This window comes from Chlorocebus sabaeus, chromosome 2 (assembly GCF_047675955.1).
Source record: "Chlorocebus sabaeus isolate Y175 chromosome 2, mChlSab1.0.hap1, whole genome shotgun sequence".
NCBI classification, from domain to species: domain Eukaryota; kingdom Metazoa; phylum Chordata; class Mammalia; order Primates; family Cercopithecidae; genus Chlorocebus; species Chlorocebus sabaeus.
Window position 1 is genome coordinate 38,731,990 of NC_132905.1, and position 142,003 is coordinate 38,873,992.

Consider the following 142,003-nt stretch of genomic DNA (forward strand, 5'->3'; position numbering starts at 1 on the left):
TGGGACTATAGGCGCCTGCCATCGCGCCTGGCTAATTTTTTGTAATTTTAGTAGAGACTGGGTTTCACCGTACTAGCCAGGATGATCTCGATCTCCTGACCTCGTGATCCGCCCGCCTCCGCCACCCAAGTGGAGGGATTACAGGTGTGAGCCACTGCACCCGGCCTCCCATTGTTTATTTTTAAATTTTTGACACAGGGTCTCATTCTGTCACCCAGGCTGGAGTGCAGTGGTGTGACTGATCACAGCTCACTGCAGCCTCTAACTCCTAGGTCCAACTAATCCTCCTGCCCCAGCCTCTCAAGTGGCTGGGACAGCAGACATATGCCACCAAGTTCAGCAATTTTTTTTTTTTTCCCCAATACAGAGTTTTGCTCTGTTGCCCAGGCTGGAGTGCAGTGGTACTATCTCGGCTCACTGCAACTTCTGCCTCCCGGATTCAAGCAATTCTCCTGCCTCAGACTCCCGAGTAGGTGGGATTACAGGCGCCTGCCACCACGACTGGCTAATTTTTGTATTTTTAGTAGAGATGCAGTTTCACCATGTTGGCCAGGCTGGTCTTGAACTCCTGACCTCGTGATCCACCGTGCCTGGCCACATTCAGCAAACTTTTAAATTTTTTGTAGAGACAGGGTCTCCCCATGTTGCCCAGGCTGGTTTCAAACTCCTGGCCTCAAGCAATCCTCCTGCCTCGGCCTCCACAAATGCTGGGATTACAGGTGTGAGCCACCGCAACTGGCCCTATTCTTTCTGTGTGGTGGTTGTGGGGGAACCTCTGGAAGGGTACCTAAGAAACTAACAACAGAGGTTACCTATTGGAATAGACTAGTGGGGGAATTAAGTAAATGGGAGACAAGAGAGAAGAGACCTTTTGTTTTAGACTTTTTTTTTTTTCTTGCAATGGAGTTTCGCTCTTGTTGTCCAGGCTGGAGTACAGTGGCGTGATCCAGGCTCACTGCAACCTCTGCGTTCCAAGTTCAAGTGATTCCCTGCCTCAGCCTCCCGAGTAGCTGGGATTACAGGAATACACCACCTTACCCGGCTAGTTTTGTATTTTTAGTAGAGACAGGGTTTCTCCATGTTGGTCAGGCTGGTCTCGAACTGCCGACTTCAGGTGATCCACCCACCTTGGCCTCCCAAAGTGCTGGGATTACAGGTGTAAGCTACCGCACCTGGCTTGTTTTACTCTTTTTTTATACTCTTTGATAAATGTACATATTCTATGACCCAGCAGTTCCATGCCCATGTAATTACCTTATAAATACACCTCCATATGTGCAAAACAACACATGTACAAGGATATTCTGTTGTGGCATTATTTGTAAGAGAAAAAGAATGGAAACAACCTAGACACCCATCAGCAGGAAACTGATTAAATAAATCATCCATTTGAAATAAAATGGTACATTTGTTACCAAGAATGACACAATTCTCTGTGTTCTGATATGGAATGATTTCCAAGTTCAATGGAAAAAAGAAAGGTGCAGGACAGTGTGTACATAATGCTACCATTTGTGTGGGAAGAAAAGTAAAACTATATGCATATACGTTTGCAAATGCAGTTAATGTCTCCAGAACACAGAATAAACTAGTAACAGTGGCTGCTTCTGGGGAGGAGAACTGGGTAACTGGGAAACAGTGGTGGGGACGGGTTATTACCTTACACTATACCTTTTGAATCATGGGCATGTTTTATCTATTCAAAACTTTATAAAATTTCTGAGGAGGTGTTTGCCGGGTGCGGTGGCTCATGCCTGTAATCCCAGCACTTTGGGAGGCTGAGGTTGGCCGACCACGAGGTCAGGAGATCGAGATCATCCTGGCTAACATGGTGAAACCCTCTCTCTACTAAAAATACAAAAAATTAACTAGGTGTGGTGGTGGGCGCCTGTAGTCCCAGCTACTCGGGAGGCTGAGGTAGGAGAATGGTGTGGACCTGGGAGGCGGAGCTTGCAGTGAGCAGAGATCACACAACTGCACTCCAGCCTGGGCGACAGGGTGAGCCTGTCTCAAACAAACAAAAAATTTCTGAGAAGGAGACGTATTGGAGGAGGAGGAGCAGGAAAAGTCACATGCTAGGGTGGGGGCTAAAGCCATCTGTACACAAAGCATTTCAATTTCACATGTTATGCTTTTTCCTGGGGCTTTTAACCTGAGTTTTCCCCAGAATTGCTGTTACGAATTCCAGCGCTGGAACAGACCCAATTTCACTGGAGACCCAGGATCTTCACAAAATCAGGAAGATAATTTTTAAAGACAAGAGCAAGCACTAGCTCTCTGCAAGGCACACCACTCTTTAATCCATGCAGCAGAAAGACAACTGGATCCAGACCTTTGCTTCAGAACCTTTTTATTCTTCATCTAACCAACAGAGGTGTTTGGCTTGAGCTCAAGCTAAAATGGCCTCAAAAGGCCCACCTCGTTACAACATGACAGGGCAAAACCAGAAGTGGGGACAGAGTTTAGCCTCAGTTCTCTGCAGAGAAGACCAAGCATGTATTTATACACAGGTGCCTCATTAAAAACTGACTGGCAATGTTCCACCAGCACAGACCCAGAGTGTGCAGAAATCCGTGGGGGCTCTGTACACGTGTCATTCAGACAATCCGCCGATTCCTCAGCCATAAACAAGCTCTTGCTTTTTGGGAGGAGGGTGATTACCATGTTATCTTGAATGATGGCACCATTTGTTTACTCTGGAACTTTGAAGGGGAGGTGACAATTTATTTTCTCCCCTGAATCTGAGATGCAGTGGCCTGCCTGTCACAGTATCTAAAATGTGTCCTGGAAGACAGATAGGTGGTGGTGGTTGCCCTAACACAGAGTTTACGGGGTAATTGTGTCGGGCTCTTTAAGTACTTAATCCTGTTGTTTTTCAGAAACCCTTTGCACCTGGGCTCCCGAGAAGCCAGCAGGGCCCCATGGAGCATCCCACAGGCCTGTGAGTGAAGTGCCTCTCAGAGCAGTCACCCAGGGAAGGGAGGAGGGCAGGGAACGGGGCCAGGGGAGATGCAGGGACAGAAATCAGCAGAAACACTCCATGCTGGTTCTGACTCGCTCCATCTCGTGCAGGAAGCTGTAGAACTGAGGCAAGGTTAATTCTGGGGAGAGAAAATTCAGCTTCAGATAAATGTTTCCAACTCCACAGAATCATCCAAGAAAATTAATTTCCACGCAGAGGATTTTTTTTTTCTTTTTTGGCTTAGTACATCTAAGCAGTTCTTGATGGGTAATTGATCATAATAAAGAACTGAGAGACTTGAATGCAGAAGGTTCTCTGCTCCATAGGAAAAAAAAAGGGAGTGAGTGTTCAAATGGCACAGCTCCACAGCACAAAGAGATGAAAGGGTATCATTCGGGATGTTCAATGGGACTTCTACGGCAAGAGCTTCTTGCTCGTCAACCTTCTTCTTCAATCCCAGACATTCTGTTCCCTCCCTTTCCCTTTTTAAAAACAGCTCTTCAACTGTGGGGGCTCCAACCTGCCAATGGCTTTCTAACACTCCTTGTGCCATCTTTCAGGAGAGGAAAGGCAGTGGAACAGCTACTCCACAGCTGGCAATGACTGTTTTATAGAAGACATGATTTGTGGTGAGTGTCACCAGCCCCTGACTGCAGAGAACATGGAAAAGGTGAAGAGGTTCAAGAGGGAATTCAGACTCACCTATATACACATTTTCGGTTTGATTTCCTTTCTTAACCACCAACTTTAGCTGATGAAAGAAAAAGAAATAATTTAAATTAAAATGACAACTGGGCAAATAAATTAAAACCCTTTGACTTAATTAAGCTTCCAACCTGAGAGTCCTACAGGAGCAGTATGGATCATCCACCACTGAAAATTCTAACAATTCCCATGATTACAGGAACAATCACATGTCAATGAATCATACTAGGATCTATTCATCTGAAAGTAGGCATGTTAGTGACCACATCTGTAGCTGGCCACACTGCTCTGAGATAGATATATAAGGTACTTCAGTAAAACATCCATTTAAATGGATATTTAAATGGTGGATATTTAATCCAATGTAGATTTGATAATTTTTAACCAAGTCAAAAATCTACCCATTTTCAAGGATCAGGAGAAGACTTACTTGTAAAAATATACTTCCCACTTTCTCCAATTCACTGCTCCCAGATGTCACTGTGACCAAAAAAAAAAAAAAAGAGAGAGAGAGAGAGAGAAAAACAACAAGTGACTGATCGAGGACTGACCCTGAAGACCCCAGTTTTGCAGTTGTCCAGCAGAAGCCATGTGGGGGCAAGTATGAGGGCAGCAAGGTGTGCTTCTGGAAAGTCAACTTATCCAGAGCCATGAATGGAAACAGCTACTGAATGTGGGCAGAATACAAAACAGCAGGTGCTGCCTCAACAGTGCCTTCCCCACAGTGGCTGTGTCACAGCCTCTGCACCCCGACCCTGTACCACCCAAATAACCCAGGACTGGTTGTAACTAGTTACCTCCAAATTTCCACTCCATATCTATGAGCTGGTTAATCATCAGAGTCTGACCAATGGCCCACTGAGCAAGGGTGGGAGCATTCTGCTTCCACTGGAACAAAAGCAAAAGCCAAAGTCAATTACAATAGGAAAAATCTCCCCCTCTCCATCCTGCCCCAAACACTGCAATATTTAGCATTGACACAGATAGTGGGGAGGGTGCAGAACCAAGGGCTCAACGTATATGCACATACCTAGGGATGGAGGAGGGTACAGAGTGGCAGACCACAACATTAATGTTGTATTTTTCATTCCAAGATTTAATCCATCTTGGAATAAAAACTGTGCTGCCATCATACTGGCCCCCACATGGCTTCTACTAGACAATTGCAAAATTGGGGTCTTCAGGGTAAGTTCTCAGTCACTTGTTATTTTTCTTTTTGTCACAGTGACATCTGAGAGCAGTAAACTAGAGAAAGTAGGAGGTATATTTTTACAAGTAAGTCTTCTCCTGATCCGTGAAAATGGGCAGATTTTTGACTAGGTCAAATCAGGAAAAATGATTAGAGATGCACTGAATAGCGCTGGTTAACACTGTGCGTATGACACTCGCTTGAAGCCAAATGAAAACCTTAGGCTGGGGAAATGATAATACTGATGGATGGTTTCGGCTTACTTGGCATTTTCCGTTGTTTTCTCTCTTCGTGATATAAAAGCAAGGGGCTGGGCGTGGTGGTTCACGCCTGTAATCCCAGCACTTTGGGAGGCCGAGGAGGGTGGATCACCTGAGGTTGGAAGTTCAAGGCCAGCCTGGCCAACATGGTGAAACCCCGTCTCTACTAAAAATACACAATTTGGCCGGGTGCGGTGGCTCATGCCTATAATCCCAGCACTTTGGGAGGCTGAGGCGGGTGGATCACAATGTCAGGAGATAGAGACCATTCTGGCTAACACGGTGAAACCCTATCTCCACTGAAAATACAAAAAATTAGCCGGGTGTGGTGGCAGGCGCCTGTAGTCCCAGCTACTTGGGAGGCTGAGGCAGGAGAATGGTGTGAACCCGGAGGCGGAGCTTGCAGTGAGCCCAGATCGCGCCACTGTACTCCAGCCTGGGCGACAGAGTGAGACTCTGTCTCTAAAAAAAAATAAAATAAAATACAAAATTAGCCAGGTATGGTGGCACATGCCTATAATCCCAGCTACTTGGGAGGCTGGGGCAGGAGAACTGCTTGAACCCAGGAGGTGGAGGTTGCAGTGAGCCGAGATTGTGCCATTGCACTCCAGCCTGGACAACAAGAGCGAAACTCTGTCTCGAAAAGAAGAAAAGAAAAAAGAAAAGAAAAGAAAAGAAAAGAGGCCGAGCACGGTGGCTCATGCCTGTAATCCCAGCACTTTGGGAGGCAGAGGTGAGTGGATCACGAGGTGAAGAGTCCGAGACCATCCTGACTAACACAGTGAAACCTCATCTCTACTAAAAATACAAAAAATTAGCCGGGCGTGGTGGCATGTGCCTGTAGTCCCAGCTACTCAGGAGGCTGAGGCAGGAGAATCACTTGAACTCGAGAGGCAGAGGTTGTGGTGAGCTGAGATCACGCCACTGCACTCCAGCCTGGACAGAAAGCGACTACTTTTTTTAAAAAAAAAAAAAAAAAAAAAAAGCAAGGGATCTTAATTAACCTTGATTAAGAGGAATTATACCTTTTCAGAAAAGTAAGTGGCTTTCTCCTCACTAAGACCTACAAGAGAACAGAAGGAGATATTAACATAATAAAAAGCCTCAGAAGCCAGTCACCCTGAGCAACCCTGGCCAATGACCTACCCAGAGTTATAAAATCCGCCTGGACCTGCTTGGCTGTGAGGCTCTTCTTCAAAGCACCTGGGAGGCAGGGGAGAAATCAGTTAGAAAGGCAGACCAGTGAATTAGTCAGCAACAAGTATTTAATGGGCACAACGTATGTGACCTAAAGGACAAAAGGAACACTCAAAGACTGGCCAGCTCCAAGAAGATCTCAATCCAGCCACGGGGAAAGAGCATCCGAAATGACCAGAAAACAAGAAAGACAGTACATTTTTAAATTTATTTATTTTATTTTAAAAATATATTTATTTTTTTGAAATGAAGTCTCGCTCTGTCGCCCAGGCTGGAGAGCAGTGGTGCAATCTTGGCTCACTGCAACCTGTACCTCCTGGGTTCAAGTGATTTTCATGCCTCAGCCTCCTGAACAGCTGGGACTACAGGCGTGCACCACCACACCCAACCAATTTTTGTATTTTTAGTAGAGACTGGGTTTTACCATGTTGACCAGGCTGGTTTCGAACTACTAACCTCAAGTGATCTGCCCACCTCGGCCTCCCAAAATGCTAGGATTAAACGGGTGAGAGCCACCATGCCCGGCGCATTTTTTTTTTTTTTTAATTGTACAACACAATTATTTATCCCTCCAGCAAGTGTGAGAGTAGTCAGAGACAAGAGAAAAGACTTCACGGTCTTGGGGTTGGAGCAACTGGTCTGAACAATGAGTAAGGCTATGAATTCCTGGAGCAAAAGGCAGGGGAGCGTAATGTCAGGTTGGGCACAGGGGGCAACCACCTAGAGCCCCACAATGCATTATGTAGCCACTATTGCATGTGGTTATGCAAATTTTTTTTTTTTTGAGACAGAGTCTCGCTCTGTCGCCCAGGCTGGGGTGCAGTGGCCAGATCTCAGCTCACTGCAAGCTCCGCCTCCCGGGTTTATGCCATTCTCCTGCCTCAGCCTCCCGAGTAGCTGGGACTACAGGCGCCGGCCACCTTGCCCGGCTAGTTTTTTGTATTTTTTAGTAGAGACGGGGTTTCACCGTGTTAGCCAGGATGGTCTCGATCTCCTGACCTCGTGATCCGCCCGTCTCAGCCTCCCAAAGTGCTGGGATTACAGGCTTGAGCCACCGCGCCCGGCCGCAAATTTTAATTAAATAAAATTTAAAATTCCATTCCTCAGTCTCACTAGCTATTTCCTGTGTCAAACGATCACACAAGGCCAGGGACCATTGTATTGAACACTGAAGATTACAGACCATTTACATGTGCAGAGAAAGTTCTATTGGATGGCGTTATCCTAGGAAATTAGCTTTCACGCAGTACACCAAGATGGACCAAACAGACTAACCTCTACAATTCACAAGTCACTTCCAGAGGGGATGTCAAAACTTCTCAGAAGCCCTAGGAACACTCCCCTGTGGTGGCCACCTTGTTTTGCTAGGCTCCAATTCCTGAAAACAAAGCCAGCAATCTGGGCTTCTCAATGTTTAACCTGCAGGCTACATCTCCAGTCAGAATTTGGCAACCACTCTCAAATTTTCCACTTTTTAGTTCACCAGAAAATGACTAATTAAAGAATAGGAAGATGCCCACCACCATCAAGGGAAGGCCCTGAACCTATACCCTAAACCCAAGTCCCCACCCCCACCTCACTCCAGAAAAACAATCCTAAAGGCTGTTGTACCGGTAAAATCAACCATATAAACAAAGGGAGGAAATCTTTTATCTCCAAAATCAGAGTGAGCAAGGAAGCCACACAGAATAAAAAAGGCAAGACCCCAGGAAACCTTAGCCATAAAGGCCCTCTGAGAAGGTGGCTACTTCCCAGCCAATCCAATTAACTCATAACTACCATGAATATAGCTTCTTGGTTTATACTGAATTCAATCCAATACTTTATTTGACAATCCCAAAACACTGGGCTTTATTATCGTAAATTTTTTTTTTTTTTTGAGACAGTGAGATGGGGTTTCACTCTATCGCCCAGGCTGAAGTGCAGCCGGGCAATCTCAGCTCACCTCCCCCCGCCCGGCGGGGTGCTCAAGCAATCCTCCCACCTCAGCCTCCCACACAGCTGGGATTACGACGCCCAGCTAATTTTTTTAATTTTTGTAGGGACAGGGTCTTGCCAAGTTGCCGAAACTGGTCTCAAACTCCTGAACTCAAGCAATCCACCCACCTTGGCCTCCCAAAGTGCTGGGATTACAGACAGGAGCCACCATGCTCAGCTATTATTTTAACTTTATTTACCAGGAAAGATTAAGCATTTTTGGGAGAAAATTTGTCAAATCCAGATAGTCAAGAATTGTACTGCCAAGAATTCACCCAACCAAGCTGCACCCAAAAGCACACTGAGATATACAAGGGAAGCTCTTTAGCAATGTGGATAGTAGGGACGAAAGGTCATGGAGAGACCAGGCACAGTGGCTCACGCCTGTAATCCCAGCACTTTGGGAGGCCGAGGTAGGTGGATCACTTGAGGTCAGTAGTTTGACACTAGCCTGGCCAACATGGCAAAACCCCATCTCTACTAAAAATAGAAAAATTAGCCAGGCATGGTGGCACACGCCTGTATTCCCAGCTACTTGGGAGGCTGAGGCAGGAGAATCGCTTGAACCCAGGAGGTAGAGGTTGCAGTGAGCCGAGATGGCGCCACTGCATCACAGCCTGGCGACAGAGCGAGACTCTGTCCCAAAAAAAAAAAAACAGAAAAAAAAAAAAAAAACAAAAACAGGCTGGGTACCTGTTACACAATTAGCCGGGAGGCTGAGGCAGGAGAATCATCTAAGCCGGGGAGGTAGAGGTTGCCGTGAGCCAAGATCTTGCCACTGCACTCAAGCCTGGGCAACAGAGCGAGACTCCATCTCAAAAACAAACAAATAAACAACAAAAACAACAAACAAAAACTCAGGTCAGACCATGTCTTTTTTTCTGCTCAAAGCCCTCTACTATCTCCTATTTCACTCACAGTAAAATCCAAAGGTTGTACAATACCCTGCATGCTCTGGCCTCCTCTTAGAACCCCTAGGCTCTCTCCCTTGCTTACTCAGCTATTTTTAGAATATGCCAGGCAGCTTTCTACCCCCCGCCATTTGCCCTTGCCATTCTCTGCACACAGCTCACCCCTTCGCTTCATTCAGGGTTGTGCCTGACTCTTACCTCCTCAGAAAGGATCCCTGACCATTCTATTTTACATTTTTTCTTATTATTTTCTAAAAATCTTATTTAAAATAAGATTTTGGCCGGGCGCGGTGGCCCAAGCCTGTAATCCCAGCACTTAGGGAGGCCGAGACGGGCGGATCACGAGGTCAGGAGATCGAGACCATCCTGGCTAACACGGTGAAACCCCGTCTCTACTAAAAATACAAAAAACTAGCCGGGCAAGGTGGCGGGCGCCTGTAGTCCCAGCTACTCCGGAGGCTGAGGCAGGAGAATGGCGTGAACCCAGGAGGCGGAGCTTGCAGTGAGCTGAGATCCGGCCACTGCACTCCAGCCCGGGCTACAGAGCAAGACTCCGTCTCAAAAAAAATAAATAAATAAATAAAATAAAATAAGATTTTACCCAGGCTGGACTGCAGTGGTGTAATTACAGCTCACTACAGCCTTGACCTCCTGGGCTTAATGGATCCTCCCACCTCAGGCTCCTAAGTAGCTGGGACTAGAGGCACGCCCCACCATGCTTGCCTAATTTTTAATATTTTTTCTAGAGATAGAGTCTCACTATCTTGCCAGCCTCGAACTCCTGCACTGAAGCAATACTCCTACCTCGGCCTCTCTAAATGCTGGGATTATGGGCATGAGCTGCCAAGCCCAGCTTCATTCTATTTTAAACAGCACTGCCCTTTACTCATACTCCTATAATGCTGTGGAATATTCTGCATTGCATTTATAACTACCCAACTTTATGTTATATATTTATTATCAAGTTTTCCACTAGAACATCAGCTTGATAAGAACAAAGACTAGGCTCATTTTGCCTACTGCTGTGTCCCAAGCTCCGAGAGAAACGCCTGGCAAAGTTTATTGGTTGGCACTCAATAAAAACATGTTGAATGCAAGAATCCTTACAATGGAATGCTATCCAGGCTTTTAAAAAATTATGTAAGGCCAAGTGCTGTCATTCCAGCACTTTGGGAGGCTGAGGTGGGAGGATACTTGAGCCCAGGGGTTCAAGACCAGTCTGGGCAACACAGGAAGACCCTATTCTACAAAATAAAAAAAATTAGCAAGGTATAGTGGCACAGACCTGTAGTCCCAGCTACTCAGGAGGCTGAGGTGGAAGGATGGCTTGAGCCCAGGAGGTTGAGGCTATAGTAAACCATAAATGCATCACTGCACTCCAGCCTATGCAACAGGGTGAGACCTCATTTAAAAAAAAAAAAAAAAAAAAAAAAAAAAAAAAAAGAGGTAGCTCAGTAGCTTTTGATGGACCAATGTGTATAATATAATGTCAAGAAAAAAAGGAAAGGCACCTATAATCCCAGCACTTTGGGAAGCTGAGGTGGGAGGACTGCTTGAGGCTAGGAATTTGAGACTAGCCTGGGCATCATAGCAAAACCCTGCCTCCACAAAAAAATAATAAAAAATTACTTGGGTGTGGTGGTGCACACCTGTAATCCAGCTGCTCAGGAGGCTAAGACAGGATGATCGCTTGAGCCCAGGAGTTTGAGGCTACAGTGAGCCATGATGGCACCACTGCACTCCAGCCTGGGTGACACAGCAAGCCTCTATCTCTAAAAATAAATAAATAAAAATAAGTGTTACTTTGGCCGGGCGCGGTGGCTCACACCTGTAATCCCAGCACTTTGGGAGGCTGAGGCAGGTGGATCACATGAGGGCAGGAGTTTAAGACCAGCCTCGTCAACATGGTGAAACCCCGTCTCCACTAAAAATACAAAAATTAGCTGGGCATGTTGGCACACACCTGTAGTCCCAGCTACTTGGGAGGCTGAGGCAGGAGAATCACTTGAACCCGGGAGGCAGAGGTTACGGTGGGCCGAGATCACACCACTGCACTCCAGCCTGGGCGACAGAGTGAGACTCTGTCTAAAAAAAAAAAAGGAAACAAAGCCAAGTGGCTTATAGGCCAGAGGGTCCCCACACCAAGTTCTTTCTAACACCAGGTCATTCTCAGAAGCTATCTTGGTGCTGTGGTACCAGGCAATGCCTTGACAGTTGTTGACAATGAAGGCAACAAAGCTGCAGGGACCAAAGAGCAAGCTCTTCATCCTGAAGTTACGTCGGGAGGGTAGAGGCCAGACCTGAAACATGGATTGGCATCATGCTAGGTCTCAAGTGCTTAACCTCTTTTTCAGCTTTTTCCTTTGGTGATTCCTTTGTCCTAAGCAAATACCAGCCACAAGACAGACCTTCAACCTTTGACCCTATGTCAGACAGAATGAAAACTGTGTTGGGGCCTCTTGGAGGATGGGGTAGGGGTAGGGATAGGATTAGGAAAAGTAGTTAATCCATGATGGGCTTAATACCTAGGTGATGGGCCGGGCAAGGTGGCTCACGCCTGTAATCCCAGCACTTTGGGAGGCCGAGACAGGTGGATCACGAGGTCAAGAGATCGAGACCATCCTGGACAACGTGGTGAAACTCCATATCTACTAAAAAGTATAAAAATTAGCTGGGCATGGTGGCATGTGTCTGTAGTCCCAGCTACTAGCGAGGCTGAGGTAGGAGAATCACTTGAACCCAGAAGGCAGAGGTTGAAGTGAGCCGAGATCTCGCCACTGCACTCCAGCCTGGTGACAGAGCGAGATTCCGTCTCAAAAAAAAAAAAAAAAGGCTGGGCGCGGTGGCTCAAGGCCGGGCGCGGTGGCTCAAGCCTGTAATCCCAGCACTTTGGGAGGCCGAGACGGGTGGATCACGAGGTCAGGAGATCGAGACCATCCTGGCTAACATGGTGAAACCCCGTCTCTACTAAAAAAATACAAAAAACTAGCCGGGCGAGGTGGCGGGCGCCTGTAGTCCCAGCTAATCGGGAGGCTGAGGCAGGAGAATGGCGTGAACCCGGGAGGCGGAGCTTGCAGTAAGCCGAGATCCGGTCACTGCACTCCAGCCCGGGCGACAGAGCAAGACTCCGTCTCAAAAAAAAAAAAAAAAAAAAAAAAAAAAGCCCGGGCGCGGTGGCTCAAGCCTGTAATCCCAGCACTTTGGGAGGCCGAGATGGGCAGATCACGAGGTCAGGAGATCGAGACCATCCTGGCTAACCCGGTGAAACCCCGTCTCTACTAAAAAATATTTTTTTAAAAAAACTAGCTGGGCGAGGTGGCGGGCGCCTGTAGTCCCAGCTACTCGGGAGGCTGAGGCAGGAGAATGGCGTGAACCTGGGAGGCGGAGCTTGCAGTGAGCTGAGATCCGGCCACTGCACTCCAGCCTGGGTGACAGAGTGAGACTCAGTCTCAAAAACAAAACAAACAAACAAACAAACAAACAAACAAAAAAGAAACCCTAGGTGATGGGTTGACGGGTGCAGCAAACCACCATGGCATACTATGTAACAAACCTGCACACCCTGCATGTGTACCCCAGAGCTTAAAAAAAAAAAAAAGAAAGAAAATTGTGTAAACTCCAACACTGCAGTCAGCAGAACATGATACATGGGGAAATTTAAGAACATCCTTCTGGGCCGGGCACAGTGGGTCACACCTATAATCCCAGCACTTTGGGAGGCCGAGGCAAGTGGATCACGAGGTCAGGAGATCGAGACCATCCTGGCTAGCATGGTGAAACCCCAACTCTACTGAAAACACAAAAAATTAGCCGGGTGAGGTGGTGGGCACCTGTCGTCCCAGCTACTCGGGAGGCTGAGGCAGGAGAATGGCGTGAACCCGGGAGGCGGAGCTTGCAGTGAGCCAAGATTGTGCCACTGCTGCACTCCAGCCTGGGCGGCAGAGCAAGACTCTGTCTCAAAAAAAAAAAAAAAAAAAAAATTCTTCTTCAAACACAGATAACTTTGAGATGGTCCTTTTTTTTTTTTTTTTTGGAGACTGAGTCTTACTGTCCCCCAGACCAGAGTGCAGTGGCACGATCTTGGCTCACTGCAACCTATGCCTCCCAGATTCAAGTGATTCTCCTGCCTCACCCTCCCAAGTAGTTGGGACTATAGGTGCATGCCACCACGCCCAGCTAATTTTTTGTATTTTTCGTAGAGACTAGGATGGTCTTGATCTCCTAACCTCACGATCCGCCCACCTCAGCCTCCCAAAGTGCTAGGATTAAGGTGTGAGCCACCGTGCCCGGCCTCTTTGTGAACTCCTGATCTCAGGTGATCCACCCACCTCGGCCTCCTAAAGTGCTGGGACTACAGGCGTGCGCCAATGCACCCAGCAACAGGCACCAATTTTCACCAGAACTGTTGCCTTAGCTAAACCCTCAAAGCTGTCAAACAATATGAAAGACAAAGCAAACGGAAGTGAGGGCGAGGATTTCAGCTTTGCCAAGACAGGTGGAAAAACAGCAAACATTGTTCTTATTCAGTGTACAAATGGGAGCCCAAGAAATGGACACAGGCTTGGTGAAAACTCCCGGAGAAGGAAGCAGATGGGAGAGGAGGGAGAGCTGCTTTCATCCAGTCATTACTGACCCCGAAGGCTGACCAGCTGAAGCCACCCTGTAAGGCTCACAGAGATGCTGGGAAACATCAACGAACTGAACAGACAACAATCTCTGCCCTTATGAGGCTTCCATTCTACTGGCAGGAGAAAGACCACAGCAATAACGTAACACATAAGCCACACAGGATATGAGAAGGGGGAGGCTAGGCACAGTGGCTCACGCCTGTAATCCCAGCACTTTTGGAGGCCAAGGCAGGTAGATCTCAAGGTCAGGAGTTCAAGACCAGCCTGGCCAACATGGTGAAACCCCATTTCTACTAAAATACAAAAATTAGCCTAGCATGGTAGTGAGCACCTGTAATCCCAGCTACTCGGGAGGCTGAGGCAGGGGAATTGCTTGAACCCAGGAGGCAGAGGTTGCAGTGCGCCGAGATCATGCCATTGCACTCTAGCCTGGGCAATACAGTATGACTCTGTCTCAAAAAAGAAATAATAATAAAACTGCCCTCCCGCCAAAACAAAAAAAGAAAGAAGGGGGAAAGTGTCAGGGAGAAAAATAGTAGGGTGGCGCATGGGGCTGGCAGTCCTGAGGAATTTAGTTCAACGTTTGATTAAATACCACTTATGACTACACTTCATTGCTGATTATTCTTTTGTGTGTGTGTGGCTACAAAGAACTCACTGGGGAGTGGGGAAGGGGAGTTACCTCCTTTTTATAAAAATAAAATAAAATAAAATAAAATAAAATAAAATAAAATAAAAATCAGTTATGGATCACCCATAGGGGCCAGATATCTTGCTAAGTATCAAAATAAAAATAGGGCTAGGCACGGTGGTTGTAATCTCAGTACTTTGGGAGGCCAAGGCAAGCGGATCACCTGAGGTGAGGAGTTCGAGACCAGCCTGGCCAATATGGTGAAACTCAGTCTCTGCTAATAATACAAAAAATTAAGGCCAGGCACGGTGGCTCACGTAGTCCCAGCACTTTGGGAGGCTAAGGTGGGTGATCACGAGGTCAGGAGTTTGAGGCCAGCCTGGCCAATATGGTGAAACCTCGTCTCTACTAAAAATACAAAAATTAGCCAGGCATGGTGGTGCATGGCTGTAGTCCCAGCTACTCAGGCGGCTGAAGTAGAATAATCGCTTGAACCCGGCAGGTGGAGGTTGCAGTGAGCCGAGATCGCACCACTGTACTCCAGCCTAGGCAATAGAGCGAGATTCCATCTCAAAAAAAACCAAAACAACAACAAAAAGGATTAGCCAGGTGTGGTGGCGCATGCCTGTAATCTCAGCTACTCAGGAGGCTGAGGCAACAGAATCTCTTGAATCCAAGAGGCAGAGGTTGCAGTGAGCCGAGATCACGCCACTGCACTACAACAGAGTGGGACTCTGTTGCAACAGAGTGGGACTCTATCTCAAAAAAATAAGTAAATAAAAATAAATAAATAAATGAAAGTGGGCCGGGCGCGGTGGCTCAAGCCTGTAATCCCAGCACTTTGGGGGGCCGAGATGGGCGGATCACGAGGTCAGGAGATCGAGACCATCCTGGCTAACACGGTGAAACCCCATCTCTACTAAAAAACACAAAAAACTAGCCGGGCGAGGTGACGGGCACCTGTAGTTCCAGCTACTCGGGAGGCTGAGGCAGGAGAATGGCATGAACCCGGGAGGCGGAGCTTGCAGTGAGCTGAGATCCGGCCACTGCACTCCAGCCTGGGCGACAGAGCAAGACTCCGTCTCAAAATAAATAAATAAATAAATAAATAAATAAATAAATAAATAAATGAAATAAAAATAGGCAGCCAAGCAGGGTGGGGAGGTCGAGGCTGCAGTAAGCAGAGATTGTGCCACTGCACTCCAGCCTGGGCAACACAGTCAGACCCAGTCTCAAAAAAAAACAAAAAAAAACCATAAATAATAAAAAAACAGGCAGCCAGGCATGGTGGCTCATGCCTATATCCCAGCACTTTGGGAGGCTGAGGCAGGTGGACTTGCTTGAACTCAGGAGTTCAAGACCAGCCTAGGAAACACGGCAAAACCCTATCAAAAATACAAAAATTAGCTGGGAGCGGTGGCATGCGCTTGTGGTCCCAGCTGCGTGGGAGGCTGAGGTGGGAGGCTCACTGAAACTCAGGAAGTCAAGGCTACAGTTAGCAGAGACTGTGCCACTGCACTCCAACCTGGGCAACACAGCCAGACCCAGTCTCAAAAAAACAAACAAACAAAAAGAATAAAATAAAATAAAAAAACAGGCGGCCAGGCGTGGTGGCTCATACCTATATCCCAGCACTTTGGGAGGCTGAGGCAGGTGACTGCTTGAACTCAGGAGTTCAAGACCAGCCTAGGAAACATGGCAAAACCCTGTCTCTACCAAAAATACAAAAATCAGCCAGGAGTGGTGGCACGCACCTGTGGTCCCAGCTACTCGGGAGGCTTAGGTTGGAGGCTCGATGGAGCTTAGGGAGTCAAGGCTGCAGTGAGCTGTGATCACGCCACTGTACTCCAACCTGGGTGACAGAGCGAGACTCTGTCTCAAAAAAAATTAATCAAAAATAAATAAATTAATTAATTAAAAACAGGCTTAAATAGTGACCCTACTGCCAAGTTATCTGTAATCTCAGCTAGGAGATAACACCTAATAAAAATGACAATCATAACATTAGCAGCAGTGTGCTACCACTTAGAGAAGTGAGCACCTTGTTACATTTATTATCTTTATCCTTATAATAAAAGTATAAGTCTACTATTAGTTCTCAGGTACCGTTAGGTCTCCGAGCTGTTAAATCCTTGGTGAGTAAGCAAGCACAGGAGGGCCACCCAGCAGCCACGTGCTGGACTGGAATCCTATCGAGATCCTGATGGGAACTCACTCCAAACAAACAAAATACAGGAGACAATGGGGAAATTAATACTGACCTTGTATTTTCCTTTTAGATATGATAATGGCATTGTAGTTTGATAAGGGGGAAATTCCTTTTTTTTTAGAGATAGATAACTAAGTATTCAGGAATAAAATGATATGTCTGATACTGCCTTTAACATAATCCAGTTTGCACTGGGCACACCTGTAATCCCAGCTACTCAGCAGGCTGAGGTGGGAGGATTGCTTGAGGCCAGGAGTTGAGACCAGCCCAACCAACAAAGCAAGACCCCCACATCTCTAAAACTAAACTAAACTAAACTAAAGTAATCCAGTTCAGAGAGCAGTGAGAAGCCATGGGTGGGGTCCACATGAATCAATCTGGCCATGGGTTAGTCACTTTTGAAGGGTTTTCTTTGGTTTGTTTTTTAGAGACAGAGTCTTCCTCTGTTGTGCAAACTGGAGGGCAGTGGTGCAATCATGGCTCACTGCAGCCTGGACTCCTGGGCTCAAGGGATCTTCCTGTCTCAGCGTCTGAAGTAGCTGAGACTACAGGCAAGTAATTGGGACTGCAGGTGCGCACCACCATGCCCAGTTAATTTTTTTTTTTATCAGACAGAGTCTCACTGTCACCCAGGCAGGAGTGCAAGGTATAATCTTGCCTCACTGCAACCTCTGCCTCCCAGGTTCAAGCAATTTTCATGCCTCATCCTCCCAAGTAGCTGGGGTTACAGGCATGTGCCACCACGCCCGGCTCATTTTTGTATTTTTAGTAGAGACAGGGTTTTGCCATGTTGGCCAGGCTGGTCTCAAACTTCTGACCTCAAGTGATCCGCCTGCCTCAGCCTCCCAAAGTGCTGGGATTACAGGCATGAGTCACCATACCTGGCCATTGTTTTTCCATTTTTTGTAGAGGTAGGGTCTCATTATGTTGCCCAGGCTGTTCTCCAACTCCTGGCCTCAAGAGATTCTCCCCCTTTGACTACCCAAAGTGCTGGTATTACAGGCATAAGTCATTGTGCCTGGCTGAAGTCAGGTGTTTTAAAGAATTATATACTAAATAGTACAAGAAAAACATTTCTTAAAAAAGGCAAAAAAGGCCAGGTGCAGTAACTCATGCTTGTAACCTCAGCACCTTGGGAGGCTGAGGTAAGTGGATCACCTGAGGTCAGGAATTTGAGACCACCCCGGCCGATATAGTAAAACTTCCTCTCTACCAAAAAAAAAAAAAAATTAGCCTGGTGTAGTGGTGTGTGCTTGTAATCCCAGCTACTCAGGAGGCTGTGGCAGGAGAATCGCTTGAACCCAGGAGGTGGAGGTTGCAGCGAGCCAAGATTGTACCACTGCACTCGAGCCTCGGCGACAGAGCAAGACTGTCTCAAAAAAATAAATCAATAAAATAAAAAGGGGCCAGACGCGGTGGCTCACGCCTGTAATCACAGCACTTTGAGAAGCCAAGGTGGATGGACTGCCTGAGCTCAGGATTTCGGGACCAGCCTGGGCAACACAGTGAAACTCCGTCTCTACTAAAATACAAAAAATTAGCTGGGCGTGACGGCATGGGCTTGTGATCCCAGCTACTTGGGAGGCTGAGACAGGAGAATCGCTTAAACTCAAACTCAGGAGGCAGAGGTTGCAGTGAGCAGAGACTGTGCCACTGCATTCCAGCCTGGGCAACAAGCGAGACTCTGTCTCAAATAAACAAATAAAATAAAATAAAACAAAATGCCAAAAAAAGATCACTACTTTACAAAGTTTTTACTTGACTCTCCACCTGCCAAAAAGAAAAAAAGAAACCAAAAAGTTCCATCATTAACTATGCTTCACAGATACTGGTTAAGCAGGTTTCTTTACTGCAAGACTTTTCAGAACCTGAGATGTGTCAATGTGTGCTTGAATCTCCAGGGTTCCAAGGCTGGGGTTGGGGGGAGAGTATTTCGGACTCTGGACACACCAATTTGAGGAAGACTGATCTGGTGGTTTCTTGGGGCCACTTCAGCTCTAACAAACTGTACTTCTACAATAAGAGCTTGTTGCACAGGCAGGACCAGGCTAAAGGGAAAGGACAGTGATGAGGGCCTGGAGGCTCTTACATTGCAGATTAGATTAGGAAAGGCCTTGAATACCAAACTGAGGCCTACAGACTTCATTACGCAAGGTAAACAGTTGAGAGGAGCAGCATGATCCAAGCTGTGCTGTAGTAAGTGTGCTCCAGGGCAAACTGGAGTCTGGATGGGAGAATGGAGGTGGAGATGTAACTGCCACAACTAGACATGAAGGGCTAAGAAACTGTTCTGGGATGGCAGCCTTTGGGACTAGAAAGAAGGAATGCACAAGGACAAACGATAAGAAGGGCCAGGAAGGCCGGGGGCAGTGGCTTACACCTGTAATCCCAGCACTTTGGGAGGACAAGGCGGGGTGGATCACCTGAGGTCAGGAGTTCGAGACAAGCTTGGTCAACAAGGTGAAACCCCATCTCTAATAAAAATATAAAAAATTAGCCAGGCATGGTGGTGAGTGTCTGTAATCCCAGCTACTCAGGAGGCTGAGACAGGAGAATCGCTTGAACCTGTGAGGCGGAGGTTGTAGTGAGCCAAGATGGTGCCACTGCACTCCAGCCTGGGCAACAAGAGCAAAACCCCATCTCAAAAAAATAAAATAAAATAAAATAAAACTTAGAAGGCTTTGGGACATTAACTAGCCCAGACATACATTCACATCCTCATTATTAGGTAAAAGTTTTATCCCATAATTTAACATAAAGGAATAGGACTGATCACTAGCTGCTCTATCAATAAATAAAGGCCATAACAGCTGGGCACAGTAACACGCCTATAATCCCAGCTACTTGGGAGGTTAAGACAGGAGAATCATTTCAGCCAAGGACTTCAAGACCAGCCTGGGCAACAGAGCAAGAACCTGGCTCAACAAAAGTCCCAACAAAACAAAGGTTACAGTTGAGCAAACACTGTGTTAAGTACTTTACAGGCATTCGTCCATTCATTCCTAACACCACAATAAGCTGCTATTATTATTCTACTTTTCAGATAAGAAACTGAGGTTCTACAAGGCTGAATTGTCCAGGACCAAAAGGCTACATTCAGTGATGGGACCAAAACTCAAATCAGAGGGAGCCTGAAAAGCCCATCTCTTCATTGGTATGCTGAGTTCCTCAATTTCCTCTATATCTATAGAAAATGACCTACTATAGGCCAGGCACAGTGGCTCACACCTGCAATCCCAGCACTTTGGGAGGCTGAGGTGGGCAGATCACCTGAGATCAGGAGTTTGAGACCAGCCTGGCCAACATGGTGAAACCCTGTCTGTACTAAAAATACAAAAATTAGCCGGGCATTGTGGCACATGCCTGTAATCCCAGCTACTCAGGAGGCTGAGGCAGGAAAATCGCTTGAACTTGAGAGGCAGAGGTTGCAGTGAGCCGAGACCGAGCCATTGCACTCCAGCCTGGGAGACAAGAGCGAAACTCCATCTCAGAAAAAGAGAAAAATATAAACTAGGCCAGGCATGGTGGTTCATGCCTGTAATACTAGCATTTTGGGAGGCCAAAGCAGGCAGACTGCTTGAGCCCAAGAATCAAGACCAGCCAGGGCAACATGGTAAAACCTCGTCTCTACAAAAAATACAAAAATTAGCCAGGTGTCTTGGGGCATCTGTAGTCCCAGCTACTCAGGAGGCTGAAGCAGAAGAATCACTTAAGCCCTGGAGGTGGAGGTTGCAGTGAGTTATGCTGATCAGTCTGCGTGAGACCTTGTCCCCTTGCAAAAAAAGAAGGAAAATATAGACTCAACGTCCCCTGTGAGGGTCACAGCATCTCCTAAATCATATTCAATTCGCTCTGCATGTACTGAGCACCTGCTTTATGCCATTACCTTGCTTCTAACCATGGCTTAGGAAAGAACAAGACTAGCCCCTGACTTTGAGGAACTATCTATTAGAGCCATGAGACAGATATATCAGATACAAACAAAACAGCAGGAACAACAGAAACCTATAAATGAGTACTGACCAAAATGATAGCTACAGATAAAAAGCATATCTCAGATGCTGGAAGGGGAGGTCACTGTGAATTCAAGCGATCTGGAAAGGCTTTCTGAGACAGCACAGGGGTGGAGCTCAAGGACTGGGAACAGCTGAAGGCAATCTAACAGGATCCAGTGGGGGGCCAGGTGTGGTGGCTCATGCCTGTAATCCCAGCACTTTTAGAATCCAAGGCAGGAGGATTGCTTGAGCCTAGGATAGATGAAGATCAGACTGGGCAACACAGGAAGACCCTGACTCTATTTTTAATAGGCGGATTGCTTGAGCCTAGGATAGATGGAGATCAGACTGGGCAACACAGGAAGACCCTGACTCTATTTATTTTTAATAGGCAGGGCACAGTGGCTCACACCTATAATCTCAGGACTTTGGGAGGCCAAGGCAGGCGGATCACCTTAGGTCAGGAGTTCGAGACCAGCCAGGCCAACATGGTGAAAACCCAACTCTACTAAAAGTACAAAAAATTGCTGGACAGGATGGCTCACACCTGTAATCCCAGCACTTTGGGAGGCCAAGGCGGGCAGATCACCTGAGGTCAGGAGTTCCAGACCAGCCTGGCCAACATGGAGAAACGTCATCTCTACTAAAAATACAAAAAAATAAAAAAAAAAAAAGCCAGGCCTGTTGGTGGGTGCCTGTAATGCTAGCTACTCAGGAGGCTGAGGCAAGAGAATTGCTTGAACCCAGGAAACGGAGGTTTGCAGTGAGCTGAAATCATGCCACTGCACTCCAGCCTGGGCGACAGAGCAAGACTTTGTCTCAAAAAAAAAAAAAAAAAAAAAAAAAAAATTTAGCTGAGTGTGGTGGCGCGCATCTGTACTCCCAGCTATTTGGGAGGCTGAGGCAGGAAAATCGCTTGAACCCAGGAGGTGGAGGTTGCAGTGAGCCAAGATCACACTACTGCACTCCAGCCTGGGTGACAGAGTGAGAATCCATCTCAAAAAAAAGAAAATAAATAATAAATAATACAAATACAAATACGAAAAATTAGCCAGGCGTGGTGGTGCATGCCTGTAGTTCCAGTTACTCAGGAGACTGAGGCAGAAGAATTGTTTGAACCTGGGAGATGGAGGTTGCAGTGAGCCAAGATTCGAGATCTTGCCACTGTACTCCAGTCTGAGTGACAAGAGCAAAACTCTGTCTCCAAAAAACAAACAACAAAAAAAAGGATACAGTGTACAGTGTGGTAGGGAGCATAGATGAGGAAGACAGGAAAGACTGGGGACAGGGACACTAGACAGAGGTCTCCCGAAAAATTAGTGCCCATAGCAGGTGTTTGGTAGACAGGTCTTAGCCCTCAGATAAACCCATTTCCAAAGATGAAGGCTAGAGAATGAGAATAATGACTTATGGTTCTGGATGGGCATGGTGGCTCATGCCTGTAATCCCAGCGCTTTGGAAGGCGTGGCCGGCAGATCACCTGAGGTCAGGAGTTCAAGACCAACCTGGCCAACATGGTGAAACTTGGTCTCTACTAGTAAACTACAAAAATTAGCCAGGCATGGTGGTAGGCAACTGTAATCCCAGCTACTCAGAAGGCTGAGGTAGAAGAATCACTTGAATCCGGGAGGTGGAGGTTGCAGTGAGCCGAGATCGCACCACTGCATTCCAGCCTGGGTGACAGAATGAGACTGTCTCAGGAAAAAAAAAAAAAAAAAAAAAAAGGCTTGTGGTTCTGCACTTTAGGTACCATGTTGGTCAGGCTGGTCTCGAAATACTCACATTTGTGAGTAAGAAGAGGTTGTAATGATGTTCACTGTGGCGTTGTTTGTAAGGGTGAGATGTGAGAACAACGGAAATATCCAACAACAGGAAATAGATTAAAAGGAGATATATTCAGTCTATGGGATATTACAGCCACCTAAAGAATGAAGGTGATGTCACCAGGTATGATGAAAAAAATGTGAGTTCCAGGACACGTTTTATGGTTTGCTACCGTTTATGAAAACAAAGCTACATAAATGTATATGTTCATTAGTGTACATAAAAATATAAAAGGCTATAGTCCAAAATTATATTGTGATTATCTCTAGGGACGAGAGTAGGAAGAGAGTAAAAGGGGATTTTTACTTTTGACTCTCTATAGCTCTGTACTGTTTTTGAAAGTTTAAAATGAAAATTTATTCTTCCTGGCGCAATGGCTCACACCTGTAATTCTAACACTTTGGGAGACTGAGGCGGGCAGATCACTTGAGCTCAGGAATTTGAAACCAGCCTGGCCAGCATGGCAAAACCCCATCTCTACAAATAATAATAATAATAACACCAAAAATAACCAGGTGTGGTGGTGCACGCCTCTAGTCCCAGCTACTCTGGAGGCTGACATGGGAGGATCACTTAAGCCTGGGGTTCGCAGGTTGCAGTAAGCTGAGATCATGCCACTGCATTCCAGCGTGGGCAACAGAGCAAAAGCCTGTCTCAAAAAAAAAAAAAAAGTATTCCTATATAAAAATACTTTGGCTGAGTGCAATGGCTCATGTTTATAATCCCAGCACTTTGGGAAGCCAAGGCGGGCAGATCACGAGGTCAGGAGTTCAAGACCAGCCTGGCCAACATAGTGAAACCCCATCTCTACTAAAAATACAAAAATTAGCCAGGCTTGGTGGCAGTTGCCTGTACCTGTAAATCCCAGCTACTCGGGAGGCTCAGGCAGTTGAAAAGCACTTGAACCCGGGAGGCGGAGGTTGCAGTGAGTAAAGATTCCGCCATTGCACTCCAGCCTAGGCGACAGAGCAAGACTCCATCTCAAAAAAACAAACAAAAAAAAGACCTAATGGCCAGGTGCAGTGACTCACTCCTGTAATCCTACCACTTTGGGAGGCCGAGGTGGGTGGATCACCTAAGGTCAGGAGTTTGAGACCAGCCTGTCCAACATGGTGAAACCCCGTCTCTACTAAAAATACAAAAAATTAGCTGGGTGTGGTGGTGGGTACCTGTAATCCCAGCTACTTGGGAGGCTGAGGCAGGAGAACCACTTGAACCCAGGAAGGGGAGGTTGCGGTGAGCCAAGACCGTGCCATTGCACTCCAGCCTGGGCAACAAGATTGAAACTCCATCTCAAAAAAAAAAAAAAAAAAGGCAAGAATCACATAAAAACGAGGCTCAGAAAATTTCACAGTTGAAAATCTCTAGAATGTTCTGGTTCAAGCCCCCCAAACCTCAGGAGCACAATACAGGGCAAAAGGAAGAAACTTCACTAAGACATAGGAAGGTGCCAAACAGAAGCAAACAAATTAAACCCCCAACTTCTAATACACTTGAACTGAAGCTGGGCATGGTGGCTTATACCTGTAATCCCAGCACTTTGGGAATCCATAAGGCAGGAGGACAACTTGACCTAGGAGTTTGAGACTAGCCTGAGTAACATAGAGAGACTCTAACTCTATACACAAAAATCATTAGCCAGGAAGGGTGGTGTACACCTGTGATCCCAGCTACTTGGGGGGTTGAGGCAGGAGGATCACTTGAACCTAGGAGTTTGAGGCTGAAGTGAGCTATGACTGCACCACTGTATTCCAGCTTGGGCAACAGAGCAAGACCCTATCAAAAACAGAAAAAATGCTCCATTTAAAAAAATTATTAGATTCAGGCTGGGCGCAGTGGTTCATGCCTGTAATCCCAGCACTTTGGGAGGCTGAGGCGAGCAGATCACAAGGTCAAGAGATCACGACCATCCTGGCCAACACGGTCTCTACTAAAAATACAAAAATTAGCTGGGCGTGGTGGCGTGTGCCTGTAATCCCAGCTACTTGGGAGGCTGAGGTAGAAGAATCACTTGAATCTGGATGGCAGAGGTTGCAGTGAGCCAAGATTGCACCACTGCACTACAGCCTGGTGACAGAGAGAGACTCCATATCAAAAAAAAAAAAAAATACTAGATTCAAGGGACATTGTCGAGCTGCTATAAAAGTTTCCAAATGCTTATTCTCAATTTCTGTCCTTATTAGAGACAGGACAAGAGGTCATTCTCGGAACGGAACCCAGGATACAGACTGAACTTTTGAGTTGCGCTGCACCATAGGGCACTGCTATTCCACTATACTATGTTCACCTGTTACAGGGGCTCCCTCGAGAGACTGAGTCCCACACACATCTGGCTCATTACCGAACACTCTGGCTCAGTCCACAGAGCATGCTTCAGTGACTCCATGGACTAAAGGAATGTTCAAGTTAATGTCTCTGGCCACAGCTGCTAAGAGAGGTTACTCACCATTTGGAACCAGGAGGAGGCTTTTCACAATGCTTCTGAGGGAGCCGAGACTGATACGATTGGTGGTGGCAAATTCAGAGAGCTGAGCCAGAAACCTTTCCACCTGCAGTGAGGGAACAGTGAAAACCTGGGCCTTCACTTTCTAAGCATCTCAGGGACCACGGACCCACTCTTCCTAACATGGAATGTTTTATTTACCTCTTTTGGCTCAGTTAGGAAGTGGAAAAGCACCTCTGTCAGGGCTGAGAACTGCTGTGAAGGAAACAACACAGAACATCAGTACAATTTCTACTGCTGGGTCGGCATGCCCCACCCCAGGCAACTGCAGAGGCTTGAGAGGGAAGAACAGTAACAGCCAGGTGTTATGCCTGTTCTGATCATCCTAGTTACAAATGTTCACAATCCCACCACCGTGTCAATATACATGTGTCACTACGTCATCTGAAAAACACGTTTATTGGGATACTTGGGAAACATGTACTGAGAGACTGTGAGCATACGCACTCAGAAGCACACATATATCTCTAGGACACAGACACACACACGCATGCACAAAGGGAAAATCACCAGAAAATTAAAAGCAGTTACCACTTTGGATGATTTTTGTTTTCTTCTGTTTTACCTATCCATATTTTCTTTTCTTTTCTTTTTCTTTCCCTGAGATAGGCTCTCTCTGTTGCCCAGGTTGGAATGCAGTGATGCAATCTCGGCTCACTGCAACCTCTGCCTCCTGGGCTCAAGCGATCCTCCCACCTCAGCCTCCAGAGTAGCTGGGACTACAAGCATATGCTACCACACCTGGCTAATTACTTTTTTTAACGTAAAGACAGGATCTCACTTCGTTGCCCAGGATTGTCTCCAACTCCTGGGCTCAAGCAATCTACCCACCTGAGCCTCCCAAAGTGCTGGAATTACAGGCATAAGCCATGCACCTGGCCTCATATTTTCTTGGGTTCCCCCCACCCATAAACATCTCATTACTTGTGTAAGACAACAATAAATTGTAACACTTTATTATGCACCTAGAACAGACTCTTACAGTTTTGTGTGTCTTAATCTTTTCTCTTTACTGGTACTGTGCTGTTAGGAACTGAATGTTTGTGTCTTCCCCAAATTCATATATTGAAGCCCTAACTTCTGTTGTGACAATATTTGAAGACAGGGCCTTTTAGATGATAACGGTTAAATGAGGTCATAGAGACCCTCACCCCATAGGGCTGGGGGCCCTTATTTTGATTTTATTTTATTTTTTAGATAGAGTCTCACTCTGTTGCCCAGGCTGGAGTGCAGTGGTGTAATGTTGGCTTACTGCAACCTCCACCTCCCGAGTTCAAGCAATTCTCCTGCCTCAGCCTCCCGAGCAGCTGGGACTACAGGTGCCTGCCACCACACCTAGATAATTTTTGTACTTTTAGTAGAGACGGGTTTCACCATATTGGCCAGGCTGGTCTTGAACTCCTCACCTCAAGTGATCCACCTGCCTCATCCCCGCAAAGTGCTGGGATTATAGGCATGACCCACCGTGCCCAGCCTAGGGCTGGGGCCTTACAAGAGGAAGAGGCCAGGTGCAGTGGCTCATGCCTGTAATCCCAGAATTTTGGGAGGCCAAGATGGGAGGATTGCTTGAGGCTGTGAGTTTGAGATCTGCCTGGGCAACATAGCAAGACCCCATCTCTTTTCTTTTTTTTTTTTGAGACAGAGTCTTGCTCTGTCGCCCATGCTGGAGTGCAGTGGCACAATCTTGGCTCACTGCAAGCTCCACCTCCCGGGTTCACACCATTCTCCTGCCTCAGCCTCCCAAGTAGCTGGGACTACAGGTACCCGCCACCACGCCCGGCTAATTTTTCGTATTTTTAGTAGAGACGGGGTTTCACAATGTTAGGCAGGATGGTCTCGATCTCCTGACCTCCTGATCCGCCCGCCTCGGCCTTCCAAAGTGCTGGGATTACAGGCATGAGCCACTACGCCCGCCCAAAGACCCCATCTCTTAAAAAAAAAAAAAAAAGGAAGGAGACAGCTGTCTACAAGCCAGGAATCACACTGGCTGGCACTTGATCTTGTACTTCCGCGCAAGCAAAACTGTTAGAAATAAATGTCTGGGCTGGGTATAGTGGCTCATGCCTGTAATCCTAGCACTTTGGGAGGCTGAAGCAAGCAGATCACAAGGTCAGGAGTTTGAGACCAGCCTGGCCAGCATGGTGAAGCCCCATCTCTACTAAGAAAAACCAAAACAAACAAAAAAAATTAGCTGGGTGTGGTGGTGTGTACCTGTAATCCCAGCTACTCGGGAGGCTGCAGCAGGAAAATCACTTGAACCCAGGAGGCAGAGGTTGCAGTGAGCCATGATCATGCCACTACACTCCAGCCTGGATGACAGATCGAGACTCCGTCTCAAAAAAAAAAAAAAAAGAAAGAAAAGAAAACGAAAGAAAGTCTGTTGTTGGAGCCAACCAGTCTATGGTATTTTGCCTTAAAAACATACCAGCTGCCCAGGTATTTTGTTATGGCAGCCTGAGCTGACTGAGACACAGATCATTACTTTCTCATGTCCCTCCCTGTGAACAGTGTGTATGGGCCGGGCGTGGTGGCTCACGCATGTAATCCCAGCACTTTGAGAGGCCGAGGTGGGTGGATCATTTGAGGTCGGGAGTTCAAGACCAGCCTGGCCAAAATGTAAAACTCCGTCTCTATTAAGAATACAAAAATTAGCTAGTCATGGTAGTGCGCGCCTGTAATCCCAGCTACTCGAGAGGCTGAGGCAGAAGAATTGCTTGAACCTGGGAGGCATAGGCTGCAGTGAGCTGAGATCGTGCCATTGCACTCCAGCCTGGGTGACAGAGCGAGACTCCGTTTCAAACAACAACAACAGCAAACCCAGTGTGTATGGCATAGTGGGGAAAACCTGGATGCCAGGGTTTAAAAGACCCAGTTGAATCAGTGTTCTCCATTGACCACTCTTGTGAATTTGGTCAAGTCATTTAGCCTCTGTGTCCCAGTCCTCATGAGGAAAACAAAGGTAGTAATATACAGCTTCCAATACTAACAGTGACACATGCAGAGCCTCTAGCACAGAGCCAGGCTGGAAGCTAAACAAATGATAGCTACAATTAGAGCCATAATTAGAGTCACTATACCATTTGATCCACCTTCTAGAAGCAATATATAAAAAAAGAAAAAGATTACAGGCAGATACTTCAGCTTAAAACCCCCAAAGTTGTATGTATAGTATGTTAAATGCACCTATCCCTTCTGCTGTGACACATTAAACTCTACACATCTGTCAGGGCTCTGCATTATTTTATTTGAAAATGTATTCTATTTTAAAAGAAAATGAAACTGAGTGTGGTGGCTCATGCCTACAATCCCAGCACTCTGGGAGGCCAAGGTGAGAGGATCACTTGAGGCCAGGAGTTTGAGACCAGCTTGGCAATATAGCGAGAACCTGTCTGCACAAAAAAATTTACAAATTAGCCAGACAAGGTGGCATGCTCCTGTAGTCCTAGCTACTCAGGAGGCTGAGGCAGGAAGATTGCTCAAGCCCGGGAGTTCCAAGCTGCAGTGAGTTATGATCATACCACTGAACTCCAGCCTGGGTGACAGAACAAGATCCTAGTTCAAAAAATAAAAATAAAAAATATAGTAGCCAGGTGTGGTGGTAAGCACCTGCAGTTCTAGCTACTCTGGAGGCTAAGGTGGAAGGATTGCTTGAGCCCAGGAGCTTGAGGCTGCAGCGAACTATGATTGCACCACTGCAATCCAGCCTGAGCAACAGTGCAAGAATGTGTTATTGATCCCTCATCCCTATCTCTCCCTTCCCAAACCCTCCTTATCCTCTAAAGCCCTGCCAAGAAACCATGACACTCCCAACAAGAAAGGGAGCTACCCAGATTCTCAACTTCTGAGGCTGCTCTCTAAAAACTCACCTGGGGCCACCTAGAATTTTCAACCCTGATAAGGAACACAAACATGTCTTAGAAGAGAAGGTTCCTTATACGGCATTGCAGCTTCACAGCAACTTAAATATTGTAACTGCACAGTAAGTATTTGCTGAATAAATCTTTCCTAAACACTCCCCCCATGCTTTGCCTTTGCAATTGTATAGGTGCCTCCCTCTGGAATGCTCACCCACCCATGACTATCTATGCATGCGTCTCAAAATCTTAAGGATTCTCCCCAGTAAACTTAGGAAGAGATGCACAAGGTCATTCCAGATTAGAGAAATGCAAATCAGTAAAACCAGAAGATGCTATTTTTCACTTATCAGATCTACAAACCCAAAAGTTTGACTAGGACACCACTGCTGGTGAAAGTACAAGAAAGCAGATAGGCTCCTGCATGACTGATGAAAGGATACACTGGGGTGACCTTTCTAGAGGGCAATTTCGCAATGTGCATCTAAGTTGTATTTTGTTGAAGCAGAGTGTGGCTCTGTCACCCAGACTGGAGTACAGTGGCGCAATCATGGCTCACTGGAGCCTCCAACCTCTTGGGCTGAAAGCAATCCTCCCACCTCAGTCTCCTGAGTAGCTGAGATTACAGGCACATGCCACCACATCCACACGGGGCTAACTTTTTTATATTTTGTAGAGACAGGGTCTCACAATGTTGTCCCAGCTCATCGGGAGCTCCTGAACTCAAGCAGTCCTCCTGCCTCACCCTCCCTAAGAACTGGGATTATAGGTATGACCGACCACACCCAACCGGCATCTAATTTTTAAATGATTATACCCCTGGACCTAGTAATTCCATTCCATAAAGTATATCCTTCAGGTATGTTCCAAAACGTAACTGTTTTGGCAAGTCACAGTGGCTCATGCCTGTAATGCCAACACTTTGGGAGGCTGAGGCAGGAGGATCGCTTGAGCGCAGGAGACAAGCATTATGTTCAGGCAACATAGTGAGAGCCCATCTCTACAAATCATAATGCATTTATTTATTTATTTTTTATTTTTATTTTTTTTTTTGAGACGGAGTCTCGCTCTGTCACCCAGGCTGGAGTGCAGTGGCCGGATCTCAGCTCACTGCAAGCTCCGCCTCCCGGGTTTACACCATTCTCCTGCCTCAGCCTCCCGAGTAGCTGGGACTACAGGCGCCCGCCACCTCGCCCGGCTAGTTTTTTTGTATTTTTTAGTAGAGACGGGGTTTCACCGTGTTAGCCAGGATGGTCTCGATCTCCTGACCTCGTGATCCGCCCGTTTCGGCCTCCCAAAGTGCTGGGATTACAGGCTTGAGCCACCGCGCCCGGCCTCATAATGCATTTGAATTAAAAAAGAAAAAAGAAGGCCAGACGCAGTGGCTCACGCCTGTAATCCCAGCACTCTGTGAGGCCGAGGCGGGCGGGTCACCTGAGGTCAGGAGTTTGAGACCAGCCTGGCCAACACAGTGAAACCCCGTCTCTACTAAAAATACAAAAATTAGCTGGGCATGGGGGCAGGCGCCTATAGTCCCAGCAGAATTACTTGAACCTGGGAGGTGGAGGCTGCAGTGAGCTGAGACTGCACCACTGCACTTCAGCCTGGGCAAGAGAGTGAGACTTCATCTCAAAAAAAAAAAAAAAAAAAAAAAAAAAGAATGCAGACCTGTTTGTATTCAAGGGGGAAAATAAGATACATTGTTCAGTTTAAAAAAAACAACAACAACAACAACAAAACAGGCCAGGCAATGTGGCTCACGCCTGTAATCCCAGTACTTTGGGAAGTCGAGGGGAGGGGGGGATTACCCAAGGTCATGAGTTTGAGAACAGCCTGGAAAACTTGGCAAAACCCTATCTCTAGTAAAAACTCAAAAATAGACTGGGCGTGGTGGCTCACGCCTGTAATCCCAGCACTCTGGGAGGCCAAGGTGGGTGCATCACGAGGTCAGGAGATCGAGACCCTCCTGGCTAACACAGTGAAACCCCGTCTCTACTAAAAAATACAAAATATTAGCCGGGCGTAATGGCGGATGCCTGTGCAGTTAGCCGAGATTGTGCCACTGCACTCCAGCCTGGGCCACAGAACGAGACTCCATCTCAAAAAAAAAAAAAAAAAAAAAAAATTGGCCTGGCCTGGTGGCTCACACCTGTAATCCCAGCACTTTGGGAGGCCGAGGCAGGCAGATCACCTGAGGTCAGGAGTTTGAGACCAGCCTGACTAACATGGTGAAACCCCGTCTTGACTAAAGATACAAAAAATTAGCCAAGTGTGGTGGCACGCGCCTACACTCCCAGCCACTTGGGAGGCTGAGGCAGGAGAATTGCTTGAACCTGGGAGGTGGAGGTTGAATTGAGTCGAGATTGAACCATTGCACTCCAGCCCTGGGCGACAGGGCAAGACTCCATCTCAAAAAAAAAAAAAAAAAAAAAAAATAGCCGGGCGTGGTGCTGTGTGTTTGTAATCCCACCTACTTGGGAGGCTGAGGCAGGAGAATTGCTTGAACCTGGGAGGTGGAGGTTGAATTGAGTCGAGATTGCACCATTGCACTCCAGCCTGGGCGACAGGGCAAGACTCCATCTCAAAAAAAAAAAAAAAAAAAAAAAAATAGCCGGGCGTGGTGCTGTGTGTTTGTAATCCCACCTACTCGGGAGGCTGAGGCAGGAGAATTGCTTGAACCTGGGAGGCAGGGGTTGCAGTGACCCGAGATCGCACCATTGCACTCCAGCCTGGGTGATGAGTTAAACTCCTTCTCAAAAAAAAAAAAATAAATAAATAAAATAAAACAAAACAAAGAAGGCCGGGCGCAGTGGCTCAAGCCTGTAATCCCAGCACTTTGGGAGGCCGAGACGGGCGGATCACGAGGTCAGGAGATTGAGACCATCTTGGCTAACATGGTGAAACCTTGTCTCCACTAAAAAATATAAAAAACTAGCCGGGAGAGGTGGCAGGCGCCTGTAGTCCCAGCTACTCAGGAGGCTGAGGCAGGAGAATGGCGAGAACCCGGGAGGTGGAGGTTACAGTGAGCCAAGACTGCGCCATTGTACTCTAGCCTGGGCAACGGAGCAAGACGCTATCTCAAAAAAAAAAAAAAAAAAAGAAAAAAATTTAAAGGATACCCATAAATATGCTGGCAAATTAAGACTTTTTTCTATAAAAATAAGTAAGAAACTATTTTTTGTTTGTTTCTTGAGACACAGTCTCTCTGTGTCACCTAGGCTGGAGTGCAGTGGTGCGATCATGGCTCACTGGAACCTCTACCTCCTGAGTACAAGTGATTATCCTGCCTCAGCCTCCTGAGTAGCTGGGATTATAAGCATGCACCACAATGCCCAGCTAATTTTTGTATTTTTAGTGGAGACAGGGTTTCACCATTTGGCCAGGCTGGTCTTAGACTCCTGGCCTCAAGTGACCCACCTGCCTCGGCTTTCCAAAGTGGTTGGATTACAGGCGTGAGCCACCGCACCCGGCGGTAAGAAACTATTAAAATGATTTCTAGAGATAAGAAAAATAAACATTTGATTTTTAAGAGATGGGGGTCTCACTCTTTCACTCAGGCTGGAGTACAGTGGGGTGATCATCATAGCTCACTGCAGGTTCCAACGCCTAGGCTCCTGCCTCAGCCTCCTGGGTTGCTCTGGGATTACAGACATGCTGCACCACATCCAGCTTATTTCACTTTGATATCTTTGTATACTGTTTGAATTTCCTGTCTATTACTTTCATTTCCAGCTTGGTGAGAGGATTGTGGGCCACTTGCTTGTCTTTTCTTTTATACTTTTCTGAGTTTACTCTCATTCTAAAATGATTAACTTAAAATCCTGCCTATTATCAGACTCCACATTACCTAGGACTGGCCACGGGCATCAGAGGGCACATCTATCATGTGCATTTTGGTACTATCTGCTTCTTCATTTTATGACCTGTTGTAGAAGATCACAACTTCCCCAGGACAAAAGGCCTTGACCATCAAATATTCCTAAGTCCCACCAGGTTTAGTGGCTATTTGGTTTATGGCAGGCATTCAGGTAAACACCCACTTAATGAGCAATAAATGGTAATAAGGAGGTTCACACAACGATTCCTTTACTCCTTGAGGCCTACACTTCAGAATTCAAAACAAATTCAGCTAATAGAGTGGGTACTTGGAGAAGTCCGATTATCCAACAAAAGACAGAGAAATGGCCCAAATGACTCAAGTAAATAGCTTATCAGGAGAAAGGTTTCTGTACTAACAATAAAGGTAGCAGGGTGCAGTGGCTCACGCCTGTAATCCCAGCCACTTTGGGAGGCTGAGGCGGGCAGATCATGAGGTCAGGAGATGGAGACCATCCTGGCTAACATGGTGAAACTCTGTCTCTACTAAAAATACAAAAAAATCAGCCAGGCATAGTGGCACATGCCTGTAATTCCAGCTACTCGGGAGGCTGAGGCAGGAGAATTGCTTGAACCCGGGAGGTGGAGGTTGCAGTGAGCTGAGGTTGCGCCACTACACTCCAGCGTGGGCAACAGAGAGAGACTCTGACTCAAAAACAAAAACAAAAACAAAAACAGTAAAGGTAAAGGTTTAGAGTATGTTTCAAGGTTAGAAAATGAGTCAATTCCTGGGGATGATGACTCACACCTGTAATCCCAGCACTTTGGGAAGCCAAAGTGGGTATATCACTTGAGCCTGGAAGTTCTAGACCAGTCTGGGCAACATGGCAAAATCCCATTTCTTCAAAAAATACAAAAATTAGCCAGAGCTGGGCGCCATGGCTCATGCCTGTAATCCCAGCACTTTGGGAGGCTGAGACAGGTGGATTACCTAAGGTCAGGAGTTTGAGACCAGCCTGACCAACACGGTGAAACCCTGTCTCTACTAAAAATACAAAAAAATTTAGCCAGGCATGGGGGCAGGCACCTGTAATCTCCTACTCAGGAGGCTGAGGCAGGAGAACTGCTTGAACCTGGGAGAAAGAGGTTGCAGTGAGCCAAGATCGTGCCATTGCACTCTAGCCTGGGCAACAGAGCAAGATTCCGTCTCAAAAAAAAAAAGAAAATTAGCCAGACATGGTGGCACATGCCTATAGTCCCAGCTAGTAGAAAGGCCAAGGTAGGAGGATCACTTGAGCCTGGGAGGTCGAGGCTGCACTCCAGCCTGGGTGACAGAATGAGACCCTGTCTCAAATTTTAAAAAAAGAAAGAAAGAAAAGAAAAGAAGTCAACTCTGGGTGTAGTAGCTCACACCTATAACCCCAGCACTTTGGGAGGATGAGGTGGGAGGATCCCTTAAGGCCAGGAGGCCCAGATCAACCTAGGCAACATACAGTGACCCCGTTGCTATAAAAAATTAAAAAAATAAAAAATCAGCCTGGTGTGGTGGCACATGCCTGTGGTTCCAGCTACTCAACAGGCTGAGGCAGGAGGACTGCTTGAGCTCAGGAGTTCAAGACTGCAGTGAGCCATTATTGTGCCACTGCTCTCCAGCCTTGCGACAGAGTGAGAGCCTGTCTTAAAAAAAAAAGAAAAAGAAAAAGAAAATGAGTCAAGTGCTGATCTCAAAGGAAGTGGTTGTATTTTCTACGAATACCAAGCTGGAGGTAATTTTACAGATCATACAATCCAGTATCTTAAAAAAAAAACAAAAAACTTTGTTAGTAGCAGAATCTTTTTTTATTCTCCAAATGGATATCTTCCAGAGAATACTGATATATTAATAAGGAAAAGCTAAGCTACCTCCATAGGCTTTGAAGCCAAACACGTGATCCTAAATTCCTGGCTCCATCACTTCCTGGCTGCCTGACAGTATTTATTTATTTTCTTGAGACAGGGTCTCATTTTCTCACCCAGGCTGGAGTGCAATGCCATGGTCATAGCTCACTGCAGCCTCAAACTTCCGGGCTTAAGGGATTCTCCTGCCTCAACCACTTAAGTAGCTAGAACTACAGGCACACACCACCACTCAGCTAATTTTCAAAACCGCTGGCCAGGCACAGTGGCTCACGCCTGTAATCCCAGCACTTTGGGAGGCCAAGGTGGGCGGGTTACGAGGTCAGGAGTTCGAGACCAGCCTAGGCAACATGGTGAAACCCCATCTCTACTAAAAATAGAAAAATGAGCTGGGCATGGTGGTGCATGCCTGTAGTCCCAGCTACTTGGGAGGCTGAGGCAGGAGAATCACTTGAACCTGGGAGGCAGAGGTTGCAGTGAACCGAGATTGCACCACTGCACTCCAGCCTGGGCAACAGTGAGACGTTGTCTCAAAGAAAGAAAAATGTTTTTGTAGAAATAGGGTCTTGTTATGTTGCCCAGGCTAGTCTTGAACTCCTGGCCTCAAGTGATCACCCCACCTCTGCCTCCCAAAATGCTGAGATTACAGGCATGGGCCATCTTGCCTGGCTTTCTGCATGATTTTATTTATTTATTTATTTGAGACATGGTCTGGTCTGTTCTCTGGGCTGGAGTGCACTGGCATAATCATAGCTAACTGCAGCCTCCAATTTCTGACTCAAGTGATCCTCCCACCTATGCCTCTGGAGTAGCTGGGACTACAGGTGTGTGCCACCATGCCTGGCTAATTTTTTATCTTATTGTAGAGATGGAGTCTTGCTATGTTGCCTAGGCTGGTCTTGAACTCCTGTCTACATGACTTTAAACAGATCAATTTATTTCTCTGAACCATCTTTCTTAACTGTAAAATGGGAATAATAACAGTGCCTTCCTTTTTGTTGTTATGTATAAAACATTTAAAATGGTGCCTGGACACATGATGCATGCTCAATATATTAATATCATGTAATAGCTATGTTCATGTAACTGCTCTGTGATTCAGTTTCTTCATCTGTAAAATGTGAATAATAATAAGTGGCTGGGTGCCGTGGCTCATGCCTGTAATCCCATCACTTTGGGAGGCCAAGATGGATCACCAGAGACCATGAGTTCAAGACAAGCCTAGACAACATAGGGAGACCTTATCTCAATTTAAAATAATAATAATAGCAACTACCTATAAGAGTGATTGCAAGGACTCAATGAGTTAACATACATAAAAGCACTTAGATCCCTATTGTCCAGTGGCCACTTGCCACATAAGCATTTAAAAAGGGCTAATCTGGCCAGGGGTGGTGGCTCACTCCTGTAATCCCAGTACTTTGGGGGGCCAAGGCGGGTGGATCACTTGAGGTCAGAAGTTCAAGACTAGGCTGACCAACATGGTGAAACGCCATCTCTACTAAAAATACAACAAAAAAATTAGCCGGGCATGGTGGTGCACGCCTGTAATCTCAGCTCCTTGAGTGGCTGAGGCATGACAATCACTTGAACCCCGTAGGCAGAGGTTTCAGTGAGCCGAGATCACACTCCTGCACTCTAGGCTGGGTGACAAAGCGAGACTGTCTTTAAAAAGAAAAGGGCTAATCTACTTTAAGGTGTGCTGTAAGTGTAAAACACCAGATTTAGAAAACTTCATACCAAAAAGTAAAATATGTCACGATATTTGTATACGGGTTAGATATTGAAAAATATTTTGATATTGTGGATTAAAGCATGGCATTTTGATCAACGATGAACCACATATAACATGATGGTCTCATAACATTATAATGGAGCTGAAAGATCCCTGTTACCTAGTGATTGTCACAGCAATCTGCGTCCGGCCATGTTTGTGTTTTAAGCTATGTATTAAGGCCAGGCACGGTGGCTCAAGCCTGTAATCCCAGCACTTTGGGAGGCCGAGACAGGTGGATCACGAGGTCAGGAGATCGAGACCATCCTGACTAATACGGTGAAACCCCATCTCTACTAAAAAATACAAAAAACTAGCCAGGCGAGGTGGCAGGCGCCTGTAGTCCCAGCTACTCGGGAGGCTGAGCCAGGAGAATGGCATGAACCCAGGAGGCGGAGGTTGCAGTGAGCTGAGATCCAGCCACTGCACTACAGCCTGGGTGACAGAGCGAGACTCTGTCTCAAAAAAAAAAAAAAAAATTTTTTTCAGGCCAAGCCCTGTGACTCACTCCTGTAATCCTAGCACTTTGGGGGGCCAAGGCTGGTGGATCATTCAAGGTTAGGAGTTCAAGACCGGCCTGACCAACATGGTGAAACCCTCAAAAAAAAAAAAAAAAAAAAAAAAAAAAGCTACATGTTACTACAAAAGTTTCAAAAAGTTTAACAAAACCAGCCTGGGCAACATGGCAAACTCTGTCTGTACAAAAAATACAAAAATTAGCCAGGTGCAGTGGCATGCACCTATAGTCCCAGCTATTTGGGAGGCTGAGGTAGGAAGACTGTTTGAGCCCAGGAGGTCGAGGCTGCAGTGAGCATGGGTGACAGAGCAAGACCCTACCTCAAAAAAAAAAAAGTAATTGTTCATGAAGTAAAAAGTTACAGTTGGGGCCAGGTACGGTAGCTCATGCCTGTAATCCCAGCACTTTGGGAGGTCGAGGCGCGTGGATCTCGAGGTCAGGAGATTGAGACCATCCTGGCTAACACAGTGAAACTCTGTCTCTACTAAAAATACAAAAAATTATCTGGTCCTGGTGGCGGGCACCTGTAGTCCCAGCTACTCGGGAGGCTGAGGCAGGAGAATGGCGTGAACCCAGGAAGCAGAGCTTGCAGTGAGCAGAGATTGCGCCACTGCACTCCAGCCTGGGTGACAGAGCAAGACTCCGTCTCAAAAAAAAAAAAAAAAAAAAAAAAAAAAGTTACAGTTGGCCAGTTGCAGTGGCTCACGCCTGTAATCCCAGCACTTTGGGAGGTTGAGGCAGGCAGATCACTTGAGGTCAGGAGTTTGTGACCAGCCTGGCCAACGTGGTGAAACCCTGTCTCTACTAAAACTACAAAAATTAGCCAGGCAAGGTGGTGCACACCTCTAGTACCAGCTACTTGGGAGTCTGAGTCACCCGGGAGGTGAAGGTTGCAGTGAGCCAAGATCATGCCACTGCACTCCAGCCTGGGTGACAGAGGAAGACTCCGTCTACAAAAAAACAAAAACACAAAAACAAAAAAACAAAAAAAAAGTGACAGTAAGCTAAAGTAAACTTATCAAAAAAAGAAAAAAAAATTTTTTAGAAATGGGGTCTCACTATGGTGCCCAGGCTGGAATGCAAGGGCTAGTCACAGGTGGAATCATCGTGTACTACAGCCTTGAAATCCTAGGCTCAAGTAATCCTCCTGTCTCAGCTTCCCAAGTAGTTGGGACTACTGTGGTAGCTCGCCACTACACCCAACTAGAAAGTTTTTTTTTTTTTGAGAGTGAGTCTTGCTCCATTGCCCAGACTGGAATGCAGTGGTGCAATCTCGGCTCGCAGTTACATGCTATATAGGTTTGTAGCCTAGGAGCACTGGGCTATATCATATATCCTAGTGTGTAGTATGTTTGTGTAAATAAACTCTAGGATGCTTGCACAGGATGAAATCAGGGCCCGGCATGGTAGCTCACGCCTGTAATCCCAACACTCTGGGAGGCTGAGGTAGGCAGATCACCTGAGGTCAGGTGTTCAAGACCAGCCTGGTCAACATGGTGAAACCCCATCTCTACTAAAAATACAAAAATTAGCCGGGCGTGGTGGCGCGTGTCTGTAGTCCCAGTTACTCCGGAGGCTGAGAGAGGTAACTGTTGAACCTGGGAGGCAGAGGTTGCAGTGAGTCGAGATCGTGCCACTGCCCTCCAGCCTGGGCAACAGAATGAGACTCTGTCTCAAACAAACAAACAAAAATTAATTTCCATTTCTATTTAATTTTTAAATGTGGCTACTACAAAATGCAAAGTTAGAAATGTGGCTTGCAATTTTTTTCTATTGCATAGCTCAAGCTTAGAACCTTCCTGTCATTATAAGTTGTAAATTTGGTTTTTATCTCGCAAACAGCACGACTGTGTGGGAAGTTGTGGGGGGTATGGAGATGAAAGAGAGGGGCCCTACCTCGTGGGAAGTGACAACCTAGTGGGGAAATAGATGTATCTTCCCAATGGGGGTGAGAAGTGTCATTTTCACCTATTTATTTCAGCAGCCTTGGTGGTATGAAAGGGCATCCCAACCAGCACAGAAGCAGGACGTCCGAGGCTGCCTTGGTTGGGACCTGCAGCCTGAATGGGGAGAAAAGGGCTTTGCTAGCTCCCCTACTATCAAGGATGTACACAGTGTATAGGGTTTCTTTCCATGTGAATCCCAGGGACTCTCCTTAACTGGGTGGTTAAGGTGCCATCAGCTTTGCCCCAGCCCCAGCTCCTCAGGCCCACAGAGCCCCAATGGGGCCTGGCTATTACTGACACTCATGTCACACTGAGAAGTAAGACGGCAGCCCAGGCCGAGCTTCCCCGGGCCCCCTCGGATTCTCGGGCGCTCCCACTCTCCCTAGGCTTCCTTGGACTCCCTGCCAAACATCTATCTCCCTTTGCACCCCACTGCTCCCCAAAACTACTCCTCACGCCCTTAGTCTGTTTCTTCAGTTCCCCAAACTCCTTCAGCCTCATCTAGACTTTCCTCCGTCCCTCTTCTAGGACCCCAAAAGCTCTCCTCGGCCCCAGGACCCCGCAGAAGTCCCGTAGTCCCAGATCTGAGACCCCACAAGGCCTTTCGGAACCCTCCGCTGGGCCTTAAGCCTCCGGAGATCCCTCGGCTCCCCACACTCTCCTCAGACCCCAGCTCCCCTTAGCCTCGCCTGGAACCCACCTCACACAACCCAAACGCCCACCAGACGCCGCTGTGTCTAGTCTCTCCCAACTCCGGCGCACCCCCGAACTTCCCCTGCCCCCAGGCCCCGCTCCCGGAATCACCTGGGCCGCGCGCCCCACGCCCGGCCGCTGAGCCCACCTGCGCGCCCAACTGGTTCAGCTGCTGCATGTCGCCGCCCACGGCCTCGGGCACTGGGTCCTCAGTGCAGTGCAGGCGACCCATGGCGCGCGCCCCAGTCCGGCAGGTTCCGCCGCCGCCGCCCTGCTCAGCTTCCTCCTCCGCCGCCGCCGCTGCCGGCCTCTCGGCGCATCCACAACCGCACTTTCGCCACGGCCGCCGCCGCGCGCTCCTCCCCCGGCCGCCCTGGGAAGTCCGGAGCCCGGGCGTCCTCGCAGGGCCGCGGACACACGCGGCCGCCGGGCTCTGGGGAAGGGCGGGGGCGACGCGGGCAGACGCGAGGTTTCCTGCCAGCTCTCCCGCTGAGTGACCTTTGGGTACGGCGCTTGGCCTCTCTGGACCTCAGTTTCACCATCTGTGAAAATGATGGCTGGAGTAGCTCCTTAAATGAGTTAAGCCTCCAGAAATGTTTAACGCAGAGACCGGCACACAAGAGGTCTTCAATGACCAGCTGCTATTATCATCATCACTGTTATTATGCACTCCACAGATATTTATGACAGCCTACACGATGCCAGACACTGGGGACAGGGAAGGGAACAAAGCAGGCCATGGTGTCCCTCGGAGAGCTGACATCAGAGTAGAGCAGTAGGTCTCAACCTTGGATGGGCATCAGCATCACCCCCAGCATCACCTGGTATTGCCGGGCCCCGCCCCCAGAGGATCTGATTCGAAAGGCCAGGGTGGAGCCTGAGAATTTGCACTTCCAACAAGCACCCAGGGACCACACTTTGAGACCCTGTGAAGTGGAAAAAACTGACTCACCAAAGTTTACTCAAAATAGTGTGAGGGCTTTGACTGTGCAGGGCAAGGAGGGTGGTGGTCAGGTGGGTGAGGGGAGGTTATTGAGACCGTGATCATCACTGCAGCCTCTCAAACACTTTAACCCCCTTGCCCTCTCTTCCCAGGGGCTCCTCACAGTTCCCAGGTGAATATTAGCCTGATCCCCATTGGAAACATGAGAAAATAGAGACATGCTACCCAGAATCTAGGAACTGAACGCCAAGCCTACGGGCTTCACCTAGCAGGTAAGTCCAGCCTTGAGGGTAAGGAGGTAATGCGAGAAACCTGGAGCAGGGAAATGTGGGAGGTTTGGCTAGCCTTCCTCACCAGCCCTCCTCCTCTCCTCTACCCTTTCCTGAAAATCCCTTCTGTAAAAGTATAAACAAAATGTGTTCTACCCAAAGGCCAAGCCCATCCCCTTCATTATATCATTCAACAAATATTGAGTGGCACGTGCCTGTGGTCACAGCTATTTGGAGGCTGAGGCAAGAGAATCACTTGAGATCTTGAGGTTGAGGCTGCAGTGAGCCCAGATGGTGCCACTGGACTCCAGCCTGGGCGACAGAGCAAGACCACATCTTCCCCGCGCCCGGCTCCCCGACCCCCGCAAAAAAAAAGTCAGCTGTGAGGCAGATACCATGACATGACAGGCGGTTGGGATCCCACAGTGACACAACCAGATGAACCAGATGCAGTGCCTGACCTCTGAGCAGTCAGAATTGACCCAGGGAGGCAGACGCCCATGTGTGTGAAAGCATTAAGGGATGCCAAAAAGTAGAAGGAGCTTTAAGAATGTGTACAGGACACAGCCAGAGTTTGGAGTACCTGGAAGAGAATAAACCTTTGGGTTACAAACAGACAGGGAGTGAACTCAGAGGCCCTACTCACTGTGCAAGAATTTTTTTTTTTTTTTAAGATAGATTCTGGCTCTATCACCCAGGCTGGAGTGCAGTGGCACAATCTCAGCTCACTGCAACTTCTGCTTCCCTGGTTTTAGTGATTCTCCTGCCTCAGTCTCCCAAATAGCTGGGAATACAGGTGGCTACCACCACCCCCAGCTAACTTTTGTCTTTTTTTTTTTTTTTTTTTTTTGAGACGGAGTTTCATTCTTTTTGCCCAGGCTGGAGTGCAATGGCATGATCTCGGCTCACTGCAACCTCCGCCTCCCGGGTTCAAGTGATTCTCCTGCCTCAGCCTCCCAAGTAGCTGGGGTTATAGGCATGCGCCACTACGCCCAGCTAATTTTGTATTTTTAGTAGAGACGGGGTTTCTCCATATTGGTCAGGCTGGTCTCGAACTCCCCACCTCAGCTAATCTGCCCGCCTCAGCCTCCCAAAGTGCTAGGATTACAGGCGTGAGCCACTGCACCCGGCCCAACTTTTGTCTTTTTACTAAAGATGGGTTTTCGCCACATTGGCCAGGCTGGTCTCAAACTCCTGACCTCAAGTGATCCACCTGTGTCAGCCTCCCAGAGTGCTGGCGTTACAGGCGTGAACCACTGCACCCGGCCCGGAATTTTTATTTTTAAACATTTTTAACCTTGTTAAAAAAGAAGATCTGGGCTGGGTGCAGTGGCTCACGCCTGTAATCCTAGCACTTTGGGAGGCTGAGGTGGGTGGATCACCTGAGGTCAGGAGTTCAAGACCAGCCTGGCCAACATAGTGAAACCCTGGTTCTACTGAAAATACAAAAATTAGCCAGGCATGGTGGTACATGCCTGTAATCCCAGCTACTCTGGAGGCTGAGGCAGGAAAATCTATTGAACCCAGTAGGCAGAGATTGCAGTGAGCCAAAATTGCACCACTGCACTCCAGCCTGAGCAACAGAGTAAGACTCTTTTTTTTCCGAGATGGAGTCTCGCTCAGTCGCCCAGGCTGGACTGCAGTGGCGCGATCTCAGCTCACTGCAAGCTCCGCCTCCTCAGTTCACGCCATTCTCCTGCCTCAGCCTCCCGAGTAGCTGGGACTACAGGCGCCTGCCGCTACGCCCGGCTAATTTTTTGTATTTTTAGTAGAGATGGGTTTCACCATGTTAGCCAGGATGGTCTCGATCTCCTGACCTCATGATCTGCCCACCTCGGCCTCCCAAAGTGCTGGGATTACAGGCGTGAGCCACCACGCCTGGCGTGTGATTTGTTTTCATTTTACATACATAGGACTCTCCCGTTTCACCAAGTTATTTAATAATCCTTTATACTCCACGTGTGGTCCTTGGACCAGCAGTGCAGACTTTACCTGGAAGCTTGTTAGAAATGCTGAAACTCGGGCTGGGTGCGGTGGCTCTCACCTGTAATCCCAGCACTTTGGGAGGCTTGAGGCTGGCAGATCATGAGGTCAAGAGATTGAGACCTGGCCAATGTGGTGAAACCCCATCTCTACTAAAAATACAAAAAATTAGCTGGGCGTGGTAGCCGGCGCCTATAGTCCCAGCTACTAGGGAGGCTGAGGTAGGAGAATAGCTTGAACCTGGGAGGGGGAAGTTGCAGTGAGCCAAGATCAGGCCACTGCACTCCAGCCTGGTGACAGAGTGAGACTATATCTCGGAAAAAAAAAAAAAAAAAAAAAGAAAGAAAGACAGAAAGAAAAGAAAAAAGAAATCCTGAATCTCATTCCAGCACTTTGGGAGGCTAAGGCAGGCAGATCACCTGAGGTCAGGAGTTCAAGACCAACCTGGCCAACATGGAGAAATCCTGTCTCTATTAAAAATGAAAAAATTAGCCCGGCAGTGGTACATGCCTGTAATGCCAGCTATTCCGGAGGCTAAGGCAGGAGAATCGCTTGAACTTGGGAGGCAGAGGTTGCAGTGAACTGAGATCACTCCAGTGCACACAAGCCTGGGTGAGAGTGAGGCTTTGTCTCAAAATAAATAAATAAATTAAATTAAATTAAATAAATACCGAATCTCAGGTCTACTAGACCTGCTGATTCAGAATCTGAATTTTAACAAGATTCCCAAGTTGTATGTGGGCGCATTAAAGTTTGAAGTGCAAATAGGCTGGGCACTGTGGCTCACACCTGTAATCGCAGCACATTGGGAGGTCGAGGTGGGCGGATCACGAGGTCAGGAGATTGAGACCATCCTGGTTAACACGGTGAAACCCCCTCTGTAATAAAAAAAAAAATACAAAAAATTAGCCAGGCGTGGTGACAGGCCCCTGTAGTCCCAGCTAATCAGGAGGGCTGAGGCAGGAGAATGGCCTGAACCCGGGAGGCAGAGCTTGCAGTGAACTGAGATCGCGCCACTGCACTCCAGCCTGGGCAACAGAGGGAGACTCCATCTGGGAAAAAAAAAAAGTTTGAGGTGCAAATAATAACAACCATTTTAAGTGCTCACTTTGTGCAGTGCTTTATTTTAAGCACTTGAATACACACTGTGTATAATGATAATAGTACTTTGCATTGTCTACTGATTGTCGCTTATATTATTTTTTCTTTTTTGTGTGTGCTGAAACCCAGGAATGAACCATTATTTCTATTTTAATGTTTACCACAATGTGTTATTGCTGTCGTTTACACATCTGTCTCCTCCACTTACTAATTATTTTGTCTTAGGCAAATGACTAACCTTTCAGTGCTTCTATTTCTTTTTTTATTTATAATATGGAGATGATAACATAACCTTCTCGAAAAGGTGAAACAAGACAATGCTTAGAAAGCATTTAGCACAGCAACTGGACCATGGTAAGAGCTCAATAACTGCTTGGTGTTATTAATATTTCAAGTTTTCAATCTTATAAAAAGAATATGACAGTAAACATTCCTGTACACAATCCTTTTCCATATCTGATTATTTCTTTAGGAAAAATTTCTAGGAAGGCAAGGGATACTATGTTCAGTCTTTCTGGGCTCTAAATATCATGGGGATGGAGTGGAGGTGAGGAGGTCTAACGGATACCACAAAAAGTAGTTATAAAGAATGAATAGGCCGGACATGGTGGCTCACGCCTATAATCCCAGCACTTCGGGAGGCCAAGGCGGGCAGATCATCTGAGGTCAGAAGTTCCAGACCAGCCTGACCTATACGGAAAAACACTGTCTACACTAAAAATACAAAAAATTAGCCAGGCCTGGTGGTGCATGCCTGTAATCCCAGTTACTCGGGAGACTGAGGCAGGAGAGTTGCTTGAACCTGGGAGGCAGAGGTTACGGTGATCCGAGATCGCGCCATTGCACTCCAGCCTGGGCAACATGAGCAAAACTCCATCTCAAAAAAAAAAAAAAAAAAAAGAGAGAGAGAGAGAATGAACAAGGGCCAGGGGCGGTGGCTCACACCTGTAATCCTAGAACTTTGGGAGGCCTAGGCGAGTGGATCACCTGAGGTCAGGAGTTCGAGACCAGCCTGGCCAAAATGGTGAAACCCCATCTCAACTAAAAATACAAAAATAAACCGGGCATGGTGGCAGGCGCCTGTAATCCCAGCTACTCAGGAGATTGAGGCAGGAGAATAGCTTGAACCCAGGAGAAGGGTGTTACAGTGAGCCAAGATCGTGCCATTGCACTCCAGCCTGGGTGACAGAGCAAGACTTCATCTCAAGAAAAAAAAAAAAAAGGCCGGGTGCGGTGCTCATGCCTGTAATCCCAGCACTTTGGGAGGCCACCTGAGGTCAGGAGTTCAAGACCAGCCTGGTCAACATGGTGAAAAACCGTCTTTACTAAAAATACAAAAATTAGCCAGGCGTGCTGGCGGGCACCTGTAATCCTAGCTACTCAGGAGGCTGAGGCAGGAGAATTGCTTGAACCCAGGAGGCAGGGGTTCCTGTGAGCTGAGATTGGGCCACTGCACTCCAGCCTGGGTGACAGAGTGAGACTCCGTCTCAGTAAAAAAAAAAAAAAAAGAGGAAGAGAAGAAATGATAAATACTTCAGCTGATGGATACCCTAAATTTCCTGACTTGATTATTACACATTCTATGAAAGTAACAAAATATCCCATGTACCCCATAACTATGTACAAATATTATGTATCAATATTTTTTTAATATAACAAGGACAGATGACTTTTCAAGGTAAGCAGAAACAAAACCATTAACCGTGAACCATCTCTCTGAAAACACCCAGAAATTAGCATTTCTGCCTGAACAGGCACCTGGTGAAGTTCCCTGATGAGGCTCCGGGTCCGGGCCCTGCCCACCTTCCAACCCATATCCCCTACATCCCAAGGAGGAGACATCCAAGTCCTCTAAAAGTAGCCTCCAGATCTCAAATCTCATTTTTGCCTTCAATGATAAAATGCTACCTAAACATCACCCAAAAATGCTGCATAATATTCTACAGAGCAAGAATAAAATGCCCATAACTAATTCTTGTGGTTGCCTATTTAGATTTTTCTGACTTTTCTTTCTGATTAAGAACTTTGTAACTAACAAAGGCAATAGATAAAAAAGTCTTTCCAATGTTCTCCTTCACAATCCACTCTTAGAGGAAGGAAGGAGCAGTGATTACCTTTAATGCGATAACTTTGTAGCAGGAAATGCAGGCCGGAGCCTAGGCCTCTCTTCTAGAGAACCACCTGCCCCCATTTCAGCCTTAATGAGGGACCCTGCTCCCTTCATTCACTTTAAAATGTCCCTGTGGAGGGCGACGAAGTCCTCACTCCCTTTCCCCTCCCCCGCCCCTGCAAGTGAAAGAAGTTCATTAAGAAGTAGTTTCTCAGGTGGGGAGGATTCCTGCTGGGAGTTTCACCAAGGGGCCAGGTTTTCCCTAGGAGGAAGGTCTAACCCTTCGCACTCTGAAATGCCAAAGGGCATTTTTTTTAAATTAAACTTTTAATTTTGAGATAATCGTAGATTCACATACAGTTTTAAGAAATAATACAGAGACATTCCTTGTAGCCTTTACCCGGTTTCCCTCGATGCACAGATCCCACAGTGTCATCACCAGGATATTGTCATTGATACAGTCAAGATGCAGAACATTTCCATGGCAGCAAGGATCGCCCATGTTGCCCAAGGACATTTTAACAGAAGGGACAAGCTCTAGATCCTCTTTCTACCGAAAACTAGAAGAAAATACTAGGAACATTTTGAGGTTAAAAAAAAAAGAGAGAGAAAAATTGGACCGGGCACAGTGGTACACACCTGTAATCTCAGCACTTTGGGAGGCTGAGGTTGGCAGATCTTCTGAGGTCAGGAGTTAAAGACCAGCCTGGCCAACACAGTGAAACCCCATCTGTACTAAAAGTACAAACATTATCCTGTCGTGGTGGCGGGCACCTGTAATCCCACCTACTCGGGAGGCTAAGGAAGGAGAATCTCTTGAACCCGGGAGGCAGAGGTGGCAGTGAGCTGAGATCACGCCATTGCACTCCAGCCTGGGCAACAAGAGTGAAATTACGTCTCAAAAAAAAAACAAACAACAAAAAAAAAAAACACATAACAAAAATGTAAAAATACAGTTGACCTAGACTCTTGACATCCATGTCATGAAAGTCATTGACAAAGGAAGGTTGGAGAATTGCCCTAGATTAAAATAAACTAAAAAAGACAAGATAACAATGCAATGTGTAATTCTGGATGGAGGTAAACAATTGCTACAAAAGACATCATTGGCACAAAATAAACCTACTTAACACTACTGAACTCTGCACTTAGAAATAGTTAAGATGGGAGGTAGGCATGGTGGCTCTTGCCTGCAGTCCCAGCTATCTGATAGGCTGAAGCAGGAGGATCCCTCCAGTCTAGGAGTTCTAGGCCTGGGCAACATAGTGAGACCTTGTCCTCAAAGAAATAAGAAGAAATAGTTAAAATGGTAAATTTTATTAAAGCCACAGTTAAAAAAAAATACATTATTGTGACAATTGAAGTCTGAACACCCACTGTAGATTAGATAATAATATTGTATCAATGTTCAGTTTCCTGAACTTGATAAATGTAATTTGGTTATGAGAAAATGTCTTTGTTCTTAAATACATGTTCAAAGTACTCAAGGTAAAAGTGGATAAAATGGTTCAGGGAAAAAAATGAGCCAACGCATGTGGTAATGTAGAGATTACTGATTAATTTCTAAATTGGCTCTGAGCACGCTGGAAACCAGAGGGAGATGAGTTAATTTCACTTCTAGTTTTTCATCTTTACACAGGTAAATTAATGTAGATCAATTTATCTTGTTGGACTTACAGGACAGTTACAGTTCTCCAATTTCTATCTAGGACATGGTGATGAACTTGTTTACCAGTTCAAACATCTTCCTTCCAATGGCAGGATTTCTGGGGTAGAGTTTAAGCCTTTTTAAGACCCTCTGGCCTAAGCTCCAATGGACATTTAAGCTGCCCCTCTAGAAATTTGCTTTTTAAAGAGCTCTTTGGCAGTTCCTACTTTGAGGGTGTGGGTGATAATGTCTCTACCTTTTGGGAATCTCACCCCTCATTTCAAATTCATGGTAGGAATCACTTTGCCTGAGAAAATGAGGCCTGGATCTCTATTGTCCCGCTTTGTTTTTCTCTGCAGAACCATTATAAAGTGAATGCCTGGCCTGCCCTGCTTTAGGCCAGCAATGCATATCACTGCTGGGTGCTGTGAACACAATCTGGGGTGTAATCTTGGGGGAATGACCTCTAGAACTTTCTTTTCTGGACTATTTTCATCAACTGAAAGATGAAAGAGTCTCTTCTTTCATTCCAGTAGTAGGTATTTTTTGAGCATCTACTATGTGCCAGGCCCTGTGTTTGGTGTCAGGGACACAGCAGTGAATAAGATAGATGACTGGTCTGCATTTATGTTGCTCAGAATCTAATGAGGGAGGCTTACCTTATATGAAGAGTCACTGAAAGACATTGCAAAGGAGAAAAATGCTAGGAAGGAGAGTAGGGGGCTGTCAACAGGTGTAATGCAGATAAACCCGTCTGGTGGAGGGAAGGTAAGCCGACTGAGTAGTTAGCCTCTGTCCCGCCTTAGGAAAGGAGCGATAGAGGGGGAAGCCCTGGGGTCTTGGGCATGTCACCCCTACCTTCTCCCTCTACTCTGCAGGTCAGCATAACTCAGTAATCATTTCCTGGCCTGCAGCCAGGGTTATCAGCATGCTGTGTATATGGACTTCGTGAAGCTTGGAGGCTGAGGGCCCTGACCAGAGGAGATAAGAACAGGTTTGGACAAGAAGAACCCATCCCCTCTATGTTTATCTCAAAACGATAGAGCAGGCTGAGTCTGGACCCAGAGCAAATCCAGGAAGTAGAATCCAGGAAGCAGAGAGATGAGTCAAGAATGACACTAAGGTTTTGGGCTTCATTCCATGCTATACTATCTGCCCCATTTGACAGTGAATGAAGCAGATGCCCAGAGAAGGGAAGACACCTAGCTGAGGTCACACAGCAGGTTAATAGGAGAATGAGAACAGAACCTAGGCCGCTGATCTTTTCCCCTTAACCATCTTATCCTCCTCATAAGTCAAGCCTGAGCTTCCAAAAATAAAGGAACCCAGGTCCAGGAAAACTTGCTGTTTTGTCTGAGGGTGAGGGGTGAGATAATGATGAGTCAGAGTTTCAGGGAAACATTTACTTATTACCTAATGTGGGGGTAGATGTGGTCCCTGCTCTCAGGAAGCTCAAAGTGTGAATGAATTAAAGTCAATGTGACCAAGCGCGGTGGCTCATGCCTATATTCCCAGCACTTTGGGAGGCTGAGGCAGGCAGATCACCTGAGGTCAGGAGTTCAAGACCAGCCTGGTCAACATGGTAAAACCCCGTCTCTACTAAAAATACAAAAATTAGCGAGGTGTGGTGGTGGGCGCCTGTAATCCCAGCTACTCAGGAGGCTGAGGCAGGAGAATCGCTTGAATCCAGGAGGTGGAGGTTGCAGTGAGCCGAGATCGCGCCACTGCACTCCAGCCTAGGCTATACAGTGAGACTTCGTCTCAAAAAAAAAAAAAAAAAAAACAAAAAACAAAAAACAAAAATAAATAAATAAATAAATAAAATACAACAACAACAAAATAAAGTCAATGTTACTTCATTTCATGAACAACATCAAATTTGGAGTAGGCTATGGGGTATTCTCGAAGGGGCAAAAACAGGTGATGTTCAACAGAGTGAGGCATGGCATCTCTTTCAAGGGCCAGGATGGAAAAAGAAATCAGTGGATTCAGTTCTGGACCCCACATCAAAAGCCACAAAGACAAATCACAGACTTTGATTTGCAGTGAATCCTCTTCTCACGAGGGCCACTGTGCGGCATCCAATAATAATAGCTATTACTATGATAACTAACAAGCATTCATTCATTTGATGTCTTGTCTGGAGAAACGGGGATAAAACAGTATCCATAGACATAGAGACTGTTGCAGAATGAAGGAGGGATTTCCTGTTTTCCTCTTCTTCTTCTTCTTTTTTTTTTTTTTTTCTGATGAGGTCTCACTATGTTGCTCAGGCTGTTCTTGAACTCCTGGGCTCAAATTATATTCCCGCTCGGCTTCCCAGAGTTCTAAGATTACAGGCCGGAGGCACCATGCCTGGCATCTAGTCTTCTATTAACTACCACTGTGCCAGGCATGGTGGCTCTGACCTGATCATTTTACTCTGACCTAATCATGTCACTGAAAACCCTGCAAAGGCTCCAATTGCTGAAGGTGTGGATGCTCTGATTCCTGTCTTCTTCACCAGAGTCTGCCTTCCTCTCCAGCTGTGTGCTCTAGTCACATGGGCCTCTCCTCCGTTCCTTGTCCAAGCCATGCTCCTTGTGCCTCAGGACCAGAGCAAGTGCTGTTCCCAAATCCCAGAACACGTTTCCCTCACCCCTTAGCCTGCTGCTTACTTAACCACTGCATCCCGTCATATCTCTGCATGAGCATTACTTCTTTTCTTTTTCTTTTCTTTCTTTTTTTTTTTTGAGACTGTCTCACTCTGTTACCCAGGCTGGAGTGCAGTGGCAGGATCTCGGCTCACTGCAAACTCTGCCTCCCAGGTTCAAGTGATTCTCCTGCCTCAGCCTCCCAAGTAGCTGGGATTACAGGAGCGTGCCACCACATCCTGCTAATTTTTTTTTTTTTTTTTTGAGATGGCATTTTGCTGTCGCCCAGGCTGGAGTGCAGTGGCACAATCTTGGTTCACTGCAACCTCTGCTTCCCAAGTTCAAGCAATTCTCCCACTTCAGCCTCCCAAGTAACTAGGATTACAGGCGCCCACTGTTATGCCCAGCTAATTTTTGTATTTTTGTAGAGACAGGGTTTCACCATGTTGGCTAGGCTTGTCTTGAACTCCTGACCTCAAGTGATCTGCCACCCCAGCCTCTCAAAACATGACTTACTTCTTTAGCAGTTTTCTCAGGCCCCATGACCTAATTAATTTTCATTTTATAATACCCTGTTCCATCATAGCATTTAATACCATTGTAGGCCGGGCGTGGTGGCTCACGCCTGTAATCCCAGCACTTTGGGAGGCCGAGGCGGGAGGATCACAAGGTCAGGAGTTTGGCCCAGCCTGATCAACGTGGAGAAACCCCATTTCTACTAAAAATAGAAAATTAGCCAGGAGTGGTGACATGTCTGCAATCCCAGCTACTCGGGAGGCTGAGGCAGGAGAATCACTTGAACCCGGGAGGCAGAGGTTACGGAGAGCCAAGACCAAGTCACTGCACTCCAGCCTAGGGGACAGAATGAGACTCTGTCTCAGAAAAAAAAGTACAACTGTAATCTTACAACTATTTGTGAGATAAATTTAATGAATGTCTGTTTCCCCTACTCAGTTGTAAGCTCTGGGAGGGCAGGAAAAGGACTTTGTGTTTTTCTTCTCAGCTTTATTCCTTACCACAGTGCCTGGCACAGAGCTCAGTGAATTCAATAATTCAATAAATGTGCACACCCTGGCCGGGCGCAGTGGCTCATGCCTATAATCCCAACACTCTGGGAGGCCAAGGCGGGTGGATCACCTGAGGTCGGGAGTTTGAGACCAGCCAGACCAACATAGAGAAATGCTGTCTCTGCTAAAAATTCAAAATTAGCCAGGCTTGGTGGCGCATGCCTGTAATCCCAGCTACTTGGGAGACTGAGGCAGGAGAATCACTTGAACCTGGGAGGTGGAGGTTGAGGTGAGCTGAGATCATGCCATTGCACTCCAGTCTGGGCAACAAAAGTGTAACTCCGTCTCAAAAAAAATTAAAGAAATATGCACACCCCTCCTCCACCAATGACAGAAACAGGGAAGGAAATTCCGTGCTGGTTCTGCAGGGGATAGAGAGAGATGGATGACCTCCCTCCATCCCAATCCCCTTTGGGCCTTGTTTTTCCCGTGTGTGAAATGGAGATTAGACTCCTTCTTACTTCATAAGGGTGCTGTGAGAGTCAAAGTGTAATACACATAAAATGTTTAGCTCAAGTGCCTGAGCACATGGTAGGCTCTCAGTAGCTATTATAAAATTGCTTATTTAATAATAACTAATGAATGGCTGGGTGCGGTGACTCACGCCTCTAATCCCAGCGCTTTGGGAGGCCAAGGCGTGTGGATCCAGCCGGGGCCAGCATGGGGAAATCTCATCTCTACTGAAAAATACAAAAATTAGCCGGGAATGGTGGCAGGTGCCTGTAGTCCTAGTTACTTGGGAGGCTGAGGCAGGAGAATCGCTTGAACCTGGGAGGCGGAGTTGCAGTGAGCTGAGATTGCGCCACTGCAGGCCAGCCTGGGTGACAGAGCAACACTGTCTCAATAATAATACTACTAATAAATAATGAATATGACCTGGCCAGGCTCTGTGTACTTGCCTAGCCAGGTACATTTAAGGAAAATATTTCAATGACCCATTTTGGGGTTTAAAAAAAGGAGAAAAGGAGTCTGGCTGTTCCTGTTGAAAATGAAAGGTGAGGAACCCACTTTGCAAATGAACGTGGCCTCTAATGGCACTACCATTAGGACTGAATACCTTACAATGGGGTTCTTTCACATACATGGGCTGTGCGAATCCCCACAGTCATTCTGGGAAGTAGACATGGCTATTATTATTATTATTATTCCAATTAGACAAGGGAGATGCTTGAGGCTCGAACTCCTTAGCATAGCACACACAGAGTGGGGGTCACAGGGAGATGGGGGTTGAGTGGAGGATCCAGTCCCAGCTCTGCCAGCTGTAGCCCTCAGGCAAACCACTTCACTTTTCTGAACCTCATTTTCCTTGACCGTAAGGAGGGGCAGTAGATACTAGACACTAGAGGTGGACTGGGCTTGCCTGAGAGGCTGGGAGACCAAGGGACAGACAGGACTATTTGGCAGACACTGAGGATGGAAGGAGAACATTTATCCCTGCACCTGCCAAGAGCTGAGGCAGCCAGGAAAGCAGTGCAGCATATACTCATTAATAATAATAATATAGGCCGGGTGCGGTGGCCCACGCTTATAATCCTAACACTTTGGGAGGCCGAAGCGGGCAGATCACCTGAAATCGGGAGTCTGAGACTAGCCTGGCCAACATGGAGAAATCCCGCCTCTACTAAAAAAAATAATAATAATAATGTAAAATTAGCCAGTCATGGTGGTGCATGCCGGTAATCCCAGCTGCTCAAGAGGCTGAGGCAGGAGAATCGCTTGAACCCGGGAGGTGGAGGTTGCAGCGAGCTGAGATTGCACCATTGCACTCCAGCCTGGGCAACAAGAGCAAAACTCCATCTCAAAAAAAAAAAAATTATTATTATTATATATATATTATTTAACAAGCATTTTAATGGTATTTCCCATGTGGTAGGCACTCTTCAAAATGCCTTACATGTATTAACTCATAATTCTCAGGACAATCCTAGGAAGTAGGTAAAATTATCTCCATTTAAAGATGTGCAGAGGTAGTCTGAGGCGGGAGGATCATTTAGGGTCAGGAGTTCGAGACCAGCCTGGCCAACATGGTGAAACCCCGTCTCCACTAAAAAGACGAAAATTAGTCCGGTGTGGTGGCTGGCGCCTGTAACTCTAGCTATGTGGGAGGCTGAGGAGGAAGAATCGCTTGAACCTGGGAGGCAGAGGTTGCAGTGAGCCAAGATCATGCCACTGCACTCCAGCCTGGGCAACAGAGTGAGACTTCTTCTCAAAAAAATAAATAAAATAAAATAAAATAAAAATAAAGATGAAAAAATTGTGGCATAAAGAGGTAATAATGCATGCTCACAAAAATTTCTACCATACAGTGTCTATTATGCAGCAGGCACTGTGCTAAGCACTTTATATTTGTTATTAAAAACCTGTAGCTGCTGTAAGAACTGAAAGGTGATAGTATAATTTAACAGAAATGTAAGTTAACTATAACATGGGTGTCAGCCCATCAGTGTGTTGATTTATTAGCGTAAGAGTGTCTAGGATGTAGATATGTATACGTGGCTTTTCTTTACAATGTTATTTTATTTTAGAGATGGGGTCACACTGTGTTGTCCAGGCTGGTCTCAAACTTTCGGGCTCAAGTGATACTCCCACCTTGGCCTCTCAAAGTGCTAGGATTCCAGGCAGGAGTCACTGTGCCTGACCCTTAATTTTTTGAAGAATAAATTTTTATTTAATATAATCTCTAATTTATAGAAGAGCTGTAAGACTAGTTCAAGGAACCCCTGAATGTCTTTTAAACCACTTTCTCTATTTGGTTCATATTTTGTCCTCTTTGCTTTAACAATCTCCCTGACCCATACATATATATATTATTTTTCTGAATTATTTAAGGGTCAGTTGGTGACATTGTGCCTTTTTTGTTTTTGTTTTTCTTCGAGACAGGGCCTTGCTCTGTTGCCCAGGCTGGAGTGCAGTGGCAGGATCATGGCTCACTTGTAGCCTTGATCTTCCAGGCCCAAGGGATCCTCCCACCTTAGTCTCCCGAGTAGCTGGGACTACAGGCACAGGCTACCATGCCTGGCTAATTTTTTTGATCTTTAGTAAAGATGGGCAACACTTTGTTGCCCAGGCTGCTTTTGAACTTAACTCAAAGGGTCCTCCTGCCTTGGCCTCTCAAAGTTCTGGAATTAGAGGCATGAGCCCCCATGCCCAGCTGCCTCTTCTAAATAATTTAGTGTTCATTTCCTAAGAGCAAGGACACTCTCTTATCTATGTGTTGTTGCTTTAGGTGATGAAACAAATGGTCTGTAATCACAGAATTTGTATCCCCTTGATGAATATTCCTCACCTTCATGATTATAATGATTATGATCTGCTAAAATACAATTTTCAGTAAACACTGCAAGGTGACCACACAGTAGGTGCTCAGTCAAGGTTTGATCACACAGCTGACTCACTCTGTGTAATCCCTTCCTTCTCTGGGCCTCAGTCTCATCTGAAATGGGGCCCCCAGTTCTCCTTGCCTCACATCCTCATGGGTGGCAGCGAGGCTTAGATGAAATGGTGAATTTGATCAATGCACTTTAAAAACAGTAAAGAAAGGCTGGATGGCAGTGGCCTGTAATCCCATCACTTTGGGAGATGAAGGCAGGTGGATCATGAGGTCAGGAGTTCCAGACTAGCCTGGCCAACATGATGAAAACCTGTCTCTAGTTAAAAACAAAAAACAAAAAACATGAAAATTAGCCGGGCGTGGTGGCGCATGCCTGTAATCCCAGCTACTCAGGAGGCTGAGGCAGGAGAATTGCTTGAACCTGGGAGGCGGAAGTTGCAGTGAGCTGAGATCACAGCACTGCAGTCCAGCCTGGGTGGCAGAACAAGACTCTGTATCAAAAAAATAAAAATAAAAAAATCGTAAAGAAGTTCTGTGCCCTGGGGAGATATCAGGCCATTTTTCTACCCATTCTCCCAACATTCGTGCTTCTTCCCAAATGACGGGACTGAGACCACCTGCTCATCCAACCTTCTACTTTTTCTTCCTGGGTTTAGGTGGTCCAAGAAAATCCAGCCCTTTGGCATCTGAACCAGGCCTCCCCGGGGTTCCTGGTGGTGGCACAGGCATCCTCTGCCAGAATTCAGGACACAGAGAGCTGTGGGTTCCTAGCTTAGGGTTCAGACACAGAGGCCCAGGAACCCTCCCCATAGACCTTTTTTTAATTTTTAATTTTTATTTTTTTGAAATGGAGTCTTGCTCTGTTGCCCAGGCTGGAGTGCAGTGGAGTGATCTCGGCTCACTGCAACCTCCGCATCCCAGGTTCAAGCTCTTCTCCTGCCTCAGCCTCCCGAGTAGCTGAGATTACAGCCGCCCGCCACTAGGCCCTGCTAATTTTTTGTATTTTTAGTAGAGATGGGGTTTCACCATGTTGGCCAGGCTGGTCTCGAACTCCTGACCTTGTGATTTGCCTGCCTCAGCCTCCTGAAGTGCTGGGATTACAGGCGTAAGCCACCACGCCCAACTTCAGACCTGTTTATGTATGATGTTTTCTTTCCCATAATGATATGCCCCAGGCTGGGCGTGGTGGCTCACACCTGTAATCCCAGCACTTCGGGAGGCTGAGGCAGGCGAATCACAAGGTCAGGAGTTCAAGACCAGCTTGGCCAACATGGTGAAACCCCGTCTCTACTAAAAATACAAAAAATTAGCCAGGCATAGTGGCAGACACCTGTAATCCAAGCTACTTGGGAGGCTGAGGCAGGAGATTGAACCCGGGAGGCAGAGGTTGCAGTGAGCGGAGATCGCGCCATTTCACCATTGCACTCCAGCTTGGGTGACAGATCGAGACTCTGTCTCAAAAAAAAAAAAAAAAAAAAGATATGCCCCCGATGGTGGAGGCAAGCTACAGGCCCTCTCCAGAGACCCCCTTCTTCCTGCACCAATGGACTGGACACCAATTTGTATGTTTGTGCCAGAAAGCCAAGGAGTCCTGTTGTTCATTCACAAGAGGCCCTGCTGGGCGCCAGGCAGGGTGCTGAACTGAGCCCATTTCTCTCTGGTATCTCCCTAGCGTCTCCCCAGGCTCTTAGGTAGAATCAGATCCAGTAAGTATAGACACTTTTGCAGCATCCAAAGAATTAACCCTTCACTCATTTACTCACCTGGTAAGAGATACAGGGAGAAAGCTGTGGAGTAAGGCAGCCAGAGCCCAGAAGGCAGGAAACCCATGCCCATTCATTCAACAAACTTGTATTGAGCTCCTTTCTGATGCATCCCTCATCCACTATAAGCCCTTGGAGACGCACACAGATGTGGTTTCTGCTCCCATGGGGTGTGTGTGTGTGTGTGTGTGTGTGTGTGTGTGTGTGTAGGGGGATGTAAACAGGAAAACATATATGCAAAACAATTTCAGATCGCGGTAAGTGCTAGGAACAGAATGAAATAGGAGTGATGGACAGGGGAGACTTCATGTGGAGTAATCGGTAAAAGCCTCTCCAGAAAGTGACCTTTTGGGAGAAAACTGAAGGGTGAGAATCTGGTCCTGCAAAGATCTGGGCAAGGAATGTCCAGGTGTAGGGAACAGTGAGGTCAAAGTCACCATCACAAGGAAACGCTTGGTGTATTGAGGAGCAGCAGAGAAGTGAAGTTGGAGTGAAGACAGAGAGGGGTTAAGGTAGTAGATTCCTTGAAGAGTAGGCAGGGGAGGCTCCTATGGGGGCTTGTAGGTGATATAGATCATTTATTTGTTCATTCATTCATTCAACACATATTTATTGAGCATCTACTGAGATCCTGTCCTTAGTTTACTGCGTGAAGACAGACCACAAGCAGGTAAACAAGCAAATATGTAAGTCCCAGGTCAGATAAATTTTAGGAAGCGCTCTTTTCCAGTGGTTCAACGGTCATCTCAGGGCAGAGGTGGGGAGACCTGCTGAAGGCTGCTTCTCCCTCAGTCCGTCCATGCCTGCAGGGTCTGGAACCCAGGTAGCCAGAGACCCGCTGGTCTTCTTTCCCCTCCCCTGTCCTCCCCTCCCTTCAAGATGGCTGACAAAGGCCGGGCTGGGTGGAAGGAAGGGAGGAAGGGCGAGGCAGAGGGTCCAAAGCAGGATGACAGGCAGGGGCACCGAGGCGCCCCGGTGGCACTGCGGCTGGAGGTGGGGGTTAAAGCGGAGACTCTGGTGCTGTGTGACTAAGTGGGGGCCCTGCCCTCTCTGAGCCCCCGCCTCCAGACCTGTGTGTGTCTCCGTTCGGGTTGAAGGGAGCCCGGGAAAAGAGGCTCCAGAAGGAGTCTGGTTTTGGACGTCTGACCCCACCCCTCCCGCTTAGGGTCCCCCAGGGTGATTTTACTGGCCCGGGGTTGGCGGGGGCAGGGGGCCAGGGGGCGGAGCCCGCAGAGAGGGGCGGAGGGGAGGCTCCGAGCGATTTCAAATTTCCCTCGTCCCCGCCCCCCGGTCCCCCCGCGCCCGGGCCGGGATCTGAGTGGCTGCGGCGGGGGCGCCCCCGGGCGGGGGCGGGGCGAGGGCCGGGCCGGGGCTACAAGGGGAGTCGGCACCGCCCCCTCCCCACCCACTCCCGCTGCCCCGTCCGGCCCGCGCCGCTTCCTCGCAGCAGCCGCTCCCGGCTCCGCGGCCGCAGCCCGCGTGGACGCTCCGAGCGCCCCCCGACGGACGGGACCGGCTACCTGGCGGTCGGGCGAGCGGGCGGCCGCGCCCGGCCGGCAGCGCTGGGGTTAAGTGGCCCAAGTAAACCTAGCTCGGCGATCGGCGCCGGAGATTCGCGAGCCCAGCACCCTGCACGGCCGCCCGCCGGCCTCCCGCCAGCCAGCCCCGACCCGCGGCTCCGCCGCCCAGCCGCGCCCGAGCCAGCCCTGCGGCAGGTGAGCGCCCCGGGGCCCCGGGAAGGCTCGTCAGCCGCCGGCTTCGAGGGCTGCTAGGGGAGGGGACGGCGGGGGGCTTCCTAACCTGCCGGGGGAGACCCTCTCCAGGACCTCCCGAGGAGGGGCTCCCGCCGGGCTGGGTTGGCGGGGTGAGGAAACGCCCACGGACCCTGCTTGGGGTGGAACGGGGTCCGCGGGTGGGACGCGGGGGACATACATCTGACGGGACCGGAGATACGAGAGGAAGGGACGCGTCTGCTGCCTCCAGGAGCCCGAAGAGGAGAGAAGCTTGCTTTCAGGGAGGGGGACACGCTGGCTTCCCGGGGTCCAGACTCGAAGGGGAGGAGGTGTCCGTCGAGAGCATGAACAGGGGCTTTGCTCATGAGCAGGGGGTGTACTCACTTGGCCCCGGCCTTGGGATAAGTTAAGGGGCGGAGGAGGTGAGGAGGGGTTTCTGCCATGCAGGTGGGCGTCCGCCCCTTGCAACTGGGATGTGGGGCTTCAGGCGAGGCGCTGTCCCTTCCCCCGACCCCAACTTTAGGAAAGAGCTCGTGAGTGTGGGCTTAGACTCGGGCGGGCTGGGGTGTGCGCGCGTGTAGGGGATGGAGGCAGAGGGCGACCTCCCGGGGTGCTCCCGAGCTGAGCCACCAAGCGCGGGGCGCAGCGGGGCGCCCTCTCCCTGTGCACATCTGGCTCGGGAGGAGCCGGCCAGAGGGACGGCACCTCCCTGCCCCGGCCACGCCGCCTACCCTGGGGTCTTACATTCCATTCTTAGCCTATCTCCTGGGTGCGGCTGGCCCCACTTCCCAGACTCGCACACTGAGGCCACAAAACCTCTAGCACAAGCTCCTGGAAGATAAGCTTCCCGGCTCGTGGTTGCATGGGGAGGGGTTATTGAGTCCCACTTTATCGGGGAGCAAGTGGAAGCAGAGAAAGACCTAACAAGCTGTAAGACTGCGCTGCCCTTGGGCCCAGGCTCCCCGCTGGAGGATCTCACCTGTGGATGGAGTTCTGAGCCTAGTTCTTGCCCGCGCCTCCAGCCTTCCCTGCTCCCTTTTTCTCCCTGGTCTAGGAGAGAGGCTCGCTGGGCCCCCGTGTTTCCACCCTCCCCCGAAGCTGGGAAGTGTTTAAAGGGAATTAAGGACAGAGTATGAACTTTGAGCTGCCTCCTGAGTTCTGGATGCGGTGGGTTTTGGCGGATGGGTGGCAGTTTTTGGGAGTCAGCTACTATCTCCTCTACCAGGCCTGCTGGGGCTTCTTGTTAACCCACCTTGGAAACGCCAGGTGCGGACTTGATTTTTCCAGAGTTGAGATGATGGTACTTAGTTTATAGGGTTGGTATACAGTAAGCACTCAATACATGTTTGCCATTGTTGGAATCACTAGCTAGCACACAGGCTAAGCAAGCTTCCTTCCCTAGGGAAGCATAAGTCTTAGTTCTTCAGCATGTGTTTAAACCCTGTCTCACCAAGTTCATTGCTCTCCGTGCCTTCATTATTACATCTGAATTAGCAACAGTCCTACTGATAGGGTTGTGTAAGGATGAAACCAGTCTTATGCGTGAATTAACCTCTTCAGCCCTTGATCTTCCTCAGATGTTTATGTGTAATAGCCTCTACCACATTGGGCCTGGGTAAAGACACAGTGGGATAGTGCCTGTGTAGGGTCAGCACATGATGAGTGTTGGTGTCTGTACTTAATAACCAATAGCCTCTCGTTTTAGGGTGGCCATTCCTGAGATTTGGGGATGGAGGGAGGCACCCCTGCCAGCCTCTCGTTTTCCTGCCTTCACGAAGGTGGTCAATTTCTTTCTCAACTCTGAAAGCTTTTCCCAATCATTGTCCACGATTAAGGAGTTGGCAGGAAGAACCGCCTTTGTTCCCTTTTGAACGGAGTCTTGGTTTTGTTTTATGGGTTGGGGCCGTTTTTAAAGCCCTCCCGGCCAAGCATGGGGGCCTACTGCAAAGGTGTAATTGCAGAACTAAGTGAGATCCTTTACCTTTTGCCATTGGGGTGGAGAGTGCTGAGACAAAGGGACAAGGGCTGGGGCCAGTGGCATCCTGCTCTTAAAGTCGTAGACATAACCCCCACCCCTTGCAGAGGATGGGGGGAGGGGAAGACGGTATCTGGGAGCTGCAGGGGTCTAAGGGAGGAGCAAGGGAGGTGGGGTTGGGGAGGCTGCTTCCTTCCCTTCCTCCAGCCACGTGGGGCCTGTGATCCAGAGGCGCCTGTCCTCCCTCATTATTGCAGCCCCATGGACCTGCTTCCAGTGGGGGCTTGGGCGAGTTCTAAAGGGAAAACTTACCTTGGGATTCCTTTTCCTAGACCAAGTCATGCCAGCTGCCTCACCTCCAGACTCAGACGCCTTTTCCAGTTTCAGCTAAATGTGAAACTTTTCAGAAGTACAAGGTTGTGCTCTCTCCCCCAAGCACCAGTCCTTAGCTCAGGCACATACTACTAATTGAGTGGAGTTTTTTTCTTTTAAATCATGAATTTTCAGAATGATTTCCAGTTTCATGGTGGACCAGGACTGGTGAAGTGTGGAATTCATTTCATGTGCAGGCCACTCTCTTTGTAAACAGAGACTGAGCAGACATATCTCCCCTTTTGTTGGGGGGGCTCATATTCTCACTGGAACCCTTTTACAGGTGATAGAACTGAGGCTCTGGAAGATACAGGAAGATTACATCTTGGTGGTGAGCATTTTCTTTCTCTTTTTTTTTTTTTGAGCCAGTCTCACGTTGCCACCCAGGCTGGAGTGCAGTGTTATGATCTTGGCTCACTGCAACCTCCGCCTCCCAGGTTCAAGCCATTCTCCTGCCTCAATCTTCCGAGTAGCTGGGATTACAGGCGCACACCACCACGCCTGGCTAGTTTTTGTATTTTCAGTTGAAATGGGGTTTCATCATGTAGGCAAGGCTGGTCTCAAACTCCTGACCTCAAGTGATTCACCCTTCTCGGCTTCCCAAAATGTTGGGATTACAGGTGTGAGCTGTTACACCCAGCTGCTTTTTATTTATTTACTTATTTACATTTTTTAATTTTTTTTTTTTTTTTGATACGAGTCTTACTCTGTCGCCCAGACTGGAGTGCAGTGGCACGAACTCCACTCACTGCAAGCTCCACCCCCTGGTTGCACGCCATTCTCCTGCCTCAGCCTCCCGAGTCCTGGGACTACAGGTGCCTGCCACCATGCCTGGCTAATTTTTTTGTATTTTAAGTAGACACAGGTTGGGTTTTTTTTTTTTTTTTTTTTTTGGACACAGGGTTTCACTGTGTTCACCAGGATGGTCGCCACGTAGATTACAGGCGTGAGCCACTGGACCCAGCCATGCTTTTAAAATATATATATATATTTAGGCTGGGTGTGGTGCTTCACACCCATAATCCCAGCACACTGGGAGACTGAGGCTGGCGGATCACTTAAGGCCAGGAGTTCAAGACCAGCCTGGCCAACATGGCAAAACCGTGACTCTACAAAAAATACAAAAAGTAGCCAGGCGTGGTTGTGCATGCCTGTAATCCTTGCTACTCGGAGGCTGAGGCACAAGAATTGCTTGAACCTAGGAGGCAGAGGTTGCAGTGAGCCGAGATCCTGCCACTGTTCTCCAGCCTGGGTGACAGAACAAGACCCTGTCTCAAAAAAAAAAAAAAAAACCAAAAAAAAATTCCACACACACACACACATATATATAGATATGCTTACATTTTTTTTTAATAAGGACGTGGTCTCGCTATGTTGCCAAGGCTAGCCTTGAAAGCCTGTGTTCTAGGATCCTTCTGTCTCAGCCTTCCGAAGGCTTGGGATTACAGGTGTGAGCTACCATATATGGCCTCTAAGTCACTTTTCACTCAGATAATTTCATTCTTTCAAACAAAATAGTACAGGTATGACCTCTGCTCTAGTTTATTTTTTATTTACTTATTTATTTATATTTTGAGACAGACTCGCTCTGTTGCCCAGGCTGGAAGCACAGTGGCACGATTTCGGCTCACTGCAACCTCTGTCTCCTGGGTTCAAGCAATTCTTATGCCTCAACCTCCCGAGTAGCTGGGACTACAGGCATGTGCCACCATGCCTGGCCAATTTTTGTATGTTTTGTAAAGATGGGGTTTCACCTCATTGCCCAGGCTAGTCTCCTGGGCTCAAGCAATCTATCCTCCTCAGCCTCCCAAAGTGCTGGGATTATAGACATGAGCTAACACACCCAAATTCAATTTTTATTTTATTATTTTTATTTTTTGAGATGGAGTTTCACTCTTGTCGCCCAGGCTGGAGTGCAATGGCGTGATCTTGGCTCATTGCAACTTCCACCTCCCGGGTTCAAGTGATACTCCTGCATCAGCCTCCCAAGTAGCTGGGACTATAGGTGTGCGCCACTACGCCTGGCTAGTTTTTAATTTTTTTTAGTAGAGACGGGGTTTCTCCATGTTGGTCAGGCTGGTCTTGAACTCCTGACCTCAGGTGATCTGCCCACCTCAGCCTCCCTCCCGTAGAGCTGGGATTATAGGCGTGAGCCACCGTGCCTGGCCCAAATTCAATTTTTAATGGTGTCTTTGTCTTGTTTTATGGCTATCTGCCTGAGAATATTGCAGGGTTTAGTGTTCCCTTGTGTTCCCTCCAATATTAAGGGATACTCTGTTTTCCAGTACCTTGCCCTGGAGGTCTGGCTACAGGGCCAGGGGACTGGCGAGGTCCTAGTCTGGCATCTGTTCCTCCACTTGTCCCAGTCTGTAACCTCTTGTGTTTTTTTTTTTTTTTTAATTATTTCTTTTGAGACAATTCTCGCATTGTCACCCAGGCTGGAGTGCAGTGGTGCGATCATAGCTCACTGCAGCCTTGAACCCCTGGGCTTATTCCAGGATCCTCCCACTTCAGTCTCCTGAGTAGCTGGGACCTTAGCCACGTGCCTCCATGCCCATCTAATTTTTTTTTTTTTTTTTAAGAGAGAGAGTCTGTTGCCCAGGCTGGAGTACAGTGTCACGATCTCAGCTCACTGCAAGCTCCACCTCCTGGGTTCACGCCATTCTCCTGCCTCAGCCTCCTGAGTAGCTGGGACTACTGGCCCCCGCCACCATGCCCAGCTAACTTTTTGTGTTTTTAGTAGAGATAGGGTTTCACTGTAGCGAGGATGGTCTCAATCTCCTGACCTCGTTATCCACCCGCCTCGGCCTCCCAAAGTGCTGGGATTACAGGCGTGAGCCATGGCACCCAGCCCATGCCCATCTAATTTAAAAAATTTTTTGTAGAAACATTAAAGTCTCACTGTGTTGCCCCAGCTGGTCTCAAACCCCTGGGCTCAAGCAGTCCTGCCTTGGTCTCCCAAAGTGTTGGGACTACAGGTGTGAGCCTCTGCGCCCAGCTGTATTGTGTTCTTGTCCAGAGCCTCAGCCTGTGTGGCTGAAGAAGAGTGGTTGTCTCCGGAGCAGCAGGCTGAGGGGAGGGGACTTGGGAGTCAAGGGTCTAACTCTCCTGCAGAAGTACTGATGCGTTTGTAGGGTGTTCCCTGCAGCCAGTACAGTGGTGGGCCCTGGCAGCATGGCAACATGGCTCACTGTGTTGCTTAGGCTGGAGTGCAGTGGTGCGATCACAGCTCACTGCAGCCTTGAACTCCTGGGTCGAGCCATCCTCCCACCTCAGTCACCTCCTGAGTAGCTATAGGTGAGAGCCACCAGGCTTGGCTAATTTTAATTTTTTTTTTTTTTTGGAGATGGAGTTTCGCTCTTGTTGTCCAGGCTAGAGTGCAATGGCGGGATCTCAGCTCACCGCAACCCCCGCCTGCCAGGTTCAAGTGATTCTCCTGCCTCAGCCTCCTGAGTAGCTGGGATTACAGGCATGCACCACCATTCCTGGCTAATTTTGTTTTTTTTAGTAGAGATGGTGTTTCTCCATGTTGGTTAGGCTGGTCTCGAATTCCCCACCTCAGGTGATCCACCCACCTCGGCCTCTCAAAGTGCTGGGATTACAGGTGTGAGCCACTGTGCCCGGCTAATTTTAAAGTGATTTTTTATGGAGAGTCTCTTGCTGTGTTGCCCAGGCTGGTCTCAGATTCCTAGGCTCAAGTGTAATCCCCAAGTGCTGGGATTATAGGTGTGAGCCACCGTGCCTGGTCCCTTGTCTGCCTTTGATTCCTAATTACTATCAGGCTTCCTGAAGCCTAGTAGAACTCATATCTGAATGGATACAGGAGGCTCTGGAGATGGGAATGAGGAGGCACTAACTAGGGTCCCACTGAGCCAGCTACAGGCACCCCCTCTTTTGTGAAAAGATGGTTGTGATGAAGACTTAAGTGTTCATTATATTCCAGGCAAGCCATTTTCTCTGACTCTGGGAGTTGTTCGGCACCATGGGTAAGGAAGCCCTAACCTGATGATGGCACTTGAGGAAGAGCCTCAAGCTTAGGCACTGGCTTTCCCAAGTCTTTGGGTGAATTTGCAAACCTCATCTGTGTCCTTATGTTGCCCTAGGATGTTACATGCTGAGCTGTAAGCAGGATGCTGAATTAGGGGAACTGCTCAGTACTAAATATGACTGTTACTATGACCACACAACTAGCAAGGAGTAGAACTGCGTTAAAACACTGTTGCAGATTTATTTTCCAAAACCTCTGCCGGCACCTGACTGAGTCCACAGAACTGGCAGGACACACAAAATGTGCTGGGTTAAGACGCTCTGGTGCTTTCTGTGGGTGCAGCTGACTGTTTTGCAGGCCTGCTTCTTGACTGTTGAGGCGGGCAGATCTGAGCCCCCACGAGGTAATTGTGGACAGTTTTTGAAAAGTAGTTTTTATGTTAGATCATGGGCTTCTTTTAAAGCCATTTGTATATATGCAGTTCCCTTATCTGTAGGCCTTAATTTTGATATTTCTTTTTTCCTTTTTGAGATTTGTTTTCTGTCCTTGAAGTACTGCTTTTTCCAGAATGTCATATAAATGGAATCATACATTATTATTATTATTTTTGAGACAGCATCTCACTGTCGCCCAGGCTGGAGTACAGTGGCATGATCTGGCACACTGCAACTTCCGCCTCCTGGATTCAAGCGGGAGCCATACATTATATAGCCCTTTGAGTCTGGGTTGTTTTACTTAGTGTGAGATATTTGAGACTTATTTGTGTTGTGACATGTACTAGCAGTTATTTCTTACTTTTAAAAAATTTTTTTGAGACAGGGTCTCTGGAGTTCAGTACTGCAGTCACAGCTCACTGTAACCTCAACTCCAATGCTCCAGTGGTCCTCCCACCGCAGCCCTCACTTCCTAGTAGCTTCAACTACAGGCACTTGTGCACCACTATACCTAGTTAATTAAAAAAAAATTTTTTTTTTGAGACAGTCTTGCTTTGTCACTCAGGCTAGAGTGCAATGGTGTGATCTCAGCTCACTGCAACCTCGAACTCCTGGGTTCAAACGATTCTTCTGCATCAGCCTCCTGCATAGCTGGAATTACAGGTGCCCGCTACCTCATCAGGCTAGTTTTTTGTGATTTTTTTTTTTTTTTTCTTCTGAGACAGTTTTTCGCTCTTGCTGCCCAGGCTGAAGTGCAATGGCGTGATCTCAGCTTACTGCAACCTCCGCCTCCCAGGTTCAAGTGATTCTTCTGCCTCAGTCTCCCAAGTAGCTGGGATTACAGGCATGTGCCACCATGCCCGGCTAATTTTTTTTTTTTTTTAAGTAGAAACAGGGTTTCTCCATGTCGATCAGGCTGGTCTTCAACTCCCGACCTCAGGTGATTTGCCCACCTCGGTCTCCCAAAGTGATGGGATTATAGGCATAAGCCACCACGCCCAGCCTGGTTTTTGTATTTTTTATTTTAATAGAGATGGGGTTTTACCACGTTGGCCAGGCTGGTCTCGAACCCCTGACCTCAAACGATCTGCCCACCTCGGCCTCACAAAGTGCTGGAATTACAGGCTTGAGACACCGTCTTGGCCTTAATTTTTTTTTTTTTTTTTGAGACAGAGTTTCGCTCTTTGTTGCCCAGGCTGGAGTGCAATGGTGCAGTCTTGGCTCACTGCAACCTCCGCCTCCTGGGTTCAAGTGATGTTCCTACCTCAGCCTCCCAAGTAGCTGGGATTACAGGCATGTGCCACCACGCCCGGCTAATTTTGTATTTTTAGTGGAGACGGGGGTTTCTCCATGTTGGTCAGGCTGGTCTCGGACTTCAGGTGATCCGCCCACCTAGGCCTCCCAAAGTGCTGGGATTACAGGCATGAACCACTGCCCAGCCTAATTTTTTTTTTTTTTTTTTGTAGTGTTGGGGTCTCACTTTGTTGCCTAGGCTGATCTTGAACTCCTGGGCTCAAGCAATCCTCCTGCCTAGGCCTCCGACATTGCTGGGATTACAGGCGTAAGCCACTGTCCCTGGCATCTTTTTTTTTTTATATGAATATAACATGCCTAGCTTTTCTTTGTGTTGTGATTTTTATCTTTTCAATACATAATGTACAAGGACTTATTTTCTGGTTATGATAGAAATAATTTATTTGAAAGTCTGTCCATGTTGAAACAACTAAAAATGCTGTGTCTTTATCTGTGGGTAGAAGAACTAAGCTCCCTTAAAGAAATCTAGAGAGCAGAAGAGAACAGGAAATGAGAGACCACAAACTAAAGGGAGAAAATGAACTTTTCAATAAGGCTTGCAGGCTTGCTCTAGCAGTCGTAGTGATTAAAAATAGTAGCAATGAGGCCGGGCGCGGTGGCTCACGCCTGTAATCCCAGCACTTTGGGAGGCCGAGGCGGGCGGATCACAAGGTCAGGAGATCGAGACCATCCTGGCTAACACGGTGAAACCCCGTCTCTACTAAAAATAGAAAAAATTAGCCGGGCGCAGTGGCGGGCGCCTGTAGTCCCAGCTACTCGGGAGGCTGAGGCAGGAGAATGGCGTGAACCCGGGAGGCGGAGCTTGCAGTGAGCCGAGATTGCGCCACTGCACTCCAGCCTGGGCGACAGAGAGAGACTCCGTCTCAAAAAAAAAAAAAAAAAAAATAGTAGCAATGGCCTAGAGCAGTGGCTCACACTTGTAATCCCCGCACTTTGGGAGGCTGAGACGGGTGGATTGCCTGAGGTCGGGAGTTCAAGACCAGCCTGGCCAGCGTGGTGAAACCCCATCTCTACTAAAAATATAAAAATTAGCCGGGCGTGGTGGCATGCGCCTGTAATCCCAGGAAGCTGAGGCAGGAGAATCGCTTGAACCCAGGAGGTGGAGGTTGCAGTGACCCGAGGTCATGCCATTGCACTCTAGCCTGGGCAACAGAACAAGACTCCATCTCAAAAAAAAAAAAAAAAAAAAAAAAAAAAAAAAGAATGGCAAAGGATAAATACCAAACAGAAAACTGAGCCTCCAAACATACTACATATATATTGGAAGTTCAAATAAGAGGTAGAGTTGGGATGTATTCATAGGTGTCTGGCTCTATTTGTGGGCAAAAATAATTAGGTCCCTACCTCATACCATATACAAATAATCAAATAATTATGTTGATGAAACCTGAATGGACTAATTCAAATAAGTGTTTCTTAGGCGAGTTACGTGTTTTCTGATTATAAAAGTTACATAGGCTTGCCAGGCGTGGTGGCTCATGCCTGTAATCCCAGCACTTTGGGAGGCTGAGGCAGGTGGATCACCTGAGGTCGGGAATTCAAGACCAGCCTGACTAACATGGAAAAACCCCGTCTCTACTAAAAATGCAAAATTAACCAGGTGTGGTGGCTCATTCCTGTAATCCCAGCTACTATGGAGGCTGAGGCAGGAGAATCGCTTGAACCTGGGAGGTGGAGGTTGCAGTGAGTCGAGATCGCACCATTGCACTCCAGCCTGGGAAACAAGAGCGAAACTGTCTCAAAAAAGAAAAAGGTTACATGGGCTTAAGGTAGTTACCCTAAACCTTCCTTCTGAGTATGAATTTTTAGAGTTAGAGAAGAAACGCTGGAGGTAAATGGCTTAAACATTAATAATTGATATTGTATTATGCAGGTTTTTTGTTTTCACTTTACATAACTTTGTCTAACAATAAGTACTGCACTCTTTGCCCCCTATTGTGGAAGTAGGTAATTTAGTTAACCAGTCCTCTTGACTGTGATTTTATTGCAGTGTTTGCTGTGACAAACAGGACTGCAGTGACCCCCTTGCACAGAGGCCTTCGCGAGAGCTTTGAACTGGGTGGTTTCTGAGCAGTAGAATCCTGTGTAGCAGGATATAGATGTTAGGCATTTTAGATGACACAGTCGAGATTACTATCCCAAAGACTGAACCAGTATCCCTGCTGTGTAGGTGTTTAGGCTTAAGATGACTAAATACTGTGTAGATACGTAGACTCGAGATTTAAGACGTTCTTAGTTGAAGCCACAGGTGCAGCCCACTGTGAGGGAGGGGCCAAGGTTGAGGGGGTCTCTTTCCAGAACATTGACCTCCTTTGCCCTCTTGGGAGGGGACAGAGGGCCCTAGGCTCTGATTTTGCCAAGGGGTAGGTGGCCACAGGAATTGGGCATGGCAGTGCCTAGGATTCTGCTCCTATGCTGCCCCTCATTCTCTGAATTACCATTGACCACTCCCTGGGGCTGCCACACCCTTCAAGGGGTTCTCGAAGTGGATATAGGGGAAGGGGCTGGGTGCTTGTGTTTTTTGTATAAAGGGCAAAAAGTTTAGACTCTAAAGTTACTGTCATATCTTTTCAGGTCTTTATGGTCCCAGGTTTTTTTTTTCTGTTACTTATCTAAAAGGTAATGACATGATTTTATTCCAATGCACTGACAAACATCTGAGTGTATTTTGGTGTCATGAACAGCCTGCAGATAGCCACTTGTCTGGTTTTTCCCTGTTTGGACACACACTTTTTTTTTTTTTGAGACGGAGCCTGTACTGTTGCCCAGGCTGGAGAGCAGTGACTCACTGCGACCTCCGCTTCCCAGGTTCAAGCGATTCTCCTGCCTCAGCCTCCCGAGTAACTGGGACTATAGGTGTGTGCCACTACGCCTGGTTAATTTTTTTGTATGGACACACTCTTCTGATAATTCTGCTTACTCTGCCAAGGGCCCAGCTTCTACTGTAGGATGACAATGGTACAGGTACTCATGACCTAGAGGCATTGAGCAATTCCCCAAATGCATCCCGAATTGTGGAGGGTGCTGGGGTGGGCAGCAAGATGGCACCTGAGAATAAGTGACTTCAGGTGTCATCTATGTAGGTGTCCTTGGTACCAACTTCCCAGTGAATCAGGTGGGTTACTTTATTTCACAGATTATAAAACTGGGGTTTGAGAAAAATATTGGTTTTTTTTTTTTTTTTTTTTTTTTTGAGAACAGGGCCTAGAGTGCATGGCGTGACGATAGCTTACTGCACCCTCAACCTCCGAGGCTTAGGTGATCATTCCCCATCACCTTCTGAGGAGCTGGGACTACAGGCGAGTAGCTAGGACAACAGGGGCATGCCAACACATTCAACTAATTTAAAAAAATATTTTAATAGAGAGGAGGTCTTGCTGTGTTGCCCAGGCTGGCGTTCAGCTCCTGAGCCCAAGCTCAAGCCTCGACCTTCTAAAGTGTTGGGATTACAGGCATGAGCCACTGTGCCCAACAGCGTTTTTTTTTTTTTTTTTACTGCTTTCCTGTAAATCTGATATTTTCTGGAATTTAGGGTAAGTTCCTTATCAGACAAAAGCACAGTACTGGGACCTTGTGTTCTGTCACGTGTTCTGCTGCCACTGGTGTGGACAGCCTGTGTGTGGCCCCCTTTCCTTTGGATGTGCTGTCCCTGCTGCCTGGATCCTTCCCCCTCTCTACTTCACCTAGGTATGGTGTCCCTCCCTGGGCTTAACTTTTACAGCCTACTTACTGCATTGTTTTATGGTGTCTTTTTTTCTTTTCTTTTTTTTTTTTTTGAGACGGAGTCTCGCTGTGTCACCTAGGCTGGAGTGCAGTGGCATGATCTCGCTTACTGCAAGCTCCGCCTCCCGGGTTCACGCCATTCTCCTGCCTCAGCCTCCCGAGTAGCTGGGACTACAGGTGTGTGCCACCACGCCCAACTAATTTTTTGTATTTTTAGTAGAGATGGGGTTTCACTGTGTTAGCAGGGATGGTCTCAATCGCCTGATCCTGTGATCCGCCCGCCTTGGCCTCCCAAAGTGCTGGGATTACAGGCCTGAGCCACCGCACCCGGCCTTTTTTTTTTCTTTTTCAGATTCAAGGAGTACATGTGCTTGTTTGTTGCATGGGTATATTACTTACTGGTGGGGATTGGGCTTCTGGTATATCCATTACCCAAATACTGAACGTTGTACCTGATAGGTGGTTTTTCAACCCTTGCTGCTTCCCATCCTCCCGTCTTTTTGGGGGTCTCCCATGTCTTGTCTTGTCTTTTTTGTTTTCTTTGCTTTTTTCTTTTCTTTTTTGAAATGGAGTCTCCCCCTTGTTGCCCAGGCTGGAGTATAGTGGCACAATTTCAGCCTCACTGCAAGCTGCTCACTGCAATCTCCGCCTCCCGGGTTCAAGTGATTCTCCTGCCCAGCCTCCTGAGTAGCTGGGATTACACGCGCCTGCCACCACGCTCAGCTAATTTTTTTGTGTGTGTTTTTAGTAGAGACGGGGTTTCACCATGTTGATCAGGCTGGTCTTGAACTCCTGGCCTCAAGTGATCTGCCCGCCTCGGCCTCCCAAAGTGCTGGGATTACAGGCCATTCTCCTGCCTCAGCCTCTCCAAGTAGCTGGGACTACAGGTGCCCGCCATCACGCCCAGCTAATTTTTTGTATTTTTAGTAGGGACAGGTTTTCACCGTGGTCTCGGTTTCCTGACCTCGTGATCTGCCTGCCTCGGCCTCCCAAAGTGCTGGGATTACAAGCATGAGCCACCGCGCCCGGCCTAATTTTTTTATTTTTAGTAGAGATGGGGTTTCACCATGTTGGCCAGGCTGGTCTTGAACTCCTGACCTCAGGTGATCCACCCGCCTCAGCCTCCCAAAGTGCTGGGATTACAGGCTTGAGCTACCACACCTGGCCCTAGATTTCTCTAACATAGGCTGTGGAGGTGGAATTTTTATTTATTTTTTCTTTAAATTGATACTCTCCACTGAATGAAGTATTTTAGTTTTTAATTTTTTACTGCACCCCGGGGTTGGGGCAGATACCAAAGTGACCCCCCTTCCTGCATTGTGAGGTTTAATTAATGCAATTAACATTTACGAAGTGCTGTGAAACAGCTCTGCTGCTGGTGTCAGCCTGGAGGAAATGAGTGACATCAGTTCTCAGCATTATTGCTGGGTTGGGGCGAGTCCCTGAGCCTCCTCTTGAGTCTAATTGGGGGTGCCACCTACCCCTCTGTCTGCCACATTGCATTTGAGTACATCTGACCTGGTTCAGTCGGGGCACAGGCACCCTGCTGCACTAATGAGGAAGGCCCCTGGGGGAGAACCTTGTGGGTGGGCCCACCCAGTGCTGCTGCCCACCCCGAATCACGCGCTGGACCCCAGCCTCTGGGAAAGGGTCAGAGTTCACCTCTCATCACAAGGTTAGGCAGCCACCTCCTGTGAAGGGAAACTCTCAGCTGGTGTATCATGTCCCAGCCACGAAGCTCCCTTCATCCCTGGAATGGGTGATGCATTGTTCATAACTTCTGTAATTCTTGTCTGTCTCGGTTATGGCAGTTCCAGGCACGTGCCTTGGACTGCCTGGGCATGAGATTTGGCACTGCCACTTCTCTGTGTGACTTAACTCATCTGAGCCTGTTGAAGGCAGGGGGATAATAAGACCTGCCCCAGGATGGGGTGGGGGTTAAAAGAGGTGGCAGACAGGCTGGGCGCAGCAGCTTACACCTGTAATCCCAGGGTAAGGCAGGTGGATCACCTGAGGTCAGGAGTTTGAGACCAGCCTGGCCAACATGGCGAAACCCCGTCTCTACTGAAATATAAAAATTAGCCAGGCATGGTGGTGCAAGCCTGTAATCCCAGCTACTCAGGAGGCTGAGGCGGGAGAATTGCTTGAACCGGGGAGGTGGAGGTTGCAGTGAGCTGAGATCACCCCACTGCACTCCAGCCCAGGTGACAGAGTAAGACTTGATCTTAAAAAAGAAAAAAAATAAAAATCCATGGTGGTAGAGACAGTGTTCAGCCTACAGTAAGTAGGGCCCTGGGAACTGTTAGCTACTTGATGTTATAGTGGCAGATTGGGATGGCGCAGTTCTAAATCCAGCATGTCCGCCACTCTGGATAGGTCATGTTAGATAAAGCAGTTGGCTTGTGATGGGGGCCATGTTATCTGGAAATGCCAGCCTTGAATCATGAAGTCAGTGAGATACATAGAAAGAGGTGGGGGAGATTCGTAGCCACCAGTACACACCTGATGCTAATTTAATTTCTCTTGTCCTGATTCTAAGAACATGTAGTTAAATTTGTATGTTATTTACCTTCCCTATATACTGATCAAGGAGGTAGTATGTCAGTCTTTGTCTCAGGTTTCTCCATCTGCAAAACAGGAATAACGGTACTCACCACATTTAAAGATTAAATGAGTTAAGGTGGGTAAAGCCAAAACAGTGCCTGACAAATAGTAAGCACTGAAAAAAAGATGACCTTATTATTAGGGGGGATTCTTATGTATTTATGTATGTGGGAGGAAAGGCCTGGGAGAGAAGCTTTTATTCCTGGATTTTTAGCTGTGGGTGTTGAGGTCTGAGAAAGGAAGCAGGAGGTGTAGGGAGGTGGGAGGCCTTCCAGGCTAAGAGAACACAGCAGCACATGCCTCAAGGCTAGATTGTCTTGGCCTGCGTGTAGACTAAAGCGGGGTGGGGGAGGAACTGAGCTGGGCATCTTTTTTGTTTTTTTTTTGAGATGGAGTCTGTCGCCGGGGCTGGAGGGCTGGAGTGCAGTGGCCAGATCTCAGCTCACTGCAAGCTCTGCCTCCCGGGTTTACGCCATTCTCCTGCCTCAGCCTCCCGAGTAACTGGGACTACAGGCGCCCGCCACCTCGCCTGGCTAGTTTATTGTATTTTTTAGTAGAGACGGGGTTTTACCGTGTTAGCCAGGATGGTCTCGATCTCCTGACCTCATGATCCGCCCGTCTCGGCCTCCCAAAGTGCTGGGATTACAGGCTTGAGCCACCGTGCCCGGCTGAGCTGGGCATCTTTTAGTCACGGGTGCAGGTTCTGAAGTTTGTGTATACTGTCTACACAGCTGTGGCTATAAGGCAATGAGGGTAGTTAATTTCACTACAAATGTAGGGTCATGATAAAAACAGAAGGAATTTTAAATGAAATCACATTGAATTATGCAACAAGAAGAAAGTGTATTTAAGTGCTCAGCTTGCTCCTGGGGGGCACCCAGGTAGCTGGTGCCATTTATTGTGGGTTTTCTTCCTGGACTCTCTCTCCAGTACCCACAGGTCTTGTTCTAGGGGCTTGAGACTTTTCCTGAATGTTGAGATACGGGTTTTAGAAGGCGTGCTGCCCACACGTCGGGTAGGCTGGTGACTAGTTGGCACTGCTGAGGCCCTGGGGGAAGTCCCAGGGTGGTTAATCATTGTCAACCTGGGTCTGTCTAGGAGGTGAGACTCCTGTCTGGCTTCTTGTTGACCCAGTTAGGGGCTGTCTGAGGACTGGGGTTCAATGTTGCCTGCGAAACCCAGCACACATTAGAACCCTGGGTCCTGGATGAAGGCGAAGGAGGTCACATCCTTTAGTCCAGGCCTCTGGTTTGCCACCAGCTCCTGGCCACAAACAAACCCTATGTGTCTTGCCCCCAGAGCACTTTGGGGTGGTGGACCCTCCTGGAGACACCAGGTACACCAGGGAGCCCCACCTCCTACTCTATGCCAGGCCCACTAGGTTACTTAGTTCGCTGGTTTGGCCTGAGGTGAAATGCTTGAAAGTAATGATTATTCTGAAAGGACACTCCAGCAGCTTCCCTGGGATTCTGGTCGCTTCATCACGTAGGAACTGGCCATAGGTCAGCCAGCCTGTTCTTCCGGGTCAGGGCTTGGGAGAAAAAGGGCTGAGAAGCAGCTGATTGGTCTGACTCAGGCATATCCCCTGTCCTTGGGGGTTGGGGGAAATTCCTTAACATGTGCTGGCACACATCCTGGATCATGTGAGACATAGAAAGCCTATGTGCTGTGTTTCAGCACACATGTTTATAAGCTGAACAATGCTGCTTTAACATGCATATTAATCACCCAGGCATGACTTGTGTGTGTTAAAATGTCTTGTGAAAATCCTGCTTCAGGCTGGGTGCAGTGGCTCATGCCCGTAATCCCAGCACTTTGGGAGGCTGAGGTGGACAGATCACGAGGACAAGAGATCGAGACCATCCTGGCCAACATGGTGAAACCCCGTCTCTACTAAAAATACAAAAATTGGCCGGGCGCGGTGGCTCAAGCCTGTAATCCCAGCACTTTGGGAGGCCGAGACGGGCAGATCATGAGGTCAGGAGATCGAGACCATCCTGGATAACCCGGTGAAACTCCGTCTCTACTAAAAAAATACAAAAAACTAGCCGGGCGAGGTGGCGGGCGCCTGTAGTCCCAGCTACTCAGGAGGCTGAGGCAGGAGAATGGTGTGAACCCGGGAGGCGGAGCTTGCAGTGAGCTGAGATCCGGCCACTGTGCTTCAGCCTGGGCGACAGAGTGAGACTCCATCTCAAAAAAAAAAAAAAAAAAATACAAAAATTAGCTGGGTGTGGTGGCTCATGCCTGTAATCCCAGCTACTCAGGAGGCTGAGGCAGGAGAATTGCTTGAACTCTCAACAGAGGTTGCAGTGAGCCAAGATTGCACCACTGCACTCCAGCCTGGCGACAGAGGGAGACTCCGTCTCAAAAAAAAAAGAAAATCTTGGCCGGGCGCGGTGGCTCAAGCCTGTAATCCCAGCACTTTGGGAGGCCGAGACAGGCGGATCACGAGGTCAGGAGATCGAGACCATCCTGGCTAACACGGTGAAACCCCGTCTCTACTAAAAAATACAAAAAACTAGCCGGACGAGGTGGCAGGCGCCTGTAGTCCCAGCTACTTGGGAGGCTGAGGCAGGAGAATGGCGTGAACCCGGGAGGCGGAGCTTGCAGTGAGCTGAGATCCGGCCACTGCACTCCAGCCTGGGGCGACAGAGAGACTCCGTCTCAAAAAAAAAAAAGAAAATCCTGCTTCAGGACATCTAGCTTAGTGCCTGAGATTTCTTCAGCAGCTCCCAGTTCCAACAGTTATTCCGACCAGCTCTCAGGTGATGGTACTGTAGCCTGTGTGGCTCCTGGGCCACATGGGGAGTAGCAGCAGAGGTCCAGTTGCCCCATGCAATGGGCAGGTGCACCCACCACAAATTGCACCTCTGCCGCCACTGGGCACATCAGACTGGGCTCCACGGCGCCCCCTGGTGGGCAGTGCCAGTGGCGCCAGTGCAGCTCAGAGCCCGCAATACAAGGTGTGGCTTCTAGAAGGTACCCTGGTTTGAGATGCCGAGGTAGGAGGATCCCATGAGGCTAGGAGTTTGAGGCCAGCCTGGGCAACGTAGCCAGGCTCTGTTTCTACAGAAAATTAGCCGCACATGGTGGCACACACATGTGGGCCCAGCCGGAGGATCACTCAAGCCCTGGGAGTTCTAGCCTGCAGGGAGCCGTGATTACACCACTGCACTCCAGCCTGGGTGACTGAGTGAGACCCTGTCTCTAAGATAGATGGATGGATGGATGGATGGATAGAAGATAAACTGCGAGGCTAGCACGGGTTGTCTGGCAGGCGCTGGTATGTCTCCATGATGGAGCCCAGAGGCTGGAAGACCCCGTGCATATGGGAAGCAGCTTTTTGGGGAAGCTTTTCCCAGGCACGGTTCCAGGACACAAGGGTGTGGTGTGAGTGACCTGGAGCTGTTTGTGGCTCAGGGATGGGGGCCTGGAGGTCTCATATTGTCCCTAGGCTTTTGTAATATTTTTGCCAACCAAAGGTGGAACAAACAGCAAAGGCAAGTGACTTGGAAAACTCGGTTTCAGATGGCATTTGTGCACTGGAGTTTTTTTTTTTGTTTTTTTTTTTTTTGAGACGGAGTCTGTCTCTGTCGCCCAGGCTGGAGTGCAGTGGCCGGATCTCAGCTCACTGCAAGCTCCGCCTCCCGGGTTCACGCCATTCTCCTGCCTCAGCCTCCCGAGTAGCTGGGACTACAGGCGCCCGCCACCTCGCCCGGCTAGTTTTTTGTATTTTTAGTAGAGACGGGGTTTCACCGTGTTCGCCAGGATGGTCTCGATCTCCTGACCTCGTGATCCGCCCGTCTCGGCCTCCCAAAGTGCTGGGATTACAGGCTTGAGCCACCGCGCCCGGCCTGCACTGGAGTTTTTTTACTTGTTCTCTATCTAATCCTGGCCCCACCTCTTAGATGGGCTATATGACCTTGGAGAATAACCTAGTCTGTGTGTCAGTTTTCTTTTTCTAGAAGGTGAGCTCCCCAGTCTCCCTAGAGGGAGATACATACAGGTTCTTGCATCCAACAAAATCTGTGTGCCCACAATGTTGCAGGCAATGGGCCAGCCCAGAGGTCACACAGCCTGCCAACCCATCAGTGTGTCCCTGGCCCTGTGTGTTAGCTGATTTACCTGACCAGGAGGGGCAGCAGTGGGGAGGCCAAGTCCCAGAGGTGAGGGTGAAGCTACAACAGATCTGGGGAGTCCCCCTCCAGTTAACTCCCCCCAGGCTTTCTGCCTGTGCCTCCTTCATCCTTCCCTCCTTGGGAACTTGGGACTCTGAGCCCCAGCTGGTGAGGGAGGAAGGGAGTGAGCGACAGGCCGGCAGACCAATGGGCCCTGGAGGATGGGGTGAGGCGGGGCTTGTGCTGCCATGGAGAGGAGAGAAGCGGTTCTGTGGGGGAGGAGGGGGTGGGTGGGAAGAGGACCTGGAGATTGAGGGGAAGGGAGAGAGCAAACAAAGGGGTCAGGAGGGAAAATAATGCACTGGCTTCCTGAGCCCCTGCAGAGGCTGAGCAGGGAGAGGGGGCCAGGGCCAGAGGGGACAGAGGCTGGCGGCAGACAGTCCGGGGCAGGCAGGTCCTAAATGGCATTGTTTGAAGGGGCTGGCTAATTGCACAGAGCAGTCTGAGCCTAAGACCCCAGCCCTGGCCCCCGCCTCTGTCCTGGGTGCTGGCGTCTGAGCCTTCGGGACAACCAGTCCACATGGAACCAAGTCCTGAGCCTCCGAGCTTGGTGAGGGGGAGGCTATGGGGGGCAGCCTGGGTGGGGTGCTTGGGCAAGAGCATCACCCTGAGAATGCATCCTGGGGCCTTGGCCTGGGAACATAGAGCCCATGGCGGGGCGTCTGGGGGAACACTGCCCCTCTCGTGTCCCTGCTTCCCTTCTACCCCACCCGTTCTGGCTTCTCCCACAGGAAAGCATGAAGGGAGACACCAGGCATCTCAATGGAGAGGAGGACGCCGGCGGGAGGGAAGACTCGATCCTCGTCAATGGGGCCTGCAGCGACCAGTCCTCCGACTCGCCCCCGATCCTGGAGGCCATCCGCACCCCGGAGATCAGAGGTGGCTGGGCAGTGGGGACTGGGGTGGTGTCAGGCGCTGACACATTGAGCAGTCACTGCAGACCACTGGAGGCTTTGGGGAGAGTCTCTGACAACCTCCACCACAATTCCCTGGGAGGGAAGAGAGCTCCAGCAAGGAGGGATGCAGGGCTGAGCCCTTCACGCCTGCCCGCAGCCCTTGGCCTCCCCTTTGAGACTCTCATCTCAACTGGGACTCTGAGCGTGACACAGGGTTGATGGTTCCCTGTTCTCCGCCAGTCGGGACAGCATGGGCTCTCGGAGAGCTCTTCTGCAGTGGGACCCTCTCCCCACTCAGAGCTGGGCTGGAGTTGGGAGGGGAGGTCTGGAGTGTGCTTCCTTTCCACCCTGCCCTGAGCAGCTCCAGCCAGCTCACTTGGGATCCCGCCCCAGCTGGGCTGGAAAGCCCTGCATTGTCCTCTCAGCTGTGCCATCCCATGGAACTTCCTGCGAGCGTGAAAGGGTTCTATTTCTGCATTGTTCCCCACAATAGCCACACTCTACATGGGAGCACTTGAGAAGCGGCTGACACGGCAGGCAGTGAATTGTTCCTGGAAATGTAGTTAGTGGTCCCTGGATGGGCAGCACCCTGCTGGAAGCAGTCGGAGGGCTCCCCTTCTTGGTAACTTCAGTGTTGTTTTGGGTCCTGTCACGTGCCTGGCCCAGGGCTCTGTTGTCTTATGAATAAAATCAGCGGAGAAGATGAACGATACCGAGGGACTGAGAGCAAACCCCTGTGGCTGACAGTAGTGTAGGGGAGATCCCAGGCCACGCCACGGAGAGCAGCCCGTATCAGCAAGGCCGTTCCCTAGGCTGGTGCCTGCCCCCTCAAAACAGACTCCTGGCTGTTTCCTCTACAGGCCGAAGATCAAGCTCGCGACTCTCCAAGAGGGAGGTGTCCAGTCTGCTAAGCTACACGCAGGTATGGTCTCCGCTCTCCCTTTTTCAGGGCTCAGGGACGTTGTCTTTGGCTTTCATCACATGGGCAACCTGAGGCCCATAAAAACTGGCATCTGCAAATGTGTGGAGGGTTGTTGAGCTAGATGCTTTCTGCATATATTTGGCATTATTTTTTCAATCTGGACTATCAGTTACATTGAGAAATCTCTCATATGGTAGTCCCCTCTTATTTGTCATTTTGCTTTCCACGATTTCAGTTGCTTGCGGTCAGCTGCCGTCTGAAAGTATTAGATGGAAAATATTAAATGGTAAATCCCAGAAATAAGCAATTTATACATTTTAAATTGAGTGCCATTCTGGTAGCATGATGGAATCTCGCACTGTCCTGCTCTGTCCTACCCAGGACCAGTCCTGTCTTTGTCCAACGTCATGATGCTTAGGTGCTACCTGCCTGTTAGTCACTAGTAGCCATCTCCGTGATCAGATCAGTTGCAGTATCACAGTGCTTGTGTTCAAGTAATGCTTGTTAATAACGGCCCCAAAGTGCAGGAGTGATGATGCTGGCAATTCAGTTATGCCAAAGAGAAGCCACGAAGTGTTTCCTTTCAGTGAAAAAGTGAAAGTTCTCAATAAGGAAAGACGTCATACGCTGAAGTTGTTAGATTGTGGTAAGAACAAATCTTCCAGCCGTGAAATGAAGAAGAAGGAAAAATAAATTCATGCTAGTTTTACTGTTGCACCTCCAACTGCAAAAGTTAGAGCCATGTTGTGTGATAAGTGTGTAGCTAAGATGGGAAAGGCATTAAGTTTGTAGGTGGAAGACGTGAACAGAAATGTGTTCTGATTGACAGCAGTGCTTTGTGCCAGGAAGCATTGAGCTGATAGATATCAAGGCATCTCCTGACACCAAACCATTTACTTCAAGTAAGGGATGGTTACATAGATTCAAGAACAGGTTTCTACTGAAAACTATAAAAATGACTGGAGAGGCTGCATTTGCCAATGAAAAAGCTGCTGCTACATTTTCAGAAGAGTTGAAGTTGATTGAGAAAGGAAACCATCCAAAACTGCAGTGAAACCAGACTCCTCCAGAAGATGATGTCTGATATAACCTACATTCATAAAAGTGCAGAGGAGGAAGACACTAGGTCATAAACCGTGGAAGGACAGATAAACCCTGAATAGAGTACGAGAGAGAAACCACATTCATATGGCTTTTATTAACAGTATATTGTAATTGCTCTATTTTATTATTAGTTGTTAATCTGTGCCTAATTTATAAATTAAACTTTATCCTAGGTATGTAGATATAGACAAAAACACAGCACATATAGGGTTCCATGTTCAAAGGTGTCAGGCAGCCATGGGGGGTCTTGAATGTATCCTCCCTGGATAAGGGGAGACTACTGTATAGCAAACTGTCTTTTTTTTTTTTTTTTGAGACGGAGTCTCGCTCTGTCGCCCAGGCTGGAGTGCAGTGGCCGGATCTCAGCTCACTGCAAGCTCCGCCTCCCGGGTTCACGCCATTCTCCTGCCTCAGCCTCCCAAGTAGCTGGGACTACAGGCGCCTGCCACCTCGCCCGGCTAGTTTTTTGTATTTTTTAGTAGAGACGGGGTTTCACCGTGTTAGTCAGGATGGTCTCGATCTCCTGACCTCGTGATCCGCCTGTCTCGGCCTCCCAAAGTGCTGGGATTACAGGCTTGAGCCACTGCGCCTGGCCAGCAAACTGTCTTTTTATTCCTGGAATGAGTCCAACTTGGTCATGGTGCATTTTGAAGTTGATTTTATTCATGTATTCATGAATGAAATGAGTATAGGATTTTTTTTTTTTATTCATTTATTTTTGTTGCACTCCAGTCTGTTGCCCGGGCTGGAGTGCAGTGGCATGATCTCTGCTCACTGCAACCTCCCGCCTCCCAGGCTCAAGGGATTCCCCTGCCTCGGGCTCCTGAGTAGCTGGGACTACAGGCAGTGTACCACCATACCCAGCCAATTTTTTTCTATTTTTAGTAGAGATGGGGTTTCACCATGTTGACCAGGTTGGTCTTCAATTCCTGGCCTCAAGTGATCCACCTGTCCCTACCTCCCAAAGTGCTGGGATTACAAGTGTGAGCCACCGCACCCGGCTGATTTTATTTCCTTAAATCTATCTGTAGTTTTGATGTCAGGATTATGTGGGCTCTAGGAATTTTTTTACAAGCTGGAAAAAAACTTGTCTAAGCTTATTTTAATGAATTTCAAACAATTATATATTTTAAGACTTGCTACATTATCAAGCTTTCTACTTCATTTACTTTTCCAAGATTGGATCTTTCCCATCATGTTTTGTGTTCCTTCCTTTACTGACACCGTCTGTTTCCTAATTATTCGTAGTAGAGTTTGTCAGTTGGGTTGGTTTTGCTCAGAGCCAGTGTCAGTCAAAAAAGTCCTGAGCAATGAAAACTCACCCTCAGCTTCTATTCTCGGTGGTGGCCAACCTACTGAGGGGACTGAGAAGGTGAGGAATCCAAGCCCTGAGAGGAGTTAGGGCAGCTGCAGGATCAAAGGCTCAGCACTGCTGTTTTGTTTCTGATAGCTAGTTACCAGTAACAGTAGGGAAATCTCTTGGACACACATTTCTTTTTGTTTGTTTGTTTTGTTTTGTTTTGTTTTGAGACAGAGCCTCACTGGAGTGCAATGTCACGATCTTGGCTCGCTGCAACCTCCACCTCCCAGGTTTAAGCGATTCTCCTGCCTCAGCCTCCTGAGTATGAGTAGTATGAGTAGCTGGAATTACAGGCACACGCCACCATGCCCTGCTAATTTTTGTATCTTTAGTGGAGACAGGGTTTCGCTATATTGGCCAGGCTGGTCTTGAACTCCTGACCTCAGATGATCCACCCGTCTCGGCCTCCCAAAGTGCTGGGATTACACGCCCGGCCTAATTTTTGTGTTCTTAGTAGAGATGGGATTTCACCATCTTGGCCAGACTGGTCTCAAACTTCTGACCTCAGGTGACCTCAGTCTGCCCCAGCCTCCCAAAGTGTTGGGATTACAGGTATGAGCCACCACACTTGGCATATTATTTGATTCTTGATGTAACCCTGTTGTGCTGTGAGGGAAGTACTGTTATTCCAATTTTAAAATGAGAGAAATGGACACAAAGCCACATAATTGGTGAGTGAAGGCAAGTACTTAGCACTCCAGCCAGACCTAGCTGCTCACTGCTTCAGCGTTTGTGTTTGGCTTACGTTGGGTTTTGGTGTGAGGTGTGAGACCTGCATGAGGAAGCCTTGATGACATGGTGCAGGTTTCATGGCATTGCTTCTGGGGCATCTCTCGTGGTTAGCCTGTGTCTGCACCCATATGCGGTGTGTTGTGATAAGTGACCCGGTCTCCCTGCAAGACACAGGCGGTCAGTCTTGCATATTGCAGTTGCCTTGTTTCTTTGACTTGCTGATACCCTGGGCCTTCTTCATGTTCATCGTGTTTCCTTATACAGGACTTGACAGGTGATGGCGACGGGGAAGATGGGGATGGCTCTGACACCCCAGTGATGCCAAAGCTCTTCCGGGAAACCAGGACTCGGTCAGAAAGCCCAGCTGTAAGTAGTCACACCCTGAGCCAAAGCTCTCGTAGCCACCAGTTGACATAGCATAACAAAAGTGTCTTCCATCTCCTTAAGGGAGCTTTTAAGAGAGAAAGTGACAACCAAATGTTTTGAAACTAGAAAATATAGCCGGGCGTGGTGGCTCATGCCTGTAATCCCAGCACTTTGGGAGGCCAAGGCAGGCGGATCACGAGGTCAGAAGATCAAGACCATCCTGGCTCTACTAAAAACAAAAAATCAGCCGAGCATGGTGGCAGGCGCCTGTATAGTCCCAGGAAACTGGGAGGCGGAACTTGCAGTGAGCTGAGGGAAAAAAAAAAAGAAACTAGAAAATGTAGGCAAGGCTCTGGGACTGTTGTTGGAAAGTTTTCTTTTTTCTTTTTCTTTTTTTTTTTTTTCTTCTTTTTTTTAAGATAGAGTCTCGCTCTGTTGCCCAGGCTGGAGTGCGATGGCGTGATCTTAGCTCACTGCAACCTCTGCCTCCTGGGTTCAAGCGATTCTCCTGCCTCAGTCTCCCAAGTAGCTGGGATTACAGGAACCTACCACCATGCCTGGCTGATTTTTCTATTTTTAGTAGAGATGAAGTTTCACCATGTTGGCCAGGCTGGTCTCGAACTCTTGACCTCAGGTGATCCACCCACCTTGGCCTCCCAAAGTGCTGAGATTTCGAGCATGAGCCACTGTGCCCAGCCAGAAGGTTTTCCGTATGTGGCATTTCTTTCAGGTGGTTTTTAAGTTCTTTCTTGTGATACTCTTGGAGGTGTCCAAGACTGATAAGAGTTTGCAGGGTGGACAGCTCAGCTGCTAATGACCTAGGGAGTCCACCACTTTTGTGGGTGGATTTTGTGGCTTAAAGTTTTGAGGTCTGGCAATGGGAAGGCAGTTATTGCTTATGGTCACCTAACCCTTTAGAGACCAGACTGACAGTTACTATCCCAGGTGTGGGTTACAGTCTTCCTTCCCAGGATATGGGCTGTATCATCCCCTTTGTGGAGATGAGAGAAGATTCCAGCAACTAACTCGAGGTTAAACATCAACTCTTCTATGCAGAATTTGAACACAGGTTCTGCAACAACCAAATTCATGCCATTTTTGACAATGAACATAGCGCCTAAGGAATTCTCTTCCATCTTGATGATCTGGTGCCTTCCTGAACCCAGTAATTGGCTTTATGCTTCTTTGACATAAAAGTTTTAGAGTGAACATGAATTTTCCTTTCTTTCTGTTTTTTTCTTTTTTTTCTTTTTTTGAGCTGCAGTCTCACTCTATTACCCAGGCTGGAGTGCAGTGATTTGATATCGGCTCACTGCAGCCTCCACCTCCCTGGTCCAAGTGATTCTCCTGCCTCAGCCTCCTGAGTAACTGTGACTACAGGCACTCACAACCACACCTGGCTAATTTTTGTATTTTTAGTAGAGATGGGGTTTCACCATTTTATCCAGGATGATCTCCAATTTCTGACCTCAAGTGATCTGCCCACGTTGGCCTCCCAAAGTGCTGGGATTACAGGCATGAGCCACTGCGCTTGGCCAGATTTTTATTTTTCAATCCCAATTGGCAGGTGCCATTTCAGCTGGCCAAGTCTGTCTGCTGTGACAGGCAGAGCAGGACCTGCTGGGAATTGTCAGGCAGCCTAGCTGGCCACCCTACCACCTCTATTCTAAGAACTGGGGAATTCTGGCTGGACTCAGTCCAGAGTCCCTCCTTATCACCTTTTCACTTCCAGTTGTCCTGAAGCTGGCTACCAGGTTTCCTTGGCCACCTCAAGGCCTAATCCTCCTGGACCCGCCAGACCCCAAGCCCCCAGTCACCTAAGGCCCAGTGCATGTCCTCTCTTGCTTCCAGGTCCGAACTCGAAATAACAACAGTGTCTCCAGCCGGGAGAGGCACAGGCCTTCCCCACGTTCCACCCGAGGCCAGCAGGGCCGCAACCATGTGGACGAGTCTCCCGTGGAGTTCCCGGCTACCAGGGTTGGTTCCCCAGATGCCCAGACCCCTGCCCCCAGTCTCTAACTGGGAGATATGCCTCACTCACTGCACTACTGTCTGGCTGGTGGATAATCTGTGTCCTTTTTTTTGCACTGCTTTTCAGGTTCTTGCTTTTTCTCTTCTCTCCTGGGTAAGCTTCCCGTAAGCCTGTTGGCTTCTCTCCTGGTCTGATCTCAGATGCACTGACCTCACTCACGGCACTACTGTCTGTGACTGGTGGATAATCTGTATCCTTTTTTCACACTGCTTTTCAGGTTTTTGCTTTTTCTTTTCTTTCCTGGGTAAGCTTCCTGTAAGCCTGTTGGCTTCTCTCCTGATCTGATCTCAGATGACACTCTGTTGGGAATGGAAGTTTTCCCTGTTGACTTGATTCTTTCTCTAACTTGGGAACAAGGTAGAAACCACTGACTTCCAGAACTGTCTTCTCCCTAATGTCTTCACCTGTCTTGAGGCAACCCTAGTGGGTATGGCAACACTTCACTCTCGTTGTAAGAATAGTCACATGCGCAGTAAACGCTCAAAGAAGCCAGTGACCTGCTCCGAGCTCGGCTCTAAGAGTCCCTCGTCATTACCCATCATTTGTGCCTTCGTCATCTTTCTGTCTCTGTTGCTGGGACAGTTATAATGACCTCCCACCTCTTAAGGGATACATGTTCCTGGAAAAGTTTCTTCAGCAGTCTCTGTTCTCTTTAACTTCGGTCTTTCCTCTTTCTTTTTGCCTAGGAGGCATATGGGGGTGCCATTGGTCCCCAACATCCTTTGCTGTGGCCCAAACTATGTGTCCTTCTGTCCACAGTCCCTGAGACGGCGGGCAACAGCATCGGCAGGAACGCCATGGCCGTCCCCTGCCAGCTCTTACCTTACCATCGACCTCACAGATGACACAGAGGACACATGTGTGACGCCCCAGAGCAGCAGTACCCCCTATGCCCGCCTAGCCCAGGACAGCCGGCAGGAGGGCATGGAGTCCCCGCAGGTGGAGGCAGACAGTGGAGATGGAGACAGTTCAGAGTATCAGGTATGGCCGAGAGGGGCTCCTGCCCAGGGTGACTGAACATGGGGAAAAACCAGTTACCTGCTACTGTTGGTAACATAGAGTGACAATAGTTGTTAGAATTTTTGTAACTGTAATAATTGACATGTTTGAATTCTGAATATCTTCCATATGCAACACGGTCCTTTCTTTACCTTAATCCTCTCCCAGACATAAGTCAAATGCCAGTATTTACCACATGAATACTGTGATTTTTCTCAACATGACATTTATATAAGGACTGCAACTGCATGCGTAATACATATTGTGATTCTGTTCATCAGATTGTACATACGGTATATATTGTACATATTATACCTTTTTCTTCTATTAAGAACTACAGTTGCCTGAGGTTCATGTCTGTATAATAAATCCAGTGGTCTGGATCATAGCTTAATTAACCAATTGAGGTTGTTTATGCTTTTATTCAAGCATTGCTACATGAAGACTACTTACACATGTATGTATTTATGTGTTAGGATCCCTTTTTTCTATGTCCATTCCTACATTTTACTTTGTATAGAAGGGATCTCACTATGGAGCCCAGGCTACTCTCAAACTCCTGGCCTCAAACGATCCTCGTATCTCAGCCTCCTTAGTAGCTAGGACTACAGACATGCACCACAAAGCCCAGTTACTTTATAAATTCTTTTGTGGAAATGGAGTCTTGCTATGTTGCCTGGGCTAGTCTCCAACTCCTGGCCTCAAGCGATCCTCCTGCCTCGGTCTCCCAAAGTACTGAGAATTACAGGCATGAGCCACAGTGTCTGGCTACATCTTGTATTTTATGGCAAGCTTTTTGTTGCCCTCAGGGACAGTGGAGTGGACAGGATGGCCTCTCCTCACTGGGATTTCTTCATGTGGCTTTTATTCCAGGATGGGAAGGAGTTTGGAATAGGGGACCTCGTGTGGGGAAAGATCAAGGGCTTCTCCTGGTGGCCTGCCATGGTGGTGTCTTGGAAGGCCACCTCTAAGCGACAGGCTATGTCTGGCATGCGGTGGGTCCAGTGGTTTGGTGATGGCAAGTTTTCCGAGGTGAGTCCGGGGAAGGGCAAGGGGCTTTGCAGGCCTGAGGCTGTGCCTTCCTTCCTTCCTTTGAAGACAAAGGCCTGGGATTGCCTTCTGCAGATGCACGAGCCTATGTCTTCACACTGTCTGGGAGGAAGGACAAAAATTCCTGTGTTAACCAGCTACAGCAGATTTTTAGTGTCTTATGGGTCTACTTATACAGGGGACAAAAGTGCTAGAAAGTTCTGGATCCATGGACAGTTGATTTTATGTTATTTCTTACATTTATCTTTTGGGGGCAGAACCACCAGTGTGGACTCTGAGGGGCCAGGAGTGGCCATATGAGCAGGTACCCGAAAGTGTTCAGTGGAGAAGCCTGGAAGAGACCAGAAGCATGGCCATGGCCTCTTGTCATTTAGCCATGGGGAGAGAAAGGCATCCTTAGGTGGCCTGCAGTTGGGTTTAGGGTCACCTGGTGTCAGTTATGAAAAGGGTTTTTAGTAGAATTGGTTATTTCAGAGTCTCTTCTTGATTGATATTAGCCATTTAAAATCTTTCTTGGTAATTAAATTTATCTGGGGAAGAGCTATGTTGGGCATAACTAGGCTGTTTTGATTTTTACACTCTTTCAACAAAGATTTTTTTTTTTTTGGGGGGGGATGGAGTCTTGCTCTGTTGCCCAGGCTGGAGTGCAGTGGTGTGATCTTGGCTCATTGCAACCTCCGCCTCCCAGGTTCAAACGATTCTCCTGCCTCAGCCTCCTGAGTAGCTGGGGTTACAGGCACCCGCCACCATGCCCTGCTAATATTTACATTTTTAGTAGAGACTGGGTTTCACCATGTTGGCCAGCCTGGTCTCCAACTCCTGACCTCAGATGATCCATCCGCCTCAGCCTCCTGTGCTGGGATTATAGGCGGAAGCCACCACGCCTGGCCTCAACAAAGATTTTAATCAGACAGAACTTTCCTGTGATGGTCTCTTAGAAGTAAATATTAGTCCCACCCTCAGAGCCCTGAGAGAGGCTAAGTTAGGTGCCTAAGGTCATTGGGCAAGTTGGAGTTGCAGCACCAGCAAGCCAGGCAGGATTGAAGGAAGAACTGTACCTTAATCCTCTCCCAGACATGAGTCAAATGCCACTATTTACCACGTGAATACTGTGATTTTTTTCAACATGACATTTATATGAGGACTGCGACTGCATACGTAATACATATTGTGATTCTGTTCATCAGAGTGCATGTACAGCCTCAAGCAGAGATTCTGTTTTTCCCACAAATTGAGCTACCAGGGGCCATTTGCCATGAGTGAATTCAAGTTTCCTAAGGGTTACAATAATATATTGGGTCTGGAGTCTCCCTTGTAGAAGAGACTCTGCATGCAGTTGGCTGCTGTGACCAGCAGAGGGAGCAGAAGGATAAGTCCTGGGCCCATGCCGGCAGTGAGGCAGCTACTTCCAGGGATGGGAGAGCAGTAACTTCTGTCAAGTGAAGGAAGATGGATTGTTTGCAATTGCTTTGCCCCATTGAGACATAAAACGCACTTTGCAAGACAGAGTCTGAGGCTAATACAATGCAGTGTGGGGCTGTCAGCATTAGGGGATGAGATGACAATATGGGACCTGGCTCTGGCCTGGGCGAGTGCCTGCTTAGCATGTGTGCGCTGTTTGGGTTGCATTGGAGCCATTGGGCACTGGAACCAGCACTTGTGTTGGAGCGGTTTTTTTTACCCCTACCAGAGCCCCCCGATATTTTCTCCCCGGTGGTGGTCACACACCCACATAAAATGGAGGTTTGCATGAGTGTGAGCACTCTCTGTGGGGAATAGAACATTCCCTATGTCTTTCAGTTATTATTTTTTTTAAGACATGAGGTCCTCACTGTCACTCAGGCTGCAGTGCAGTGGCACTGTCATGGCTCATTGCAGCCTCAGTCACCTGGGCTCAAGCAATCCTTCCTTAGAGCAGCTGAGACTGCAGGTGCACACCACTGTGTTTGGTTCTTAAAATTTTTTGTAGAGATGGGGTCTTGCTCTGTTGTCCAGGCTAGTTGAACTCCTGGGCTCAAGCGATCCTTCCAACTCCCACTCCCAGAGTGCTGGGAATATAGGCCTGAGCCACTACGTCTGGCCTTTCAGTTCTGATTAGCATCCCTGAATAGCCATTTTCTGTCTCACTGGCAACTCAGTCATTTCATGCTTGGTCTGGGGACTTGGTACATCAGGAGACTTGTGGAATATGGATTAAATCACAAGAACTAAAGTTAAATAATCACAATAAGTGAAAGGTGCTGACTGTGTCAAGCACTGTTTTCTAAACACATTCATTAGGTGAACTCATTTTATTTTTTTTATTTTTTTATTTTTTTTTGAGACGGAGTCTTGCTCTGTCGCCCAGGCTGGAGTGCAGTGGCCGGATCTCAGCTCACTGCAAGCTCCGCCTCCTGGGTTTACACCATTCTTCTGCCTCAGCCTCCTGAGTAGCTGGGACTACAGGCGCCCACCACCTCACCCGGCTAGTTTTTTGTATTTTTTTTTTTTTTTAGTAGAGACGGAGTTTCACTGTGTTAGCCAGGATGGTCTCCATCTCCTGACCTCGTGATCCGCCCGTCTCGGCCTCCCAAAGTGCTGGGATTACAGGCTTGAGCCACCGCGCCCGGCCTTTGAACTCATTTTAACAAAAGGGTAAAGAGTAAACAATTACCATGCTTAGGAAAGAAGGAATATGTACAAACCCCCCATGCCGGAGCATCCACAGAGAATATTAGGACTGAGCCTTAGGGTTCCACACCAGGGACACTTGCTTGTAAAATGTATACAAACACAGGGTTCGCCTAATTGCCTTCATTCAGAGTATCCTCCTTTTCCACAGTGGGAGTGTCATAACTAACAAGTTTCTGGGTATCTGTGTGTTGAGACTCTGTCATTTCTAGTTTTCTGCTTTTTCCTTTCCTTCCTTTTAAATAGATATCTGTGGACTTGATCCCCAGGAATGGGCTCTTGGTTAAAGTGTATGAAAATCTTCTGCATCTGATGGACAACATTGTGATAGACATGGCACCTGGGACACACCTGTAGGTGGATGTTGATGATGTCTTTCTCTTTTAGGTCTCTGCAGACAAACTGGTGGCACTGGGGCTGTTCAGCCAGCACTTTAATTTGGCCACCTTCAATAAGCTCGTCTCCTATCGAAAAGCCATGTATCATGCTCTGGAGGTAACATGGGATGAGGGAATGAGGGCTAGGCCCTGAGAGCAGGGATGAAGGAAGAGACCCACGGAAACCTAGCTCAGTGTTGCCAAGGGTGGTTCGGAGGGGACAGGTTGGCCAGGGAGGAGGTAAATGCCAACATAACATGATGGCCACCGGATTGGGCCATCCAACAAAGGAATCTGAGACATCCCAGCTGCCATTTATTGGGACCGCTAACTGAATCAGAAGGAAAGAGCACGGGCAGTTAGGGGTGCAGTATTCATATCAGTGAATGTGCTTTTCCAGAGACCTCAGAGCCTCCTTATGAGGGGTGGAGTTCACGGCAAGACGCCAGTAGAGGCCGGCTGCCTTCTATCTGTGGGCCATCTTATCCCCTACGAACCATTACACCCTGTTTCTCCCTTCACCTTAATTTTTTTTTCCCACCTTTGTTTAGCATTTAAGAGCCAGCCTCTTCTCATTGCCAAAGGCTTCATTAGACACTGAAATCCTCATGGTCCTTCATGTTGGATACAAGTTAACGTCCCCATCTTTAGGGAGATAAAGCAAGAAATCTAGTGCCTTCTTATATAAGATACAGCCGAGATGAGGTAGTGCTGACTGGGGCTTCTGTATCTTGGTGGTAGAGTTAATTCTGATCTGTCTGCCTTTTGAGAGGGAGGTGACCACTCACATTCTCTAGGGGGAAGAGATCCTATTTGGTGCCTGCATGAAAAGATTTAACCACAACCCCCATTCTGAGGCCTCTCCCTGCACAGGCCCCTCCTTCCTCTGACACATACCGCAGCCCAGGACAGCTGTCTGGCTATGAAAGGGCCTAGTGTGAAGGGGAATGTAGGCCCTGGCTGGGGGAATCCCTGGGTGTGGCCTGGCGAGCACCCCCTCCCCACCCGCCATTCATCACAGACTCTGCCTTTGCAGAAAGCTAGGGTGCGAGCTGGCAAGACCTTCCCCAGCAGCCCTGGAGACTCATTGGAGGACCAGCTGAAGCCCATGTTGGAGTGGGCCCACGGGGGCTTCAAGCCCACTGGGATCGAGGGCCTCAAACCCAACAACACGCAACCAGGTGGGAATGAGTCCCCATGGCAGCACCTGCTGCCTCTGCTGGTGGGACTACTTCTTGGGAGAGTCAGCCACCCCTGCTGCTCCACGCCCACCCAGCTTTCTAGCAGCTGGGCTCAACTCTGAATGTTGGAAAAATTGCAGGCATACGAAGGCTGTGCCAGCCCTATCTGGCTTCCCTGGCCGCTTTCTTGCTGATGGTCATGTGCATATAATTTGTATTGAATCTGACATCTGTCTTGAAGTCAGGATACAGTGTTGACTAGCACCTTTTTTATTAAAGGAAACAAATAGTTAAGCTATGCTCATTCGAGAACATTGGAAAGTGTTAAAGAAGAACCATATGCCACCTGCTAACATTTTGACCAGTACCATATTTCTCCCATTATAAGATAACTCTGGTTTCTAGAAATCCAGGACTTGTCTTACAATCTATACATTTAAAGGTCAGGCATAGTAGCTCACGCCTGTAATCCCAGCACTTTGGGAGGTTGAGGCAGGCAGATCGCTTGAGGCGAGTAGATCGAGACCAGCCAGGACAACATGGTGAAAAATAGAAAAATTAGCCTGGTGTGCTTGGCATGTGCCTGTGGTCCCAGCTACCCGGGAGGCTGAGGTGGGAGAATTGTCTTGAGTCCGGGAGGCAGAGGTTGCAGTGCACCGAGATCGCACCACTGCATTCAAGCCTGGGCGACAGAGCAAGACCTTGTCTCAAAAAAGAAAACAGTCTATACATTTAATGTAATGTTTTTTCTGTTTTGTTTTGTTTCCGCCTCAAAAGTGGTTAATAAGTCGAAGGTGCGTCGTGCAGGCAGTAGGAAATTAGAATCAAGGAAATACGGTATTTCCTTCCCGTCTTTTGACTGTTCCCTGTTTTCTATGCACTTTCTTCTGATTTCTTTGCATATAAAATGGTCACTGGAAAAGAATCAAATTTCTTGAAGAGTCAATCTGAATTCCCCACTCTCCCTTCACATCCCACCCTCACAAATACCCTTCGGGTTAATATTGGGTTGCACATCCCTCCAGATTTTTCTGAACACTAGTTGGATTCCTGCTTTCCCCTTTATTAATATTAATACTGTAAGCACTGTCTGTCATTTTGTCACGAAAGGGTCCTTATGATTTTTAATGGCTGTACAATTTTCTTTCCTACGGTCAGAGTCAAATTTAACCACGTTCATTAAGATTTTCTGTATAGATGGAATAGAAATACAAATGGGTTTTACAAAATCCCATTTATAGAATGGGAGCCATATTATGTAATTAAAATTTTTTCTAGTAGCCTCCCTGAAAGTTAAGAAGTGCTGGGCTTGGTGGCTCATGCCTGTAATCCCAGCACTTTGGGATGCAAATAACCATCTCTTGGATTTCCCAGCATTTTGGGACGCTGAGGTGGGCAGATTGCTTGAGCTCAGGAGTTCCAAGACCAGCCTGGGCAACAAGGTGAAACCTTGTTTCTACAAGAAATACAAAATTAGCTGTGTGAGATGGTGTGTGCCTGTGGAGGCTGAGGTGGGAAGATCACTTGAGCCCAGGAGGTCGAGGCTGCAGTTTGCTAAGATCATGCCACTGCATTCCAGCCTGGGTGACACACTGAGAACCTGTCTCAAAAAAAAAAAAAAAAAAGAAAGAAAGAAAAAAGGAGGCTGGTGCAGTGGCTCATGCCTGTAATTCCAGCACTTTGGGAGGCTGAGGCAGGCAGATCCCTTGAGGTCAGGAGTTCACCAGCCTGGCCAACCTGGCCAACGTGGCAAAACTCCATCTCTACTAAAATACAAAAATTAGCCAGGTGTGGTGCTGCATGCCTGTAAGAGGCTGAGGCAGGAGAATTGCTTGAACCCAGGAGGTGGAGGTTGCAGTGAGCCAAGATCCATGCCATTGCCTGGGCAACAAGAAAGGAACAAGTAAAATTAATACAAATCATGATTTTTTTAGCACTAAATTTCCAAAATGTTAACATTTCAATATTCAGCTATTATAAAAACTGAGATAGTCTACATTTATAGTGCTGTTTTCAAAATTTCGCTTGTTTTATATATTTTACATAGTACATATTTTACAGATCTCAATTTTGATGCTAAATTTGCAATGAAAATACTTGATCCGTATTAAGTATATACAGATTGTTAACTAAATACAGATGTAGATGTTTAAACACAAATTAACTAAATTCATAAAACACGCATTTGAGAAAGTAGACTCATATGTCTAGGCTAGTCCTAGTTGGCTCGCTTGTCAGTGTTTTAATTAACATTAAATACAGAATTCATTTCCTCACCAGTTTCAAGTTCTCAGTAGCCACCCCCATGCCTACTGCCCAGCATGTCAGATATCACAGACATAGGTATGTCAGGCTTTTAGCTTTGAATTGAGCTTTGCTCTCTGAGCTAAGTCATCTTTACCTCCTAGCTGTAGCCATTTAAAACCTTGTAAGCATGTGTTAAGAATCCTGGGTGCAAGGGGTTTTGAATGAGCTCCTGTTGTGAGTTACCCATCAAGGGGCCATATACATTCAGTGTGGACCCCCTGTCATGCCCCAATTGCAGCTGGTACCCAGGCATAGCATGGTCTTGTCCTGGGCCCACATTCTCTCTGGACCCTCCTACCAAGCCACGGCTGCAGTCTAATTACCTTTCACAGAGAGCAAGACTCGAAGACGCACAGCTGACGACTCAGCCACCTCTGACTACTGCCCCGCACCCAAGCGCCTCAAGACAAATTGCTATAACAACGGCAAAGACCGAGGGGATGAAGATCAGAGCCGAGGTGATTGTTGGGGACCCGCTACCTGGGATCATGGGGCAGATGGGAGGAGGATGCTGCAGACCAGGAATTGATCCGTTCCTGGCTCCCTGACCTCATCCCATGTCTTCTTATTCTTTTCTCAATAGAACAAATGGCTTCAGATGTTGCCAACAACAAGAGCATCCTGGAAGGTAATGCTCTCTCCCTCCCAGTCGTCCCCTTCACACCCTGGCTAGGGCTCTAGGCCTGCCTCGTCCTGGCTCATCCACCTTGTCAGGGTTTAACCCAGAGCTCTCTTCCTGACCTCAAGCCAAGGCCTATTTCTAGTCCCTGCATCTTAGTTGCTAGTTTATGGAATGAATTGCCCAATTGTGCCCCTTAAGAGAAAGAGACAGGAAAGGTATGGTGAGGAAGAAGGGAAGCCAGGCCATTTTGCCCGGGAGAACCATAACCTAAAACCAAAGTTAGTGGTATCATGAACTTCCCAAAGAATGGCAACTAACTAGCTTTTAGTCACTTGCCTACTGTCAGGCTAAATAGTCTGCTTGTCCTGGCTGGAGATTGCCACTGGATTGGATACTCTGGCCAGAATATACCTCATGGAATACAGAATGTGTGAGGATGAAGTCTCCCTTGCTTCCTTAACCCCCAGTTACTCTGTGTTGAATAGGAAAACACCACATCCCTGACCCAGAGAACCCGGGGAAGAGCTTCGGTTTAGAAATCCTATTCCCCAAGACTCACTCACCCATCTGGCTAGGTAGCGATGCTTGGTCGTGGGTTTTGTAAAGGTCCTATCTGCCCAGCCAGGGATGCAACTCCATGCTGATCTGGTGATATGAAGGGAAGGCAGGGTTGTCTACTGGTTAAAGGACCCGGATTCTGAGATTACAGCCATTTGCTGTTTATAGGGTGTGGTCATGGGCAAGTCCTATCATGAGACAACAAGCCAATTGGAGTCACCACAAAATCCTCGGTGTCCCAGTATTTAAAGCTTCTCAAGGATTGTCACACCAGGGAGGTCCCTCTGCTCAGCGTTCTGCCTGACATCATCCTCCTGGGGCAGCCCCTTGCCCATCTTGATGTTCCCCATCTGTGAAGTAGGGATGCCACCTGGAAGCATTGTTGAAAGGTAGAAGCTGTGAGGCATGGCCTGAGGCGCGAAGAGTCCTTGGCAAGCAGCTGGCCTGGAGGAAAATCTTAGGAACTGAGAGACCCAGGCTTCAGCAACTGGTGTCAGGGCCTCAATTGCCACAAGCCCCAACCCTGTTTTTCTTACAGACGGCTGTTTGTCTTGTGGCAGAAAAAACCCCGTGTCCTTCCACCCTCTCTTTGAGGGGGGCCTCTGCCAGACATGCCGGGTAAGTCCTCCTGCTGCTCCGGACCTTCCTGCCCTTGCCTCCTCCAGCTCCCCTGTCCTTCCCAGCAGCACCTGTGTGGAGCCTCAGTGAAGCCCACTCATCCTAGTTGCCTTGCACTCTGCCTCTGGGGCAGGACGGGGGACAGCTGTCGTAGAGGCCAGAGGACACAGGTCACAGCCAGTTGTCCTTTTAAAGGACACCAAGCCACCAGCAGTATGTTCTGCAGCTGTATCGTAGGGCCTCCACCAGCAAGCCGGCTGGGCCTGGCCTTCTCTGGTCTCCGATTTCACTGGTGTTTCTCTCTGGCTGCCAGGATCGCTTCCTTGAGCTGTTTTACATGTATGACGACGATGGCTATCAGTCTTACTGCACCGTGTGCTGCGAGGGCCGAGAGCTGCTGCTCTGCAGCAACATGAGCTGCTGCCGGTGAGCACTGGGCCCTGTGGGCAGGATGTGGGTGGGCCCCCAAGGCTCCTAGGTTCCTGCAGTCTGCAGACAGCTGCCTGTTGAATGGAATCCTAGGCATGGGAAGAGGGAGCTAATTTGCCCTGGAAGCAGCATACAGGGTTTATGTTTTGTGGTGGCCGTGGTTGTAGCTTAATTGGGGTAGAGCTCATGTGTAGGAAGGGGCTCTTTTTTTTTGAGACAGGGTCTCGCTCTGTTGCCCAGGATGTACGGTGATGTGATCATAGTTCACTGCAGCCTCCAATTCCTGTGCTCAAGCAATCCTCCCACCTCAGCCTCCTGAGCAGCTTGATTATAGGCACATGCCACCACACCCAGCTAATTCTTCTTCTTTTTTTTTTTGTGGTGGAGTCTTGCTCTGTTACCCAGGCTGGAGTGCAGTGGCACAATCTTGGCTCACTGCAACTTCTGCCTCCAGGGTACAAGCAATTCTCATGCCTCAGCCTCCTAAGTAGCTGGAATTTTAAGTGTGCAGCACCACGCCCAGGTAATTTTTGTGTTTTTAGTAGAAACAGGGTTTCACCATGTTGACCAGGTTCGTCTTGAACTCCTTCCTTCAGGTAATCCACCTGCCTCAGCCTCTCAAATCCCAGCACTCCCAAGGTTCTGGGATTACAGGCGTGATCCGCCATGCCTGGCCTATTTTTTTTAATAAATAAAAAGTGTAGTAAATGCTGCCTAGGCTGGTCTCAAATCCCTGGGCTCAAGCCATTCTCCTACCTCAGCCTCCCAAAGCCCCAGGGTTATAGGTGTGAGCCACTGCACCCAGCTAGAAGTGCTCTTAATAGGCCAAGAGCATGAGGGAAGGGGATGAGAAGGGCATCAGGGAAGGCTAACTCCCTGGTTTGCCAGTTGGCCTGTAATCCAAAGTGTCCATGGAATGAAGTAGGTTGTTGGGAGAGCATTTCTGATTAAGCGGGTTGGGGTATCCAAGGAAGACGTCAAGGGAAGCCCGTACTGCACAGGGCCCTGCAGGCTATGCTGTTAAGCAGCCAATCCTAGGTAAGCTTTCAGGAGGGGGTGGGCATTTCCCTGTGGAAGTGGTAAGAGGGTGGCACAGGAGACCAGCTCGATGACAAAGGCATCCCTTCTCCCTGCCACTGGGTCCAGGTGCTTCTGTGTGGAGTGCCTGGAGGTGCTGGTGGGCACAGGCACAGCGGCCAAGGCCAAGCTTCAGGAGCCCTGGAGCTGCTACATGTGTCTCCCGCAGCGCTGTCACGGCGTCCTGCGGCGCCGGAAGGACTGGAACGTGCGCCTGCAGGCCTTCTTCACCAGTGACACGGGGCTTGAATACGTAAGCCACAGGCTCCCGCCTCTACCACCACAGATCCCAGGGGCACAGGGTGTTGGAACGCTCTGGAATTCTCAGAGAAAGAGTAATAGAAGTAAAGACACATTGTACAAGTGGAACCTCTCGGATCCTCAACGGCTGACAGACCTGGCAAATTGACAGCTCCTCTGCACGGTTTTCACCCATGCCAGGGTTCACTCCCTCCTTGCCGGCTTCTCAGTATATGGATTTTCAGGGACCCGATGAAGAAATGGTTGTAGCCTTCTGAGTTAGCAGAGCTGAGAGGGAAGGAAATAGTAGAAATGAATTTTCTAGTTTTTAGAGGCAGGCCCTTGGTCTTTCCTATCTGGGGTGATACCTTTTCATGTGTGCATCTGTGCATACATATCTGGCTCATGTCCAAGGATAAATTGACCATTCCTTGCCAAATACAGGCTCCCGTGGTACACACTGTCTCCCCAATCCCCATCAAGGCTTCAATGGGCTTTTTGCAGTGCCTACGGCAAGGTTTGAAGCCCTCTGAACAGAGTCAGCCTGCCCCTCCCTCAGAGCTTGAGTCTTTCCCCTGTGCCTTCACCAGCATGACCTCCTTCCTTACCTGGCAGGAAGCCCCCAAGCTGTACCCTGCCATTCCCGCAGCCCGAAGGCGGCCCATTCGAGTCCTGTCATTGTTTGATGGCATCGCGACAGGTGAGTTTGGGGTATACCTGGAGATGCTCTGCTGTCCTGTCACAAGGGGGTAGCCAGGGAGTCAGAAGGCATGGTTAGGGTGTCTGACATCAGTGGCAAGAAATATCCCTGGGGGTCACCAGCTCTGAAAAAAATCCCTGTCTCCTTGTTTCTCTCCACCTTCTCGGCCACCTTGCAGTCTTGGTCATTGAATTTTATTTCATTTATTTATTTTTTTGAAATAGAGTCTCCCTTTGTCACCCAGATTGGAGTGCAATGACATGATCTGTGCTCACTGCAGCCTCCACCTCCCAGGTTCAAGTGATTCTCTTGCCTCAGCTGCCAGAGGAGCTGGGATTACAGGTGCCCACCACCACGCCCAGCTAATTTTTATATTTTTAGTAGAGACAGGGTTTCTCCATGTTGGTCAGGTTGGTTTTGAATTCCTGACTTCGAGTGATCTGCCCACCTTAGCATCCCAAACCGCTGAGATTAGAGGCATGAGCCACCGTGCCCAGGCAGTCTTGGTCATTTTAAAAGGACATACATCTTAGCTGTTACACTTTATTTTTTATGTGCAGTTATCTTGAAATTGATTTTCATTCCACATGCATAAGTATAATTGGAGATAAATTAGGCAACAACTACTGCTATCTCTGGTTTTGGTTCCCTTCTTTTCTTGCTATACTGAGTTTGCACAGCCAATATGTGTGGTGTGTTTACAGCCTTTGCTGGATTGAACCCATGTGACGCAGTCATGAGGAATTGTTCGTTTTACCATAGCAGGGAGCGGAGGAAATGATGTGTTCAGCATCATTTATGCTTCTGTGTCTCCCTGGCCCCCACAGGCTACCTAGTCCTCAAAGAGCTGGGCATAAAGGTAGGAAAGTACATCGCCTCTGAAGTGTGTGAAGAGTCCATCGCTGTTGGAACCGTGAAGCACGAGGGGAATATCAAATACGTGAACGACGTGAGGAACATCACAAAGAAAAATGTGAGGGCAGTCTGTACCTTGTGGGCCTTGTCTCTTTCTGTTTTCCCCAGTCCTCCACAGCCTGAAACCTGCATGTAGGCCCCATCCCTGAGACCCTAGAAAAAATAATTGAAATCTTGTGGGAATCTTAAGCCTTAGGTTAGAGTTGGAAGTGGAGTTGGTGACCAAGCAAGATTCTATTTTTTTCTGGAGACAGTCTCACTCTGGAGTGCAGTGGCATGATCTCAGCTCACTGTAACCTCTGCCTCCTGGGTTTAAGCGATTCTCCTGCCTCAACCTCCCAACGTGCTGGGATTACAGGCACCTGCCACCATGCTGGGCTAATTTTTATATTTCTAGTAGAGATGGGGTTTCTTCATGTTGGCCAGGCTGGTCTCAAACTCCTGACTTCAGGTGATACACCCCCCCACTTCAGCCTCCCCGGGATTACAGGTGTGAGCCACTTTGTCCAGCCCCAAGCAAGATTCTAGAAGTGGGACCAGCTCTCTTTCTCTCTGTCCACACCCTCATCCTGACTCTGTCTCTCTCAGATTGAAGAATGGGGCCCATTTGACTTGGTGATTGGCGGAAGCCCGTGCAACGATCTCTCAAATGTGAATCCAGCCAGGAAAGGCCTGTATGGTGAGCATCCTTCTCTCTGGCAGTCCCTGGAGAGCCTATGTCACCTGACCTCTGACCACTGGCCCAGGTGGAATGGCCTGAGAAGGAGCCCTTTGCTTCTGGCCAAGTTACTGGCAGCGTCAGGGGACTGTTAGTGCTGCCTACGCTCCGTAGTAAGTCGTCAGCCCACAAGGGAAATACCCTAGCAAATGGTGCCCTGCCGCTGCCTGTGTCCCTGCTGTCATTCAGGTGGACATAGACTGGTAGGCATCGGCCTTAACTGTCAGGAGGCCATTGGGAACCTGTTGGTCTCAGGGGATGCGGTGGGTTGGGCTGGAGGTTTCAAATGAACCCTGCACTGTCATCTTTTCTGAGCACAGAGGGTACAGGCCGGCTCTTCTTTGAATTTTACCACCTGCTGAATTACTCACGCCCCAAGGAGGGTGATGACCGGCCGTTCTTCTGGATGTTTGAGAATGTTGTAGCCATGAAGGTTGGCGACAAGAGGGACATCTCGCGGTTCCTGGAGGTGAGGGAATCTGGGGACCTGATTGTCACACACAGCCTGGGCAGGGAAAGCGCTGCTGGCAGTGATGATCGGTGGGTGTTGCCAACGTTGGGAATGACTTTCCCGTTCTTGGTCTGGCTAGATCCAATAGTGAGGGATTCAGTGGGTTCTCTTAGTACATGGAAAATATTTTTTTTTTGAGACGGGGTCTTGCTCTGTCACCCAGGCTGAAGTACAGTGGCATGATTACAGCTCACTGTAGCCTCAAACAGCTGGGCTCAGGCAATCCTTGTACCTCAGCCTCCCAAGTAGCTGGGACTACAGGGGCATACCACCATGCCCAGCAATTTTTGTATTTTTGGTAGAGACGGGGTCTCGGTATGTTGCACACCCTAGTCTTGAACTCCTGGACTCAAGTGATCCGCCCACCTCCCAACGTGTTGGAATTAGAGATAGAGCTGTGAGCCACCATGCCCTGCCAGTACAAGGAAAATAATTGATCTCTAATCTCGGCCCAACTCTTTGAAGTCAGAAATGATGAAACCATCATCTGCTGTTAAGGACTCATGAGATTTGACTCAATTTTCTACTCATTTTTGATATGAAAACTGCTTTAGACCAGGCACGGTGGCTCATGTCTGCAGTCCTAGCATATTGGGAGGCTGAAGTTGGAGGATCGCTTGAGCCTACTGTGTATCATATTTTGTAATAATCTGGCATGTCCCAGGGGATACTGTCTCAGAATCTACAGGTTTGACCTTATCTCTTTACCTACCATTAGCACAGTATGAGGGCGTTCACCATGTCCTCTAGCCAGCCTCCTGATGGCAGTTGGTCTTTTCTTTGTTTTGAAGGATCCGTGCCTCTTCCGTAGTCAGGGAATAGCCCTGTCACCTGCAAAGGTCTGGTTGACACTGGAACTCTAATAATGGGCTCCTAACAGCAACCTTCTTTGTCCCTGCAGTGTAATCCAGTGATGATTGATGCCATCAAAGTTTCTGCTGCTCACAGGGCCCGATACTTTTGGGGCAACCTACCTGGGATGAACAGGTAACAAAGGGCTCTTAGTGGGACAGGTAACAGCCAAGTTAAATATGTGATAACAAGCTCTGACATTCAAGCCTTCCTAGAAAGATCTGGCTCTGCTGAGAAACAGTTAGGGTTTCAGACCACCTGTGGTCTTTCCGGTTGATCCCTGTCAAGATGTTCAGCAAGTACTTGGGAATCTCTTTAGGAGTTCCACTGTTACCTGTTGTAAGCTGCCGATGGACGCGACCTTCAAAGTCCCAGGTGGCTGGGCGCGGTGGCTCACGCCTGTAATCCCAGCACTTTGGGAGGCCGAGGCTGGAGGATCGCTTGAGCCCAGGAGTTCTAGCCTAGCCTGGGCAACAAAGTGAGACCCCGTCTCTACAAAAAAATAAAGAAAAATACAAGTCCCATGTGCTGTAGCCAGACTGTGTATCTCCTTCCTGCCAGGGATCTCTCAGGACTTGAGCTTGTTGATGCTCCTGCCCTTCACTTCTCCTCCCCGTTGCTGTAGGGACAGCCGACTGGAAATGGAAGTAGATTGTTGTTAGCGGTGCCTTTCCTCCTGCCCCAGAGATGAAGCGATCTTGGCCAGGCTTGTGGTGACCAACCAGGTGGCAGAGCTGCTATGACAGACAAAAGCCTGAAGACTATGTCCCTCACATTGTCATCACCAGGAGCTTTTCATATTTTGTTATATACTAAAAACAGCAGTCTTCTTCAGACATGCTGAAAGCCACAACGCAGCTTTGCTGAGGATTAATTATCTCCTCTATATGTGGTTTCAAGGAGAAGAACTTGCTAATTGAGATGTAAAATGTGATGGTAATGTGACATCCCAGACTTGCAAATGAGTTGAGCTTAAAACATTTTCCTGTAGAAAGAGGCGTGGAAACATAAATAACCTTCTGCCACTTAGTGAAGTGTGGACAGAGGTGAGGGTCCTGGGGTAGCTTGGAGGATTTTTGTTGACCACCTTGCCTGTGTACGTGGTTAGGCAGCCAGTCTTAGGATACCATTTCTGTGTCTGGAATTAAATGAGTTAATGCCTTCAACATTTGAGCTCCCAGTAGGCCGACACTGTTACGCTGTTGCCATTTTCATGGTTAAACACATTGTGTCTATCTCAGCTTTCATGATAATGACATGCTAAAGGGGGAGGGAGAGAAGACAATGATTTGGGGTTTATTGCTGGTGGATAGGCATTGAAAGGGAAGGCTTCTCATTCTAGCGAGGGCCCTAAGTGAAGGGATGGACCCATGCAGTTATTAGAGTACTGCAGGTGGAAGGAAGAGGGTCTGGGATGATGGGAAACATCCCCAGACCAGCTCAGAGCACCCTAGGTGGGGTGGCTGGGAGAGAAGAGCCAAGTAACTTGGGCCTTAATGTGGTACCGCTGAAATCACTTTGACATGAGAAGTTCCAGATGAAATGAATTGTGTCTTAGGTTCATGGTAGTTTCTGGGTGGGTTGTAGACAACAGCAGGATGTAGTCGGGAATGGGGAGAGAGCGAGGTGACCAGACTGCTCAAAGAAGGAGAGATCACTGATGATGATGTTGTGCCCCAGGAGGTGCCATCCATAAAGAACACAGTGTGAGTGGTGGCCTCTGGAGTTTGCAGCATAGCAATCCTGTGACTTAGCAAGGAGGGGTCAGATTCAGCATATCTGGAGGGTAGGACATTTGCTGATGCACTGGATGTGTAGGCTGTGAGGTGGAAGGATCAGTGAGGCCTGACGCAGATCTGACGCTGTGACTAAGCTCTGCAGGCTGATACGATGAGTGGCACACCAAGCATCATTTAGGGGACAGACCCAAGTCATGTGGCTTGTTTAGAGCTTAATCTTACAGTCAGCACAAGGTGGGGCTGTGCAGTGTCCTTTTCTTCTGGGCCCTCAGCTCCCTTGGGTCCATGGCAGAGGTAGGAGTGGGGATAGAGGTGACATTTGAAGCCTGGCAGGTGAGGTCAAGGAAATCTATCAGTCTAGGGGAAATGTTTTGTGATTTCCTCAGCCCCTCTTGTAGGCACGGTTCCCATTCTCATGTCTGAGTTGTTTGGCCTTGACATTCCTAACACTGGTTACTATGGCTGTCTCTGCGTCCAGTCCTCTTGCCCTGGTTTCTGTTCTGGAGCTGCTCAGCTACTTTCAGTTCTAGCCCTCACCCTTCTTAGTCATCTGTTTGCCTCTCTCTGCATTTGCAAAATAGTTTTTAAGGGTGAAAGTTAAAGGGGTGCTTAGTCTTTTTTTTTTTAACCTTAAGAGATAGGGTCTGTCTCCCAGGCTGGAGTGCAGTGTTGTCATCATGACTCACCGCAGCCTCCAACTCCTAGGCTTAAGCGATCCTCCTGCTTTGAACTCCCAAATTGCTGGGATTAAGGGTAGGAATCACTACAGCCGGTTGCCATTCACTTTTAAAGCCTCCTGAGGCTGTATCCCCAGCAGTGAGCCACCAAACTGTGGGTGTGATGTGATAATTCCATCAGGTAGACCCACAAAAATCTATTCCAAGCTCCTCACTTTAAAATAGACAGGAAGCCCAAAAGGGTAGTGTGACTTGCTCAAGCTCACTCAGTGAGCAGTGGAGCTGGGACCTGAGGTTTCTCCTGCCCCACTCCTGTGCGGTGTTCCTGCTCAATGGGAACCTGACTTTGAAGTCCAGGCAGGGGAACATTACCTCCTGGATGCTGGGCTGTCCCCTCTGGGGTAGCCCATCCTTGGCTTTGGCACACAGGCTTGTGCTCATGCCAGGATTGTTTTCATCATTTATTTGTAGCAAGTTCACTGCTAGGGCACATCTCTGCAACATATGCCCTCACTCCCACCTTGTGCCTAGCAGTGGACCCTCTACAGCTAGTAAAAAGTAATGGGTTTTGGCTGTTCCCAGGCCCGTGATAGCATCAAAGAATGATAAACTCGAGCTGCAGGACTGCTTGGAATACAATAGGATAGCCAAGGTAAGACGAGCTGTGGCCCTCTGGAAAAATGCACTTGGTTACCTCCAAGTGGGGACTTGGGAGATGACCTTGGTGTCTGATTGGTTCCTACACCTCCCCCACGTGACTTCCTGGTGTTGGGCTTCTTTCTCCCACACAATTGTTCTGTCCCATCCTCAAATACAGAGACCAGGAGACATTCGTGATAAGTAATCACTACGAGGAAAGGCAACTAATCTTTCTAATTTTAGTACTGGATACATAAAGACACAGAGAATTTCAGCTGGCCCTCTCAGGGAGAAAGGAATCATTAATCCTTTTGCCAAAACATGAATTTGCTGTCAAGTCATAGAATATGAAGACCTCCATAAACCTAAATCTCAATGTTTGCATCAAGCTAAGATCCATTTTCTAAACTCCAGTTGAGCATTCTCTGTATCTGGGTGGTTTTTATTTTTTACTTAATCTTGCTTGATCAGGAACTCTGGTGTCTTCTTGGCCCCCCCACGTGATCTCATTCATGGTCACTTTTTTGTTTATCTCATTTTCTCTGAGGCTGGTCCTTCCTGTTAACGTCTTGACATTTGTGGGAAGCACAAAATGTTCTTGTCCCTCCAACTCTGCTTTCCGCTCCCAGCCCTGCCATTCCTCTCCCGCGCCTGCCCTCTCCCTTCCATCTTTCCCAGGTACTTTTTTCTCCCAGCCCTGCCACTCTTCTGCCGCGCCTGCGCTCTCCCCTCCATCTTTCCCAGGTACTTTTGAGCCTTGACCCCACCCAGGTCCCTTCGTTCTGGCTCACTCCATGATGTCGTTTTGTTCTCCAGTTAAAGAAAGTACAGACAATAACCACCAAGTCGAACTCGATCAAACAGGGGAAAAACCAACTTTTCCCTGTTGTCATGAATGGCAAAGAAGATGTTTTGTGGTGCACTGAGCTCGAAAGGTGAGCAAGGCTGCACTTGGAGAGGGAAACTGTGCAGATCAAAACACAAATGGGCAGACATGGGCAGGTGCTTACCTTCATTCTTGATGGCCTCACTGCCCTTTGGTGTTACTGAGGCGAGGAGTAATAATACCTTTTCATAGTTCGCCCTTATTTCCTGACAAAAATGGCGGAGGGGGTGTGGTGGTGGTGAGGAATCTGAGACATGAGGTCATTAGGCTGCACCATCTGTCTGTTGGCTGCACTGCCCTGACATCTGCCTGTCCCAACATGCTGGGACACTACAATGTATGAGAAGCCAGTGAAAGAAAACTCCACAGACATGCCATTCTTGAAGACTTCAGTTTGCTCGTTCTATAAATGATTCCTTCTTAGCCACAGTTTATCCTCTCCTTCCCTGTCTTTGGGCTAAGTTTGTCTGTTTTGATGCAAATAACCATCTCTTGGATTTCAGTTCTGTTTTTTCTTTCACTCCTCTATTTGTTCATTTTGCTTCTCCTATTTTTTAGAAATCATTATTTGCTATAGTGATGTAATTAAGGCTTTGAATTCCTCTTTACACGTGTTCTGTATTCTGAAGGCTTTGATACAGAGTGTTTTCATTCCAGATATTGCACTTCTACAACTCGTTTACTTCTTCGACTTACCAACAGTTTTCTGAGTATAAAAGTAACTTCTGATTAGTATTTATGCTGTAGATTATTCTGTATGGACCCAAACCTAAAATGGTTGGTGCAGATGGCTGACATTGTGTAGAAGCTAAAGCCAAGCAAGACACAGGCCTGAGGTATCACATCTTTGGCATGTTTCTGAATAACCCATGCAGCCATTGGCCTGTTGGGATGACTCTTAGTATTGGATTGTGTACCTGAGTAATACTGAGGTTCAGCCTCTGTGCCCTCTTTCCAGGCCTGGTAGAATCCTATAGAGGAAGCTTTTGGTATATTTGATGCCATCTGCCTGAAGTCGTCTAGCTCAGTCCTTCATCCAGCAGCTGGGTTTGAAGAGGGAAGGAAAACTGTGGTTGCTGAGCTGTAAATTGCCTGAGCCTGTGATGACTGAAAATCTAGGCTGTTTTTCAGTGACCTTGTTCCTTATTAAGGAAATTGCTTACCTTCTCCCATCATAGTGTTTTGAAGATGGAGACATTGCTGGCTGGCTAATTTGGTATGCATGCATTTATTCAAGGAAGGTCCTCTGAGCACCAACTCTATGCCAAGAGTATGGTGTTAGGCCTGCACAAAACAGGGGACTTTGATTTGTGAGCAATTTGTGAGCAAGTGTTCTGAATTAAGGGCTCTGAATTTAGGTCCTGGGGACCTTACTGATGGGACTGAGGGATGGTGAGGGCAGAAGGAGTGGGACCTGGCTGGTTGAGGCTGTCAGCATCCTGGAGGCACTTCTGACTCGCTGTCTTTTCTATCCGGTACCCCCAGGATCTTTGGCTTTCCTGTGCACTACACAGACGTGTCCAACATGGGCCGCGGTGCCCGCCAGAAGCTGCTGGGAAGGTCCTGGAGCGTGCCTGTCATCCGACACCTCTTCGCCCCTCTGAAGGAATACTTTGCATGTGAATAGTTCCAGCCAGGCCCCAAGCCCACTGGGGTGTGTGGCAGAGCCAGGACCCAGGAGGTGTGATTCCTGAAGGCATCCCCAGGCCCTGCTCTTCCTCAGCTGTGTGGGGCATACAGTGTACCTCAGTTCCCTCCTGCTCAGTGGGGGCAGAGCCACCTGACTCTCTTGCAGGGGGAGGCCGAGGTGCCGCCTCCTTGTGCACAATTCAGAGCTGGCTGCTTGGAGCAGCCTAACACGGTGCTCATTTTTTCTTCTCCTAAAACTTTTAAAACTTGAAGTAGGTAGCAACGTGGCTTTTTTTTTTTCTTTCCTGGGTCTACCACTCAGAGAAACAATGGCTATGATACCAAAACCACAGTGCCGACAGCTCTCCAATACTCAGGTTAATGCTGAAAAATCATCCAAGACAGTTATTGCAAGAGTTTAATTTTTGAAAACTGGCTGCTGCTCTGTGTTTACAGACGTGTGCAGTTGTAGGCATGTAGCTACGGGACATTAAGGGCCCAGGATCGTTTTTTCCCAGGGCAAGCAAAAGAGAAAATGTTGTATATTTCTTTTACCCGGCACATTCCCCTTGCCTAAATACAAGGGCTGGAGTCTGCACGGGACCTATTAGAGTATTTTCCACAACGATGATGATTTCAGCAGGGATGACATCATCATCACATTCAGGGCTATTTTTTCCCCCCACAAACCCAAGGGCAGGGGCCACTCTTAGCTCAGTCCCTCCCAGTGACTGCAATAGAACCCTCTGGGGGGGCTCAGGAAGGGGTGTGCTGAGTTCTATAACATAAGCTGCCATATATTTTGTAGACAAGTATGGCTCCTCCGTGTCTCCCTCTTCCTTAGGAGAGGAGTGTGAAGGAAGGAGCTCAGATAAGACACCCCCTCAAACCCATTCCCTCTCCAAGAGACCTACCCCCTACAGGCACAGATCCCCAGATGAGAAGTCTGCTACCCTCATTTCTCATCTTTTTACTAAACTCAGAAACAGTGACAGCAGTCAGGGACAGACGTACATTTCTCACACCTTCCCCTCATCTTAAGAGATGACAGAAAACTGCAGTCAAAGCTCGGTGCTCCCTCTGGAGATTTTTAAATCCTTTTTTATTCCATGATAAGTCATTTTTAGGGAGAATGGGAGTTCAGACAAGCTGCATTTCAGAAATGCTGTCGTAATGGTTTTTAACACCTTTTACTCTTCTTACTGGTGCTATTTTGTAGAATAAGGAACAACGTTGACAAGTTTTGTGGGGCTTTTTATACACTTTTTTTAAAATCTCAAACTTCTATTTTTATGTTTAACGTTTTCATTAAAACTTTTTTTGTAACTGGAGCCACGACGTAACAAATATGGGGAAAAAAACTGTGCCTTGTTTCAACAGTTTTTGCTAATTTTTAGGCTGAAAGATGACGGATGCCTAGAGTTTACCTTATGTTTAATTAAAATCAGTATTTGTCTATAACTGTCTGATGTCCGTTTTCTTCTGCAGGTCAGATGGATGGGACATGGGGGAGGGCCTGGCTAACATGTAAGGGTGAGAGTTTGGAAGTAGGTGATTCATTCATTCATTCATTTATTCAAATGCAATGTGACCGCAAGCTGACTGGAGCTTACTTACAGTGTGGTGCACTGGTTCTGCAGCATTGGCTCACACCTGTAATTCTAGCCAGGGTGGGCAGATCTTTTGAGCCCAGGAGTTCAAGACCAGCCTTGGCAACATGGCAAAACCCCATCTGTACAAAAAAAACCCCAAGAATACAGGCCAGGCGCGGTGGCTCACGCCTGTAATCTCAGCACTTTGGGAGGCCTAGGCAGGCGGATCACAAGGTCAGGAGATCGAGACCATTCTGGCTAACCCTGGAAACCCTGTCTCTACTAAAAATACAAAAAATTAGCCAGGTATGGTGGCAGGCACCTGTAGTCCCAGCTCCGCCCAGGAGGCGGAGCTTGCAATGAGCTGAGATAGTGCCACTGCACTCCAGCCTAGGCAACAGAGCAAGACTCCGTCTCCAAAAAAAAAAAAAAAAAAGAATCCAGCACATCTGCATCCCCTGGAGGTCTTGTCAGGGCTGTGATTGCTGGCCCAACCTGCAGAGTTTCTGACTCTGAGTGGACCGTAGGAATTTTCAGTTGCACAGTGGCACAATTACTGCTTATTGCAGCCTGGACTTCCCAGGCTCAAGTGATCCTCCTCTGTCAGCCTCCAAGTAGCTGGGACCACAGGCGAGCACCACCACACCCAGCCTGACCCTAGGAATTTGATGGTGCTATCAAGGGGCTACACCGGACTAGTGAATGGGCATCTAAGTCACCGTTCCCAAATGTGGCTTGAGTGTCTGAATTCGTTTAAAACCTCCATGTGTGGAACACCTGTTTCCAGACGTGTGCAGTTGTAGGCATGTAGCTACGGACATTTTTAAGGGCCCAGGATCATTTTTTCCCAGGGCAAGCGGAAGAGAAAATGTTGTATATGTCTTTTCCCCGGCACATTCCCCTTGCCTAAATACAAGGGCTGGAGTCTGCCCCAGATCTTGGGGAACTGATCAAGGTGATTATCACCTCTAGCAAAAGATCCTAATGATTCTCACAGTTCATATGCTTCTGTGGGATTCTATACCTTATTCCACAGCTCCCAAGTTGCCGTGCCCCCTCCATGAGGGGGCTAACTGGGAGTGGCCCTGTGGTCCCAGTCTAGCCCGTGTCCTCTGCCCTTTGGGTGGAGTGATTCTCAGCGTGCCCCCAACTAAAATCCTGCCCTTCAACGAGCACTCATGATGTCGATTGCCCTTGTAAGCCTAATATTGTGACTCCAGTAATCCCATTTTACTGGGATTTACTTTCCTAGGCAGGTGTCCCAAGCCCAGAGCTCATCAGGCCACACTCATCTCCAGCCTTTGGTCAGGGAAAAGGGGGTTAATACTGGTTAGCTAGCGTATTAGAGACAGAATAGCATGATGCACCTGGGGTTCATTCACTGAACATGTCAGACCTAGCACCTCTGAGCCTCCCAGGCCATGTGTGAGTTGGGCTATAATCATGACCATCTCTTAAATAAGGTCAGGTTTCTAAAGGGCCTGGCCCAGCGTTTGGGGATGGAAGAAGCTTCCAGAGTGGAAGGATGAACATGTTATTAGAAAGGAGCTTCAGGACTACAACAGCCCACATGCAGGTTGCCATGGTGAGATGGCAATTAGCAAGCTAGGCCCACACAACCTCCCCTGCCTCCCCAGGTGTTGAGACCCCAGAGACCTGGGCCACCCAATTAAGCCATCTTGTGTACAGTGCTGCACCAAATACCAGGACAGGATGAAGCCAGATAAACAGCCCTGGCCTCGAAACCCCAAGAAAGATGGGCGAGCCCTCCAGGTGAGGAGTCCTTGGCATCCTGGCCTGCTTGTCAAGACGTGGGAGGGGCTCAGAGGGAGTGTGGGGGTAATTCTTGTGTTTTCTCAAGATGGGGTTAGGCTGGTGATCCCAGGTTCCGAGGCAAGGGGAGAAGGCAGTGAATGTTCTGATCTGGGGAAAGAGGTTGGAGTTTGAATCCCACATAGGCCTTTGCTGAAGCAGTCTTTGGGTTTGCCTGGATTTGTGTCTGGGGTCTGGCATGTCAGCCTGTCACTTGGAGCAAGCAGATGACCTAACCTCTTGGGGTTTTTCATCTCTCACCTAAAACGTGGAGATACCAGCCTGGTCAACATGGTGAAACCCCATCTCTACCAAAAAATACAAAAATTAGCTGGGCGTGGTGGCATGCACTTGTAGTCCCAGCTACTCGGTGTGGCTGAGGTGGGAGAATCTCTTGAACCCGGGAAATGGAGGTTGTTGCTGTAAGCTGAGATCGCACCACTGCACGCCAGCTTGGGCAACAGAGACCCTATCTCAACAACAACAAATAAAGTGGAAATAATAAATCCTACCTGCTTCATAGGGTGACCGAAGTTCAAAGGCCAGATATAGGTAAAATGCTTTGCCTGACACCTGGCAGACAATAAACTCTCCACATATATGAGATGACATTATTGTAAAATGGGACCCATTAATTAACGCAGTGCTAATGACAATGAAGACTGGATGCAGGTAGTGATAGTAACGTGCAATGCTTATCACTAGTAATAGCCTTAGGCCAGGCACTGCGGCTCACACCTTGCAATCCCAGCACTTTGGGGGGCTGAAGTAAGCAGTGTTCAGGATTTGAGACCAGTCTGGGCAGCATGGACAGGGTTTCACACCCCCTTTCTACAAAAAAATTTAAAAATTAGCCAGGTATGGTGGCGCGCCCCTGTAGTCCAGCTACTCGGGAGGCTGAGGTGGGAGGACCACTTGACCTCAGGAGGTGGAGGTTGCAGTGAGCCGAGATTGTGCCTCTGCATTCCTGTCTGGGCAACAGTGAGACCCTGCCTCAAACAATAATAATAGTCATACTTTTTTAAAAGGTAGAGTAATATTTCCCCAGATGTTGTCAGCAGCTAGGCTGACGGGTGTCAACTGTAGCAACAGTGGCATCGGGTGTGGAACTTGTGCCCCTCACCGCCCCCCACATCCTGTTGGGATCCCAACGCTCCTTGCTAGGGTTCCCATCCTGTCTCTACTTCCCTGCTATTTTGTGACCTTGGGTGTGTTCCAGAGTCTCCTTGGGGCTTGTTTACCCAACTATAAAATAGGTATAATATCAATCTCACAGAACTGATGTGTGGATCAAACAATTCAGTATATGTGAGGCACATGGGAAGGGGACTGAGTAAATGCTGAGTAAATGACAATGACAAATGACCCAAAAATGCTTTTTTATTACTGTTAGAGAATTCTGGCAACCCTGTGAGGCCTGATTACCATGATTGTAAGTAAGAGAACTGACTCCAAAGAGGTCTCATCACATACCAAAGGTCACCCAGTTAGCAAAAGGAGTTGTGCATTGGAATCTGCTCTGGGAAGTCAGTCTACTTTTTCTCTTTGGTCTCACAGGCATCTTTGTTCTTGTTTGTTGTTTTGCTGGAGCTGGAAATTACCTGCTGCCCTTTGTAGCGTTTTGCCTTCCTTCCTAGCTTCCTTCCCTTCCTTTTATCCTGCCTACTTCCCCCCTTTCTTTCTTCTTTTTGTGTAACTTTATTGATTTTTAAAAACTTTTAATTATGCCAGGCGCTGTGGCTCATGCCTGTAATCCCAGCACTTTGGGAGGCCGAGGCGGGCGGATCACGAGGTCAGGAGATCGAGACCATCCTGGCTAACGCGGTGAAACCCCGTCTGTACTAAAAATACAGAAAATTAGCCGGGTGTGGTGGCGGGTGCCTATAGTCCCAGCTACTGGTGAGGCTGAGACAGAAGAATGGCGTGAACCCAGGAGGCAGAGCTTGCAGTGAGCCAAGATCGTGCCACTGCACTCTAGCCTGGGTGACAGAGTGAGACTCTGTCTCAAAAAAAAAAAAAAAAGCAACAACAACAACAAAAAAACCCAACTTTCAATTAAAAAATATTTAGGCCAGGTGTGGTGGCACACACCTGTAGTCCTGGCTACTTGGGAGGCTGAGGTGGGAGGACTGCTTGAGCTTATGAGTTTGAGGTTGCAGTGAGCTGTGTTCCTGCCATTGACTCCAGCCTGGGTGACAAAGCAAGACTCTGTCTCTAAAAAAAATTACTAAAAATAGGTAATTTTGGACTTATGGAAAACTTGCAAGAATAGTAGAAAGAATTCCTAAATACTCATCACCCAAATTCCCCAGATATTAACATATTGCCACATTTCCTTTGTCATCTTCTCTATATATTAATACCATTTTTCTGATCTCGGCTCACTGCAACCTCTGCCTCCTGGGTTCAAGCGATTCTCCTGCCTCAGCCTCCCAATTAGCTGGGATTACAGGTGACTGCCACCATGCCTGGCTAATTTTTCTATTTTTAGTAGAGACAGGGTTTCACCATGTTAGCCAGGCTGGTCTGGAACTACTGACCTCGGGTGATTCGCCTACCTTGGCCTCCCAAAGTGCTGGGATTACAGGCGTGAGCCACTGCGCTCAGCTAATGTATTTTTAGTAGAGATGGGGGTGTCTCCATGTTGATCAGCCTGGTCTCGAACTCCTGACCTCAGGTGATCTGTCCACCTCAGCCTCCCAGGCGTGAGCCACCGTGCCCAGACTGTTTTTATTTTTAAGGTTCCTAATTAATTGTGAAATGTGCAAACAGAACAGTGCACATGCTGTTCTCCGCCTGGAACAGCCTTCTGCCCTTTCCAGGCTGGTCCTCCAGTTCTTGCCTCTTCCATGAAAATTTCCTTGCACCTATTCTGAGCAGAATTAGGAGCCCTTCTCTAATCTGAATCCTCCTTCCCTATGTATAGATATAATAATTGGGCCGGGTGCAGTGGCTCACGCCTGTAATCCCAGCACTTTGGGAGGCTGAGGTGGGCAGATCACCTGAGGTCAGGAGTACAAGACCAGCCTGGCCAACATGATGAAAACTCATCTCTACTAAAAATACAAAATTAGCCGGTTGTGATGGCACATGCCTGTGATCCCAGCTACTTGGGAGGCTGAGGCAAGAGAATCGCTTGAACCTGGAAGGCAGAGGTTGCAGTGAGCCGGGATCGCACCATTGCACTCCAGCCTGGGCAACAGGAGTGAAACTCCGTCTCAAAAAAAAAAAAAAAAAAAAAAGAAGAAGAAGAATTGGCTGGGCACTGTGGCTCACGCCTATAATCTCAGCACTTTGAGAGGCTGAGGTGGGCAGATCATTTGAGGTCAGGAGTTTGAGACTAGCCTGGCCAACAGGCTACTACTACCTGTCTCTACTGAAAATACAAAAATTAGCCAGGCATGGTGGTGCAGGCCTGTAATCCCAGCTACTTGGGAGCCTGAAGCAGGAGAATTGCTTGAACTCAGGAGGCAGAGGTTGCAGTGAGCCGAGATCATACCATTGCACTCCAGCCTGGGTGACAGAGCGAAACACTGTCTCAAAAACAAAACAAAACAAAACAAAAAACAAGAAGAATCTATCTCACCACAGAGCACTCTGTATGATAATTTCTATTTATTTTTTTACTTTTAGACAGGGTCTTGCTCTGTTGCCTAGGCTGGAATGCAGTGTGGTGATCATAGGCTCACTGCAGCCTCGACCTCCCAGGATCCATTGATCCTCCCACCTGAGCCTCCAGAGTAGCTGGGACTGCAGGTGCATGTCACCACGCTTGGCTAATTTTAACATTTTTTTGCAGAGGTTGAATCTTGCCATGCTGTCTCTCCTTGGCCTCTCAAAGTGCTGGGATTACAGGCACGAGCCACCACACCTAGCCTGTAACTTCTTATTTTTGTAGTCTTCTCCTCCATGAGTTTGTGAGATTTTCAAAGCAGCTGTGATCTCCCAACATCATTATTTAGTTCAATAAAGTTGTCATACATTTGTAAAACTCAGGCCTTGAAGTACAATTCTTTTGTTTGTTTTGTTTTTGGAGAGGAGAGTCATAATTTCTATCTGTGATAATGAGATTGCTTCACATATTAATTAAAACAGTTGTTTTAAGATACATATTACATCTCCAGAGCCATTTCTCTTACAGAATGGAGATTCTTTTTTCTTTTTAACCTCTGACCTTTTGCTGTCAAGGCTTAATCTGACCCAGATAACCCTGGCCAGCTTTTTCCTCAGTGAGGAGAGTGGATGCTAGCAGGTTACCTGGCCCGATGTCATTTTTTTTGGGAGCTGTCTTGGGAGGGTAGATGAGTTGTACTTTAGAGGGCCTTGCTCCTCTAAAATACAGAGTTACCTCCTGTAACTTCCCGTGTCTCTAGAATTAGGTCCAAACTTTCTAGACTGGCTTCCCACCCACCCCCATCCCCGGAGACAGGGTGGCACTCTGTCGCCCAGGCTAGAGGGCAGTGGTGTGATCTCAGCTCACTGCAACCTCTGCCTCCCTGGTTCAAGCAATTCTCCTGCTTAGCCTCCTGAGTAGCTGGGATTACAGGCGCATGCCACCATGCCCTGCTAATTTTTGTATTTTTAGTAGAGATGGGGTTTCACCATATTGGCCAGGCTGGTCTTGAACTCTTGACCTCAAGTGATCTGCCCACCTTGGCCTCCCAAAGTGTTGGGATTACAGAGCCATAGTGCCACTGTGCCCGGCCTAGAGGCTTTTCCTGATTGGGTTTTCTACACTGATCGCATCCCCCATAGTAATGTCCTCACTTTAGACCAAAATGACCTGCAGGTAATGCTGATATCCATTAATTGACATAATTTAATAACTGACATTAGGTGAAAGGACTCAGAAATCGCATTTATTGAGCACATGCTATGTGCTAGGGGCAGTCTGAGAACTTTATACATATCCCATTTAATTCTAACTTTCAGCAGAGTCAGAATTTGAACCCAGACATACTGGCTTTGCCATTTATTATTTAGCCTAATGAAAAGTTAATGTCGGCTGGGCGCGGTGGCTCACGCCTGTAATCCCAGCACTTTGGGAGGCTGAGGCGGGTGGATCACGAGTTCAGGAGCTCGAGACCATCCTGGCTAACATGGTAAAACACTGTCTCTACTAAAAATACAAAAAAAACTAGCAGGGCGTGGTGGTGGGTGCCTGTAGTCCCAGCTACTCGGGAGGCTGAGGCAGGAGAATGGCGTGAACCTGGGAGGCAGAGCTTGCAGTGAGTGGAGATTGTGCCACTGCACTCCAGTCTGGGCGACAGAGCAAGACTCTATCTTAAAAAAAAAAAAAAAAGTTAATGTCTTTGTGTATAAAACAGAGGTGGCTAGGCATGGTGGCTCACGCCTGTATTCCCAGCACTTTAGGACGCCAGGGTGGGCAGATCACGAGGTCAGGAGTTCGAGACCAGCCTGGCCAACATGGTGAAACCCTGTCTCTACTAAAAATACAAAAATTAGCTGGGCATAATTCCAGCTACTCAGGAGGCTGAAGCAGGAGAATGGCTTAAACCCAGGAGGCAGAGGATGCAGTGAGCTGAGATCACACAATTCCACTCTAGCCTGGGTGACAGAGTGTCTCTGTCTCAAAAAAAAACACAAAAAAAACAAAAAAAGAATATAAATAAAATACAGGTAACAGATGTTGCATCAAAGCACTTATAAATATCTTTAGTTGATTATCTATGCGTGATACCAGCTTACCATAATGTTCATATTACTACTGTTGCCATAATCATTTGTTACATGGCTCTTTATTGTTGCCTCTTTCTTTCTTCTTCTTCTTTTTTTTTTTGAGTCTCACTCTCTTACCCAGGCTGGAGTGCAATGGTGCAATCTTGGCTCACTGCAACTTCCGCTTTCTGGGTTCAAGCAGTTCTGCCTGAGCCTCCCGAGTCGCTGGTCCACCACCATGCCCAGCTAATTTTTGTATTTTTAGTAGAGACGGGGTTTCGCCATGTTGGCCAGGCTGGTATCGAACTCCTGACCTCGTGATCCACCCGCCTCAGCCTTCCAAAGTGCTGGAATTACAGGTGTGAGCCACCGTGCCTGGCCTTGTCTTTTTTTTGCTCAAACTCTTTTGTCAGAGTAACTCCTCATCTTTCATGGTAAGTGTCATTTCTGGGAAGCCTTTCCACACTACCTAGGAGAGGTCATGTCTCTTGTGATGTGCTCTTGGAGCAGTACTCATGACCGAAGTATTGAAATGCCTCTAGACTTGTTGATAAACAGCTCCTGCCCCAGCTTCCCTACCCATTCTTCCCTGAATGTCTTCCTGGGCTTCAGCAACTAACTGGGTGAGATTTGGTATAGAGGGACCTCTAGGCTCCTGCTCCACACAGTGGAAGTACCATCAGCCCACCACATAATGTCCCTGCCTAGCACTGAGCCTGAATTTTTTTTTTTTTTTGAGACGGAGTCTTGCTCTGTAGTCCAGGCTGGAGTGCAGTGGCCGGATCTCAGCTCACTGCAAGCTCCGCCTCCCGGGTTTACTGCCTCAGCCTCCGGAGTAGCTGGGACTACAGGCGCCCGCCACCTCGCCCGGCTAGTTTGTTGTATTTTTAGTAGAGACGGGGTTTCACCGTGTTAGCCAGGATGGTCTCGATCTCCTGACCTCGTGATCCGCCCGTCTCGGCCTCCCAAAGTGCTGGGATTACAGGCTTGAGCCACCGCGCCCGGCCTGAGCCTGATTTTTAATTTAGCAGGGATGTGTGTCATTAATTGTGTCCCCTTTGCCTCCCCTGCCAGTCTGGAAACTTTAAGAGGTCAGAAGTTGTGTCTAGTTTTCGTTTTTATCTTTTAGAGACGGAGTTTCACTCTGTTTTCCAGGCTGGAGTGCAGTGGCGTGAACTTTGCTCACTGCAGCCTTGAAGTCCTGGGCTCAAGCGATCCTCCCGCCCCAGCCTTCCCAGTAACTGGAACTATAGGCACACACTACCATGATCAGATTGTGTCTGTTTTTTTTCATCAGGGCCTGATTGGTTAGAGAAAATATTTGTTGAATACTTGAATAAATGATACCCAGACCAAAAAAAAAATCAGCTTGAAATCGGGATCTACCTCTGACACTGGGTGAGTCAATTAGCCTCTTTGTTCCTCAGTTTCTTTCTGCTGTAAAGTGGTGCAGTTCCTCTTTTTTTTTCTTATTCTTTTTTTTTTTTTTTTAGACAAAGTCTCACTGCAACCTCTGCCTCCCAGGTTCAAGTGATTCTCCTGCCTCAGCCTCCCAAGTAGCTGGGATTGCAGGCGTCCACCACCATGCCCAGCTAAGCTTTGCATTTTTAGTAGAGATGGGGTTTCGCCATGTTGGCCAGGCTGGTCTCCAACTCCTGACCTCAGGTAATTCATCTGCCTTGGCCTCCCAAAGTGTTGGGATTACAGGAGTGAGCCACCACGCCTGGCCCAGTTCCTCCTTCAGCCAAGGCTCTCTTGAGAATGTAAGGGCCAGGCGTGGTAGCTCACGCCTGTTATCGCGGCACTTTGAGAGGCCAATGCAGGTGGATCTCTTGAGCCCAAGAGACCAGTCCAGCCTGGGCAACATGGCAAGACCCCATCTCTTTAAAAAAAAAAAAAAAAAAAAGGAACGGGCAAGAGAGAATGTATGTATAGGAACTGGGAAACAACCTGGAACAGGACTGAGGAGGCTCTTGCTTCTGTGGACTTCACAGAAGACAGACAGTAAAGGTACAAGATGCCTTCTTATGGTACTAAGAAAATATGCCACATGATATTACAGATGTTGAGGGGGGCATCACAGAACGTTGACTTTTTTTTTTTTTTGGGACAGAGTCTTGCTCTGTCGCCCAGGCTGGAGTGCGGTGGTACAGTCTCACCTCACTGCCACCTCTGTCTCCCAGTTTCAAGCGATGCTCCTGCCTTAGCTTCCCAAGTAGCTGGGATTACAGGCGCGTGCCACCACGCCTGGCTAAGTTTTGATTTTTTTTTTGTTTGTTTTTTTTGAGACGGAGTCTTGCTCTGTTGCCCAGGCTGGGGTGCAGTGGCCGGATCTCAGCTCACTGCAAGCTCGGCCTCCTGGGTTTACGCCATTCTCCTGCGTCAGCCTCCCGAGTAGCTGGGACTACAGGCGCCCGCCACCTCGCCCAGCTAGTTTTATGTATTTTTTAGTAGAGACGGGGTTTCACCGTGTTAGCCAGGATGGGCTCGATCTCCTGACCTCGTGATCCGCCCGTCTCGGCCTCCCAAAGTGCTGGGATTACAGGCTTGAGCCACCGCGCCCGGCCTAAGTTTTGATTTTTAGTAGACATGGGGGTTCACCATGTTGGCCAGGCTGGTCTCGAACTCCTCACCTCAGGTGATTCTCCCACCTGGGCCCCCAAAAGTGCTAGGATTAAAGGCGTGAGCCACCGCATGCGGCCCAGAACGTTGACTTCGCAGCCTTTCCCCAAAGTGTCTGTCAGGTATCGTTATTATTCAATAACCCATTCTTACAGAAATTAATTGTAAGGCTGGGCGCGGTGGCTCACGCCTGTTATCCCAGCGCTTTGGGAGGCTAAGGCAGGACGATCGCTTGAGGCCAAGAGTTCGAGACCATCCTGGGCACCACAGCGAGACCTCCATACATCTCTAAGAAAAAAAAAAATTCATTGTAAAAGCAATTTTCTTTTTGGCTACTGCCATAGGGATTTTGTAACCGAGTCACACCGGGCCGAGGCGGGATCTCATTGGCTGCGGCCGACCACGTGCCGCAGTCGCCTCGGCGGTCGGGGCCCCGCTTCTCGGCTCCCGTTCTGTCGATCAGAGGCCGAGCTCCGCCCCCGGCGCGCGGCTGAGTCTCTCTCTATAAAAGGAGCCGGCGGCAGATGACGAGCCTTTACGTCGGCGCGTAACGGGAGGGGGGTGCGTGTGAGGTCATCGCGCGGGCGGGCGGGCGGGGTCTGGCGGTTTGAACGAGACGAAGACGGAACCGGAGCCGGTTGCGGGTAGTGGACGCGGTTCTTCTGAGAGCCGGTGAGCCGGCCAGCGGGCCCGGGGGAGTGCGGCTGTGGGGGCGCCCGCGTGGGCCAAAGCCGGGCGTGCGCGGGCAGGCCCTACGGGCGGCGCCTGGCCAGTTCCACACGGCGGTGCTGTGCGAGCCGGGTGGGGGAAGGGCGGGGCCGTGACCCGGCGCGCGCGGGCTGGGCCTGGGGGCGCGCTCTGTGCTGTGTTTCAGGGGGGCGGGGTCTCGGGCCGGAAGTGGGGGCTGCTGCTCCGCGGTGTGGGGGTTCTGGGCCGCCGCTGAGGTGTGGTCCCTGCGCTGCGGCGGCTGGAGGTCCCGGGGTGGTTGGGCCCTGGGAGGGTGTGGGCGAGGTGGGCCGTCCCAGGAGCTCTTGGGACCCACTTTGTAGGAGGCCGTGTCGCTTGAGGACCGGAAGATCGGGTGGTGGATTCAGACCTGGGTTGGGTTCCGTGCGGTGTGACTTTGGACAGGTGTTTTAACCGCTCTGGACCTCAGCTTCCTCATCTGTAAAACGAGGACAGTAATACTATCCACATTAAACTCTCAGCGCGATGTATGGCAGAAAGTAAGCCAGCTCTTGGACTCCCTGCTTTCTTCAGTATGTGTTTATTGAGTGCCCACTAGGTGTTGGGCACCGAGCTAAATAAACCCTGGCTGTTTTCCCGGGAGCAAAGATTTGCTCTCCAGGAATCCACATTGTGATGAACAGGAGGACAATATAACAGGATGGTATCAACAGTGCTAGTTCAGTCCCTGCTTCACAGTTGTCCTCGGATGCTGCGGGGCAGAGCTTGACCTCTGCCCCATTTTGGGATGAGGATCCTGAGGCTCATTGAGGGAGGTTATGCTAGGCCAGGCATCCACTTCTCTGATGGCATGTCACTAACAGTAGTAATGATAATAGCGGCTCTTTGTTAGTTGGGCACTTGTTCTGTGTCAAGCACTGTGTTAAGTGCTCCATGTGGCTTTGTGTCTTTTAATACTGTCTTTAAGAGGCCGGGCGCGGTGGCTCAAGCCTGTAATCCTAGCACTTTGGGAGGCCGAGACGGGCGGATCACGAGGTCAGGAGATCGAGACCATCCTGGCTAACATGGTGAAACCCCGTCTCTACTAAAAAATACAAAAAACTAGCCGGGCGCGGTGGCGGGCGCCTGTAGTCCCAGCTACTCGGGAGGCTGAGGAAGGAGAATGGCGTGAACCCGGGAGGCGGAGCTTGCAGTGAGCTGAGATCGGCCACTGCACTCCAGCCTGGGCGACAGAGCGAGACTCCGTCTCAAAAAAAAAAAAAAAAAAAAAAAAAAAATACTGTCTTTAAGAGAGATTATTTTCTTCCTTTTTTTTTTTTTTTTTTTTTTTTTTTTTGAGGCGGAGTTTTATTCTGTCGCCCAGGCGTGCAGTGGCGCCATCTCGGCTCACTGCAGCCTCTGCCTACCGGGTTCAAGCGATTCTGGTGTCTCAGCCTCCGGAGTAGTTGGGATTACAGGCGTGCGCCACCACGCCCGGCTAATTTTTGTATTTTTAGTAGAGACGAGGTTTCACCATGTTGGCCAGGCTGTTCTCTAACTCTTCGGCCTCTACAGTGTTGGGATTACAAGCGTAAGCCACCGCCCCCGGCAAGAGAGATTACTTTCATTTTACAAATGAGGGGTCTGAGACTCTGAGAGGTGGGGTGTCTTATGCAGCCCAGCAAGTGGCTGAACCCACGCCTGAGACTTAAGTGTCTAGGCTCTTAACGTCTTTATTACACTTTCTTCCTGAGGTCCAGAGCTACAGATCCAGATGTGCCCTTTGTGGTGGTGTGTCAAAGTGCCTACCTAGCACAGTTTTAGGCACGTAGGGAAGCTTAGGACGTGATGCACCTTTTGCTTAAGTGTTTTCATGTAGATTCTCTTTTAATCCTCACCACCACTTTGTGCAGAGGTACTGTTTTACCCATTTTACAGGATGAGCCGTTTGTGGTGCAGGAAGATTAAGTGACTTGCCCAGGGTCACATGGCTCCTTTCTGGTGGCATCTCTTCCCCGTCTTTGCATAGGGCTCAGTGTGGTGCCTTGAAAGTAATAGAGTGCTGTAGAGCCAGCGTTGAATTCGCATAGGTTTGGGATCTTGCTAGGAGAGCTGCTGAAGGAAGAGAGATCCCTGGGTAGGCTTCAGGGAGCTTTTTCACGGTGGTGGAAACCTGAATCAGGAAGCCTTGTAAGGGTGAGATTTGTGTGGTAGTCATGGGTCTTCCGTGGCTGCCATTGATGGAATTGTGAAGGAAGGATGAGCTGGAGCTCTGTTTTGACTGTCAGGAGGAGCCAATTAATTGATTGAGTCGGTGGATGTTTATTGCACATCCACATGGTGCCTAATCCATGTATTTAGTGGTTGCAGCATTTGTGGAGCACGTGGGACCAGGTATTAATGTACTGCTAATGAAAGTTTTAAATTATATGATGATGAAAGGCCATTAACGTTTTTTGAGCTGGGGTGTGGTCAGGAAACAGACGTGGCTTTTACCAGCTGCTTAGATTTTATGGCAGCATGATGCACTCAGTACAGTATATATAGGAATGTTGCTTTAATAGATTACAAGTGCTCAACTGGGACCATGTTTGTTTTTGTTTGAATGTCTCTGCTTGGCACCTGATTTTGCACACGGTATTTTGTTCATTCAGGGATTTTAAACAAGGGAGACTCTTGCTCTGATTTGTGATTCAGAACATTCTCTCTGGTTTGCTGTGTAAGAACAGATTGACACAGACACATTTGAAGACTGTTGCAGTGCATCTCCATGCGAGATAGTGCTGGCAGGTCTCAGGCGCACTGTTTTTGGCACTGGAGATAGGATGAATGAGACAAGGTCCCTACCCTACATCTTGTTTGTTTAATGCCTCTTAAATTAGATGCCATGCCAAATATTTTATGTACCTTATCTAATTTAAACCCTTCTTCGACCCTTTTAAGATAGGTGGCTTTAACTTGTAGCTGAGGTACATTGAGTTTAAGTTTAACTTTCCTACGATCACACAACTAATGAGTGACTGCCTCACATTCAAACCCATGTCCTCCTGGCTTGAAATCCTCAGCTATTTGCATCGAGTGGATTGCCTCCTGGCCCAAATCTGGTTCCAGAATGGTTCAGAAATAACAAGATAATAACAATTCATTGTGGCAATTCCTATCATAAAGGTTCGAATGAGTTGCTCTGGAAACATAGGGATTAATTTCCCAGTGGAGTCAGTAACTAAATTGTGTTGGTGTCTTGCATAACATGGTTTTATCAGCTGATTTGGGGAGTGTAAGACTGTTGAGGATTTGCTTTCTGACAAGTTTATATAGATACATTTTTCTTTGACACTGTTCTGCCAACCTGAAAACAAGTAGTGAGTGCTTGCTATGTGCGAGACACTATGAAGTGCCTGGGGGATGTGAGGGGACGCAGACCTGGCAAGTTATTGGCCTCTACAGACCTCAGTCAACCCATAAAAAGGGGACTGGATGGATGGATTTGCCTCTTCTGGCTGTCACATTCTGTAGCTTGGTGACTCAGGAGGCTTGCAGCAGCTTAGTGCAGGAGACTGATGTGGAAAGACCAACTCTATACTAGTCACTAGGTAGAGGGAACGAAGTACCAGAAGAGAGCAAAGGGCTAGGATCTCAGGATTGTTCCAAATTGCTCTGCATCATTCCCCTGCCCCTCCCCACTGGTAATGTTGCTGTTTTATGAAATGAAGAAAATTGTAAGTGTCTAGGTCACTATGAAATATCTGGTATTTTATTGTGTGTCCTCATGGTGACTGCCCAGGGATTTGATTTAGATCTGGATTAGCCTGCTTTTATCTTGAGTCTTCCCTCCCTGCTGTCTGTTCTCTACTAGCAATCAGTGTGATCTTTTTCAAACTGTAATGAGAGAAGATTCTATCCCACTTAAAACCTGAAAGTGCCTGAGTGTGGTGGCTCATGCCTGTAATCCCAGCACCTTGGGAGGCTGAGGCGGAGGATCGCTTGAGCCTGGGCCCCAAAATGAGACCTGGTCTCTACAAAAAAATTGAAAAATTAGCTGGGCTTGGTGGTGACCATCTGTAGTCCCAGCTACTTGGGAAGCTGAGTCAGGAGGATGGCTTGAGCCTGGGAAGTCAGGGCTGCAGTGAGCCGTGATTGTGCCATTGCACTCCAGCCTGGATGACAGAGTGACACCCTACCTCAAAAACAAACCCGACAGTGGATTTCTTAATAGAATAAAATCCTAATTCCTTCCCATAGTCTGCAGAGCCCGTTCATGGTCTGGCCTCTTGACTTCTGTTCCCACCTCAGGTTCTGCTCTTCCTCTTGCTGGCTGGGCTGGAATGCCCTATCTCTACAGTTTCATGTGGCTACTTCCTTCTGATCCTTTTTTTTTTTTTTTTTTTTTTTTTTTTTTTTTTTGAGACGGAGTCTGGCTCTGTCACCCAGGCTGGAGTGCAGTGGCCGGATCTCTGCTCACCGCAAGCTCCTCCTCCCGGGTTTACGCCATTCTCCTGCCTCAGCCTCCGGAGTAGCTGGGACTACAGGCGCCCGCCACCTCGCCCGGCTAGTTTTTTGTACTTTTTAGTAGAGACGGGGTTTCACCGTGTTAGCCAGGATGGTCTCGATCTCCTGACCTCATGATCCGCCCGTCTCGGCCTCCCAAAGTGCTGGGATTACAGGCTTGGGCCACCGCGCCCTGCCCCTTCCTTCTGATCCTTAAGCTCACCTGTTCACCTCAGAGAGGCTTCCTCCGACCACATTCCCTAAACCCCGTTGCATAAGTGGTTGGTATGAAATGATGTTTGTTGGTGTATTTGGTCAATATCAGACTTTGCACCACTAGAATGTGAACTGCCTGTGGACAGGCACCTTGTCTCTTGCTTCTCTGTTTCCTGATCCGTAGACCAGTGCCTAGCACGTGGTAGAGCTGGTAGACATTTGTAGAATGAGTGAGGGTTGACTAAACTGGTGCTCATAGACAATAACACCCACGTTTACTAGCATTTGAAAATTAGACTCATTGCTGTGTGTTTATTGTTTTGAATTTGAAAGCCTAGCAGGAAAGGGAGGGAAGAGAATGTGGAGGCTGGGGCTGGGCAGGCTTGCCTGCCAACCCCGAGGGCCTCTCTTGTCCTCACCTGTAAAATGAGGAACATGAAGTGAACCTTGCAGAGGGCTGTCAGGGTTAAACAAGTGTCTGTGAAGCATCTGGCACTTAGGCCCTCAGATGCCCATCCCCAGGTAGCTCTGCAGAGAATTAACTACAAGGATTCTTCACTTGTAAGGTTATTTGCTACTGCTTTTTTTATATCTAGGTGCTGAAAAGCTGATTTGCTTTTTCAATTATGAAGTTATTTATTTTTTATTTTTTATTTTTTTTGGAGATAGGATCTCACTGTGTCGCCCAGGCTGCAGTGCAGTCCTGTGAACATGGCTCACTGCAGCCTCAACCTCTTGGACTCAGGTGATCCTCCTACCTCAGCGTCCCAAAGTGCTGGGATTACAGGCATGTATGTGCCAGTGTGCCTGGCCTAGTATAATCTTTAAGGAAAATTTGGGAAGTAGTGAAAACTATAAACAGGAATTAATAAAAATTGGGCCAGGCGTGGTGGCTCATGCCTGTAATCCCAGTGCTTTGGGAGACCGAGGTGGGTGGATCACCTAAGGTCAGAAGTTCGAGACCAGCGTGGCCAACATGCTGGAATCCTGTCTCTACTAAAAATACAAAAAATTAGCCGGGCGTGGTGGCATGCGCTTGTAATCCTAGGTACTTGAGAGGCTGAGGCAGGAGAATCACTTGAACCTGGGAGGTGGAGGTGGTTGCAGTGAGCTGAGATTGTGCCATTGCACTCCAATCTGGGCAACAGAGCAAGACTCCATCTCAAAAACAAGCAAAAAAAAAATCTGAAGAAAATTGTAAACATTTTGATATCTTTTTTTTTTTTTTTTTTGAGATGGAGTCTCACTCTGTTGCCCAGGCTGGAGTGCAGTGGCGCGATCTCAGCTCACCGCAATCTCCGCCTCCCGAGTTCATGCCATTCTCCTGCCTTAGCCTCCAGAGTAGCTGGGACTACAGGCGCCTGCCACCACGCCTGGCTAATTTTTTGTATTTTTAGTAGAGATGGGGTTTCACCGTATTAGCCAGGATGGTCTCGATCTCCTGACCTCGTGATCCAGCCGCCTCATCGTCCAAAAGTGCTGGGATTACAGGGGTGAGCCACCGCGCCCGGCCCATTTTGATAGCTTAATGGGTAAGCTTGGGTTGATGTTTTCTAAACGGAAAGCATTCTTGTTTGTGCATCTGCCTCCCATCATAAAGCACATACTCATCCCCTTATTTAATGCCTCTTGTAGTTTAGAATTGTATATTAATCACATTAAAATGGGGCCTCAATTTTAGGCTGACTAGTGTTGGACAGTTCATTTCAGGTCGTGTCTGTATGCGGAAATCCAGGTTCTGTGGCCAGGTTTTGTTTGACCTCTTGGGGAAGAAGGTGAGGCTTAAAAATTCAGTGTTCCTAGGTTGGGCATGGTGGCTCACACCTGTAATCCCAGAACTTTGGGAAGCCAAGGTGAGCGGATCATCTGAGGCCAGTAGTTCAAGACCAGCCTGGCTAACATGGTGAAACCCCATCTCTACTAAAAATACAAAGATTAGCTGGGTGTGGTGGTGCACACCTGTAATCCCAGCTACTCAGGAGGCTGAGACAGGAAAATCACTTGAACTCAGGAGGTTACAGTGAGCTGAGGTCTCGCCACTGTGCTCCAGCCTGGGCGACAAAAGAGTGTGACTCTGTCTCAAAAAAAATAAAAATAAAAGTAAAATTGAGTGTTCCTGCAGGTTTGCTCTTGGTGACTCTCTAGGAAACACTTGCCCTTACTGGCATGCCTACTGTAACATGGGCCCTTCTTTTTTCCTCCCATGCTTTAGAAGATGGCAGTGAACGTATACTCAACGTCAGTGACCAGTGATAACCTAAGTCGACATGACATGCTGGCTTGGATCAATGAGTCTCTGCAGTTGAATCTGACAAAGATCGAGCAGTTGTGCTCAGGTAAGACAAATCATCTAGATCATTTTTCTAGGAAAGCCTGTAGGTTTTTCAGGAATGTGAAGGCCTGTATCTGACTGCAAAGCCACACAGAGAGGTTCAGGGTCTTTGTTAGGGCCACCCTGTTTCTTCCTCTCAGCTCTGTCTTTGCTTCTGCTTCAAAAAGAAACTATACTTTTTTTTTTTTTTTTTTTTTTTTGATACGGAGTCTTGCTCTGTCGCCCAGGCTGGAGTGCAGTGGCGTGATCTTGGCTCACTGCAAGCTCCGCTTCCCAGGTTCTCACCATTCTCCTGCCTCAGTCTCCCAAGTAGCTGGTACTACAGGCGCCCGCCACCACGCCTGGCTAATTTTTTTGTGTGTTTTTTTTTTAGTAGAGATGGGGTTTCACCATGTTAGTCAGGATGGTCTCGATCTCCTGACCTCGTGATCCACCTGCCTCAGCCTCCCAAAGTGCTGGAATTACAGGCATGAACCACCGCGCCCTGCCTTTTTTTTATTGTTTATTATTTTATTTTTGAGATGGGGTCTGGCTCTGTTACCCAGGCTGGAGTGCAGTGGTGCAATCTTGGCTCACTGCAACCTTCGCCTCCCAAATTCAAGTGATTCTTCTACTTTAGCCTCCCGAGTACCTGAGACTACAGTTGCGCACCACCGCACCTTGGTAATTTTTTTGTATTTTTGGTGGAGACGGGGTTTCACCATGAGGTCGAACTCCTGACCTCAAATGATCTGCCTGCCTCAGTCTCCCAAAGTGCTGGGATTACAGGCATGAGCCACCGTGCCTGGCCAGAACTAAACTTAAATAAAGAGTATGCTCTCGCTTGCAGGTCCACCATCTTCTGCTCTAGAGACTGCATTCTGAGGCCTGGAGCTCAGCCCCGACTTCGTGGTGTCTATTATTGTGCATCCAGATTTCATGTTTTATTTGAGGACAGTAATTGTACTAACTACTGTCTGTACTAACTACTAACATAAAACTGTTCTAGTTTTATGTTAGTTCATCAGTGGCATTTCTTATTCCCAAGAAGCACAAGATCAAAGTCAGGCAAGTGTCATTTCAGCCACAATTTTATGGAACTACTGTTTAACAACAATTTGACAAAGATGTAATGATTTAAAGACTGGGTGTGGTGGCTCACACTTGTAATCCTAGCATTTTGGAAGGCTGAGGCAGGCAGATCACCTGAGGTCAGGAGTTCAAGACCAACCTGGTCAACATGGTGAAACCCTGTCTCTACTAAAACTACAAAAAAATTAGCCAGGGGTGGTGGCAGGCGCCTGTAATCCCAGCTACTCTGGAGGCTGAGGCAGGAGAATCGCTTGAACCCGGGAGGCGGAGATTACAGTGAGCAAAGATCGTGCCACTGCACTCCATTCTGGGTGATAAGAGCGAGACTGTCTCAAAAAAACAAAAAAGAAGTAATGATTTAAAGCAAGAGCAAAAATATGGTCTCTTTCTATATATGCTAATTGTATGACGTGGGAAACTAGAAAGAAGAAAATAAAAAATGCCTTATGCCGGTGCGGTAGCTCACACCTGTAATCCCAGTACTTTGGGAGGCCGAGGCGGGCGGATCACGAGGTCAGGAGATCGAGATCAGCCTGGCCAACATGGTGAAACCCCATCTCTACTAAAAATACAAAAATTAGCTGGGTGTGGTGGCACATGCCTGTAATCCCAGCTACTCAGGAGGCTGAGGCAGGAGAACTGCTTGAACCGGGACCCGGGAGGCAGAGGTTTCGATGAGCCGAGATCACACCATTGCACTCCAGCCTGGGCAACAAGAGTGAAACTCTGTATCCAAAAAAACAAAAAAAAACCAAAAAAAACAACTTATAATTCCACTATTCGAGCCGGCTACTATTCACTCACTATTCCTGAGCCACTGTGCCTGCCCTGGATCGATCTTAAATTATTGCCTTTGCTTGGCCGGGTGCAGTGGCTCACGCCTGTAATCTCAGCACGTTGGGAGGCCGAAGCGGGTGGATCATGAGGTCAGGAGTTTGAGACTAGCCTGATCAACATAGTGAGACCCCGTCTTTACTAAAAATACAAAAAATTAGCCGGGTATGGTGGCACATACCTGTAGTCCAGCTACCTGGGAGGCTGAGGCAGGAGAATCACTTGAACCTGGGAGGCGGAGGTTGCAGTGAGCCGAGATGGCGCCACTGCACTCCAGCCTGGGTGACAGAGCGAGACTCTGTCTAAAAAAAAAAAATATTGCCATTGTTTATAGAATTTTTTATTTATTTATTTTTTTGAGTTCAGCTTCTGCCCTTATTTTATAGCTGGGGTCCTGGTCTCGGTCTTAGTTTCTTTGGCTTGTCTTGTTATTTCCTTGGTGAGGTGTATTTAATCTTGATTTTACAGATGGTCAGATGGAGACTACGTGTGAAGCTGCAGAGTAACACATGGTGCCCAAGAGTTGTGTTTATTCAGCATTAATTACTTTGTTGATCATAGACAACAGGTTGTTAGCCTTAGATCTGTGCTGTGTCCCCCCCACCATTTTCTGTTAGTTTCCTCATTATTTATTTCCCTATCCCCATTTGTGTGAGGCTTTTAAAGCACTTGTTTGACCTGTGATCTGTGACTAATGTGGGCATGAGATCATCCTAGTTTTCACTGGAGCCAACTTTTTCACCAGCAATTCTGTCTAAAATTTACCTTTCTGTAAATATATTCCAAAGTCTATTTCACTTAGTTAATTGAAAAATGTGATCTTGAATGTTTAGATAAGTTGTGTATGTGCTGATTGGGCTCTAGGTTTATCTCATTCAGGCAGGGAGCTGTTGCAGACAGGACTGGGCATAAAGAGGCTTCAGTCTGCTCTGAGCCATGTGACTTTTGACAAGACCCTTAATGTTTTAGTTCTTCATCTGTGAACTGGGGCAGCAATACCTGGCCCACTTGTTGGCCAGTGTGAGAATCACCTATAATAACAGCTCTCAGATACTGATTGTGTGCCAGAGCCTGCAAATGAGTGCAGGTCATTTGGTGGGGGCACATCCTCCTTTTACAGATGAGGAGACTGACCCTGTAATATATGGCACAGCTTATGTATTACAGAATCTGGTTTTGAACCAGATCTTTCTGAGCACACAGCCCACATCCATCCTGCTGCATATATGTTATATCTTTTAGAGAAACATTTGGAGGGGATTAAACAAATGTAAATTACAAATGTAAATTACATATAGTTACAGTGATTCTGTTTCACTATAAAATCTGTGAGGTTTGTCAGTTACTTTTTTTTCTTTTGGAGACTGAGTCTCGCTTTGACACCCAGGCTGCTGTGCAGTGGAGTGATCTTGGCTCACTGCAATCTCCGCCTCAGCCTCCTGAGTGGCTGGGATTACGGGTGCGCACCACCTGTAATTTTTGTATTTTTAGTGGAAACGGGGCTTCACCATGTTGGTCAGGCTGGTCTCAAACTCCTGACATTGTGATCCGCCCACCTCTCAAAGTCCTAGACAGGTGTGAGCCCCTGCGCCTGGGTGGTATGTCAGTTTTGTCTGATGTCTGCTACTTTTCCCAGACAAAGTGTTTTTTCCCAGTAGAAAAGGGTAAGTGCGGGACACTTAACTGTGATTTGTAAACAAACTTGCTCGTTCTTAACTCGTCTTCTTGAAAGCCATATAGAGGCCGGGTGTGGTGGCTCACGCCTGTAATCCCAGCACTTTGGAGGCTGAGGTGGGTGGATCACTTGAGGTCGGGAGTTCAAGACCAGCCTGACTAATATGGTGAAACTCTCTCTCTACTAAAAATACAAAAATTAGCTAGGCATGGTGGCGCATGCCTGTAATCCCAGCTACTTGGGAGGCCGAGGCAGGAGAATTACATAAACCCAGGAGATGGAGGTTGCAGTGAGCCAAGATTGTGCCACTGCACTCCAACCTGGGTGAAAAAGCAAGACTCCATCTCAAAAGAAAAATGAAAGCCGTATAGGATGTCTCTTGGAGTATGTAGGTGGTTGCATTGTGTTTCACGTTGGTGTTTAGAAAATGAGGTCTTGCTTCCAGTATGAGAGCAGACAGGATGAGACACAGACATTGTCTCTCTGAAGAAGGCCTGCTGCCGGGGATTGGAGTCCGAGAAAGTGAGGCTCCTCAACTCCTTGTGCTTACTGAGGCCCAAGGAGAATTCCAGGTGCTTTTGACGCTGGTGCCAGATCCCTCCTAGCTCTGTTGCGCAGAGGATCTAGCAGACCAGAGTTCTCCACCAAACACAGCTTTACAAAGTAGGAATAAGTTTCTTCCTTGAGAGGGCAAAGTGCTGAGGTCCTGTGTTAATCTGCCGGCTGCCTTGAAGTGGCCAAATTTTGTTGACAGTGGGCTCCCCTATACCCAACAGTGAGCTGAGCCTTTGCTTGGATATGGTAGAGGGAGATTAGGCAAGGATAGCTTTCAGCGAAGAGTTGGCAGGTTGTTTCAAGATTCATTAATACATTCTGTAGTCTCCGTAGTTTGGAGAGGTAGTCATCAAGTATTTTGGAAAGATAGTCATCATGAGGAAAACCCTGGTCAAAGAGAATGATTTTTATGAGAGCTTGCTTTTGTCAGAAAAGGAGTACAGGTTGCTTTTGTGAATTGTTCCTGTGTTGCATTCCATATTCAGGCCCCTCTGCATTTTCTCAAGGGCACAGCTTGGTCCTCTGCACGTGTAGAGGGCCTCACTGAATGTATTTGGCTTTCCCCTTCTCCTTGTCTTCTCCCTCCAGCCTGGCCTCCTTTATGGGTTCCTTCTCAGCAAAGGTGTTGATGTTCCCAGGCAAATGGGAGGTTCCTTTCTCCTCAGCTTAATGTGGGGCCCTGACAGCCCTTGAATTCATGTAAGACAGCTTGGCGATCTTGTTTCTGCTGCACTGCTAATGCCATGGTCCTCCTGCTCTGAGAGAGTGTTATCACACCCCTAACCAGGCCTCCCTCAGCTCAGATCTGGTCTGATGTTTCTGTTTGTGGGATACTTTTGCCCTGCCTGTGATTACTTAAAATCCCAGCTTTGTTTTCTTCTCAGGCTAGCTCCTTTTTCCAGGTAGTCCATTTGGAGCCATGATTCCACCTTTTCTTCCAGTGTCCCAGGCCTGAGAAGCATCTTTTGAGGCTAATTCACAGTTTTATTTGTCTTCTGAAGGATCTTCTAGATCCAGCCCCTTTTCAGATTGCTCACCGCTGCTGGCAGTGGCCTCCTTACTGAAGGAACACTAAGTTCCCTCTAAGTTCCCAGCCCCCACCTTCCCTTTTATATTGAGTAAGTCTGGAGCCTGTCTGAGGTACTAGTTTTATTAAGTCACACTTCTGATCAAGGAAGTATTTCTTCAAACTTTTTTTTTTTTGAGGCGGAGTCTCGCTCTGTCACCCAGGCTGGAGTGCAGTGGCGTGATCTCCGCTCACTACAAGCTCTGCCCCACCGGGTTCATGCCATTCTCCTGCATCAGCCTCCGGAATAGCTGGGACTACAGGCACCAACCACCACACCTGGCTAATTTTTTTGTATTTTTAGTAGAGATGGAGTTCCATGTTAGCCAGGATGGTCTTGATCCTGACCTTGTGATCCGCCTGCCTCGGCCTCCCAAAATGCTGGGATTACAGGCATGAGCCACCGTGCCTGGCCTCTTCAAACATTTTTGCCTAAGTCTTCAAGCACCTCCTTGATTTTTCCCTTGCTTTACTTAAAGCAAAACAAAACAGAAGATAGGAAGCTCATTTTCTTCTGATTATGAATAGTTAGGTCTTGTGGTAGCTCATGTCTGTAATCCAGCACTTTGGGAGGCCGAAATGAGAGGATCACCTGAGCCCAGGAGTTTGAGACCAGCCTGGGCAACATGACAAAACCCTGTCTCTAAAAGAGAAAAAGAAATATGAAGAGAATCATACTCGCATAAAAGTCTGTCAGGAGGACTGGATGCCAATATTGATGTAATTGATTCTCTTTTTAGAAATAGGGGAATTTTTTTATTCCTGTACAATTTTGGTAACCAATTTCATTCATAAGTTGTTGAGCTTTTTTGTTTTTTTTAAACTCCTGTGCAGTTTTGGTAACCAGTTTCATGTATAAATCGTTACCTTTTTTTTTTTTTGAGGTGGAGTCTTGCTCTGTCTCCCAGACTGGAGTGCAATGAATGGTGCGATCTTGGCTCACTGCAACCTCCACCTCCCGGGTTCAAGCGATTCTCCTGCCTCAGGTTCCCGAGCAGCTGGGACTACAGGCATATGCCACCACGCCTGGCCAATTTTTTTGTATTTTTTTTTTTTTTTTTGAGACGGAGTCTTGCTTTGTCGCCCAGGGTGGAGTGCAGTGGCCGGATCTCAGCTCACTGCAAGCTCCGCCTCCCGGGTTTACGCCATTCTTCTGCCTCAGCCTCCCGAGTAGCTGGGACTACAGGCGCCCGCCACCTCGCCTGGCTAGTTTTTTGTATTTTTTGGTAGAGACGGGGTTTCACCGAGTTAGCCAGGATGGTCTCGATCTCCTGACCTCGTGATCCGCCCGTCTCGGCCTCCCAAAGTACTGGGATTACAGGCTTGAGCCACCGCGCCCGGCCTTTTTTTGTATTTTTAATAGAGGTGGGGTTTCCCCATGTTGGTCAGGCTGGTCTCAATCTCCTGACCTCAGGTGATCTGCCCGCCCTGGCCTTCCAAAGTGTTGGAATTACAGGTGTGAGCCACTGTACTTGGCCAATTTTTTTTTTTTTTTTTTAATTGCATAAAATAGTACTGGGTAAAATAGCACTGTGGATATAATTGCTTAATAGATTGTCTTCTGTTTGGGTTTTTAAAAAAAGTTGGTTTTTCCGGGCGCGGTAGCTCACGCCTGTTATCCCAGCACTTTGGGAGGCTGAGGCACTCAGACCACCCAAGGTCAGAAGTTTGAGACCAGCCTGACGAACACGGAGAAGCCCCGTCTCTACTAAAAATACAAAATTAGCCAGGCAGGGTGGCGCATGCCTGCATCGCAGCTACTCGGGAGGCTGAGACAGGAGAATTGCTTGAACCTGGGAGGTGGAGGTTGCAGTGAGCCAAGATCGCACCATTGCACCCCAGCCTGGGCAACAAGAACGAAATTCCATTTCAAAAAAAATAAGAAAGCAAAAAAATGCCCTCAGTGTACTTTTGTTGGATGAGTAAATAAATCAGTCACCTCAAAAATCAAGGCCTTAACCTTCTGAAGATCCTTTCTACTAAAAATGTCACTCTGGTCACTGAAGTACCCCTGCTGTCTTTATGTTGAATTTCCAAAAATAATGGTAACTGAATGCTGGAACCAGCAGAGAACTGGTTTGGCCTGACCTCAAGTAAGTTGAATATGCATTTTATGGCAGTCTTGAATGCTGCAGATCACTTACTGTTTAGCCACTGGTTTAGCTTCCCAAGCTTGTTCCGTTGGCAAATTAACTTTGGAAGGGCAGTAAAGTACGCAGTGAAGCCTGCTCTGAATTAGGAGAGTTCAGTTTGTAGGCATTAGAGAAATAATCTTCCAAAAAGTTTAAGCACTAATAAAACACTTTTTGGAAAAAAAAAATGGGCAAGTGGGGGAAGGAATGAAATGGGATGAAATATTACAATAATTTATTATAGCAGTCTTTTTTTTTTTTTGGGACGAGGTCTCTCTCTGTCCCCCAGGCCGGAGTGCAGTGATGCGATCATGGCTCACTGCAGTCTCAACCTCCTGGGCTCAAGTGATCCTCCCACCTCAGCCTCCTGAGTAACTGGAATGAAAAGGGCATGCCAACACCCCAAGCTAATTTTGGTATTTTTTGTAGAGACAGGGTTTCACCATGTTGCCCAGGCTGGTCTCGAACTCCTGGACTCAAGCGATCCACCTGCTTCCAAAGTGCTGAAATTACAGGCATAAGCCACTGTGCCTGGCCTTATCATAGTCTTTATTTATTTTTGAGGCAGAGTTTTGCTCTTTTTTCTTTTTTTTGAGACAGTGTAGTGGCCTGATCATGGCTTACTGCAGCCTCAACCTCTCAGGCTCAGGTGATCCTTCCACCTCAGCTTTCTGAGTAGCTAGGACTATAGGCATGCGCCACCACCATGCCTGGATAATTTTTTTTCTTTCTTTCTTTTTTTCAGAGACAGAGTTTTGCTCTTGTTGCCCAGGTTGGAGTGCAATGGTGCAATCTCGGCTCACCACGACTTCCACCTCCCAAGTTCAAGCGATTCTCCTGCCTCAGCCTCCTGAGTAGCTGGGATTACAGGCATGCGCTGCCACGCCTGGCTAATTTTATATTTTTTTTAGAGACGGAGTTTCTCCATGTTGGTCAGGCTGGTCTCGAACTCCTGACCTTAGGTGATCTGCCCGCCTCGGCCTCCCAAGGTGCTGGGATTACAGGTGTGAGCCACCGCGCCTGGCCCAGAGTTTCACTCTTGTTGCCCAGGCTGAAGTGCAGTGGCACGATCTCGGCTCACCGCAACCTCCACCTCCCAGGTTCAAGCGATTCTCCTTCCACAGCCTTCCGAGTAGCTGGGATTACAGTAGCATGCGCCACCACAGCCGGCTAATTTTGTATTTTTACTAGAGACAGGGTTTCACCATGTTGGTCAGGCTGGTCTCGAACTCCTCACCTCAGGTGATATGCCCGCCGTGGCCTCTCAAAGTGCTGGGATTACAGGCGTGAGCCACTGCGCTTGGCCATGGTAAGTCTTTAAAAAAAAAAAAAAAAAAAAAAATTTGGGCGCGGTGGCTCACGTCTGTAATCCCAGCACTTTGGGAGGCCGAGGCAGGTGAATCACAAGGTCAGGAGTTCAAGACCAGCCTGGCCAACATGGTGAAACTCTGTCTTTACTGAAAATACAAAAAATTAGCTGGACGTAGTGGCGGAGGCCTGTAATCCTAGCTACTCGGGAGGCTGAGGCGGGAGAATTGCTTGAACTCGGGAGGCGGAGGTTGTGGTGAGCCGAGATTGTGCCACTGCACCCCAGTTTGGTGACAGAGCAAGACTCTGTCTCAAAAAAACAAAACAAAACAAAAAAATTTAATAGAGGAACACAAAAATGTCTTCTATTCAGCTTTGTTAATTAAATGACGGGTTGGCCGGGTGCTCTACAAAAAGAATAAAAAACTAGTTGGGCGTTGGTCACACGAGCCTATAGTCCCAGCTACTCCAGAGGCTGAGGTGGGAGGATCACTTGAGCCTCGGAGGCAGAAGTTGCAGTGAGCTGAGATTGTACCACTGCACTCCAGCCTGGGCGACAGTGAGACCCTGTTTCAACAAAAAAAAAGAAAAGAAAAGAAATGATAGATTAAATATATTTAGAGATGTAAAAAGCCCAGGGAGACAGACATCTTAGGGAAAAAAATGTTTTTAATCTAGATCAAGGCTGGATCTTGGAAATCCCCTCATGAAGATGAGGGTATATCTTTCTGAAAAATCAGAAAATGTCACTTCTGTTATCTTTTCTGTGTTTTGGGCATTCATTTTTCTTTCTAGTGGTCATTTTATTGTCATGATGATTACCAATAAAGAACAGGAGTTTTAAAATTTTGTAGAAACATTCCTTTTCTTCTTGTTATAGACGTCTGGGTTGCAAGTACGTTGTAGAATATATGGGGTGAAAACCACAGTCTTGTTATAGATTTTAAAAATTGACTTCACATGAAATCAGTGAAGCTTTTGATTTTTGTAGATCTACCTCACAGCTTTTAAAATTGTATTTGGTTTAAGTGGGTCTGGGAAGAAGTTCACCCTGCTTCTTTAATTTTATTTTTCTGTTGCTGCTGTTCATTCAGGGGCTGCCTATTGTCAGTTTATGGACATGCTGTTCCCTGGCTCCATTGCGTTGAAGAAAGTGAAATTCCAGGCTAAGCTAGAACACGAGTACATCCAGAACTTCAAAATACTACAAGCGGGTTTTAAGAGAATGGGTGTTGACAAAGTAAGTAAATGTTATCTTTTACTGTGGTTAATGTTCCTTAATTAAAGATCATTACTAAGGATATAGATGCTAGCTTATGACTTTGGGCATTTTCTTTTTATTCTTAATTTATCTAGTTAACTTTTCTCAGTTAACATAGAATTTACTGGGAGCAGTTTCCCTCTACCTTCTTGCCCCTATGCCCCTTTCTTGTTTGTTTCTTCATCGTCTGTGAAGTTAGTAACTGTTTAGAGGAATCAACCTGTAAATTTGGACAGTGATTTTTATTTAAAAAAAATTACTGTGTAATCTCTAGTAGTCTGAAATCTAACTCTCTTAATCTGGATTTATTTCTGTAAAAGTATACTGTATGTAGAATAGTTCCAATAGAGAAGTCCAGGCACGGTGGCTCACACCCGTAATCCCACCACTTTGGAGGCTGAGGTGGAGAAGATTCTAGAAATACTTGCTTTTTACAGAAGGATACAAGGAGGCTCCGTGGTGGGTGCTGGAAGACTCCTTTCTGCCCCCAAAGTTTTTTGAGGGTGACAGAAACATGGTCCACCGGGCATGATTTAGCACAAACATTACCTCTGTTTTAGTAGATAGTAGATTAAGTAGTTTGTCCCTTCCCCCACCCTTGTGAAGGGTTTATCCTTTTAAGTCATTTTTGGGGGGATAACTTTTTTTTTTTTCTCTTTGGCAAAGGTAGTAACACCCCCAGTTATCTTGCTAGTGTGTCTGGTTTTTATGTATTTTGAAATCAGGTTTTTTTTTTAAATTTTAGTTCTGTCTCTACAATATATAAAATAGGCATTTATAGTATAAGAATATCACTTAGTTTCCAGGCATAGTTTAAATAGATATAGCTTATATACAGTAATTTTGCATTCATTTTTATGGAATTGTATTTTATTTTTTGAATATGGAAAATGTCTAAAGTATATAAAAGTAATAATAGTGTATAAATAATAAATAGTAAATAGTGTAATGATCTCTTGTGTACCTCAACGGTTAGCATGGCCAGTTTTGTTTTGTATCTAATTCTGTCCCATGCTATGTATTTCTGGGTTATTGAAATGAGTACAGAGGTAATATTTGTGAATGCTTCAGTATCATGCAAAGTAATTTTTAAAAATTATATTTGTTGGGGGTGTATATATAATTGCATATATTCTTTTTATAATACATTGCAACTGGAATCTTTGGAGATTAAAAGATAGTTAAAAGCCAGGCATGGTGGCTCATGCCTGTAGTCCTAGCTACTCTGGAGGTTGAGGCAGGAGCATCACTTGGACTCAGGAGTTTGAGGCAGCAGTGAGCTATGATTGCACCACGAGACTCCAGCCTGGGCAACAGAGCAAGACGCCATCTCTAAAAAAGATTAAAAAGTTAAGCTGTAGCCAACACTTCAGTGATTTGAATACTTGAAAACACAGTATTCTTGTATAGTAAAAATACTTACAGGGTCTTTATGTATATTTTTTATTATTGTTTTTTGTGGGGGTTTTTTTTTGGTGTTTTTGTTTTTTGAGATGACGTCTTGTTGTGTTGCCAGTGCTGGTCTAAATTCCTGGACTCAAGCAGTCCTCAAGATAGCTAGGATTGTAGGTACGTAGCCCTGCACCCAGCAAGCATGTTTTAATAGGATTTGGAATTAACTTGGAAAACATGTCATTTTGTAAAAATTTATCCGGAGACTGATTTTGCATCTTGATCTATTTTCAGGTTAGAATTATTCTTTTTTCTTTTCTTTTCTTTTTTTGAGACAGTCTCACTCTATTGCCCAGGCTGGAGTGCAGTGGCACAATCTCAGCTCACTGTAGCCTCCACTTCCTGGGCTCAAGCAATTCTCGTGCCTCATCCTCTTGAGTAGCTGGGATTACAGGCGCCCACCACCACACTTGGCTAATTTTTGTATTTTTAGTAGAGACAGGGTTTCACCGTATTGGCCAGGCTGGTCTCGAACTCCTGACTTCAAGTGATCCATCCGCCTCGGCCTCCCATAGTGTTGAGATTACAGGTGTGAGCCACCACGCCCGGCCCAGAATTTTCTTGAACACAGTTCATTGTAGATGCCTTTGGTTGATTTGTGCAATGGATTTTTCTTCCTTTTAATTACATTTATTTTAATGCTGAATTTACTGCTGTGCTGTAAGTTTTTGTTTCTTCAGTTTCTTCTGGGATATCTTTTTCTTCTGGGCAACCTCCTCTTCTGGTTTAGGAACAATCTGTTCCTTTTCAGTAAGGATCATCTCATTGTGGCAGGGAGAGCTCATGTATGGGTTAATCTGACCATGAGCTCTGTAGGTCCGTTGGCGCATCTTTGGTGCTTTGTTCACTTGGATATGCTCGATGACCAGAGAATCTACATCTAAACCCTTAAGTTCAGCATTACTCTCTGCGTTTTTAAGCATGTGCAGCAAAAATTCAGCACTCTTTGGGCCACTGACCTTGTGTCCAGCCCCACTGCTTGGCCTGGGCACACCTGCCAACTCCACCATTGTAACGTTGGAATGGTACACACTGTTTCTGTAAAGTGACATCTTTCAGATACTTCGTGGCTTTTTGAATATGCATACCCTTGATGGCCTGGGCAGTTTCACGAGTGTTCTTAAAGTGAACATGAAGATTGGAACCTCTTGATTTGCATGATTTCGTGGGGTTCTCCGGGTCAAGTGAATAGTGAACCATTTTCACAGATTACCTTAGGCCGCTTAGGGAAAGAGAGGTCTTCCCTTTTTTTTCAATGGGGTCTCTCTCTGTCTCTGTCACCCAGGCTGGAGTGCAGTGGCACAGTCTTGGCTCACTGCAGTCTCTGTCTCCTGGGCTCAAGCAGTCCAGTTTCAGCCTCCCAAGGAGCTGGGACCATAAGCGCATGCCACCACACCTGGCTCATTTTTTTGTATTTTTGGTAGAGTCGAGGTGTCACCATGTTGCCTAGGCTGGTCTCAAACTCCTGAGATTAAGCAGTCTGCCTGCTTTGGCCTCCCAAAGTGCTGGGATTACAGGCATGAGCCACCGTGCCTGGCCTATGCAGTGGATTTCGTGCTTTGTGATAGGCACTGTGGCCATGCAAGTTATATGGCAGACCTACTCTTTATAGCATAATGACACTTGTATCATGTCTTAGCATGTGCTTGGATGTGTATATGTGACTTATATGATATTTGTTCCTTTTTTGTTTCTGATTCCTTTTCATAAATTTGATAGAGTGGGGAGGGGTTGGTAAGTGTAGGTACTCTTGAAGGCAAACTGCATGAAACTTGCTTTATAAATTTAGGGGCTTACTTAGCCCTAAGGTCTCTAAAATATTTTTTTCTCCTTTTGGCAAAGCTTTATAATGAATTGATGCATGGACTAGTTTGATGCTTGCCAAAAGCCTCTTGTTTTGGGCTAAACAGTTGTTTTTCTCTGCAGATAATTCCTGTGGACAAATTAGTAAAAGGAAAGTTTCAGGACAATTTTGAATTCGTTCAGTGGTTCAAGAAGTTTTTTGATGCAAACTATGATGGAAAAGACTATGACCCTGTGGCTGCCAGACAAGGTCAAGAAACTGCAGTGGCTCCTTCCCTTGTTGCTCCAGCTCTGAATAAACCGAAGAAACCTCTCAGTTCTAGCAGTGCAGGTAAAAAAAACAACCCCAAAACGTTTCCAAAAAATAGCATTCTAGATATTCATTCAGCATTCAACTAGAATTTTTTCAGTAGCCGTAGGCTTAGGGATCTTAAGAAATATAATCCCAGGTATGTGGCCAGGGCGTGGATTCTGGCATCAGGCAGATAACTATGTTTGTCCTTAGGTGTCTGTAGCCCTGTGTAAGCAGCTTTAACTCTGCCCCACAGTTTCTTCCTCTATAAAATGGGAATTTTAATACCTGCCCCAGAGGGTTTTTGAAATTTGAACAAGTTACTGTATGCAGTTTTGCCAAAGCTCTAGAAATCCATCAGGCCAGCTCATGTAAGAGAGCATTTGTTCATTCCAAAACAAGGGCATTTTCACAGAGCCCTAGGATGGGAAGTTATACCAGAGCTGAACTCCTTGAAGGAGCTGTGTAGGTCTCTCAGGGACTGCTCTTGGCTGTCTGTGTTATTCTGTCTGTAGACCAGCTTCCTATGTATACTCACGGCTTCCCTACCTGCCCTAGAACTATAGCTGTTAGGTGACTTTGGCTTGCCGTGGTGCTAGCAGAGTCTAGGGGGTAGGGAGAGGCTGATTTTACATACCTTCTCAGAAGGGTATGGGCTTGATAGCTTTCCCAGGATGTGTTTACAGTAGTATACAATGTGTATATTGTGGGGCAGGGTAGATAATTAAGGTTTCATAATACCTTGAGAGAGGCTGGTTCATCTGATAGGATAGGCTGAGTGCTTTCTAAATAGCTTTATGGAGAGACAGTTCGCATGCCATATAATTATACTTTTATATTTAAAGTATAAAGTTAAACGGTTTTTAATATATCTAAAGACTTGTGTAACTATCACCACAATCAATTTTAGAACATTTTCATCACTCCAAAAAGAAACCTTGTGCTGGGCGCAGTGGCTCATGCCTGTAATCCCAGCGCTTTGGGAGGCTGAGGCAGACAGATCACTTGAGGGTCAGGAGTTTCGAGACCAGTCTGGCCAACATGGTGAAAACCCGTCTCTACTAAAATAACAAAAATTAGCTGGGCATGGTGGCGCATGTCTGTAATCCCAGCTACTCAGGAGGCTGAGGCAGGAGAATCGCTTGAACCCCAGTGGTGGAGGTTGCAGTGAGCCAAGATTGCACCACTACATCGCAGCCTGGGCGAGAGAGAGAGTCTCTGTCTCAAGAAAAAAAAATTTAAAAAAAGGAACGTTGTGCGTAGTTAATAGTTGTCACTTCCCACTTTCCCCAGCTTTTCGCCCTCCCTCCAGCCCTAAGCAACCACTTACTTGCTTTCTGTCTCTGGATTTGCAAATTCTGAAGTTCTGCTATACATAGAATCATAGAGTATGTGGTCTTTTGTGTATGGCTTCTTTTGCTCAGCCTGCTGTTTTCAAGGTTCATCCATGACCTAGCATGTATCAGTCCTTCATTCTTTTCTATTTTGGAATAGTATTCCATTGCATGCCTGTACTTCATTTTATTCAGCAGTTCATGGTCATTTGCGTTGTTTCCCACTTTATGGCAAATGGGAATAATGCTGCTATGAACATTCATGTGCAGCTTCTGTGTGGACATACGTTTTGAGTTCTCTCAGTTACAGACTCAAAGGTATATACTCTGGGAGCAGAATTGCTGTGCCATGTGTTAACTCTGTATTTAACCTTTTGCGGAACTACCTATTTTCCAAAGTGGCTGAGCTGTTTCCATTCCCATCAGCAGTATATGAGGGTTCCCATTTCTCTAGATGTTGAGTACTTTTTATTCTTTAGCTGTTTAGAATGGGAAACTGCATAGATAACCCTGTACATTTCATATTTCAGATGCTGCTACCAGTTGAGTGGAGACGTGCATTAAGCATTTAGTCTTTGGGATAAACGTGCTAGAGAGAGTCATCCAGAGGAAATGCCTGTTACTGTGGGTGAAAGGCCTTGTGATTATAGTTTGGGGTGTTAGGAAGATGAGATATTTCCAAACCTGGCATGTAATATGCAAACTTTACAAAATAATTGCTAAGTAAGTGAATCATCAATGATATCTATACCTTGAGGTTTAGCCCATTCTTGATTACTTATAGATAGGTTGGCTGCTTTACTCCTTTTTTCTTGTCTTTGTCTGCTTTTGGCTGTAAATACTGAGAGACGTCTGTAAATACTAGTCAGTGTGATGCTTTTCTCTCCTCACCTTCCTAAACTCCTTCTAAAAGGTAAGCAGAGAGAAAGATTTTAAAGCAATTCATGGGAAGAGCAGGCTCTCCTGCTCTTATGGATTCCCTCCCTCTTGCAATCCAAGGAGTCGGAGGTGAGGAGTTAGGAGGGACCTAACTTTCCAGATGGGGAGCAGTGGGCACCTGGCAGCAGCCAGGACTGTGTGCTCATGCCTGACGTGAAGTTTGTCTTTGCTCTACGAAGCTGGATTTGGTTTGTAGATGTGTTAACTAAATCTTAACTGTTGTAACCAACATGAAACAACCTGTTTGTGGATTTGGTCAGAGCTGGGTTAAGGTGGATCATCTCTATGCACCGGAATGACTGTACCCCTTTCAGATGCTAGTCCTGTTCACCGCAGTGGAGAAAAGACCTCACTGAAGGACTTACTCCCAGCATGAAACGTCATGACTGAAATTGGTACTTAACTCTGCTGCCAGGATAGAAACCACTCAGACAAATGTGGGAGTGTGGTCTTGCATGCTGGGGCTCTCTAGCATTGGTTCCCTTCACTGAACACCTGTGGAAGGCAGTTGGTCACAGCTTCTCCATGTTGTCTTGTGGATTTTTTGTTTGTTTGGTCTGAAATTACTCCTTTTCAAAAACCTGTGCTCTCTTTTTCAGCTCCCCAGAGGCCCATGTCAACACAGAGAACTGCTGCGGCTCCTAAGGCTGGCCCTGGTGTGGTGCGAAAGAACCCTGGTGTGGGCAACGGGGATGACGAGGCAGCTGAGTTGATGCAGCAGGTGGGCACCCCTGTGTTTAGCACGTGAGTCACCTCGGGGGATAGGATCCTTGCAGTGGCAGGGGTGCCTTGTCCGTGTTCTTAGATGAACAGCTGCCTTGTTTGCTTGCCAGAGCATGTGACACATGTGAGCCTCAGGTGCTGTGTGGGGAGCATGAGTGTGGAGGTGTAAGGGAGGGATCAAGCGTGCCTGGGCTCTCTTAGTGTGGCAGAAGCCTGTGCTTGGAAGCCAGTGCTTAGAATAGAATCCCGTTGAATGTTTCTGGAATGCTGCCGGGGACCTGGGATTCGGAGAATGAAAGATAAAGGAGGTCTCCTTTTTGAATAATTTAGTAAAAAGAATTCTGCAGTCTCTCTGCTGAGTCCTGGACTGGGGTCACTGGAGATTGGAATTGAGAGTGGAACTGGTATGAAATGCCTGTTGCTCTTCTAGTTCTATTCTTAGTAACTGGGTGATTTGAAATGTCTTCTTCACTTTTAGACATTTTCCAACTAATCCTTGTAGTTGCTTTGTTTGCTTGCTTTCAGATGATTCTTTTTATTCTATTTTTAAAATTTTGTTTTATTAAAAAAGTTTTGTTTTAATAAAATGGAGATAGGGTCTCACTGTTGTTGCCACGGCTGGTCTCTAACTCCTGAGCTCAAGTAATCCTCCTGCCTCAGCCTCCCAAAGTGCTGGAGTTACAGGTGTG

At 47.7% G+C, this 142,003-nt stretch overlaps 3 protein-coding genes across 15 annotated transcripts in view; 2 read left to right on the top strand and 1 right to left on the bottom strand.

Moving 5' to 3' along the window:
* Positions 1-2,333: 2,333 nt before the first annotated feature.
* COMMD7 (COMM domain containing 7) lies at positions 2,334-39,974 on the bottom strand. 6 transcript variants are annotated; one of them, XM_037982895.2, is made up of 9 exons: positions 39,636-39,974; positions 25,133-25,186; positions 24,935-25,067; positions 6,263-6,319; positions 6,142-6,179; positions 4,465-4,555; positions 4,098-4,147; positions 3,665-3,713; positions 2,334-3,101 (listed from the first exon to the last, which is right to left on the bottom strand). In XM_037982895.2, exons 1-9 carry the CDS (start codon positions 39,717-39,719, stop codon positions 3,025-3,027), a joined length of 633 nt encoding a protein of 210 aa, XP_037838823.1. In that variant the 5' UTR covers positions 39,720-39,974; the 3' UTR covers positions 2,334-3,024. The 6 variants fall into 6 exon arrangements, with proteins under 6 accessions (XP_037838823.1, XP_008018806.1, XP_008018807.1 ...); XM_008020615.3 differs by having other exon boundaries at positions 24,935-25,037; positions 39,636-39,955; XM_008020616.3 differs by having other exon boundaries at positions 24,935-25,037; positions 25,133-25,183; positions 39,636-39,824.
* A 17,764-nt stretch (positions 39,975-57,738) lies between these two features.
* On the top strand, positions 57,739-106,918 carry DNMT3B (DNA methyltransferase 3 beta). 7 transcript variants are annotated; one of them, XM_008020657.3, is made up of 22 exons: positions 57,739-58,050; positions 77,388-77,535; positions 78,413-78,474; positions 81,935-82,036; positions 83,888-84,013; positions 84,828-85,049; positions 85,941-86,099; positions 89,175-89,282; positions 90,201-90,345; positions 92,985-93,110; positions 93,236-93,280; positions 94,371-94,450; positions 94,764-94,876; positions 96,026-96,209; positions 96,812-96,896; positions 97,724-97,869; positions 98,400-98,490; positions 98,850-98,998; positions 99,942-100,027; positions 102,891-102,960; positions 103,764-103,882; positions 105,319-106,918. In XM_008020657.3, the coding sequence occupies exons 2-22, from the start codon at positions 77,394-77,396 to the stop codon at positions 105,458-105,460; spliced, it is 2,502 nt and encodes an 833-aa protein (XP_008018848.1). In that variant the 5' UTR covers positions 57,739-58,050; positions 77,388-77,393; the 3' UTR covers positions 105,461-106,918. The 7 variants fall into 7 exon arrangements, with proteins under 7 accessions (XP_008018848.1, XP_072863967.1, XP_072863968.1 ...); XM_073007866.1 differs by lacking the exon at positions 103,764-103,882; XM_073007867.1 differs by lacking the exon at positions 83,888-84,013.
* A 10,703-nt stretch (positions 106,919-117,621) lies between these two features.
* MAPRE1 (microtubule associated protein RP/EB family member 1) overlaps positions 117,622-142,003 on the top strand; it is a 33,425-nt gene continuing 9,043 nt past the window's right edge. The window contains exons 1-5 of one of the 2 annotated variants that reach the window (XM_008020719.3): positions 117,622-117,839; positions 124,750-124,873; positions 134,605-134,750; positions 138,150-138,357; positions 141,191-141,312. In XM_008020719.3, coding sequence (XP_008018910.2) covers positions 124,753-124,873; positions 134,605-134,750; positions 138,150-138,357; positions 141,191-141,312 — 597 coding nt within the window. In that variant the 5' untranslated portion in view covers positions 117,622-117,839; positions 124,750-124,752. The remainder of the gene's footprint in view (positions 117,840-124,749; positions 124,874-134,604; positions 134,751-138,149; positions 138,358-141,190; positions 141,313-142,003) is intronic. The other variant, XM_008020724.3, reaches the window with a different exon arrangement.

Coding starts and splice junctions, on each gene's coding strand:
- COMMD7 (XM_037982895.2), bottom strand. CDS start 39,719: ATGGGTCGCCTGCACTGCACTGAGGACCCAGTGCCCGAGGCCGTGGGC. Junction 25,187..39,635: donor TGAACCAGTTGGGCGCGCAG/GTGGGCTCAGCG, acceptor TTTCCTTCACAG/CAGTTCTCAGCCCTGACAGA. Junction 4,148..4,464: donor TATGGAGTGGAAATTTGGAG/GTAACTAGTTAC, acceptor TTTTGGTCACAG/TGACATCTGGGAGCAGTGAA.
- DNMT3B (XM_008020657.3), top strand. CDS start 77,394: ATGAAGGGAGACACCAGGCATCTCAATGGAGAGGAGGACGCCGGCGGG. Junction 84,014..84,827: donor TGGAGTTCCCGGCTACCAGG/GTTGGTTCCCCA, acceptor TTCTGTCCACAG/TCCCTGAGACGGCGGGCAAC. Junction 96,897..97,723: donor GTTTGATGGCATCGCGACAG/GTGAGTTTGGGG, acceptor TGGCCCCCACAG/GCTACCTAGTCCTCAAAGAG.